The 144,179-nt window shown below is 39.7% G+C and overlaps 1 protein-coding gene and 1 pseudogene across 1 annotated transcript; one reads left to right on the forward strand and one right to left on the reverse strand.

Moving 5' to 3' along the window:
• Positions 1-35,791: 35,791 nt before the first annotated feature.
• LOC103303187 (equilibrative nucleoside transporter 1-like) lies at positions 35,792-121,327 on the reverse strand (annotated as a pseudogene).
• A 4,979-nt stretch (positions 121,328-126,306) lies between these two features.
• AGTR2 (angiotensin II receptor type 2) lies at positions 126,307-127,395 on the forward strand. The gene has a single exon (XM_028137243.2). The coding sequence runs from the start codon at positions 126,307-126,309 to the stop codon at positions 127,393-127,395; it is 1,089 nt and encodes a 362-aa protein (XP_027993044.1).
• Positions 127,396-144,179: the final 16,784 nt, after the last annotated feature.

The following is a 144,179-nucleotide window of genomic DNA, read 5'->3' on the forward strand; positions in this document are numbered from 1 at the left end:
CCTTTAATATTTCATGTAGTACTGGTTTGATGGTGATGAACTCCTTTAGCTTTTGCTTGTCTGAGAAGCTCTTTATATGTCATTTGATTCTAAATGATAGCTTTGCTGGGTAAAGTAATACTGGTTGTAGGTCCTTGTTTTTCATGACTTAAAAATTAAAAAAAAATTTCTTTATTGATTAAGGTGTTACATATGTGTCCTTATTCCCCCATTACCTCCCCATCCCCCTGACTCATGCCCTCACCCCCCTGTTGTCTATGTCCATTGGTTAGGCCCATATGCATGCATATAAGTCCTTTGGTTGATCTCTCCCCCTTACCCCCACCCTCCCCTACCTTCCCTCCTAGGTTTGGTGGTCTGATCGATGTTTCTCTGTCTCTGGAACTGTTTTTGTTCATCAGTTTATGTTGTTCATTATATTCCACAAATGAGTGAGATCATGTGATACTTATCCCGCTCTGACTGGCTTATTTCACCCAGCATAATGCTCTCCAGTTCCATCCATGTTGTTGCAAATGGTAGGAATTCCTTCTTTTTTAGTGCAGCATAGTATTCCATTGTGTAGATGTACCACAGTTTTTTAATCCACTCATCTGCTGATGGGCACTTAGGCTGTTTCCAAATCTTAGCTATTGTAAATTGTGCTGCTATGAACATAGAAGTGCATATATCCTTTCTGATTGATGTTTCTAGCTCCTTGGGCTATATGCCTAGAAGTGGTATTACTGGGTCAAATGGGAGTTCCATTTGTAGTTTTTTGAGGAAACTCCATACTGTTATCCACAGTGGCTGCACCAATCTGCATTCCCACCAGCAGTGCACCATGGTTCCTTTTTCTCCGCATCCTCGCCAACATTTGTTGTTTATTGATTTGTTGATGATAGCCATTCTGACAGGTGTGAGATGGTACTGCATTGTCGTTTTGATTTGCATCTCTCGGATAATTAGTGACTTTGAACATGTTTTCATATGTCTCTTGGCCTTCCTTCTGTCTTCTTTTTTGGAAAGTGACTATTTAGGTCCATTGCCCATTTCTTGATTGGATTGTTTATCTTCTTTTTGTTGAGTTGTATGAGTTCCCTGTAAATGTTGGAGATTAAACCCTTATCAGTGATAACATTGACAAATATGTTCTCCCATGTAGTGGTCTTTCTGTTTTTTGTTTTATTTTTGTTGATGGTTTCTTTTGCTGTGCAAAAGTTTTTTATTTTGATGTAGTCCCATTTCTTTATTTTCTCTTTATTTTCCATTGCCCTAGGAGCTGTATCAGTGAAGAAGTTCTTTCGGCATATGTGTGAGATTTCGCTGCCTGTGGATTCCTCTAATATTTTGATGGTTTCCCGTCATATGTTTAAGTTCTTTATCCATTTTGAGTTTATTTTTGTGTATGGTGTAAGTTGGTGGTCTAGTTTCATTTTTTTGCATGTATCTGTCCAATTTTCCCAACACCATTTATTGAAAGGACTGTCTTGAATCCATTGTATGTTCATGCCTCCTTTGTGGAATATTAATTGGGCATAGTGGTTTGGTTCGATTTCTGGGTTCTCTATTCTATTCCATTGATCTATATGTCTGTTCTTGTGCCAGTACCAGGCTGTTTTGAGAACAGTGGCTTTGTAATACAGCTTGATATCTGGTATTGAGATCCCACCTACTTTGTTCTTCTTTTTCAGGATTGCTGCAGCTATTCGGGGTCTTTTTTTATTCCAGATGAATTTTTGGAGAGTTCGTTCTAGGTCTGTGAAATATGCCATTGGTATTTTAATGGGGAGTGCATTGAATTTATAGATTGCTTTGGGTAGAATGGACATTTTGATGCTGTTGATTCTACCAATCCATGAACACGGTATGTTCTTCCATCTCTTTATATATCTTCCTCTATCACTTATTTCATTATCCTGTAGTTTTTTACATATAGGTCTTTTATCTCTTTAGTTAAGTTTATTCCTAGGTATCTTAATTTTTTTGGTGTGATGGTAAATGGGATTGCTTTTTTAGTCTCTCTTTCTATAAGTTCACTATTGGTGTAAAGAAATGCCATAGATTTCTTGGCATTAATTTTGTATCCTGCTACATTGCCAAATTCATTTATTAAGTCTAATAGTCTTTTGATGGAGTCTTTAGGGTTTTCTATGTACAGTATCATGTCGTCTGCGAATAAGGACAGTTTTCTTCTTTTCCAATTTGGATGCCTTTTGTTTCTTCTTGACTGATAGCAATGGCTAGTACTTCCAGTACTATGTGGAACAGGAGTGGTGAGAGAGGGCATCCCTGTCTTGTTCCTGTTCTTAGGTGAAATGGTTTTAGTTTTTGTCCATCGAGTGTGATGCTGGCTGTGGGTTTATCATATATGGATTTTATTATGTTGAGGTATGATTCTTCTATTCCCACCTTGCTGAGAGTTTATCTAGAAAGGGTTTTGGATTTTGTCAAATGCTTTTTCTGCATCAATTGATCTGAGTATATGATTTCCCCCCTTCAATTTGTTTATGTGATGTATCATGTTTATTGATTTGTGGATATTGTACCATCCTTGCATCCCTGGTATAAATCCTTCTTGTTCATGGTGTATGATCTTTCTGATGTACTGCTGGATCCGATTTGCTAGGATTTTGTTGAGGATGTTGGCATCCATGTTCATGAGGGATATTGGCCTGCAATTCTCTTTCATTGTGTTGTCTTTATCTGGTTTTGGTATTAGGGTGATGCTGGCTTCATAGAGTGAGTTTGGAAGTGTTCCTTCCCCTTGAATATTTTGGAATAGTCTGAGGAGGATAGGTTTTAGTACTTCCTTGAATGTTTGGTATAACTCTCCTGTGAAGCCGTCTGGGCCTGGGCTTTTGTTTGCTGGAAGCTTTTTGATGACTGCTTCAATTTCTTCCATTGTTATTGGCCTATTAAGACATTTGAGTCTTCCTGATTGCGATTTGGAAGGTTGTATTTTTCTAGGAGTATGTCTATTTCCTCCAGGTTGTCTAGTTTGTTGGAATAGTGTTGTTCATAATATTTTTAACAATCCGTTGTATTTCTGCAGGGTCTGTTGTTTTTTCCACCTCTATCATTTCTGATTTTGTTTATTTGTGTCCTCTCTCTTTGCTTCTTGGTGAGCCTGGCTAGAGGTTCATCAATCTTGTTTATCCTTTCAAAGAACCTGCTCTTGGTTTCATTGATCTTTTGTATTTTTTTTTGTCTCTATGTCATTTATTTCTGCTCTAGTCTTTATTATCTCCTTCCTTCTGCTCACACTGGGCTTTCCTTGTTGCTCTCTTTCTAATTCTTTGAGTTGTAGCATTAGATGATTTACTACCATTTTTTATTGTTTTTTGAGGTAGGCCTGTAGAGCTATAAACTTCCCTCTCAGGACTGCTTTCATTGTGTCCCATAGGTTTTGGATTGTTGTGTTTTTATTTTTATTAGTTTCCAGAATGTTTTTAATTTCTTCTTTGATCTCTTTGGTAACCCAATCAATATTTAATAACATGCTATTCAGCTTCCAAGCTTTTGGGTGTTTTGGATTGTTTTTATTGTAGTTTATTTCTAATATTATGTCATTGTGGTCTGAGAAGATGCTTGGTATGATTTCAATCTTCTTGAATTTGGGGAAACTGCTTGTGACCCAGTATGTGGTCTATTTTTGAAAATGTCCCATGTGCACTTGAGAAGAACATATATTCAGCATCTTTGGGGTGAAATGTTCTGAAGATGTCAATTAGGTCCATCTGATCTAGTGAGTCATTTATGATTGTTGTTTCTTTGCTGATTTTTTGTCTAGAGTATTTATCCAGTGATGTCAGTGGTGTATTAAAGTCCCCTACTATGATTGTATTGTTGTTGATCTCTCTCTTGATATCTTCCAGGCGATTTTTTATGTATTTGGGTGCTCATGCATTGGATGCATATATGTTTACCAGGGTTATATCCTCTTGTTGTATCGATCCCTTTAGTATTATGAAGTGGCCTTCCTTATCTCTTTTTATGGCCTATTTTGAGGTCTATTTTGTCAGATATAAGTATTGCTACCCCAGCTTTTTTTTCCTTTCCATTTGCCTGAAAGATATTTTTCCATCCCTTCCCTTTCAGTCTGTGTGAGTCCCTTATTCTGAGGTGGGTCTCTTGTAGACAGCATATATATGGGTCATGTTTTTTTATCCACTCAGCCACTCGATGTCTTTTGATTGGAGCATTTAGTCGTTTACATTTAAAGTTGTTATTGAAAGGTACTTGTTTGTAGCCATTTTTATTTTTTGAAGCTGTGTTCCTTCCTACCTTTCTCTTTCTTCTTTTTACAGCATTCCCTTTAGCATTTCTTGCATTGCTGGCTTGGTAGTGATAAACTCCCTTAGCCTTTTTTTTGTGTGCAAAGCTCCTGATTTCCCCTTCAATTTTCATTGATAGTCTTGCTTGATAGAGTATTCTTGGATTCAGTCCGTTGCTTTGCATCACTTTGTATATCTCCTTCCATTCCCTTCTAGCTTGATGTGTTTCTGTTGAGAAATCATTTGATAATCTGATGGGGGATCCTTTGTAGGTAACTTTTTGTCTCTCTCTTGTAGCCTTTAAGATTCTCTTTGTCAATAACCTTTACCATTGTAATTATGGTGTGTCTTGGTGTGGGTTTTTTGTGATTCATATTGCTTGGGACTCTCTGTACTTGATTAACTTTTTTCTTCCCCATATCAGGGAAGTTTTCTGTCATTATTTCTTCAAATAAATTTTCTAATCCTTGCTGCTCTTCTTGTCCTTCTGGCAGCCCTATTATACGTATATTATTTCATTTTGCATTGTCCCAAAGCTCCCTTAGTCTCTCCTCCTGCTTTTTAAAAAAATATATTTTATTGGTTTTTTATAGAGGGGAATTGAGAGGGATAGAGTGTTAGAAACATCGATCAGCTGCCTCGTGCACACCTCCCACTGGAGATGTGTCCGCAACCAAGGTATGTGCCCTTGACTGGAATCGAACCTGGGACCTTTCAGTCTGCAGGCCGACACTCTCTCCACTGAGCCAAACCGGTTTCGGCTCTCCTCCTGCTTTTTAATTTTTTTCTCTAGTTGCTGTTCAGATTGGGCTTGATTCTGTACCTGATCTTCTAACTCACTAATTGGGTCCTCTGCTTCTTCTAGTCTACTGTTGAAGCCTTCCATGGTGTTTTTTTATTGTAGCTATATCATTTTTCATTTCTTCCTGATTTTTGCATAGGTTGATGATTTTTTCGTCCATCCGGTGTATGACCTGTATGACCATTACTCTGAATTCTTTTTCTGTCATGTTGCATGCTCCTGTTTCACTTATTTCCTTTCTTGGTGATTCCTCCTTTTCTTTCCTCTGGGGATTGCTTCGTTATCTCCCCATTCTGACTATCTGCAGAAGGTTCAAATGTTGAGTTGCAGGGGCCTGGGCCATGTGCAGTGGGAGTTTTGCACCCCCAAGTGTCACTGAAGAGCTCTGACACCAAGATGTGCAGTTGCTGTGGGTGGATGGGAGCCACGTTCGCCCTGGGTCAGAGTCACAGGCGCTTAGTGTGGCCTCGTGTGTGCACCTAGAATCAGGGACCATGCCTGCGCCATGTTGAAACAGAGAACCCACTGGTGTGTGCCAAAAATCAAAGTCCCCTATTGCGTGTCAGGAGACAGGGGCTCCCTGTGTCCATGCCGAGAATCGAGTATCAGAGTCTGTTTCTTGGTGGTAACTCACACTGAGAATCAGGTCCCTGTGTGCACATGCGCCAAGAATTGGAGTCGCTGGCCCTTAGTGTGATTGTACTGGGAATCAGGGATCTCAGGCGCATGTAATGAGGAACGAAGTCTAGTCACTGGTGGTCAATGCTGCCTCTTGTTTGGAGATTCAGGGTCCCCTATCTACCCGGGAGACTGGGTTGCTCAGTCGCACTCTGTTGGCAGGAGGTCCACTTCTGCCCTGTGATAAACAGCCTTCTGTGTGCGCTTGCCCTGAATCAAAGTCAGGTGGCACTGCCCTTTAGTGTGGGTGTGGGGTCTGGTCACACAGGTGTGCACTGTGGAAAACAAACTCCCTGTGTCCATGTACCCAGGCTCAAATTCATCGCTGCCTTCCTGTGTGGGCACAGGATCTGGTCGTAGGGAACAAACTCCCCGAGACTGCACATCCAGGTTCAAATTCATCTCAGACTCTCTGCTAAGGTGCAGGGTCTGGTCATGGGAAACAAACTGCCCGGGTTTGCACCCCCAGGCTCAAATTCAGTGTTGTCTCCCTCTGTGGGCATAGAATCTGGTTCCAGAAAACAATCTCTCCAAGGTCGTGCACCTATGCTCAAATTCAGGACTGCCTTTCTGCCTGGGTGTGGAGATGAGTCGCGGGAAACAAATTCCTGAGTTCGCAAGTCCGGGCTCAAGTTCAGCACTGTCTCCCTGCCCTGCATGGGCCCAGGATCTGGTGGCAGAAAGCTACCTCCCTAGGGATGAGCAGCTAGGCTTGAATTCCGCTCAGTCTCCCTGTCTGGACACAGAGATGATTCGAGGGAAGCAGACTTCCCGTGTCTGACACCAAGGCTCACAATCAGGCAGAGTCACCACTGCTTTGTGTGTGCAAAAAGCCTTATTGTGCGGCTGGGGTCTAGTAGTTTCTATGTCACTGCTGCGGGGAGGGTGGGGGAGGGAGATTGGCTTGTGACTCACAGAAATCTGCGGCCGGGTGCCTGGAGTCCTGGTGTCCCTGGGTCTGCAGCTGTGGTGGCAGGTCTTATACCAGAGCGGCTGTAGGGTCCTGGTTTGCTTCCGAGACCAGACTGGGTGGTGGCGAGGCTAGGATCCTAGTCTCAAGCAGTTCTGTTCTTCAAGATGGTGTGGTCTCTGTGCTGCTGGTGTCCTCCCCGGAGTGTTTGCGGTGGCCGCGGGGCTTTGCCGTCTAAGACTGCCCGGATTGGCAGCCCCTTGGAAGACCTGCAGGGTCTAATTGTCCCTATTTCACTCACACACACACCCACACACGTCCACACACACCTCTATGGCTCCCTCACTCTCTCACACACTCTCCCTCCCTACCTTCCTGCCAGTCGCCATCTTGCCTCCTATTTTTTTTCTTTATTGATTAAGGTATTACATATGTGTCCTTATCGCCTAATTGCCCCCCCTCCCCCACCACATCCCCCTACTCATGCCCTCACCCCATGTTGTTTGTGTCCTTTGGTTAGGCTTATATGCATGCATACAAGTCATTTGGTTGATCTCTCCCCCTTACCCCCACCCTCCCCTACCTTCCCTCTGAGGTTTGACAGTCTGATCTATGCTTCTCTTCTGGCTTGCAAAGTTTCTGTGAGAAATCAGCTTATAGTTTTATGGGCATTTCATTGTTGATAACTAAGTGCTTTTCTCTTGCTGCTTTTAAGATTCTCTCTTTGTCTTTAACTTTTGGGATTTTAATTATGATATATCTTGGCATGTACCTATTTAGGTTCATTGTGTTTGAGACTCTGCACTTCCTGGATTTGTATGTCTATTTCCTTCCCCAAGTTAGGGAAGTTTTCTATCATTATTTTTTCACATAGGTTTTCAATCCCTTGTTCTCTCTCTTCTTCTGGAACCCTCATGATGCAAATGTTGGTATGCTTGACATTATCCTGGAGGCTCCTTATACTATCCTCATTTTTTAAAATTCTTTTTCCTTTTTGCTGTTCTCATTGGGTATTTTCTGCTTAACTTCCAAATCTCTGATATAATCATCTGTTCCATCTACTCCACTTTTGCTTCCCTTTAATATATTCTTAATATCATTTAGTGTATTCTTCATTTTTGAATGATTGTTTTATGTTTTCTATCTCTTTTTTATGTTTCTTATGTATTTTTTGAAACTTCTCACTAAATTCATCTACTCTTCCCCTAGGTTCATTGAACATCCTTACAACCAGCATTTTGAACTCTACATCTGATAGATTGCTTGTCTCCATTTTCTTTATTTCTTTTTCTGAAATTTTGTTCTGTTCTTTTGTTTGGGACATGTTCCTTTGTCTCCTCAACTAGGCTGCCTCCCTGTGGTATGTATTAGGTAGAACTTCTACATTTCCCAGGCTTGGTAGAGTGGCTTTATATAGTTGGTGTCCTGTAGGGTCCAGTGGCACAGTCTTCCTGACACCTGAGTTGGGTACTCCAGGTATCCCCTGCCCCATGTGGGCTATGTACACCCTCCTGTTGTAGTTGAGCGTGATTGCTGTTGTCGCCTCAATAGGAGGGATTTACCTCCAGGGCAACTGTCTGCAAGGACTGGCTGTTACCAACGTGGAGGATTAGCTGTGCAGGAACTGACTTCAGTGGGGCTCTGGTGCCCGCTGAGTCTGATCCTTGCATGTGTTGCTTGTGGAGGTGTTTGGGTGGTGCTTCAACATGGTCTGAAGCTGTCAATCAGGTTCTGGCTTAGGGTCTCCCAGAAGGTGGAGGCCAAGGTCCACTGGCACCTGTTCCCTGCCCACCATGAGCTACAAAGCCATCTGTAGATGGTGTCTACTTGTGCTGGGCTTGGAGGTGCCCAGGAGAGGCTACGCTTTGAACCAAAGCTGCTGCTAGTGCCATGCCTGGACCACATACCTCTGCCAGATACTACTTATTTTAGGAGAGTCCAAAGCATGAGCCAAGACAGGCTGCTTGTATGGAAAAGTCAATGGAAATGGTTTGGGTTGGTCTACAAGTTGGGTGGTATGGATTCTCAGGGAATCACAAGGGTGGGGTGAACAGTGTTAGTCAGGTTTATGGAGACTCAGATATAGCACCCACCTACTGCATTGTTGTGGGAGGGCTCAGCAAAGGAAGAATGGCCTTTGTCAACACTTCTGTTTGAGAGAAAGTTGCCCTTGCAGCTCTCATCCCTTTGCCAGACAACTTAGTTCTTCTCTGTATATCCCTGGTGCCCCAATGCTGGAACTCAGAATCTGTGTGTGGGCCTTTTAAGAGGAACACCTGGGACTTTAGCAGCCCTCCATCTCACTTGGCCACAATTCCTATTGGTTTTCATAGCCATAAATTATGGGGACTTTTCTTTCTAGCCCTGGCATCATAGACTGTGGGAAGTATGGGCCTGGGCTCCCTTACTCCTCAAGAGGGCCCTCTGCATCTGAGATAGTCCTCTTGATTTTTTTCTGTCAGTGGGTGTGGGACCAGCCCATTCCACATCTCTGTTCCTCCTATCAGTTTCAATGTGGCTTCTTCTTTAAATCCATAGTTGTAGGAGTTCTGTTTAGCTAGATTTCAGGAGATTCTGAATGATGGTTAGTCTCTAATTTTGATGTGGTTGTGGGAGGATTCGAGTACCGCAGTTACGTACTTTATTATCTTGACTGGAACTAGAATATAACTTTAAAAGAATGTTTTCCTCCTGTTCTTTCTGTAGCTAAGTTTTTAGGAGTGTGATATTCAGAATCAGCAATGACATATAGGTTTAGTCAAGGCAGGCTGTTGACATGGAAAGCTTGGATTCAGCAAAAGCTATCCCAAAGGGTGGACAAAGAAAAATACAGATCTTAGCGTAGCTGTTAATCACTTGGGCACAGATTCAGAGTTAGGATGATCTGACATTTATTTATTGATAAAATCACCTAGAGCTCTTTATATCGTTCTTGATACAATTAGTTCCAGAATCTGGGAGAGAGGCTGCTGGTTGGGGATTGTGGTGATGATCAAGGAAGATGGGAGACAGGACCTTGTCAACCCATATATTTGAATTGATGACACTGTTCTGCCTACTGTGAAAGTTATGGTGGAATGCTGTTGTTTTCAACCCTAGATATAACATTAGAGTTACATCTTGTGCTTTTAAAATATAACCATTCTGGAAAACTCTTTGGTAGTATATATAAAGTTAAATATACACATATATTGCAATTTTACTCTTAGATATAAAGTGGTGTTTCCCAACCCTTTTTTCATTACCACGCACCCTTCAGGGGCCTTTTCAGATATTTTGTTACTTATCATGCCCATCTCTCCATGAAATTCTAATATGCCAAATATAGCATAGATCTGTTTATGTATTAGGGCCTTTTGGAGGGCCATGAACCACTGTTACCAGATGTTTTTCACTTTCCCAAGAACCAATTTTATCCTCTTGAGGGCAGTATTGCTCTGCTGGATAATGTATGGTTTAAAGCCAGCTAATACGCGTTTATGTTTATCAACAGGTATATATGAGAACATTCTTAGCAACTTTATTCATATTTGCTCCAAACTGGAAACCACCCAAATGTGCATCAATTAGAGAAGGGTTAAAAGTATTGTGGTATGTCCATACAATCAAAATACTATGCAGTAAAAAAGAAAGAAAGAAAGGAAAAGTAATGGACCACTGATTGGCACAATTGTACTGTACGTTTGTTTTGTGCTTTTCCTCTAGTTATGTTATGAAAAATATATTGATGCCCATTTCCACCCTCTCCAAACTAAAAAGTTGAATCAGAATCCTGGGAGTGGGGCCTTGGCAGTGGTAATTTTTAAAATGCTCCTGAGATAATTCTAAGTTGCATATTAAATGTGAGAGACACTGCAGTAGTGGCAGAAGCATGGGTTTTAGAATCAGAGTCATAGCTTAGAATTCTGCCATTTATTAATTGTTATGTCTCTGAAACAGTTTTCTTATGTGTAAAAAGGGCGTAAAGAATACTACCCATCTCATAGAGCTGTTGTAAGGATTAAATGACAGGTCAAAGTAGAAGTCCCGGAATATACAGAGTGTTATACAAATGCTAGTTTCCAATATCCTTCTTTTTACTGCTGTGGGCACTAGAAAGTGTTTAATGACTGTTATGTCCATTCATGCTGTTGCAAAAGGTAATATACAATTATCATAGACCCTGCGAATCTTGCCCTGAGTTAGAGCTGTTCTTATACACGTTTAATTGTCTGAATTATTAAATTTGGTCATTGTGCTATAGTCCCTTCCCCAATGAATATCGTATATGGAATATCTTCATTAGTGATTCACTTTGTGGTCTGGTGTTATTCCTTTAGGATTTCACTCCTACTCATTCTCCATCTCACTACCCTCCTATTTTCTTTTTAAATAATTAAAAAAATGTTAATTACAGTCTACATTTAATATTATTTTGTAATATTATTTCTAATGTACAGCATAGTGGTTAGACAATCATACTTTACAAAGTGTTCCCCCAGTATTTCCAGTACCAACCTGGCACCATACATAGGTATTATCTACTGTATTCCCTATGCTGTACTTTACATCCCCATGACTATTTTGTAACTATCAATTTGTACTTATCAATCCCTTCACTTTTTTCATCCAGTCCCTCAAACCCGTCCCCTCTGGCAACCATCAGTCTGTTTTCTATATGTATGAGTTTGTTTATATTACTCTTTAGATTTCATATATAAGTGAAATTATATTGTATTTGTCTTTCTCTGTCTGATTTATTTCACTTAGCATAATACCCTCTATGTCCATTCATGCTGTTGCAAAGGTTAAGATTTCATTCATTTTTGTGGCTGAGTAATATTCCATTGCTTATATGTATCACCACTTTTTTATCCACTTGTCTAATGATGAGCACTTAGATTGTTTCATTATCTCGGCTATTGTAAATAATGCTGCAATGAAATAGGGGTGAATATATTCTTTCAAATTAGCAATTTGGATTTATTTGAATATATACCCAAAAGTGGGATCTCTGGGTCATAAGGCAGTTCTATTTTTAATAATTTGAGGTAATTCCATACTGTTTTCCACAGTGATTGTACCAATCTGCAATCCCACCAACAATGCACGAGGATTTCCTTTTCTCCACATCCTTGGAAACACTTGTTGATTTATTGCTGATAGCCATTCTTACAGGTGTGAGGTGATATTTCATTGTGGTTTTAATTTGTATTTCTCTGATGATTAGTGACTGAGCATCTTTTTATATATCAGTTGGCCATCTGTATGACCTCTATTCAGAAGTGTCTATTCAAGTCCTTTGCCCTTTTGTAAACTGAATTGTTGGTTTTTTGTTTTTGAGTTGCATGAGCTCTTTATAAATTTTGGATATTAACCCCTTATTAGAATGTATATTGGCTAATATCTTCTCTCTTTGAGTAGGTTTTCTTTGTTTTGTTGATACTGCCCTCCTATATTCTAACCTCTGTCCCATGATAAAATCAGGAAAAGACTAGTATCAATCTCTTAGTTTGTCAGATACAGATCATAAAGTACTCTTCCATAGTGGCTTCTCTTCTCTTGCTTCTTCAAGTTAGACCAAGCAATCTCTTCCTTCTAGACTCTTTCTCTCCATAAACATCAGTATATAACTTTGTTTCTCAGAACATTTGGCTTTATTTCATTTTGTATTTAATTTTTTCTAAACATCACCCCATGATCAGATAAGCTGGAACACATCTTAGTATTATTTCTACTTCTGGGAATGGGATTTCTGTCTTTTCCCAGAACTAGAGATAATACAATCTCAGACTTGAAACTGCCCTAAAGATCACCCAGACTAACTTCCCCATGTGGTATTTGAAATTCCACTACAATATTCTTGTTAAATAGTTATTGAGTTTCTGCTGGAGTACCTTCAGTGATAGGCTGTTTAGTACCTCCCAAAGGTGGTCCACACCATTATTTTTTGTTTGGCTCTGACTGCTGGAAGTGATTTGATGGTCTCTGGGGGCCTTCTAGCTCTAGGATTATTTGATTATGATGGTTTTAATATTCTCTGAGGCAGTACTAATTAAAGCATGATCTGTGGAACCCCTCCATCTGGATCATTTGGATCATCTGGGAGTGCTTGTGACAAATGCAGATTCCTCAACCCTCAAACCCCCATCTGTTATACTACTAGTCATTACTACACCCCTCTATATTTCTATAGGGTAAAGATGGTGATATCACCTTTGCCTTGCATTGGCCTTGATATTTAACTGGTCAATTTAACCTGGATGTGCATGGGAAATATAAGGGAGATCAGAATATGATTTGCTCCAACCTCAGAGCCTCTAACATTACCATGCCTTTCCTTTTTGGGGGAGCATTGTATCCTGCCCTACATTTGTTGACTACTAGTATGTTCATGGCCCAGCCCGACTTTTCTTTGCTCTGATTCCCCTCGTCTCAGTATGATTCTAGCTCTCCTTCATGGGATATTATGAAAACAACATATGCTTTCATGCCTCTCTGTAAATTGTTTTAATAATTGACTAGAGAGAAATACCTCTCCTGACTAATGATTTATGCAATTATTCAAGGCCTGGTATTTAGCAGCACAAAAATACAGCCAGGGTTAAATTATATACCATTTCACTTTGAGTCCATTTAAATGTATGCTGCTCCAGATGTGTATGCTGTGTGATATAACTGAGTTGTAGGAGCCATTATTTATAAAGAGTTACTAAATTACTCATTGGTAGTTTTCAAATAGTTTGTTTTCTTATCCAACAAAACATATTATTATAGGAGTTTAGAACAAGTCACCCCCAAGATGTGCCTCAGCAGTATGCAGATTATTTTGAGCTAAAGGCAACAGAGACCCTGCAGGCTCAAGAGAAACTTCTGCCACATTCCTCCTTAACTACCTAGAAGAATTTAAATGAAGGGCCTTCCCATAATAAGAGTTACCACCAGAAATAATGTTTTTTTATCCTCACCCGAGGATATGTTTTTATTGATTTTTAGAGAGAGGGGAAGGGAGAGGGAGAGAAAAAGAGAGAGAGAGGGAAAGAAACATTGCTTGGATCCTCCCATATGTGCTCCAGCTGGGGATCAAACCCACAAACTAGGTTATGTGCTCTGACTGGGAATTGAATCTGCAACCTTATTTGGTGTACCGGATGACATTCCAATCAACTAAGCGAGGGCCAGAAATAATGTTTTATGATCTATCTATAGGGCATGGCAAGCTTCTAGTACAGTGGTTCTCAACCTTTCTAATGCCGCGCGACCCTTAAATACAGTTCCTCATGTTGTGGTGACCCCAACCATAAAAGTATTTTCATTGCTACTTCATAACTAATTTTGCTACTGTTAATGAATCATAATGTAAATATCTGTGTTTTCCAATGGTCTTAGGCTCTACAGCAGCGGTTCTCAACCTGTGGGTTGGGACCCACAAGTTGAGAACTGCTAGTAGGGTCGCCTAAGACCATCAGAAAACACAGATATTTACATTATGATTCATAACAGTGGCAAAATTACAGTTATGAGGTAGCAACAAAAATACTTTTATCGTTGGGGGTCACCACAACATGAGGAACTGTATTAAAGGGTCATGGCATTAGAAAGGTTGAGAACCACTGTTCTAATGACTAAACTTTTGTTCTTCTTACTGTCTTGCAAATGACCTTCCTTCCCTCAGAAGTCCCAAAGTATCTTACCTCATCCTTAGCTCAAAATGTCATATATACCTCATTTTCTCCATTTGTGAATCTCTCATGTATGTGGGGTCTCTGACTCTCTCATGTATGTGGGGTTCCCATGTATATGTATATAACTAAATTTGGTTATTTTCTCTTGTTAATCTAAACTGTCTCATGTATACTTAATTAATAAACCAGCCAAAAAAACCTATGCGGGTAGTGTAAGTTTTCTATGCCCCCCTCCCTCCCATGTTATCAAAATAAAATGACAGGGGGAATGTTTTACTTTCCCAGCAAATCTTTTTTTTAAATATATTTTTATTGATTTCAGAGAGGAAAGGTGAGGGAGAGAGAGACAGAAACATCAGTGATGAGAGAGAATCATTGATGGGTTGCCTCCTGCATGCCTCACACTGGGGATTGAGCCCGCAACCCGGGCATGTGCCCTGACCCAGAATCGAACTGTGACCTCCTGGTTCACAGGTCGATGCTCAATCACTGAGCCACACCAGCTGGGCAACCCAGCAAATCTTATAAGAAATGTAGAATTTCTAAAATATCTCTCACACTCAACTGAAGCTAGTCAACTGCACTTGGGCAATAGCTTCTCAGGACTTAATGCCAAACATGCCAGCATTGGCAGGTAGAATGGAATGGAAGCCATGGCTGTGGATGTCCTATTTCTCTTAATTTGCCAGTCAGAAAAGCAGCAAGGTATTGATAAAATCCTGAGCCAGAACCAGTGGTTGACATGGAACATCTTGGGACAATCCCTCTCCTATGCCTTCCCTCCATTGACATAGCCCAGCCAATGAATGCACAGACACAGTTCCAGGAACTGAAGCTTTGAAAAGCCCTTATCTCTGCTTAGGTAAACTTGGAGGTCAGATGACTTGAGAGGCCACTTCAATGACTTCTGCTTGAAGAGGAGACATGTGATTTTTATTTGATGGGAAAACATAAAATGGGGGTTTTCAGAACTAATATTTTGTTCAGATTGAAATTTCTCACATCAATAAAATTGTCTAAAAGGGAATTAATTCTGACAATTTAGTTAGTATTAAAATTTAAACTCTCTAGCTTAATCAAACCACAGAAAATCTAATTAGCAAGATTGGTGATTTGGTCATGGCCTAAATTTAACATGAAAAGCATTGCACTTTAATAGGTTGCATGTCTCAGTTTGAATTACCTAGACCTAAATATATTCAGGAAAACTGAGAATACTTACAGATAGTTGTAAAAAAATGTTTCCCCTATGGCTTCAATGTAATTGATTGGTTTTGGGAAGCCACTGGCAATATTTGAGAATTTTGAAGACTTGTTGGGATATATTCTATCTGAATAGAGATTAAATAAAAAGTTTTGGAAAAGAGATTTGAAAATGCAAAAAGGAAGATTTCATGGTTACTAGAGTGATCCATTTGATTCATTTAAAAAGATCATTTAAAGTATCAATATGAAGATATATCAATAGGGAATTTTTGCTGAGATGCAACTCTTAAAAAATATTGAGGACATGAAATAATCCAGAGTAAAAAGTACATCAACACAATGTGGTATGATCAGGGATTGTGAAGGGGAGTTAGGTGGATGAATGTACTGGCTTTCAAAAGTACTGGCAAAAATGTTCATGTGATAGATGGAAATTACAGATATGACTATTTTGACAACAAGATGCCAATCTTTTCTTGGACAGAGAAGAAAGCCTTCTGAAAATACTTGTGTTACAGTTAGGAACACATAATACATATAGGAAGGCCAACCACACCCAGGGTCACGCAAAAATGATAAGCTACAACATTTTGAAAGGTTGAGTCACTAGACTGAATTTTTGTCAGTGTGTGACATGTAGCTCATGCTTACTCTGGGTTGATAAGGCTCATCTATATTATGATAACTCAGAGTATGAATAGTCCAGAGTCCCTTTATCATAATTCTTACTGGCTTTATAATAGTGGTAAACGTCCCTCACATACAGACACCACCTTCTCCTCCTGGGGAGGGCCTGTAGCGTAACTGGACAGGGCACACTGGCCTAGGATTAAGCAGGAAGGGAGCAGAGTGTACCTCTTGACCCATTCATTGAAAAGCACTGTAGATGTCTGAATTAGGTTATTCATTGGCAAGAAGGTGTTGATTTTGGAGGTAGGGTATGGGGAGCCTTTAGTAAAGGGAGCAGAATCACAACTATTTAAATTTGTTTCAGGCACAAAAGCAGGCTTTGAGCAATTTTGATCTGCAAAGCCTGTGACTTAACAATTGTTTTGCTCTTCTTGGAAAGTTTTCTTACCTTGTTTGGGGAACCTGGTTGGCTCATTCTATTAAAGTAGCAGTAATAAACAGCAGCAAGTATGAGCAAGATGAGGCAAGACAGGCAGAGCCATGGCAGAAGAGCCCCAAATGCATGTTGGCCAGGGGTACAATTTGCATAGGCATTCTTTGTAAGACAGTAGAAGTTTGGTAAATGAAAGAGAAATCTTTGGTGACATAATGCAACTTTCTTATCCTACCAGAAGCCACAAGTATCTAGTCAGGCAGCACTTCAATGAACTTACTCATGATAAAGTAACACAAAGGTGACGAGTGGTATGAATTCTTGTAAATTCTCAATGACTTCTCCTAGGTACATAACTAAAATAAAATCTCTTAATTAAAATATAAATTTGAAGTCAGTGTACAAAAGAAGTCATAGCAATATGAAATTTTAGTCTTTTCTAGTCCCTAATTAACTTTCCATTAATCTGTTTCAAATTTTATTTATCAAATACTGTAATGCCCAGAACGCTGGCCGCACTCACAAAGCACCAAGAGACGTTCTCATGCAAAAAGCAAAGGGTTTATTGGTACAGGCATGCCCGGTCCCACAACATACTCTGAACACAGAGCAGAGGTTGTGGGCCCCGAAGCAGGGTTTGAGCACAAGTTAAATACATTTTAGGGGGCAGGGTCTTTCCATTTTACAACCCGGTAACTTTCCACAGCGGTTTTCTGCTTCCTGGAACAATGAAGACAATTAAGTCTATTGACATACAAACATTTTTCTTTAGGTATACACAAGCTCTTGGTATCGGTTCCCCCCAGCCATAGATGGCTATCTGGTTTCTATCTCAACATTCTTGGCTGACTTGTTCTAATTGTCTTCAACTGACCTTGTCTTCAACTGACCTCAGGCCCTTACTGAAATGCTGGCTTTTATGATTTTACAACTCTTCAATACTAATTAAGCATCTACTATGTATTGAATAATGTACAGGCACTAGACATACAGAAATAGCTATCCAATCAATCCCTGCCTTTGGGATTTTACCACCTGATAAAAGAATCATAGAAGTAAGTCAATAATCATAAGTCAGTGTGATAAGGTGCTATGATAAAGGCACATAAGAGTACTGACAATGCAGAAAAGGAGACTATAGGAGAGGAAACATAATTTTCCCTCTACCTTACTAGGTTCTTGCCTGAAACCCTCCTTCCCCTGTAATAAAAGACAGAGTAACAGGAGAAAAACAGAATTTTAATAACAAGCATACCTCCTGTATACTTGAGAGAGAGCTAGGAAAACTGAGTAACTCCCTGCAATGAGGCAAGCCACCACTTTAAATACCATCTCCAGCTAAAGACAAAAGATTTTGGGGGCCTTTCAATTATGGGAGGTTACTAGGAAAAGCACAGTAAACAGGGGTAAGATTGTTATGCAGATTTAGGCCATTTCCTTCTCCATTGGTAAGAGTTTCAAGGGATTTGGTCTTACTTTTCTTCCTGACACAGAGAGGGAGAAACCCTTACAAATGAAGAGTTCTCTTACACATAAATGTCTCTTTAAAAAGGATAACTTCACTCAGTTCTCAGAGCCTTTCTTAGGTCAGATCTGCTGTTTCTTAAAAACTAGAGGCCCAGTGCATGAAAATTCATGCACTGGAGGTGGGGTTCCTCAGCCCAGCCTGTCCCCTCTCACAGTCTGGGAGCCCTTAGGGGCAGGAGTCGACCCAGCAATCAGGGGAAGGCAATGCCCCCATTACACTTCTGCTGCTGCCACTGCCAGCAGCGCAAGCCTTGGCCAGCCCTGGTTACCTGAGACTTGGCTGGCCCTTGACATTTGGGCAGCCGCCATCCCAGGCTTGCCTGTGCCTTGGGCCGGCCCTGGGCAGCCTGGGGGATGAGGGGACTGGGCACCATCATCTTTTGGCTGTGGACGCCGCCATCTTTGAGGGTGGGACAGTCAATTAGCATATTCCCTCCTTATTGGCTGTGGGCACTGCCATCTTTGAGGGTGGGACAGTCAATTAGCATATGCCCTCCTTATTGGCTGTGGGCACTGCCATCTTTGCGATGGTGTGAGGATCAATTAGCATTTCCCCTCTTTATTAGATGGGATAACCAGCTTAGCCCTAGCAGTTTTTCTCAGTGGATAGAGCGTCATCAGCCTGAGGACTGAAGGGTCCCTGGTTCGATTCTGGTCAAGGGCATGAACCTTGGTTGCAGGCTCCTGGCCCTGGTCAGGGGCATGCAGGAGGCAACCAATTGATGTGTCTCTCTCACATTGATGTTTCTTTCTGTCTGTCCCTCTCCCTTCCACTCTAAAAATGAATGGAAAAAATATCCCCAGTGAGGATTAAAAAAACAACAACCAGTTCACAGTAATCCTTATGCCAAAGAGACATATTTTGGGGTGGCCAATTTTTTTCCCCTTCAAGAGTCAGGGAAAGCTTCCTGGAGGAGCTTATGTTTAAGTCTTGAAGGAAAGGTTGAGTTAGCCAAGCAGATGAGAAAAAAAAGGAATGTGGACTAATTCAAACAGAGGTAACAGCATGAATGAAAGTACAGATATAAAACAGTGCAATACATTCAGGAAAGTGCAAGAAGTTCAGTATAGCTGGTGCATAAAGGGCACACGTGAGACAGGCCAGTAAGCCAGAACAAGTGGAATAGGGAAACAGACAGATAGCTGAACAAACTGACATCAATTTACAGCAGATGCAGAAAGTCACCTCTCTAGAAATAATATCTAGGCCTCAGTGGTATTTAAGCTCCAGACCCAGAAAAGCACAAAACCAGGTGGGTGACACCAGGACCAGCTGCAATGACTAAGGACCCCCTGTCCTGACACTGACCCATTAGTGGAGACCATGACTCTGAAGGAGCACACCTAGAAAACTGATGAATATTCTGTTGAAACTTTCCTCTGAGACCTCCCCTAAGATTCTGGCCTGCAAGAGAGAAAAACAAGCCTTGAGACAACTCAGCACTTGCTCTCCTTCCCAGGAACACATTGGAGCTTCTCCCCACCTCTTCCCCCACAGGCATGCATCTCCTAAATTTTAAGGGACCCCACAAGGCTTGCAACCAGAGCAGCAATGGGCAGCAGCAGTTTGTCCCAGATAAACCCCCGAACCTGTCTCCAAGGCCCCCCTTTCCCTGACTTCTTAGTGAGCTAGAACAGACCAGCCTAGGCTCATTTCCCCAGCCCTTCTTTGTTTTACTGTCCCCAGCTTTCATAAACATCCTCTAAAATTCACCTGGACTGTGGTGAAACTTTTCCTACAGGAAACCCACACACCATTGGCTGGCCCTAGGCAGACCTGCTCAGGGCCAGGTTCCCTTTTAAGTAACACATGGAGGAGAGTCATGAAGTGAAGGTTAGTTAAGGAATGACTCAAGAAGGGCCTGTGCTCTAAATTGATGCTTTGCTTTTATTCTTAAATCTATGGAAAGTCTTTGAAAAGAAATGATATGATCAGATTTTCATTTCAGAAATTTTAAGTTGGAGTGCTATGGGAGAACGGATTCCCCAGGGCCAAACTACAGTCAGGTCTCCCAGGGTGATTTTTGTTTCTCTTATTGCTGAAATGGGAAAATTGAACTGGAACGTGTGGTGTTCCTCTGGGCAGGATGGTTCCCAGGTCCTTGTCCAGGTGGAGTCGAAGAATGAAACCATGGACAAAAGGTGGTATAGTAAAAGGTGGGAATTTATTGAGAAACAAGCACAGACTCCCATGAGGAGAGGGGGAAAGAATCCCATTAAGTCCCTTTTTTTTACGGTTTATAAAGGCTGCAGTTCTTTGTGCCCTGACATCCCCTCTGATTGGTCACAATCCCCTCCGATTTGGTCACTATAGCAACTTCAGAGCTCAAACGTGAGGTGCTTGAGGTTCCCTCCTTCTCCCTTATTGTTCTCCTATTCTTTTTGGGCTTTCCTCTTCCCTCTCAGAATTAGGGGCTTCCTTCCCTTTATTCTGTAAATGTATACCTTCTTCTGCTCCCAACTCCCTTATTTGATGGAAATGTACCTTCTGCAGCTCTGTAGCCCTGTGCTTTTTCCATGGACCCCTTAATTCCTAAAATTTCCTAAACTTGCCTATTTTACCCCTAAAAACTCTTTTCATTGCCAAGGTGGTATCTTGACTGTTTCTCCTTTGCGCTGTTTATATTTCAGATCTGGAATTATAGAAGTTGGGTGAGGAAGAGGGGGATGGACCCTAGAATGACTCAAATGTCTGGCTTCAGAGACTGGGTAGGTATTGATGTCATTAATGGGGTGGGGAAGCAGAATTGGAGAGGAAGTTCAGTTTTATTCAGACCCTTGCTTTGTATGACTTTGTAAATTTTATTCCATTCCTTTCTGGCCTGATGTGTTTCTGTTGAGAAATCAGTTGCTAGTCTGATGGGGGATCCTTTGTAGGTAACATTCTGTCTCTCTCTGGCAGCCTTTAAGATTCTTACTTTGTCATTGGTGTTTGGCAATTTAATTATAATGTGTCTTTGTGTTAGTCTTTTGGGGTTCATCTTGTTTGGGACTCTGTGAGCTTCTTGGATTTGTGTGAGTTTTTTCTTCCCTATATCAGTGAAGTTTTCTGTTATTATTTCTTCAAATAGGTTTTCTATTCCTTGCTCAGTTTCCTCTCCTTCTGTCTCCCCTATTATGTGGATGTTGTTTCATTTCGTGTTGTCCCAAAGTTCCCTTAGGCTCTCCTCCTGTTTTTTTAAGTGTTATTTTTTTCTAGATGCTGCTCTGCTTGGATATTTTTTTCTACCTTGTCTTCTAGCTCACTGATGCGGTCCTCTGCTTCTTCTAGTTTACTGTTGATGCTTTCTACCGAGTTCTTTATTGCAACAATGTCATTTTTCATTTCTTCTTGGTTCTTCTTCATTTCCTCTTGGTTCTTACACATGTTGTTGAATTTGTCTTCCATCCTTTTCAGCGACCTTATGACCATTGCTCTGAATTCTTTCTCTGACATATTGCTTTCCTCCATTTCGGTTATTTCCTTTTCTGGTGATTTCTCCTTTTCTTTCGTATGTGGCCTGTTTCTTTGTCTCCTCATGATCGCTCCTCTCAGGGTGTCTGGTTATGTAGCTCTTTCTCTCTCCTGCATTGACTTTCCCTAGGTGATATCTGACCTGTGTTTAATTCGCCAATTCTGTGTGGATATTAATTGATTCAGCTGTTCCTTTGTACTGGGTCACTAGTAGGTAATAATTGAAGTTTTATGTAAGTGCATGGGATCATAAGGAAAGTATAATATGAGGAGAAGATAGAGCTGATATTGGAGTCCTGAATAATGACAACATATAGTTGATTAGCAAAAGCAGTGCTTTAAAAAGTATTAAAGGATACAACCATAAAGATAGGAACAAAACCATGGTTGCCAAGGGAGAAGAGTTTGGAGGCCGAGGGAACATTCAACCCTGGGAACATGTTGCAGACATTTTGGGGAGGAAGGCACTTTCCTCTCCCCTCCTAAATTCTTTAGACTGGTCTAATAATTAAATCTACATGAGACGGATTAACAAGAGAAAATAACCAAATTTAACTAGATACATCGGCACAGGAACCCCCCCCCCCACACCACACACACACACACACACACACACACACACACACAGGAGAGGTTCAGAGACAGAAAGGGAAAATGAGGTATAGTATATGGTATTCTGAGATAAGGATGAGGTAAGACACTTCAGAGGGGAGGAAGGTCATTGCAGGATAATAAAAAATTATAAATATGTCCTACCCTACAGATAAGTTAAAAATGTTATCTGATAATCTCTTGTTATGGGCAAGGCCCCGAATTTAAATTCTTCTAGGTAGTTCAAGGTGAGGCAGAAGTTTCTCTTGAGCCTCCAAGGTCTCTGTTGCCTTTAGCTCAAAGTAATCTGCATACAACAGAGGCACATCTTTGGGGAAACTCATTCTGTACCCCTACAACATCAAACAAGATAAGGGTAAAAAAAAATCATACTGAATTTGGAAGTCAGAGGTTTTTGGTGACCTTTAAAAAAATATTAGTCAAGAGGTGATGATATAAACCAAAAATCAGTAGATGGAGTAGTAAACAGAAGGCAAGGAAGTGGAGTCTGCTCTTTAAGAAATTTGTGGCGAGTCAGTAAAATAGGATTGCTACCAGAAGGGTGCTTTAGATTGAGGGAGAATTGTTTGTAGTTGGAAGACATGTTTATATTTTGAAAGAAAAGAATAAGTAGGCACAGAGAATTATTTTTTATTTTTTATTTTTTTAATAAATCTTTATTGTTCAGATTATTACAATTGTTTCTCCTTTTTTTCCCCCCATCACCCGGTTCCCTCCTCCCCGTTGTCCTTATCCATAGGTGTATGATTTTTGTCCAGTCTCTTCCCATACCCCCCACACAGACACCCCTTTCCCCCTGAGAATTATTAATCCACTCCCATTCTATGCCTCTGATTCTATTATGTTCACCAGTTTATTCTGTTGCTCAGATTTTTAATTCACTTGATTTTTAGAATCACTTGTTGATAGATATGTATTTGTTGTTCATAATTTTTATCTTTACTTTTTTCTTCTTCCTCTTCTTAAAGAATACCTTTCAGCATTTCATATAATACTGGTTTGGTGGTGATGAACTCCTTTAGCTTTTTCTTATCTGTGAAGCTCTTTATCTGCCCTTCAATTCTGAATGATAACTTTGCTGGGTAGAGTAGTCTTGGTTGTAGGTTCTTGCTATTCATCACTTTGAATATTTCTTGCCATTCCCATCTGGCCTGCATAGTTTCTGTTGAGAAATCAGCTGACAGTCGTATGGGTGCTCCCTTGTAGGTAACTAACTGTTTTTCTCTTGCTGCTTGTAAGATTCTCTCTTTGTCTTTTGCCCTTGGCATTTTAATTATGATGTGTCTTGGTGTGGTCCTCTTTGGATTCCTCTTGTTTGGGGTTCTGTGTGCTTCCTGAACCTGTAAGTCTATTTCTTTCACCAGGTGGGGGAAGTTTTCTGTCATTATTTCTTCAAATAGGTTTTCAGTGTCTTGCTCTCTCTCTTCTGGCACCCCAAAAATTCGGATATTGGTACGCTTAAAGCCATCCCGGAGGCTCCTTATGCTATCCTCACACTTTTGGATTCTTCTTTCTTTCCGCCTCTCTGGTTGGGTGTTTTTTTCTTCCTCATATTTCAGATCTTTGGTTTGACTCTTAGGGTGCTGTGGTTTACTCTGTATATTCTTTATTTCAGACAGTGTATGCATAATTTCTGACTGGTCCTTTTCCATTTTTTTGGTATTCTCATTTAGGTCCTTGAGGGTCTCTTCAAGTTTCTCAGTGGTTTTTAGAAGATTCTTGAGTAACCTTATAAATATGGTTCTGAACACTGTGTCGTCCATTAGTTTGCTTTCATCTATCTCTCCTACTTGTGACATACTTCGATGTCTCCACATTTTGGCTGCTTCCCTGTGTTAATGGAGTGGCTTTGTGTGGTCGGTGACCTATAGGGGCTAGTAGCTCAGCTTCCCCAATCACCCTAGGTGGTCGCTCTTGGTACTCCCCTTTGTGGGCTGAGTGGAAAGTCTTGGTGTAGTTAAAAGCCCTGATTGTTGTTGGTACACTGGGAGGAATTGACCTCCGGTCCAATTGGTTGTGAGGGCCTGCTGTGTCTATAACGGAAGAATTGCTGTGCTGGAGACACAGTAGGGCTTTGGTGCTCACTGAGTCTGCCTCTTGAATGTGTCCCTTATGAGAGTGGTTGAAATCTGCTGTTTTCCACACCGACAGAAAAGTCACTCTCACTCTCTGACCGATGGCCGAGAGTCCCGTAGGCATCTGGGTCCCACACGTGTCCCCAGAAACTGGAGTTCAGAGTGGTTGGGACTGTTGGTATCACTGGCGGGAGTTGATCTCCAAGCCAGTTGGCTGTGAGGATCAGCAGTGTCTCCGCTGGGAGAGCTTCTGTGCTCAGCTTGGATGGGGTGGAGTCTCAGGGTGGCACAGACAAGCTTTGGTTTCCCGTCTGCTCCGCCCTAAGAGGGGCGGTTTCTCCGTGCCCGAATTAATGGCTGCGCACCTCTGAGAGAAGGCAGCTTTCGAGCCTCTCCCGCTGCCTAACAGACCAATTTCTCCCTGACCGCAGCTGGATTTCAGTGCAGACCAGAGGTTTTGTTTTTCTCCCAAATGAGAAAGCTAGCCACGCAGCGTCTGCTGCCCTCCCTCTCCGCGCCGCTGCGAGCAAGCCAGCCGCGTATTCAGCCACCCGCCCTTTCCGCGCTCACGGATCTCTGCACCTCCACAGCTCCTGAGGCTTAGCGTCCCCCTCTCTTTTTTCTCTAGTTGTAGGTTTTCCACTCTGCCAGCTTTCCGGTGGTTCTGGACGGTGTGCGCTCTGTTTTCCAGTTGTAGTTTCAAAATTGTTGTGGCAGGCAACAATTAGGTGTTTACCTTATGCCGCCATCTTGGTTTCTCCTAGGCACAGAGAATTATTAAGGACTAGAGGCCCGGTGCATGAAATTTGTGCATGGAGGGGAGGGGGGTCCCCTCAGCCAAGCCTGCACCCTCTCTAATTCGGGACCCCTTGGGGGATGTCTGACTGCTGGTTTAGGCCTGATCCAGTGGGACATACCTCTCATAATCAGGGACTGCTGGCTCCCAACTGCATGCCTGCCTGCCAGCCTGATCACCCCCTAACCACCCCCCTGCCAGCCTGGTCGCCCCCAACTGCCCCCCCTGCTGGCCTGGTTGCCCCTCACTGCCCCCCTCTGCCTGCCTGGTCACCCCTCACTGCCCCCCAACTGCCCCCCCGCTGGCCTGATCGCCCCCAACTGCCTCCCCTGCTGGCTTGGTTGCCCCTCACTGTTCCCTTCTGCTGGCCTAGTTGCCCCACACTGCCCACCCTGCCGGCCTGGCTGCCCCACGTAGCCTGCTGTTCAGTCGTTTGGTTGTCCCTCGCTAACCCCCCTTTCGGCCTGGTTTCCCCATGCAGTCTGCTGGTCAGTCGTTTGGTCGTCCCTCGCTAAACCCCTGCCGGCCTGGTCACCCCATGTAGCCTGCTGGTGAGTTGTTTGGTCGTCCCTTGCTAACACCCCTGCCAGCCTTGTCACCCCACACAGCCTGCTGTTCGGTTGTTACTATGAGGGCGTCATGACCAATTTGCGTATTAACCTTTTATTTGTATAGATAAGAGAGAAGGGGTATAAAAGATCAAATAAATTCAGCCTTGAGACTAGGAGGATGAGCTAATGTTAAGGGGATGGGCACTCAAGTGGGAAGAATTAATCTGAAATGGAGGAAGGACAGTTCTCCCACTGAGACATGATGTCTGAATTCATGGACATTTAAGTAAGTTCTTAGATTGTAGGGGAGCAAGCCAAGGAACTTCTCTCATCTGAGAGCCTTGATTTTCTAAGAGAGTAGAAAGCAAAGTTGCCTCTGAAAGTGAGGCAAGAGGAAGTAGACTATATAGTTTGAGCAGAGTGGCAACTCTTTAAAGTGGCCATTGAGGGAAAGAGGAGAGGGTGACATTTATGGACTTAAGGTTCATTGACACTAGAGATCATGAATTTGTAGTGTGATTTAATCTACAAGTGTTTATCACCCTGGAGAAGTTGGATGATTAGATTGAGGCAGGGATGAGGTTTAATGAGCATGTGTGAGAGAAGGTCAAAAGAACAAAAGAAATGAAAATACTTGTTAGTGAGGCAGTGGCATGATGGGCCATGGGTGCAAAGTAGACCCAGAAAGGGGCTAATAGATTTGGAAAATATGGAAAGGGGAAAGGGACTAAACATCTGGTTGAGAAAAAATGGTAGACTTGTTGGAAATAAAGGCAAAAACATCTGTTTAATATGAAGTTATTAACAAAACACACAGAAAACTAGGGTATTAGTAGTTAAAGTCATTCTGGTTAATGACAGAATTGAAATGGAAAAAGGAACAGTGAACCTTAAAGTCCTCATTCATTTTGAGGAGTCTGATTAAGTAACAGTAATACAGAGGCATAGAGTAGGGAGTCACAAACACACATCCTACAGAGGCCAGACAGGCAATGTAAATGAGTGAAAGAAGGAAATTGAGAGAAGACATCTCATCTAAAGGAGGCAGCTTCTACTCAGCTTCAGGTGACAGTGGCCATTTGGAAAGAGAGGCATAAAATTGTTAGAAATTTCCATTTTTAAGAGAAACTTTCAATTTTTAAAAATGTGAAATCTCCCATTTTCAAATATTGGCAACTAATTTTTAAAATTACTGCGAGGGCCAAAACATATCTTCAATGTGAACCCAGCCCCAAAACTGCCAGTTTGCACCTCTAGGGAAGAAAGTAGTATGCCCAGATGGCCTAGGACTCAAAGTAAGATAGATTTTTAAATGATGGTGAATATCTACTCCCTCCTCTCTAGGCTGTGGCAGACATCACTAATTAGATCAGATATATGGGGCTTCAAGAAGCAACTGCCAGTGAGTTGGATTTGACATGCAAGGTGAAACCTCATTTGACATAATGTTTTTTATCATTTTCAAGAAAATCTGAGTCTTTGAACTTGCTTTGGTCTTTGTAAAAAGAACAGGCATGCTGTAATGTTCCAATCCAGTTTTGCCTTCACAGGATTTTCAGGTGGACTTTCTTGTTGAATGTGTGCTTTGTATGTTTTCAGAAACCTCTTCGCACCAGTAACTGCGTGTTTTAAAAATTTCCAGTAATGTGCTCAGAGATCCTGAGTGGGAACTGGTGTAACGTTGAAGGTGAACAAACGAAACCTTTCATCTGTTCCCAGGTATGTCTGGCTTCTGGCAGCTTTGCCATTAATAGTTGAGAGCCTGTTTGCTGCCTGGAACACTGAAGGGTTGTTAAACAGCTCTCTGCCCTTTAAAAAGAGTGGGAGATGATCGGGAGTCTTCTAGACTGAGGCATGAATCGAAAATGCCATGCATGTTTAGCTATATGGTTCATTAACTTATTTACTGAAGTGTGTGCTTGTGTTCTGTTAAATCTTTTTAAGCTTAGCCATTCTTGCTATTGAGTGATTTTTTGGGGGTATTGAAATACACAAATACCTCATTCATATTCAAATACCTTCTTTAGCACATTTCTAATTTCCTTTATAAACAAAACATACTCTTTGCAGAAACTGTTTTCAGCTTCTCACCCCCACACTCTTACTGAGCCAGCTGTTTCCATTGCCTGTACTGCAAGCCCCCAGGCCAAATTCACGTGGCAGGAGGGGAAGGAGAACAGCTGAAGCTGGAACAGGGACCTGCCTTAGCTGCCAAAGTCCACTTGATTCTGACGCAATGTGACTGCATTCTCCATTTGTAATTTGTTCCTGTTCTGCTTTTGGCTTTCAGCATCTCTCCCTATCCCCTCACCCTTTAGTCTCCCTCCTCCCCTCCCTCTCCTCTCCCCACCCTTTTCCTCAGGATCCTAAAGTAGGGCTTCCAATTTGCCTATTTGGCCATGACTCACTGCTTATCCTGATCATGCTCACACTTGCTCCTAAGAGGCTGCCTGATCTGCTCATGACCTGTCCTCCACCCATTTCTGTCTCTGGCTCTGGATTCTGTTGTCTGTCTTTGGCTGCCTGCCTGACACAGATTGCCTTACTGCCTGGTGTGTCATGGATTTGCTGATTTTCTGTGGCACCTGAAACAATATAAGTGGAAAAAAATCCATGACTTTTCTGTTGAACTGTGTTTCTCCTTGGTTTTCCTTGTTAGATATTACATAATTGAAAATCTCAAGCTAAACTTGCCATGTAACCAGCAACCTGTATTTTAATGAAATGCCAGAGTGGAGGTTAAGATTGGTGAAAGTTAGACTACAGCAACAGTTTGCTGTTTTTGTAATTCTAAACTCATTGTAATTAATATATGTGAGCCTTAACCCAGAACAATAAAATCAAGTAAAGAAAATCCTGTGGGCCAAACACAAAACATTTTCAGGGACCAGTTTTCAAGTTTGGTACAGACTGTACTTCTTTCATTTGCAAAAAGAGAGAAGTAAACCAGCCGCCCCCATTCCCCCATGGATCCTTTTAACTTTCAAACTTTCCTCAGATTTTATTAAACTGTCACATACACATGCATTCATTTATAAATAAACTCATATTTATTTCCCAAGAGATTTTGAGGTAACTTACAATATTGACCTGATAGGACAGTTAAAAATCAGTTCAGAAAGAGAACTCATTATTGTACTAGGGTCCTGAGCTGAGAGGGTCAGTAGGAGACTAGCTCCCTGGTAGGTGCATGCACAACTAGTTTGGAGGGTATGCAAAGCTAGGACAATAGATGTGTTTTGGGACCACTGGTAATAGCCACTTATTTTTGTGTGCTTCTTTCGTGTCCTCAGGTTTGAAAAACATGCTCCCTACTTCAAGGAACTCATGTCATCTAAGGAGACACACAGATCCACACAATTAGAATCTAGTGAACTAAATGCAAAGATAACTTTGGTAGCTTAGAGAAGCACTTTGAAGTGGGGTGGTGGGTGGGTGGGGGTCCACAGGGATCAGGAAAAATGTATTGGGAATAACTGACTGCCCAAGCTCTCTGAAGTCATGTGACCTAGTGGCTCCATCACCAAAAACCTGTGTGGCATTAGACAAATTATTTCATCTTAATGAACTTAGTTTCCTCATCTGCCAATGGGGACCAAATGGTACCTGCTTTACAGATGATTTTTTTAAAATTATAGAAACAAAGTATTTAACACACACAAAAGAATACAGCAGCACTTGCCTAGACACAATGGGCATTCTTGTTTATGACAATTCCCAGCTGAGGAGTCATCTTGTAAGTTTTATTGGTATGTCTGCATGTGTGCGTATTATTGTAGATGATACCTTACATACTAGCCTTCTCATTAATTAGGCCTTTATAGTCCTTGGTGATAAGAAGATAGAACTTTAAGGAATGAGAGCTCCTTAAAAATATCAATGTAATTTATTATTATTATTTTAAAAATATATTTTTATTAATTTCAGAGAGGAAGAGAGAGGGAAAGAGATAGAAATATCAATGATAAGAGAGAATCATTGATCGTCTGCCTCCTGCATGCTCCCCACTGGGGATCAAGCCAGCAGTTGACAGTTGACGCTCAACCACTGAGCCATGCTGGCTGGGCTCAATGTATTTTAGATAAATGTGCTTCTTAATTTTATTCTGCCCCCCCTTTTTTTTGTTTTCTGAAATAGCATATATTGTTAGTCTATTTACTTATGAGATTAAATATTCCCATCCTTGTTAGATCATCTTGATGAATTTGCTTTTTTGTCTTCCTTGAGGTTGAATTAATTTTGATTTTTTAGGATATGTCAACATCATAGCAAATATTATAGACTATTGGCCCGGTGCACGAAATTTATGCATGGGTAGGGTCCGTAGGCTGGCCAGTGATTAGGGCCAATTGGGGCCTTCCTTCGTTCCGTGCCACCCCCTGGTGGTCAGCACACGTCATAGTGAGTGGTGGAACTCCTGGTCAGTAGAACTCATGAGGGGACAATTTGCATATTAGCCTTTTATTATATAGTATATCTTAAAATGTCAAAATAATTTTCCATTTCCAATTTTACTGTACAATTGACAAATTAGAATGTTAACAATAATGATAATAATAGCAATATAGTAATAGCTAACATGATTGAGTTCTTGCTATGCCTTGTCTAGGACATTTTGGGCTTTATTTGTATCATTAATCCTCTCAACTGCTTTTTAATGGGGGTTCTAGTGTTACCTGTTTTACAGTTGAGGAAACTGAAACCCAGAGATTTTTTAAAAAACATTTTTATTGATTTCAGAGAGGAAGGGAGAGAAGAGAGAGAGAGAGAAACATCAATGAGGAGAAAGAATCATGGATTGGCTGCCTCCTGCACGCCCCCTATTGGGGATCGAGCCCCAACCCGGGCATGTGCCCTGACCTGGAATCGAACCATGACCTCCTGGTTCATAGGTGACGCTCAACCACTGAGCCATGCCGGCCGGGCCAGAGAGATTTTCTAATTTGCTCAAGGTTGCAAAGCTAAATTAGTTCCAGAGCTGGAATTTGAATCCAGCTTCATAGGGAATCCAAAAGTCTGAACCCCTGCACAGCACTGAGTACTGTTTCTCATTATAGGAATAAGTTTAGGTTTTAAATCTTTGCTTCTACATTTCCCTCCAAATTTGAGTACCTCTTTCATCCTACCTTGTGGTCATATTTACATATACTATCTCTTCTTACTAAAATAATACATTTTTGCAAATGTATTATGCACTAGAGGTTAAGAAATTAAAATCTGGAGCCTGAATGCCTAGGATCGTAAGTTCTGCCACTTATCTGTGTGACTGTGAGAAAACTACTTTATCTCTCTGAGCCTTAGTTTCTTTAGCTACATAACCCATACTAACATGTAGTTTATTTGGTGGTTGTGAGGATTAAATGAGATAATACATATAAAGTATTTGCAATAAATAACACATGCTCAAAAATAATGAGATATAGTTTACAGATAACTTAAAAATTCCATGTTATAGTTATAGTGTAAATATATTTCCTTTGTTTCTATTTATCCATCCATTCATACATGTATTCATTTATCCTTATATTTACTCATTCATTTTGCAAACCCATTTGAGTATACTGGCCAAGGTGCTTCCCATCTTCAGAGTGTTAAACTGTGTAAAATCTTCAGGAGTTAATTTCTTTGGTGAAACTCCTGCTTGGGGAAGGATGTTGTATAAGAATGTTTTGATTAATTTCTCTTTTTGCACAGGCCAAATGGCAAAATGAGGCGTTCAAATGATCAAAGTTCATATGGAAAACCATTTTCCACTTGCTACCTTTCTAAGATACTGGCAAGGTTAGAAAGATTTAATTTTATGAAGACTACTAAAAATGTACAGGAGGTAAGAAGTGCTATTATTCTAAAATAGTAGCTTTATTATAATCTAGTTAATATTGGAAGGAGATGACCTTCCTATAGCATGGTAGCAGTTGATAAGAAACAGTTGATACCAACTTTTAATAGAGCTATTTATATGCATTACCTAAATTAAAATGAAAAACCAGGAAGATCTATATACTGGTGAAGAGCCTTGGCTATGAAATTAGGCCTATAGAATAGGTCTGTTTAGTAAATGTGTGGGCTCTGGCATCAAACTGACTTTGTAGTCATAAATGATTTAGAGAAACTCTTTGACCTTTATATGTGAGAATCTATCATCAACATCCCAGGAGCCCTGGCCTAAAGCTGGCAAGAATGTATGTTGGTCTCTGCTGGGAGATATTGTTTGTACTTGTAACAGATTTCTGATATAAATGGAGGGTGTGGTTTTTTCAGTAAGTAATTGTGAGGCTCTGGCCAAAAGAGGCTAAGAACTTAGAAGCAATAGAGACAATTTGCAATTAATAGCTTCACCTTGAAAGTACCACAAAGTCAGCTCTTTTGAGATAGTCTCATGGAACTGCTTTCCGCTGACATTGTTAGTAAGTGTCTAATAGTTATAATTGTATTGGTTCAGGTGTATAGGGCTTGTTTTACAAAGTTGCCAGATACCCCTATGGGTATTATTATCTCAATTTGAAGAAACTATTAGGATTTTAAATATAATTACCTGCTGCCAAAGATTACTTTGCACTAGTAGAAGCATACACTGGTAAAGTCACCCAACACTTATTGCTCATAATGTTTCCTCTGCCTGTAGTGAGTGCTCTATTCCCACCCTTTTCTTGGCCAACTCCTATTTATCTTTCAAATCTCGGCTCAAACATTTCTTCCTCAGAGAAGTCATCTCTGACACTTATTGAAAGTTTACTTAAGTGCTGGGAACTATGCTGAGATATTTATATGCATTACCTAAATATTTTACCTACATTAAAGAGGAGACGTTTGATGCTTAGAGGAATTAAATCATTTGCCAAGAGTCACATAGCAAATTTGTCAAGAGCCACATAGCAAATAAGTGGTCAAGTTTAATCTCTATCAAAGGTTCATCTTATGCTATAGCCCACATTTCCTTTCTTCCTCTTCCTTCCTTCCTTCCTTCCTTCCTTCCTTCCTTCCTTCCTTCCTTCCTTCCTTCCTTCCTTCCTTCCTTCTTTCCTTCCTTCCTTTCTTTCTTCTTTCTTTCTTTTCCTTCCTTCCTTCCTTCCTTCCTTCCTTCCTTCCTTCCTTCCTTCCTTCCTTCCTTCCTTCCTTCCTTCCTTCCTTTCTCCCTTCCTCCCTCCCTCCCTTCCTTCCTTACTTTCTTCTTCTTTCTTGACACAATGCTATATTGCACTTGAGTCAATTATGCTTATGAGTTTACTACAGCTTGTGATAGGAATGAGCAAAAGCCACTGTGAACTGGTTGATCAGAGAATTGTGGCTACAGATTTTGCCTTCTTTCAGTTAAACATTAACCTAGAAGTTTGATTTAGGCCAGGGTGCAGTGTTTAGAGTTTCTAGGCTGGGTGGTGGTGAGGCAGAATTTATCCATGGACAATTACAAAAGAAAGAATCTTATGCCTCTTGGAGAAATTAAAATGGAAAACCAGGTAGATCAATCAATGTGTGCATCAATGCATAGAAGTGAGACAGAGAGGGAGAATGTAGATATTTATTCCTTTCTTCATTCAGCAAGTATTACTTGCATTGTTCTAGTTGCCGAGGATATAGAGGTATATAATACAGATAGATGTATTACTTCCTTTATGGAACTTCTGTTGCATTATACATTTCCACCATCAGAGTATGAGTGCTCCATTGCTCTATATCCTGGACTACATTTGATATTATCAGATTTTCATTTTTTCCACTCTACTGGAACAAAGATAGATGATAAGGATAATGTGTATGAAGGGTTACAGTGAGGCAGTAGGTCAGAAATAGGAGAAATCACTAACAATTTGAAGTTTGAAAACTATGGAGGAAATCAAGGAATGGGAGAGTTTAGAGCAAATCCCTGAGCTCCAATAACATGATTATAGTAAGACTTGCAGCTTTGACTATATCCTAGGAAGGAAAACTAACAAGGGCTCTAAACCAATTTCTATAGTAATGATCATAAATTAGCATTTATTAATATCTACTATGTAAGAGGCACTCGGCCAGGCACCTCTCATATATTATGTACCTGTGAGATCTACTTGTGAGACAGCATTATCCCCAGTTTGTAGATAAATTGACTATGACTTAGACTGGTTGAATACTGGCCCAAGATGAAACAACTGCAAATGGCATAGCTTAGATTCAAACATGGAATTTTGATTCTAAAGTCAGATTCTTTCAGAGATGATTTGCCGACTCTCCAAACATGTAAAGGAATGAATTCCAGTGCAGATGAAAGGATGTTGAACATTGTTAGTCGTCAAGAAAACGAAGATTCATGCCACAATGAGATAACCCTTCATACACATCATTCTTATCATCTACCTTTGCTCCAGTAGAATGGAAAAAATGAAAAATCTGATAATATCAAATGTTGTCCAGGATATAGGGCAATTGGAGCACTCATACTCTGCTGGTGGAAATATACAATGGAACAAACACTGTAAAATAGTTTGGCAGTTTCTTATAAAATTAAACATATACCTGCCATATGACCTGGCAATTCTATTCCTAGTTGTTTACCCAAGAGAAATGAAAACATATATTCACACAAAAATTTGTGTGCAAATGTTGATAGCAGTTTTTTTTTTCCATAATAGTTTCAAACTGGAAACAACTGAAATTTCCATCAATAGGTAAATGGGTAAGCAAATTTCCATCAATAGGTAAATAGTAGATCCATACAATGGAATATCCTGAAGCAATATGAAGAAATGAATTATCAATCATGCAACACTATGGAGTCTCTAAAAACCTCATATTAAGCAAAGAAGCCTACCTAAAAAAAAGTGATTTCATTTACTTGAAGTTCTCAAATAAGAAAACTAATTATCTATAATAATAAAAGCATAATATGCTAATTAGACTGGACGTTCTTCCAGACAAAGCTGAGGCTATGAGGGAAGCCCAGGTCCCGGGTGCCAGAGGGAAGCTGGTGCCACAGCTGGGGGAAGGAAGGCCTATTCTTGCACAAATTTTGTGCATCGGGCCTCAAGTGTTTATATAAAATAAGACTAGTACCTGCCAATGTGTGTGGGATGACTGCAAAGGGACATGAACATGAGAGAATTTTCTTTAATGGTGAAAATGCTTTATGTATTTTTTTTTTTAAATAAAAAATTTAGTCAGAGAGCTTCTGAAGGCACCTGGTTTCTGTTGAGTATAAAAGAGGCAGTAAAATGGCAACTGTAAGGGTGCATGATAGGTGGGAACAAGGCAGGGGGAGCAGAGGAGGGACAGAGATGTTGGGGGAGGAGACACATGGGGAAAAGGGGGGTGGAAATATCAGACTGGACCTTAGTACAGTCCTGGTGAAACAGGAATTTTGGGGGAACATAGGCAGGTTTAGGGATTTTTTAGAATTGGGGTCCATGGAAAAAACACTGGGCCACAGACTGGGAGAAGGTACATTTCCATAACACAAGGAAGCCAGGTGCAGTTACATCTCCATAAGACAAGGAAGCAGCAACAGGTAAATTTACATAAGACAAGAGAACTGGAAGTAGCCAAGAAAGGTCTATATTTACAGAATAAAGAGAAGAAAGCCCTTCATTCAGAAGGAGAAGAAGAAAGCCCAAAGGGTATAGGAAAACAATAAGGAAGGAGGGGGGAAGCCCAGGAGTTACTATAGTAACCAGTCTAAGGGAATAGTGACCTATCAGAGGGGATGTCAAAGCACCAGGATTTGCAGCCTATATAAGCCATAGGGAAAGGGAACTCAGTGGGACCCTTTTCCCCCTCCCTACGTGGGAGTCCATTCTGTGGGACTCTCCCCCCTCCCCACCTGGGAGTCAGTTCTGTGGGACTCTTTCCCTCTCCCCATGTGGGAGTCTGTACTTGTTCTTCAAGAAGTCTCCACCTATGCTATACCACTTTCTGTCCGTGGATTCATTCTTCAATACCAGCGGACAAAGAATCCGGGTTCCAGTCCAAAAATTCCATATCACTGGCCTCTAGCCACTCCTGGTACAGGCAGATGAGCATATAGATACAGAGACAAACACTCAAAGTCTAGGAGCCTCTGCTGCCCTGCTCAAGCAGGGATTAGTCAGAGCCAAATGTAGGGGAATTTGAACAAATGCAAAGGTTGCAACCCCTCCCTGGACTCTGACCCTCAGGCACACAATGTCACCTCTATTCACCCAGGGGCTTCTTCCTCAGGGCCTGCCACGAGGAAGGAGAAATCACTTAGAGGAGAAAACCTCCAGCCCATTCCTGTCCATACCTGAAGGAGAGGGAAGGGACAGGAACAGGCAGCCAGTGCAGCCCTCTGTCTGTCCATGGTCTCACAATTGCCTGGAACAGGAAGGAGAAGACAGCCTCTAGCACCAGGCCCAGAGACAGAGAGAAGACCATGATGGCTCCAGCTGTTTCCGTCTCAGCCAGCTTCACTTTCTTTGGCCCGAAGCATATGCAGAGACTGGTGAGGTAGCTAGGAAGAAAGTGACCCAGGTGTCATACTCAAAGACCATAGCCAGGTATCCCTGGGGCTGGACATTGCACAGCAGTAGCAGGGACACAAAGATCAGCCAGACCAGCACCAGCTTGGCAGCCAGTGGTTGTTCTTCCCAGGCAACATAGATATGGCTGTAAGGCTCCGGCCCACCCAAAGACATTGAAAGTCAAGAATCAGGACATAGGAATAAAGTAGTCTCCCCAGGTGCTAGTGCCTGCAATGATGGACTTGACCTCAGAGGTAATGGCAGGAAACTCCCCAATAGTGGCTGTGAAGATGAAGCCAATGGAGAGAACCAAGACTAAGATATATTTGAGGATGGCTTAGATTGAGTGGCTTTTGTTGGTGGGCTGAGAGTTGGAGGCTGAAACTTCAAACTCCTCTTTGCCTGCTCTTGGCTTCTCTCCTTTACTAATGAGGTCCAACTTGGTCTCCTGCTCTCTAGGCCCTTTGAGCTTGAGCTGCTGGTAGTAGAAACGCCATTCCAGTTGGGGCAGGCCCAGGTAACAGATAATGGTCAAAATGATGACCCCACAGGTTGTGGTAAAATAGCCAAAGGAACTTTCTGACGGCTCCAAGCCACTGGTGATGGTGCAGATCATGGCCACTGAGGCAAAGGAAGATAAGATGCCTGTCAGGCTCTGGCCACTCGTGATGGGGCCATGTAGCTGGCAGGCCAGACCAAAAGGCTGCCCTGCAGGATGGCACCGAATGAATTAATGAGCATGATCTTGATCTTCGTGATGATGAAGAAGAGCAGGGCATCCAGGTGCACCTTTATTAGGCTAGCAGTGATCAGAAACACCATCAGGATTGCCATCAGGCTGCCCCAGACTCTAATGGACTGGGGTATCCTCTGATGCAGGAAAGACTAAAGGCAGGCAAAGAGCTGCCAGGGGCAGCATGCACATAAGATCATGACATTGTTGAAGATAGCACTCAGAGAATTCTCCAGATAGGGTGCTTTTTGTAATTCAAAACTCTCTGATAGGGTGTATAAAGAATTAGGCAAACCTGCACAATTTGAGGGAACAGTCCCGAAATGTTACCCCAACTTCAGACATCAGCCACAAGTTCAGGGAACCCTGAGGGCTAAAAATTTGGTGGTTCCCCCAATCATTCTCAAGGTTCAATATTTCACTAGAACAACTCACAGAACTCAGGAAAACACTATACTTATAATTGCAGTTTTGTTATAGCAAAGAGATAAAACTAGAATCAGCCAAAGGAAGAGATGCAAAGGGTGAAGTCTGGGAGGGTTCCAAATGTGAAGCTTTCAGCTTCCTCAGAGAATGTTGCCAACCAGGGGCTTGATCACGTACTGCCTGCATGGCTGGCCTTTAGTTTCCAGCCCCTCCCAGCATTTCAGGGTAATACCTTTCATCTCTAGTTCCTTTAGAGGTCAGAACTGATATGGTGTGGCTCCTATCCCCCATCATAAATCACGTAGTTAGGTTGTCTTGTGACCAAAGCCCATAGGCAAACAAAGGCACTCCTATAAGGAAGAACATTCCAGGGAACTAGAGATTACCTCCCAATAGCCATGGGCAATGGCCAGAACTTTATTTAGGTAAAGTTAATGCTGCATTACATGGGGTGCTCACAGATCTACAATTTTTATATTTTACTTGTGGATTGATCATTTTTATATTATGAAAATTTCCAATTTACTTGTCTGATATAGCTGTACCAGATTTCTTTGGGTTAGTGATTGCATAGTGTACCTTTGGAACTCTAATCTTGTCTTATATGATTGATGGAGAAACTGCTCTGATTTTCAGAGGCATTCTGCTCATGATGTTAGCATCCTATCCCATGCATCCCCGTATGCAGCACATATTTTGAGGATGAATTTGACTGCATAATTGAGCTCCCCTCTCCAAATCTCTGACAAAAGCAATACTGATTTATATGTTCCCTTGCAGTAGCCCTCTTCTGGGCATTGCACCAAAATTTGCAATGGATTTTCAGCCTTCTACCTGCACTCAGAATTGACCATTGTTTCTAGGTAAATGTGGTAGCAGAGAACATCTTACATCTCTGTGGTTCTTCTGTTTCCTGAGTCTTACATTTTCTATGTCTAAACACCTCAGCATTTCTGCTGCCCTCTTTTAGATGATTTCAGAAAATTATCTGGCTCTGCAGTTATCCCATTACAATTATCATATCCCATTACAATTATCATGAAATTGTAATGGGATATGATACGGGAGTTGAATGTATCTTCTAATTTTCCTCCAATTTTTGTCTTCTCCAAGTTAAATACCCCAGTTTTATTTATTTATTTATGCCTCAATAATATGACTTCAAAATCAGTTGCCATCCTTGTTGTCTCCATTGGACATTGGAATGAATCAGAATATTCTTGATGCTGGCTGATTAAAATAGTAGAACATCCTGAATATTATATGTAGCCCTATTAATGTAGCTTAATGTTACATTGTTTTTTATATTTTAGTAGCCATGTCACAGTATTCTCTTGTATTAATTTTGTAGGTAACTAATGTGGATGAAAACGGGGCCACATACTAAACCTGACAAGCTCAGGGGAGGCCTGCGTGCGTGGCAGGCCTTACAAACTCAGAGACTGAAAGTAACCACTTAAGATGATCTGAACATAAAAATTCCTAACTGAAAGCGGGTCATGGTGGGTAGTCACGTTCTAAGTGTAGCTTCCCTGACAAAAATCAATCTTTACCGTAAGCGAGCCTTTCTATTGCCTTTTTTGCATCTAAGATAACATACCTTTGAAATGTCAGAGTAATCTTCTTTTCTACATCCCTCAAGGTACAACCACTGGTACTGGAGCAGAGGTAACAGAACCCCCGCATTATCTTGTTCCCTTGCATACCATCTCTATGTGATGTAAATGTTAAGTATTAACTCTCTGCTACCCACCAGTGTAAAAGAAGTGTATGTCTCCCAATCCCAGAGGTTTCCCGCTTCTCTTTCTCCTGCCCTCGTAGTCTTCCACCAATGGATTTCATGTAACCCTCCTTACATCTCCCCATTTCATGCTAATATATAAAATAAGCTGAAAAAACTGCCATTCTCTGGAGCATTTTCTCAATCTGTTGAGATTTTGCTTCCAGCAATTGTCGTCATTTTGGCTCAAGTAAACTCATAAAAATTCTCTACAGGTTTGGACATTTCTTACGTCGACACTAACATCTTCAGAATTTCACACGAACATCTCTCTCTCTTATATTACTACCATTCTACTATTATTAACATATATTGAGCATTGTGCTTTATATGCGTTAACTCTTTTTAGCCTCATATCAATTACCTTGTGAAGCAAAGTATTACCTCTATTTTGCAAATGAAGAAAATGAGAGGTCTTATAACTTGCCCAAAGTCATAATAGTGAATCTAGGATTTAAGATGACCAATTCATACCAGTTTGTCTGAGACTTTCTGAAGTTTAGTACCAAGATTATTATACCACAGGAAACCTCTTATTCTTTGGCAAACTGGGATGCTTGGTCATCATACTTAAACCTGACTGTAGTATATCTGTAGCCTGAACTCAGGTTCTTAATTATTTCAGACTATTGCTTCCTTGAGATAATTCAAATGTTTGATGTCATGTGGTGTGATCTGTTGTCTTGGTATTGTGCTTGAGTAGGAAAAGCTAAGACCAGAGTGCAAAAGTTACAGAGATGCTATGTCATTTCAATATAAGAAGGAACTTTTTAACTATCAGTTCTGTCCAAATATACAGTGTATTGACTCAAAGAGATATATGGTGTCGTGTGTTTTATAAACTTAGTGCAAGAATGCTAAATATACTCTTGTTAAATTCTAATCTTATTTGCTTCATCACATAGTTGAAATCTTTGAATGTTATTTTCAGATAAATCTTTAAATACTAAAGTAAAGGTAGTTCTACAAGGAACTAAAACAACATAGGTCAAATAGTGAGCTTTCATCTGAATTTATCGAAGGCTACAATACAGAATATCTAGAAGAATGGGTCTTGCTTCAGTCTTCTATAAATATAACTTTTCTGAGGTGTTTTAAAAATACCCTTTGAGACAGCATGGAGGGACCTGGAGAGTATTATGCTAAGTGAAATAAGCCAGTCAAAGAAAGACAAGTATTACATGATCTCACTCAGATGTGGAATCTAATGAACAAAATAGATCCAGAAACATATAAGCATGGAAGGGACTGTTGAATCTCAGAGAGAAGGTGGGAAGAGATCAACCAAAGAACTTGTATGCATATATGCATAACCCATGGATTTAGACAATAGTGTGGTGAAGGCCTGGGGCGGGGGGTAGGGAGGATGGAGGTGGGTTAGAAGGGGTCAATGGGGGAAAAAGGGGGACATACGTAATACTTTCAACAATAAAGATTCTTAAAAAATAGGAACTCTATAGCACTCAGTTTGAAACCTTAGTAAAGAGTGAGGGCCTGAAGTGCTAGTGTTTTACACTGCTAGATGGCAATAAACATATACTTCAGATGATTTGGGTATATCATAATGTTGACAAAGATGACTTAATTTTCTCAGCAGACATTATTTTCTCTACATTTAACTTTCAACCAAACAAATTAAAATTATTTAAGAGCTACTAGGGCACCATTTGTGATTGGTACTTTGGAGGTTGATGGAAATTTTGTCAATCTGTGGTTTTCAATTTGGGTGGCAATAATATAATATTCTCATAATAGAATTAGACTGCCTGGATTCAAATCCCACTTCTGTTGGCCTTGGAAAATTAACTTCACATCTCTCTGTCACAGTTTTCTCACTTGTAATTCAGAGATGGTAATGGTGATGACGATGAAAATAAAAAGTACCCCATATTGAAGGGCTGTTATGAGGATGAAATAAGTTGATGTATCAGAAACAATATTTCTCAACTTCAGTTGCACATTGTAATCACTTGGTGAGCTTAAAAAACTACTAATTCTTGGATTGGTACCACGCCCTAATTCTAATTTAATTGCTTTTCAGTGAGGCCTGTTCATCTGGAGTTTTATAGCTCCCCAGATTATTTTAATTTGCAGCCAAGGTTAAAAACTCCTGATCTAAAGTAATTATGAGTCTCTGACAAATAGTAAGCATTTGAAAGGTGTTAGTTATTATCATAGGATTTAGAAGTTGGGGTGATAGTTTTCTTAAATTTTTATAAACACTATTATAAAGTTATCTGTAAACAAAAAAAACTACATTTCGCATATTCCTGTTAACATAACTTCCCTTTCTCAAGAGCATAATAGATTTAAGATTTTGTTTTGTTTTGTTTACACAATTTATTCCCACTCTGTCTATTTTTCTTTATTCTGGCAGGGAAAGGCAAGTTGTAATCCAATAATACTGATCTGATGCATACAGATAATGTGTGCAATTTGTTCCAGATTTATTCCATAAACTGCCTTTTAAAAGAGTTTGATGCAGTTTTTTTCTTGTCCCATTCTGATTTATACAGCCAGCTTTAGGTGATGGATTTATAGGGAAATTAAATTCCCAGTCCACAGAGAGTCCATGTGCAAGGTCTTGATAACCTTCCACCCACCACAACACTGAAGTCATCTGATTATTATCTTATAATTTGCAAAGAGTTCATAGAGATGAAAGGATTTTCAAAGTGTAGTTACATCCTTAAAAAACAGCATGGTTCTTAGGAGAAGATAAAAACTCTACATTATATTATGTTTATCTTATTAAGGAGATCATGATATAGAAGGAAAAAAAAGGTTCTTACTGTATGAACACATGATGTTTCTCAGTATCCTCCAGAAGTAAGCTTAGTGCCTGGTCCTCTACTAACATATTTTCATCTTATATCTAGGAAGTAAAATGCCTAAAAGCCTTGAAAATATGGGGATTTATTTTCTAAAATATAGGTCTCTTTCAAACATCTGATACTAACATTCAGAAGAAAAGCTTACACATTAGAATTTGTATGTTTTAAGACCCAGTTTAACCACATTCCAGGATAAAAATCTTAGCCATTGGAAGATGTAGAAAGACGACCTCCACTTTGTTTAGCAAGCACAACTATGAATTTTTTTAAAGCCTTAATTGAAACCGTAGCTGCAGGTTTAATGAGATGACCAGAAACTGGCAAATCTATTTCATTTATGTTGAAGTATACTATGGTTTGTGTTACAAGTATTTGAAGGTTTTTAAATCTAAATTACCTGCAGTGAGGTAGGAATAACTGGAGATTCAACCAGGATGAGAGTTACCATAAATTAATGACCCTCAGTCATAGGTGTCTGCCACAGATTCCTGGAGCCCTTCCCCAGTCACACTAAGTCAGAAACTCTGAGGATGGGCAAGAACATTTTTAAAAACCATAAATGTGATTTCTATAAACTACAGCTGGAAAGAGCAGAATTAGATATTATCCAAGTGTAAACTTTCAGTAGGAGATAAAATATTTATAAATATAGCAGTAAAGTTGAGTGCTATAGACCATCCTCCTGGTGAAATCGACCCATTAATCAACACTCTTCGGTATGTTAATTTAACTTCATAACTAGGAACTCACCTAGTCATATCTTGTACTCATAGTTTTCCATTTCATTCATGAAATTATCAAGAAAAATTTTGCCAAATGCTTTAGAAAGCCTAGCTACATTATATTTGTTAATACCAATTTAGTAATACTAGTTTTCAAGGAAGTGATGATGTCTGAAACATACTTTCAAATGGTTCAGAAAAAAAGAAAACATTATATATGAAAACAGAGGGGGAAAAATATATATATACACCCTGGCTGGTATGGCTTAGTTGGTTGAAGCATTGTCCCATGTACCAAAGAGTCAACCAGTTCAATTCTTGGTCAGGGCACATACCCAGGTTTTGGGTTCTGATCCCTGGTTGGGGCAGTCAATCAAATTTTCTCTCTCACATTGGTCTCTCTTTCTCTTCCCCTTTCCCCTCTCTAAAGAACTGGCATTAAAAAGAAAAAGGAAAACATATATGTGTGTATATGGAGACTGAGAGTGAGAGTGAGAATGCATATGTGGCAAAATGTTAACATTTGGAAAATATAAGTGAATATGTGTGTGTTCGGTGAATTATTCTTTCAACTTTTCTATAACTTTGCAATTTTTTAAAATGAGAAAGTTGGGAAAAAAAGAAGTGAGGAAAATCTAATAGGATCACCTCCAGATAAATCCATGCCAGTTCTGCATGAGTAGTATTTTTCTTTTTAAGTATTTGAAAATCAATCTGTTTTAACTATTCTGAGATCCAATTTTTCACCAGTTTTGAAAATTAAGGTAACATTTACCTATATTCAAAATCTTATTTCTGTCCTTTATTTATTTGGTACTAATCTTTACTAGGCACCATGCTGTGTATACAGTGATAAAATAAATTCCTATTTTACTCTCTAGTGACCTGTATAATCTATCATTCTTGATTTTCTCCAAAAAACTCCACCATTTACACTTCTCCAGGTAAGTCCTACACTTTTCCACTTCAATACTCCAATGACATGACTGGAGCATTCTCATCGACTTAAGGTATCCTTACAATCCAGATTTTTTAAATCCAGATTAGATAAGTCATTCACTTCTCTTGAGATCTCTTAGAAGGAATTGATTCCTCTCTCTTCTAACTCAAAACTATCAAATTTTACAGACACATGCACGCGTGCGCGCGCGCACACACACACACCACAAATTGCTTTGTAGTTTATTTTTTATTTATTTTTATTTTTTTGACATTTTTTTATTGAGGTATTATATGTGTACATATCTTACCATTGCCCCCCCACCCCCACCCATACATGCCCTCACCCCCCAGAGTTTTGCGTCCATTGTTTTTTGTTTTTTTTTTTTAAATACATTTTATTGATTTTTTACAGAGAGGAAGAGAGAGGGATAGAGAGTTAGAAACATCGATGAGAGAGAAACATCGATCAGCTGCCTCTTGCACACCCCCTATTGGGGATGTGCCCGCAACCAAGGTACATGCCCTTGACCGGAATCGAACCTGGGACCCTTGAGTCCGAAGGCCGACGCTCTATCCACTGAGCCAAACCGGTTTCGGCTGCGTCCATTGTTTATGCTTATATGCATGCATACAAGTCCTTCGTTTGATTTCATATCTCCCCCACCTCTCCCTAACTTTCCACCTGTAATTTGAAAGTCTGTTTGATGCTTTACTGTCTCTGTATCTATCTTTTTGTTCATCAGGTTATAATGTTCTTTACTATCCATAAATGAGTGAGATCATGTGGTATTTTTCTTTCATTGACTGGCTTATTTCACTTAGCATAATGTTCTCCAATTCCATCCAGGTTGCTGCAAATGATGAGAATTCCTTCTTTTTTATGGCAGCATAGTATTCCATTGTGTAGATGTACCACAGTTTTCTTTTTTTTTTTAATTTCTTTATTGATTAAGGTGTCACATATTTGTCCTCATCCCCCCATTCCCATCCCACCCCTCTCCCCACGCATGCCCCAATCCCCTGTTGAACTTAACCGTTGGATAGGCTTATATGCATGCATACAGGTCCTTTGGTTGAACTCTCCCCCTCCCCTCACCCTCCCCCTACCCTCCCCTATCCTCCCTCTGAGGCCCGATAGTCCGATCGATGCCTCCTTGCTTCTGGTTCTGTTCTTGTTCCTCAGTCTATGTTGTTCATCATTTCCCCTAGATGAGCGAGATCATATGTCACTAGATATATACTAATAAGAACTGAATGTGAGACGAGCAATAATAGTTATGCTGACAGGCAAATGAATCAATCTGTAGCGAGCTTCCCCCTGGACCAACAGTTCTTTTGAGATCCAATTTCAATGTCCAGTAGTTCCTTATGTGTACATGTCAGCACTGACCCCTCAGTTCTGGATGGTGGACAAATGGTGGCAATGGAGGTCCGACTCCCTCTGGTTTGGTCTCGGCTGAACCCAGGGGCACGGCGTCACCCGGACTAAGGGGCACGTGGCCTCACCCATACCCAAGGGGCGCGTGGTCTCACCCGGGCCTGGGACCCAGCCTCACCCGGATGGATCCAGGGGCGCACGGCCTCACCCGGACCCAGGATCTGGCTTCACCCGTACCCAGGGACGCTTGGCCTCTCCCAGACCCAGGGCCACTTGGGCTCACCCGGGCCTAGGTGTACGAGGCCTCACCCGGATCCAGGGACACATGGTCGCACCCGGACCCAGGGACGCTTGGCCTCTCCCAGACCCAGGGCCACTTGGGCTCACCTGGGCCTAGGATGTACCACAGTTTTCTGATCCAGTCATCTGCTGACGGGCACCTAGGCTGTTTCCAAATCTTAGCTATTGTAAATTGTGCTGCTATGAACATAGTGGTGCATATATCCTTTTTGATTGGTGTTTCTAGTTTCTTTGGATGTAGTTTGTTTTGAAAATATCTCAACCACATTATGAGCCATAGAGGGAAGGTACTCTTGTTTGAATCATATCTTGTATTGCCAAATAGATCAGTACTGTACCTGGTACATATGCTTATTTTATTGCATTGAGAGATTTCCAGAATAGTCCTGTATTTATTGGTACATCCATAAGATTTTTTTGTCACATTGAGATGGAATTCATTTGAATTCATACTTTTATGTAAAGTGACAGGGTTCTCTTATTATTTGTCTATTTTAGAATGCCCTTTTAAACCACATTTCCCCTACCCTTTCAAGTTGAAGGCCACTCTCTTTGATGGAAAAGGAAGAAGAAAAATAGAAGTTTGTCCTTTTGTTTACTTTTTGTCACTTGGTAATAGTACACCATTTGATCCAAGCAGTATCTTGCCAATTTTTGTTCTTTTTGTCTCAAATGTAAATAAAAAAACTAAAGTGGTCCTTTTTAGTTTTTAACGTGTTTTAGCTTCAGCTCATATAGAAATTTTGCTTTATTGATATTGTTTGTGCATGTTTGTGCTATGTTTTTGTCCTTGGCTATGTTATATTCTTCCTCTTTTTTTTGTACAGAACCTTTTAAAGACAGGCAATCAACAATGCGATTTCATCACTTCCCACTCCACTCCCCTTTCTAACAGACACAAACATATTTAAAGACAAAGTATAGTGGTTAGGAGCAGGTGCTTTGGAGTCGAGCTCATATGAGTTCAAATTTTGATCTTGTCTCTTACTAGAATTTCTGTTTTTTTACTTACATGTTTGTAAATAATCATATAGCTTTATTTGAAAATATTCTTTATTTTCAGATCTTACAGTTTTGCTAGCTGCATCAAAATTTAGAGGAATGTGGTATTTGCAATCCTTTATTAAAATCTAATCTTGAGAAATAGAATTTCTTTATTTGTGACCTTGGCATAAGAAAATTAATTTCCTACAGCAATAGTGAGGATTACAAGATATAATAAATATGAAGTACTTAAAATAGTACCTGGTACATAATAAACTTTTATTATTAGAAATAATGACAAATATTGAGATGAGATTTTTAGGACTAAAGATCATGCAAAAGTGAGTAAAGTGACATGTCAAGGAAATATAGTAAAAAACTGCCAATAGTACTCTTTTGAATCCTAGCCTTTGATGACCTGAGGAAACTTGTAAAATGTAGCTCATACATATCTTACAAGATTGTTGTAAAAATTACAAGAAATAGTTTATGTAGAGTAATTATCCCAGTGCTTGACTTATCATAAGCACTTAATAAATACCAGTAATTATTATTTTTGTTATTAATAAAGATACATTCATGGCAGAGCTCTCCACTTTTGAGGCTTTGGGGAATCTAATGCTAAAACCTTACAGCTTCTATTCTACAATTAAACCCACTCAGTTACATCATTGCAGAACTGTTTATTCCTTCTTGGATATTGTTTTAATAAATAGCCTTCTAATTCATAATTAAAATGTGTGATTGTGTTATTCCCTTTTTAGGATCTTTCAGAGTCCTAAAAATTCACATTCAGTGATGCAAATTGCTAAATCTCTTAACTTAGGCATGTTGAACAATACATTTGCACTTAGCTAGTACATTAAATACATAGGATTTGTATTTTGATCTGATTGCCCACAGGACAAAGGAGGGTGTTATCCCTTATTTTGTTTCTGCTGTGTGTAAGACATAGTGCTAGGTACTTTACATACATCCCACTTTATTCTTACAAGATTGATATTATTCTTCAATGGATGAGATAACTGTGTGGAAGATATAGGTGCTAATTCTTTAAAGATTGGTATTCACTAATTCTTTAAAGATTGGTATTTTTCAATGGATGAGGTAACTAAGGCTCAGGGAGATTTCATAACTTGTCCAAATATTCATAGTTAGTGAGTGATGGAGTTTGAACACCCTTCACTCTGACACCGGAACTCTTAACAACTAACTCTACCATTCTGCCTTCCCAAATATCCAGTTATTTACTATGCTCTACTGGTACTTTCTATGAAGGTGTTTAGGTATCTAAGCTTCCAGAGAATAGGATACTTCAGGACAATATTAAGTAGACTTTATTGACTATAATCCCAGATAGATCTAACTTGTTTAACATCTGCAAGCTGGCATTAGAGTGAATTACATTGTATTACCTATGGATACATAACTGTATTGTATGGGAGTAGGTGTAGGGGTGGACACAATATGTTGCCATCATGATGTAAATATAAGTGTGAAAAAATGACCATATGCCTGGCATATGTTTCATTTCATTAGCAATTAATGGTAAGTGACAAATGCTGCATCTAATTTGAATCCCAATAACTAAATGTCACACTTTGTAGATGACACTGATTCAAAGGGATGATTTGTGAAAACAGGACTGGTGCCTAAATAATACTTACTTCATGGATATTATTTTGTTTGAGTCCCTTAAATTTTAGCAATAATTAGAAACAGAGAAACAAGTCAGTTCTATTTTGGTTTCCCAAAGACAGCTTCTGTTTTTCTTCCTGTAGGTTTAATGTTCCCAGGTTGAGGATGTCGAGCCCATCCTGGATGATCATGAATACCCCATCTGTTCATCTTCAATGTCTGGGGCATGTGCTGTTGGTATGGTATTCAGCCAGCCAATAGTTGCGCTCAAGAATTTTGTCTTTTCTTCTCATTTCTGCTGTAGGAAGCAGACAGAAGACAACACAAAGCTATGAACATTTCCAGTTGTACTCAGACAATTATTAGTATAGAAATAGTTCCATTAGTTCTCTCTTTCTTTTGTCCACATTTGATCACTATATCCTTCAAAGCTGAGTGTGGAACTAGAGGAGCCTGCTTTGAATTACATTATTTCAGAGAGAAAAAGAAATATATGTCATGTGTAGAATGCTGGAGAATCTCAGAGAGTCATGGTAAACTACAGCTAAAAGGCCTCTGGTCAAGGTAGCTACTCTCCTGACTTGTTCTTCTCTCCATCACAAATAGGTCTCCTAAGGCTTAGAAACATTTTGAGTATTGCATTATTTGATGAAATTAATAATAGTGGTAGTAGAAATAATGATACCCCACCATGAAGCAAATGGAAATTCACCTCAGCATAAGTGAGAGGATAACATTTCTCTGTTTTAGCTGAGCATTCAGGAATTACCTTTAAAAGGGAGAAAGGCTGAATAAGAAATGATGGAAAAAGACAGGAAGTCTCCTGAGCAGCTATCAGAAACAATGCATACCTTCCAACACAAAGGCTTTAACCGAGTTTTGAGTCTAAGGGGACCTACAAAGAGGCATAAGGTAAAGCACAACTTTTCTTAGTGAGCAACAGAGAATGACTGCTTGCTACTCACATATGACCAGCCAATAGCTGCACTCAGTGTTTCTAATTCCTATAATATACCAAAGGGAAACCAAATAGCAAGCCTTTGAAATAATCTGGTATATGACCAAAAAACTCATTAAAGAAAATTGTTCTCAATAGGATGTATTTTGGGGAAACATGAGCCTCTCGGGGCATTTAAAAAAACAAACCACTGAGGATTATGCATAACCTTTTAAAAAATTCTAACTTCATGTAATTGATGCATGTGTTGATTTATGAATTCCGACCACAAATTCACACACTACTGCTATAATGAGCTATTGTTGACTATGGAAACGTCATATTTGAAAGGATTGTAAGATAGAAAATGGTGAGACTCACCAGTGCAATAAAGTAAAACTTTCAAAATAACAGGAAAATAATAATAAGATGCTTACAAACTCTTAATAATTCAACAACGATTAATTGAGTACTTCACTTGGCATAGCACTGCAGTAGTAATGAGGGGAAAAACTCAATTTCAGGAGAACAATCAGAGGACATTGTGATATATTGAGGTTGAAGTGTCTATAGCACTCAATGCCAATTTTGGAAAGGATCTAAACACAAAAGAAAAGTAGTGCCTTGAAATTGTATCTGTAAAGTTGGTTCTAATTTCTACTCAAGAATATATTGAAGAGATGTTAACCGTAAGTAAAATTTGAAATCTTTGTAGTGCATCTCCTGCATTTTACACATAATCACAACAAAAAATCTGTAACCTCTTAGCTAATATTCATCAAACTTTATCTTGAAAGAATACTGATCTAAAGCAGTGAAATTTCAGGACAGAACAAAGTTCTTAATCACCCAACTTTTGTAAATATCAGTATTATAAGGATAATAGTTCCTGGTGAAAATTTGATGAAAACTATGGACTTTCTCCCCCCGTCACCCAAAATTATACATCATCTACACATACAGGGGTGGGCAAAAATAGATTTACTCTTGTGAGTATGTCAAACTGTTTATTATTGTATTATTATTTATTAGTTATTGTATTGTTTTCCATAAGAACAACTGTAGACCTACTTCTGCCCACCCCTGTATTTTAAAATTTTTGTGTAATTTCAGAAATTTAGAGACTCCCAGTCTATCTATGGAACTTCTAAAGGTATCTAAACTTCTTACGAGCAAATCTACTTTATCAGAAGATGTTTCAGAGCTCACAAAGTGCAGATATTCTGGTACTTGAGCATTCACTTGGAAGTTCCTGCATGGACAGAGAGCTCTTTTAACTTAGCAGGAAGGTATAACTTGCTCATTTCCAAGCAGCCTTAGGATCAGAAGAATAGAATAGTTTTGATTAGTGAGTTGTCTTCCAAGATGGTGAGCAGGAGCCCACAAATGGATCCAACTAGATTTTAACTCATATTCAAGAACCTAGGTACACTGGGAAATTCCTTAGAGGAAGTTCTATGATAACTATAAGGTGGTAATCTCTCTTAACCCATGTTGAATAGGTACCAGGAGAGGTAAACTTCTTCTAAAAGTTATCTATGATCTAGGTCTAGGACTTCCTAGAACAATCAGAATCTGTGGCTGCTTATTTCAGGAAAGAACATCCCCAGAGACAAGTAGAATAAGGAGAATGCCCTTAATGTGTAGGACCCATGAAGATATAGAATTTTCTCTTTCTGGAAGTTGGTTTATATCATGTTGAAGTTGAAGTATCTATAGCACACTACTTATAGATTCTCAGAAGGACAGTTGAAACTATAAATCCAAAACTTGGAATTCAGGTTTGGATTGGATATATATTTTTGTGAGTCACTCACTATCTAATGATCTTTTCCCACTTTATTTATCCTTCTTTATTTTCTATCTTAATTATATATATAAAAGCCTAAGTGACTGTCCAACCATCTGACTGGTAGCTATGATGTGCACTGACCACCAGGGGGCAGATGCTAAATGCAGGAACTGCCAAGCTGCGGTGACTTGGCAGCTGTGGTTCTCGGGTGATGCACCCGGAACAGAGAGGAGGGAGCCCGATTCCAGGGTGCTTCACCTGAGAACCACCCTCTCGCAATCTGGGACCCCTTGGGGGATGTTGGAGAACCAGTTTTGGCCTGATCCCCGCAGGCCAGGCCGAGGGACCCCACCTGCTGGAGGGAGCCCACTCACTCTGCAGACGCCCTTCGAGCCGGGCACCGTGCCCCAGTTGTGGCCGGCCGGGGAGGGACTGCAGGAGGTTGGTTCCAGGGCATGTTCAGCTTGTCTCACCCAGTCCTACCCCACTGGCTACCTTCTAATTAATTTCCTTTCAATGTGCATGAATTTGTGTACCAGGCCTCTAGTTAATGATATAGTTATCTCTCTATTGGCCCAAACTAAAAACATGGGAATATTTTAATACTTTCTCTTCAATCATCATCTACTACCACATTTGAAGGATCACTAGTTGCTCTATACTTGTGTCATTATTTTAGCTCAGGCCATCATTGGTCCAGCCTGTTATAATAACCCCCTCAGTAATCTCTTAGAAGTCAAACTATTTCCCCTCCAGATGAGCCTCACCATGACAGCCAGAGTTATCTTCTTAAAATTAATCTCACTCATCTCTTACATAAAAGGTCTGTTGTTCCAGTGAAGAGCAGTACTGCATGATCCACCTAAAATAAAGAATTCTGAGGCAAATAACTTTAGAAATTCTGCATGCTATGCTGCCTTCTAAGAGTATCATATATTATTATACCCAAGGCTCTAAGATGAACTGCTTTTGCCATTTTCCACACATATTTGTGCATGGAATTTATTTTAACAGAATGTTTATTAAAACCCTCTGTAGCTGAAACACATTTTGGGAAATGTTCACCTATGGGTTAAAATATAAATAGCTTGGTATATTAGGCCATTTGAAGTTTGATTCCCATGCATTGTTATAGACATTTTAAAATCAATTTACTGTCCCATCCCCTGGACCCTTGTTCCAACAATGTCAAACTTTTTACCATTTAGCATAATCCAGATTATCACTATTTTTATTATTACTGCAAATATTACAGAACAATTATGAAAATAAGTGAAATCATGAGTATAAACTTACTTTACCCATTCCCTATGCTCCCACTCAAAGTTAGAAATTAAAGATATGAAGAAATAAAGATGAAGCACTGAAGAAGTCAACATTGTGGAAACAAAAAGAAGGATGACTACTCACTGGAGTGTATGTTTACTTATTCTGGAGAAAAGATGGAAGGAAAGAAATGAGAATTGACTTTTGGGAACATTGACATTGTAAAAATTGAATAAACATTTCTTGAATACTCTGTATGGGCTGAGCCTTGTGCTAGACACACAAAAATCTTGTAATACATGTTTCAATCCCATTTTAGGGCTCAGTGAGAGGAAGTAAATAACATATCTAGTTTTAAATGCAGAGCTGTTGAACTTTTCCCATAGATTATGCAAAAGTGAATTGGAAATAAAAATAAATAATAGGGGAAATATTATGGGTTAGCATTTTATTGGTAATAACAATAAAACTATTTCATAACACTTGAGTGCTTACTATGGGCTAAAGCCCTGTTCTAAGAAATAAGATTAATGGAAGTTATTTCCTTTTTGTTAGTTAGTTCTGGTTTCTACCAGCAGAGTGCATATTGTTATCAATGTCACCATTTATTAGGGAATCCATTGAGAGTTTATACGCAGAAGGTAAATGAAGTACTTACCCATTGAAAGAGGGGGCTTAGAAAGAATAAATGCAGATTTATTTTACTTTACTTAGTAAAAATAGGTCTAAAACGAGTGTCTCAAAATAAAAGATATATCAGCAAGTGATGTGGACTTCCTTAGGAGAAAAACATTTTTAAAAAATTATTGAGGAATAACAGTAGACAACCTATGTATAAAAGAAGATTAGAAATAGCTGAAAGCTCACAATTATAAACTATAATAAAATGCATAGTAAATTAGTAGTTGAAACCAAAATAAACATTACAAGATTTAAGTCACTCACTTGTTTAAGATAAAAGTGATCCAAAGGGGTAAAAAGGGACACTGGATCTCTAATTGTACAGTTGCAGAAAACTCTTATATGTATGAGTACATTAGGGAAATGTATTTTATATACAAAAATAGAAAAATAATTCTAAAGGGGATGAGGGTGAGAGAGAGGGAGGCAAGGGAGTAAGAGTGAAATTCCTTCGGTATTATGCAAAGACCCCAATGGACTAATGAAAATGCAAGAATGTAGAGAACCTTAAAGCAGTAGCTCAAAATTTTACATTGAAGATGAAGTGATAATAGAGAAAAGGAATAAGAAAAAAATAGGTGGAACAAAAGTACACATCTGACTGTGACACAGAATCTGGTACCAGACTTGTCCTTCCACTGTAAACAACAAAACTAGACAAAATATATGAATTAATCATTTTCATATTTTGGGAAATATGCAGTACAAGATAGTGAACCTTGAGAGAAGGAAAACACACAAGGTGAGCCCTACAATTTCCCTGCCTTTCTGACTGTAGGTACTTTCTGTCCTCTGTGTGTGAAATGACTTCCCAACAGAGCAGGGCATCTTGCTGAATTCAAAAGACAGATAGAAGTTTGGGGATTCTGATCATCCATATATATAAAAGGCTAAGTGACTGACTGTCTAATGGTCTGACCAACTGACCAACAGACCAGCCAGTACATATGACATGCACTGGCAATTTAAAAATAAACATTGATTCATGCATGCATGATACATACAAAGCGCTCACTGCTGCCAATTACATGCATGTTTTAATTTTATAATAGTATATTACATATACTATTTTGACATGTAATTTTTTTGCAGTAATGTAATTACCACACAAATTTTCTAATTAATTTCCTTTCAATGTGCACGAATCCATGCACTGGGCCACTAGTATGACTATAATTTCCAAGGTAGAGTACTGGAGATGGAGGAGTCATATGGAAAATGAGCTCTCAAAGTGGATCCAGAGACATGGAACAGAGAGTGGAATCTCAGAGGGAAGGCTGGGAAGGGTGGGTGGGTGGGAAGTAATCAACCAAGAACCCTGTTTGCATATATGCATAGCCCAATGATAATGGGGTGGTGAGGGCCTGGGGTGGGGGGGGCGGGGGCAGGCTGGAGGCAGTTATTGGGGGAAAAAGGAGGATATATGTAATATTTTCAACAATAAAGATTAAAAAAAAAAAAAAAACAAGCTCTCAAGACTCTCCTGAAGTATTTGGCTAGATTCTTGTATTCAGAATATATAAAGAAACTTCAAAACACAGTAATAAGAAAGCAAGCAATCTGATTTTTAAAAAGTGTCAAACATTTGAATAGACATGTCACTAAAGAAGATATACTGATGACAAGCACATGAAAATGTGGTCAAGATTATTATTCATTTGGTGGAAATGAAAATTAAAACCAAAATGAGTTATCACTGCACACCTATTAGCATGGCTGACCATACCAAGTGGTGAAGATGTAGAAAAACTGCAATTCTCAAATACTGCTTGTGGGAGTTTAAAATGGTACAACTACTTTTGAAAATTATTTGGCAGTTCTTTAAAAAGCTAATTATACACCTACCATATGATCTAGCCATTCTAATCCAAGAGAAACAAAAGTATATATTCACACAAAAAATATGTAGACTAATGTGCATAGCAGTATTATTTTTATTTTCATTTTATTTTTTCCAGTATTATTTTTAATAGCCAAAAGCTGGAAACAACCCAATTGTTCATGAACAGGAATAGGATAGCTTATGGTGTATCAATACAATGAAATATTATTTGGCCATAGAAAGGAATGCACTATCAATATATGCAATAATATGGATGAATATTTAAATGCATATGCTAAGTAAAAGAAGCCAGAAAAAGGCACATGTTGTATGATTCCGTGTAGTGGTGGCTTGAGTATGAGAGGGACCAAGGAAAGGCAAGAAGGTGAGATCACAAAAGTGAACAAGGAAACATTTGTAGGCAATGGACATATTCACTGCTAGAATTGTGGTGATGCTTGCACAATATATACATATATCAAAATGTACCAATCTGTATAATTTAAATCTATTCAATCTGTTCACTTATTATATGTCAATATACTTGAAAGGAAAAGGCATAAAAGTAGCAAAGGAAAAAAAACCCTCAAAGACATTAGAAGAAATGAAGCCTCAGAATATCTCATGAATATAGATGTAAAAATTCTTACAGAATATTATAAAATAGAATCTAGCTATGTATAAGGATAATGCATTATAGTCAAGTGGAATCTATCTCAGGAATTCTAGGTCACTTTTTCATTGGAAAAATAATCAGTTTAACTCTCAAACAACCTAAAAAAGGAATCACAAGGTAAATTAGAAAATACGTTGAGAAAAATTAAAATGAAAACACAACATACCCAAACTTATGGAACGTAGTTAAAACAGTTTTCAGCCCTGACTGGTTGCTCAGTGGTTAGAGCATTGGACTGTGTACTGAAGGGTCTTGGGTTCCATTCATGGTCAAGGGCATGTACCTCGGTTGCAAGCTTAATCCCTAGACTGGAAGGTTGCACATGCAGGAGGCAACCAATTGATGTGTCTCTCTCACATCAATGTTTTTTTCTCTCTCCCTCTCTCTCCACCCACCTTCCACTCTCTCTAAAAGCAATGGAGGCCATTCAGTTAGTCACTGAAGCCAGTGATAAATGTATCTCTCTAATCATCTTCACTTCCAAGTCATATATATACTGTATGTTCCCTACTTGATCTATCCACTTAGTTGTTTCAAAGGCACCCTGCAATAGTTTGCAGCACTGAATTCATGATCTTCTCTGGTCTGATTGGCTACTACCAATGCATGGCACAAACCGTACATTCAGTTGCAAAATTCAGAAAACGGAAAAGAGTCTTTGAATCTTCCTTCACCTGTAGCTGCATAGACAATCTACAATCAAATCCTGTTGATTTCATCTACCAAATCTGAAAACTTTTCTCCAAATTAGTGATTCTCCAAGTGCGGTCTACAAACTAGCAACATTAGCATCTCCAGGGAATTTGTGAATAAACGCAGATTGTCAGGCCCTGCTCCAGATCTATTATCAGGGAGCATTTTAACAAGCCCTCCAGGGGACTGGAAATCCACTACAGTTTGAGAACCACTGCCCACAGTGTCTCTACTGTTGCCATGAACCTACTCCATCATTTCTTTTCTGGGTTGCTATAGTGACTTTGCAACTGTTCTCCCCCACATCCACTAAAGCCTCCTCTTAGGGTGAATCTCAACCCTGGCAGAAATTATAATCTACTGGGACCCACTCTAAACCAACTAAATCCAAATTTCTGGGGATGGGGCTCAGGCTTTGGTATTGTTTAAAAGCTGCACGTTGAAGGCCAAGACAGAAAATTTAACATTAATCCATTCTAATGTGTAGACAGACTGATTTTTTAAAAATGCAAATCTGGTCTTAAAATTCCCAGAAGTAAAACTAGTCAGAATCAAACCCACATTCCTAACACCTATAAGGCAGGCAAATGATCCGGGCCCTCGAGCTTCTACCACACTGGTCTTCAATCTTTTCAGGCTCCTTGCTCCCTCTTCTTTCAGAGTTTTATACATGCTGTTTGACTCTTGGCCTAAGTTGCTCTGTCTTACCCCTTGTGCCTAGTAATCCTCACGCGTTCTGAAGATATCAATTCCATCTTACCATCCCCAGGGAAATCTTTCCCAACTTTCTTTGTCATGGGAGGGGTAGTCTGGGGAGGATCCAGTTAACTTAGTTTGCCTAGGAAGTCCTGATTTATGGACTTATGGTTTATGGATTTCTTATTTGTAATTTTATATTTACCTGTTATTATTTAATGATTGTTCACCTTACCCACTGGATTAAAAACTGCAGGAATTTGAAAAAAAAAAAGCAATGGAAAAATATCCTAGGATAAAGATTAAAAAACAGTTTTCAGATTCAGAAAATGGTGGCGGAATAGACAGATGTCTTCCGATCCTTGTCCCGGAGCAGAAAGAAAGAACAGCTGAGGGTCACATGGGGAGTGTTTGTTGGTGAGTTAAGGGACAGCTAAACTCCAGGAGAAGGTGGGGGACTGCTGGACGGGGTTCCCCTGACAGGGCAGTCTCCACTGCTGCTGGGTACCCTCCAGGAGCTACCCACTCAGACGCAGAGACCACGCCATCTTGAAGGGGAAAGTGGATCTTATTGGAAGCCTGAAAATATACAACTGCGGCAACCACCGAACAGCTGCGAGCCCCAGAACACCGGTCCCCAATGGGTGCAAATAAGTGGATTCAGAGGAGCTCTACACTTCACCACGGAAAGGTCAGATTTCGCCTGGGATAAGGAGAGGGAGAACTATATAACCAGACATCCGGAGAAGAGAGATCATGGGGAGACCAAGAAACAGCCCACATATGAAAACAGAGCAGGCATCACCAGAAAAGGAAGTTTAAAAAAATAGAGGCAAGCAACCTATCAGAGAAAGAATTCAGAGAAATGGTCATAAGGTGGCTGAAAAGAATGGAAGACAAATTCTACAATATGAGTAAGAATCAAGAGGAAATGAAGAAGAACCAAGGAGAAATGAAAAATGACATCACTGCTATAAATAACTCAATAGAAAGCATTAAGAGTAGACTAGAAGAAGCAGAGGACTGCATCAGTGAGCTAGAAGACAAGATGGGAAAAAATATCCAAGTAGAGCAGCTTCTAGAAAAAAAATTAAAAAGCAGGAGGAGAGCATAGGGAAATTTGGGACAACACGAAACAAAACAACATCCGCATAATAGGGGTTCCAGAAGGAGAGGAAACTGAGCAAGGAATACAAAACCTGTTTGAAGAAATAATGACAGAAAACTTCCCTAATATAGGGAAGAAAAACCCCGCACAAATCCAAGAAGCTCACAGAGTCCCAAGCAAAATGAAACCAAAAAGACCGACGACAAGGCACATTATAATTAAATTGGCAAACAGCAACAACAAAGTAAGAATCTTAAAAGCGGCCAGAGAGAGACAGAAAGTTACATACAAAGGAACCCCCATCAGACTAGCAACTGATTTCTCAACAGAAACTCATCAGGCCAGAAGGGAATGGAATTAAATATAAAAAGTCATGCAAAGGAAGGGTCTGAATCCAAGAATACTGTACCCATCAAGGCTATCAATCAAAATTGAAGGTGAAATCAGGAGCTTCATAGACAAAAAAGGACTAAGGGAATTTATTACCACCAATCCACCAATGCAAGAAATGCTAAAGGGTCTGCTGTAAAAAAAAAAAAAAAAAAAAGAAAGAAATCGGAAGCGAAGAAGGAACACAGGGGTAAAGAATAAAAATGGTGACAAATAAGTACCTATCAATAATAATTTTAAATGTAAATGGATTAAATGTCACAATCAAAAGACATAGGTTAACGTATTGGATAAGAAAATAAGACCCATATATCTGCTGTCTACAAGAAACCCAACTCAGAAAAAAAGAGAGTGAAGGGATGGAAAAAGTTTTTCCAGGGGAAATGAAAAAAATGCTGGGGTAGCAATTCTTATATCTGACAAATTAGATCTCAAAGTGAAGGACATAACAAGAGATAAGGAAGGTCATTTCATAATGCTAAAGGAAGCAATCCAATAAGAAGAAATAACTCTGGTAAACATATACGCACCCAATACAGGAGCACCCAAATACATAAAAAAACTCCTGGAGGATATCAAGGGAGAGATTGACAGCAATACAATCATAGTAAGAGACTTTAATACCCCACTATCACCATTGGACAAATCCTCTAAACAAAAATCAGCAAAGAAACATCAATCCTAAATGACTCACTAGACCAGATGGAATTAATCGACATCTTCAGAACATTTCACACCAAAACCACAAAATATACATTCTTCTAAAGTGCACATGGGACATTTTCAAAGATAGACCATATGCTGGGAAATAGGCAAAGTCTCTTCAAATTCAAGAAGATAGAATCATATCAAGCATCTTCTCAGATCACAGAGGCATAAAACTGGAAATGAACTACAATAAAAACAATCCAAAGAAATGAAACACATGGAGACTAAACAGCATGCTTTGAAACAATGACTGGGTTACCAGAGAGATCAAGGAAGAAATAAAAAACATCATGGAAATAAATGACAATGAAAACACAACAATCCAAAATCTATGGGACACAGTGAAAGCACTCTTGAGAGTGAAGTTCATAGCTCTACAAGCCTACTGCAAAAAACATGAAACAATGGTAATAAATTACCTAACCCTAAAACTCAAAGAGTTAGGAAGAGAGCAACAAGAAAAGCCCAGTGTAATCAGAAGGAAGGAAATAATAAAGACCAGAGCAGAGATAAACGACATAGAGACCAAAGAAACAATACAAAAGATCAACAAAATCAAGAGCTGGTTCTTTGAAAAGATAAACAAGATTGATGAACCTCTAACCAGGCTCACCAAGAAGCAAAGAGAGAGGACCCAAATAAACAAAATCAGAAATGAAAGAGGTGAAATAACAACAGACCCTGCTGAGATACAAAGAATTGTTACAAAATACTATTAACAACTCTATTCCAGCAAACTAGACAAACTGGAGGAAATGGACATATTCCTAGAAAAATATAAGTTTCCAAAACTCAATAAGGAAGAATCTAAACAGCTCAACAGGCCAGTAACTATGGAAGAAATTGAAGCAGTCATAAAACGCTTCCGGCAAACAAAAGCCTGGGGCCAGACGGCTTCACAGGGGAGTTTTACCAAACATTCAAGGAAGAACTAAAACCTATCTTCCTCAGACTATTCCAAAAAATTCAAGAGGAAAGAACACTTCCAAGCTCCTTTTATGAAGCCAGCATCACCCTAATACCAAAACCAGATAAAGACAACACAATGAAAGAGAATTACAGGCCAATATCCCTCATGAACATAGATGCCAAAATCCTCAACAAAATTCTAGCAAATCGAATTCAGCAATACATCAGAAAGATCATACACCATGACCAAGTAGGATTTATCCCAGGAATGCAAGGATGGTACAATATCTGCAAATCAATAAACGTGATACATCACATAAACAAGTTGAGAGATAAAAATCACATAGTCCTATCAATTGATGCAGAAAAAGCATTTGACAAAATCCAACACCCTTTCTTGATAAAAACTCTCAACAAGGTGGGAATAGAAGGATCATACCTCATCATAATAAAAGCTATATATGATAAACCCACAGCTAACATCATACTCAATGGTCAAAAACTAAAACCATTTCCCCTAAGAACAGGAACAAAACAGGGATGCCCACTCTCACTATTCCTGTTTGCCATAGTACTGGAAGTATTAGCCATTGCAATTAGACAAGAAGAAGAAATAAAAAGCATCCAAATTAGAAAAGAAGAAGTAAAGCTGTCCTTATTTGCAGATGACATGATATTTTACATAAAAAACCCGAAGGACTCCATAAAAAAATTAATAGACTTAATAAATGAATTTGGCGATGTAGCAGGATACAAAATTAACGCCAAGAAATCTATGGCATTTCTATACACCAATAGTGAACTTACAGAAAGAGAATGCAAAAAAGCAATCCCATTTACCATCGCACCAAAAAAATTAAGATACCTAGGAATAAACTAAACTAAGGAGGTAAAAGACCTAAAAGTGGAAAACTACAGGACACTGAAAAAAGAGATAGAGGAAGACGTAAACAGATGGAAGAACATACCATGTTCATGGATTGGTAGAATCAACATCATTAAAATGTCCATACTACCCAAGGCAATCTATAGATTCAATGCACTTCCCATTCAAATACCAACGGCATATTTCACAGATTTAGAAAAAACTCTCCAAAAATTCATCTGGAATAAAAAAAGACCCCGAATAGCCACAGCAATTCTGAGAAGGAAGAATAAAGTAGGAGGGATCTCAATACCAGATTTCAAGCTATATTACAAAGCCGCTGTTCTCAAAACAGCCTGGTACTGGCACAAGAACAGACATATAGGCCAATGGAATAGAATTGAGAATCCAGATATCGACCCAAACCACTATGCTCAATTAATATTTGACAAAGGAGGCATGAACATACAATGGAGTCAAGACAGTCTCTTCAATTAATGGTTGGGAAAATTGGACAGATACATGCAAAAAAATGAAACTAGATCACCAACTTACACCACACACAAAAATAAACTCAAAATGGATACAGGACTTAAACATATGACGGGAAACCATCAAAATATTAGAGGAATCCACAGGCAGTAAAATCTCAGACATATGCCACAAGAACTTCTTCACTGATACTGCCCCTAGGGCAATGGAAGCTAAAGAGAAAATAAACAAATGGGACTACATCAAAATAAAAAGCTTTTTCACAGCAAAATAAACCATCAACAAAATAACAAGAAAGCCCACTGTATGGGAGAACATATTTGCAAATGTTATCACTGATAAAGGGTTAATCTCCAACATCTACAGGAAACTTATACAACTTAATAAAAGGCAGATAAATGATCCAATGAAAAAATGGGCTACAGACCTACATGGAATCTTTTCGAAAGAAGACCCAAGGAAGGCCAAGAGACACATGAAAACATGCTCAAAGTCACTTATTATCCGAGAGATGCAAATAAAAAAGACAATGTGGTACTATCTCACACCTGTCAGAATGGCTATCATCAACAAATCAACAAACAACAAGTGTTGGTGAATGAGGATAAAAAGGACCCTCGTGCACTGCTGGTGGGAATGCAGACTGGTTCAGCCACTGTGGAGAACAGTATGGAGTTTCCTCAAAAAACTAAAAATGGAACTCCCTTTTGACCCAGTAATCCAACTCCTAGGAAAAATCCTAAGAAACTAGAAACACCAATCAGAAAGGATATATGCATTCCAATGTTCATAGGAGCACATTTTACAATAGCTAAGATTTGGAAACAGCCTAGGTGCCTGTCAGCTGATGACTTGATCAGAAAACTGTGGTACATCTACACAATGGAATACTATGCTGCCATAAAATAGAAGGAATTCTTACCATTTGCAGCAACCTGGATGGAACTGGAGATCATTATGCTAAGTGAAATAAGCTGGTCAATGAAAGAAAAATACCACATGATCTCACTCATTTGTGGATAATAAAGAAAATTATGTACTCATGAACAATAAGATAGATACAGAGGCAGTAAAGCATGAAACAGACTGTCAAATTACAGCAGGAAGTTTAGAGAGAGGTGAGGGACATAAGAGATCAACTGAAGGACTTGTATGCATGCATATAAGAATAACCAATGGATACAAAACACTGGGGGGTGGTGGCATATATGTGAGTGGGGTGGGGGGGCAATGGTAAGATATGTATACATATGATACCTTAATAAAAAACATGGAGGGGAAAAAAACAGATTTCAAAAGAAATTATACAATTGTAAATTTTAACATTTAGAAAGAAGAGAGAAACCAAGATGGTGGCATAGTAAAGGTGGCTTTCTCTCAGAGGTGGTTGCAGTGATCATTGTTTCTGCACAGTGCAGTGGTACACAGAGACCTGGGGACCTCTTTGGGGCAGGGCTGATGGGTAGCCTTTGCTGTTTGCTCCACCCTGTTGATTCCTTGAGACTCCACCCCACCCAATTTACAACCCCACCCAAGCTGTGAGCAGAGGCTTTTTCATATGAATTGCCTGGCCTTTTGTAATTTAAAACCTAACAAACTGCAGCTGGGTCAGAGAGCCCCAGAGCTTCCAAAAGAAGGCCCAAGGCTCAACAGAAGCTTGCATTGCTTCACAGCTGGGCCTCATCTGGGAACCTCCAAAGCTCAAACAAGAGGAGGAATTTGCAGCTCTCTCTGTAGCTCCTGCTGGGTGGCCTCAGGCAGAGGCTAAATTAGCACCTCCTTGGAGATCCAAGAGTCAGTGTACCCAGTGGTCAGAGTGAGAATCTGGATGAGACCATCCAGATTACAACTCTTCAGATCCATAAGAGACACACTCAGTGAGCACCAATTCCCACTGAAGCAAGTTCTGCCCCATAAGGGTGTCTCCAGCACAGAAGTTCTCCCATCGTATGCACAACTGATCCTCACAGCCAATTGGCCTGGAGATCAATTCCTCCCAGTGATCCCCACAACAATCAAGGCTTAACTACAACAAGACTGTGCAAACAGCCCACAAAGGGGTGCATCAAGAGTGTCCACCTCAGGTAATGGGGGAGGCTGAGCCACTGAGCCCTATAGGACACCTAACACACAAAGCCACTCTATCAACACAGGGTAGTATCCAAAATGTGGAGACAATGAAACAGGTCACAAATGAAAGAAATGGAGCAAAGCAAACTACTGGATATAGAGTTCAAAACCACAGTGATAAGGTTACTCAAGAATCTTCTAGAAACCTCTGAGAAATTTAGTGAGACTCTCAAGGATATGAAAAAGGACCAACTAGAAATTAAGCATACACTGACTGAAAAAAAGAATAATATACAGAGATCCAACAGCAGACTAGGGCAGTGGTCAGCAAACTCATTAGTCAACAGAGCCAAATATCAACAGTACAATGATTGAAATTTCTTTTGAGAGCCAAAATTTTTAAACTTAAACTAATGCCACTTCTTCAAAATAGACTCACCCAGGCCGTGGTATTTTGTAGAAGAGCCACACTCAAGGGGCCAAAGAGCTGCATGTGGCTTGTGAGCCTCAGTTTGCCAACCATGGGACTAGTGGATCGCAAGAATCAAGTCAAAGATTTGAAATATGAAGAAGCAGAAAGCATCCAACCGGAAAAGCAAAAAGAAAAAAGAATCCAAAAATATGAAGATAGTGTAAGGAGCCTCTGGGACAACTTCAAGGTACCAACATCTGAATTATGGGGGTGCCAGAAGAAGAGAGAGAGCAAGATATTAAAAACCTATTTGAAGAAATAATGACAGAAAACTTCTTCTTCCTGGTGAAAGAAATAGACTTACAAGTCCAGGAAGCGCAGAGTACCCCAAACAAGAGGAATCCAAAGAGGACCACACCAAGATGCATCATAATTAAAATGCCAAGGGCAAAAGACAAAGAGAGAATATTAAACATAGCAAGAGAAGAACAATTAGTTACCTACAAGGGAATGCCCATACAACTGTCAGCTGATTTCTCAACAGATACTATGCAGGCCATAGGGGAGTGGCAAGAAATTTTCCAAGTGATGAATAGCAAGAACCTACAACCAAGAATATTCTGCCCAGCAAAGCTATGATTTAGAATTGAAGGTCAGATAAAGGGCTTCACAGATAAGAAAAAGCTAAAGGAGTTCATCAACACCAAACCAGTACTATATGAAATGCTGAAGGGTATTCTTTAAGAAGAGGAAGAAGAAAAAAAAGGTAAAGATTAAAATGGTGAACAACAAAGTGACAACAAATACATATCTATCAACAAGTGAATCTAAAAATCAAGTGAATAAAAAATCTGATGAACAGAATAAACTGGTGAATATAATAGAATCAGGGGCATAGAAAGGGAGTGGACAGACAATTCTCAGGGGGAAGGGGCTTGGGGGGTGTGAGAAGAGACTGGACAAAAATCGTACACCTATGAATTAGGACAGTGGGGGGGGTAAGGGCAAAGTGTGCAGTGGGAACTGGGTAGAGGGGAGGTATAGGGGGAAAAAAGAGGAACAACTGTAATAATCTGAACAATAAAGATTTATTTTAATAAAAAGAAGAAAGATTTCAAATCAGTAACCTAACTTTACTCCTCAAGGAACTAGAAAAGGAACAAACTAACCTGAAATCTAGTAAAAAGAAGGAAATAATAAAATTTAGAACAGAGATAAATAAAATAATGCATAGAAATACAGTGTGAAAATAAATAAAATCAATTGCTGTTTTTTTGAAAAGATCAACAGAACTGACAAGCTTTTTAAATTATAAAGAATAAAAAAGAGAATACTGAAATGAACTAAAATCAGAAATAAAAGTGAGAACATTATTATTGATTTTATAGAAATAAAAATGATTACAAGAGAGTACTATAAACAAATGTATGCCAACTAGTTGGATGACCCAGATCAAACTGACAGATTTCTAGAAACATATAACCTACCAAGACTGAATCGTGAAGAAATGGAAAATATAAATAGATCTATAACTAGTAAAAAGAATTAGAAATCAAAAGCATCAACACCCCACCCCCCCTCTCCAACGTCCTGGACTAATGGCTTCACTAAGGGAATTCTACAAAAATAATTGAAACAATTAACACAAATGAATCTTTCCCAAAAGTGTCCAAAAATTTGAAGAGGTGGGATCACTTTTTTTTTTTTTAAATATTTTTATTGAGGTATTATATGTGTACATATCTTACTATTACCCCCCCACCCCACACCCACACATGCCCTCCCCCCCCAGAGTTTTGCGTCCATTGTTTATGCTTATATGCATGCATACAAGTCCTTCGTTTGATTTCATAACTCCCCCACCTTTCCCAAACTTTCCCCCTGTACTTTGAAAGTCTGTTTGATGCTTTACTGTCTCTGTATCTATCTTTTTGTTCACCACTTTATAATGTTCTTTACTATCCCTAAGTGAGTGAGATCATGTGGTATTTTTCTTTCATTGACTGGCTTATTTCACTTAGCATAATGTTCTCCAATTCCATCCAGGTTGCTGCAAATGATGAGAATTCCTTCTTTTTTATGGCAGCATAGTATTCCATTGTGTAGATGTACCACAGTTTTCCGATCCAGTCATCTGCTGATGGGCACCTAGGCTGTTTCCAAATCTTAGCTATTGTAAATTGTGCTGCTATGAACATAGTGGTGCATATATCCTTTCTGATTGGTGTTTCTAGTTTCTTCGGATATATTCCCAGGAGTGGGATTACTGGGTCAAATGGGAGTTCCATTTTCAGTTTTTTGAGGAAACTCCATACTGTTCTCCACAGTGGCTGCACCAGTCTGCATTCCCACCAGCAGTGCACGAGGGTTCCTTTTTCTCCACATCCTCGCCAACACTTGTCGTTTGTTGATTTGTTGATGATAGCCATTCTGACAGGTGTGAGATGGTACCTCATTGTTGTTTTGATTTGCATCTCTCGGATAATAAGTGACTTTGAACATGTTTTCATGTGTCTCTTGGCCTTCCTTCTGTCTTCTTTTGAAAATATTCTGTTTAGGTCTGTTGCCCATTTTTTTATTGGATCATTTATCTTCCTCTTATTGAGTTGCATAAGCTGCCTGTAGATGTTGGAGATTAAACCTTTATCAGTGATAGCATTTGCAAATATGTTTTCCCATGCAGTGGGCTTTCTTGTTGTTCTGTTGATGGTTTCTTTTGCTGTAAAAAAGCTTTTTATTTTGATGTAGTCCCATTTGTTAATTTTCTCTTTAGCTTCCATTGCCCTAGGGGCAGTGTCAGTGAAGAAGTTCTTGTGGCATATGTCTGAGATTTTGTTGCCTGTGGATTCCTCTAGTATTTTTATGGTTTCCCGTCTTATGTTTAAGTCCTGTATCCATTTTGAGTTTATTTTTGTGTATGGTGTAAGTTGGTGATCTAGTTTCATTTTTTTGCATGTATCTGTCCAGTTTTCCCAACACCATTTATTGAAGAGACTGTCTTGACTCCATTGTATGTTTATGCCTCCTTTGTCAAATATTAATTGAGCATAGTGGTTTGGGTCGATATCTGGGTTCTCTATTCTGTTCCATTGATCAATATGTCTGTTCTTGTGCCAGTACCAGGCTGTTTTGAGAACAGTGGCTTTGTAATACAGCTTGAAATCTGGTATTGAGATCCCACCTACTTTATTCTTCTTTCTGAGGATTGCTGAGGCTAGTCGGGGTCTTTTTTTATTCCAGATGAATTTTTGGAGAGTTCTTTCTAGGTCTGTGAAATATGCTGTTGGTATTTTGATGGGGAGTGCATTGAATCTGTAGATTGCTTTGGGTAGTATGGACATTTTAATGATGTTTATTCTACCAATCCAGGAACATGGTATGTTCTTCCATCTGTTTACGTCTTCCTCTATCTCTTTTTTCAGTGTCCTGTAGTTTTCTGCGTATAGGTCTTTTACCTCCTTAGTTAAGTTTATTCCTAGGTATCTTAATTTTTTTGGTGCGATGGTAAATGGGATTGCTTTTTTAGTCTCTCTTTCTGTAAGTTCATTATTGGTGTATAGAAAAGCCATAGATTTCTTGGCGTTAATTTTGTATCCCGCTACATTGCCGAATTCATTTATTAAGTCTATTAGTTTTTTGATGGAATCTTTTGGGTTTTTTATGTACAATATCATGTCATCTGCAAATAAGGACAGCTTCACTTCTTCTTTTCCAATTTGGATGCCTCTTATTTCTTCTTCTTGCCTAATTGCGATAGCTAATACTTCCAGTACTATGTCAAACAGGAGTGGTGAGAGTGGGCATCCCTGTCTTGTTCCTGTTCTTAGGTGAAATGTTTTTAGTTTTTGCCCATTGAGTATGATGTTTGCTGTGGGTTTATCATAAATAGCTTTTATTATGTTGAGGTATGAGCCTTCTATTCCCACCTTGTTGAGAGTTTTTATCAAGAAAGGGTGTTGGATTTTGTCAAATGCTTTTTCTGCATCTATTGATATGACTATGTGATTTTTATCTCTCAATTTGTTTATGTGATGTATCACGTTTATTGATTTGCGGATATTGTACCATCCTTGCATTCCTGGAATAAATCCTACTTGGTCATGGTGTATGATCTTTCTGATGTACTGCTGGAGCCGATTTGCTAGAATTTTGTTGAGGATTTTGGCATCAATGTTCATGAGGGATATTGGCCTGTAATTCTCTTTCATTGAATTGTCTTTATCTGGTTTTGGTATTAGGGTGATGCTGGCTTCATAGAAGGAGCCTGGAAGTGTTCCTTCCTCTTGAATTTTTTGGAATAGTCTGAGGAGGATAGGTTTTAGTTCTTCCTTGAAAGTTTGATAAAACTCTCCTGTGAAGCCATCTGGCCCCGGGCTTTTGTTTGCCGGAAGCTTTTTGATGACTGCTTCAATTTCTTCCATAGTTACTGGCATGTTGAGCTGTTTAGAATCTTCCTGATTGAGTTTTGGAAGGTTGTATTTTTCTAGGAATATGTCGATTTCCTCTAGGTTGTCCAGTTTGTTGGAATAGAGTTGTTCGTAGTATTTTGTAACAATCCTTTGTATTTCGTCGGGGTCTGTTGTTATTTCACCTCTTTCATTTCTGATTTTGTTTATTTGGGTCCTCTCTCTTTGCTGCTTGGTGAGCCTGGCTAGAGGTCCATCAATCTTGTTTATCCTTTCAAAGAACCAGCTCTTGGTTTTGTTGATCTTTTGTATTGTTTCTTTGGTCTCTATGTCGTTCATCTCCGCTCTGATCTTTATTATTTCTTTCCTTCTGCTTACACTGGGCTTATCTTGTTGCTCTCTCTCTAACTCTTTGAGTTGTTGGGTTAGGTAATTTATTACCATTGTTTCTTGTTTTTTGAAGTAGGCTTGTAGAGCTATGAACTTCCCTCTCAGGACTGCTTTCATTGTGTCCCATAGATTTTGGATTGTTGTGTTTTCATTGTCGTTTGTTGCCATGATGTTTTTTATTTCTTCCTTGATGTCTTTGGTAACCCAGTCATGGTTTAATAACATGCTGTTTAGTCTCCAAGTGTTTGATTTCTTTGGGTTGTTTTTATTGTAGTTGATTTCCAGTTTTATGCCACTGTGATCTGAGAAGATACTTGATATGATTTCTATCTTCTTGAATTTGGAGAGACTTTGCCTATGTCCTAACATATGGTCTATCTTTGAAAATGACCCATGTGCACTTGAGAAGAATGTATATTCTGTGGCTTTGGGGTGAAATGTTCTGAAGATGTCGATTAATTCCATCTGTTCTAGTGAGTCATTTAGGATTGATGTTTCTTTGCTGATTTTTTGTTTAGAGGATTTGTCCAATGGTGATAGTGGGGTATTGAAGTCTCCTACTATGATTGTATTACTGTCAATCTCTCCTTTGATATCTTCCAGGAGTTTTTTAATGTATCTTGGTGCTCCTGTATTGGGTGCATATATGTTTACCAGAGTTATTTCTTCTTGTTGGATTTCTCCCTTTAGTATTATGAAGTGGCCTTCATTATCTCTTGTTATGTCCTTCACTTTGAGATCTAATTTGTCAGATATAAGTATTGCAACCCCAGCTTTTTTTTCATTTCCATTTGCCTGGAAAACCTTTTTCCATCCCTTTACTCTCAGTCTGTATGCATCCTTTTTTTTGAGGTGGGTTTCCTGTAGACAGCAGATATCTGGGTTTTGTTTTCTTATCCAGTCTGTTACCCTGTGTCTTTTGATTGGGGCATTCAGTCCATTTACATTTAAAGTTATTATTGATAGGTACTTATTTGACGCCATTTTTATTCTATACCCCTGTGTACCTTCTTTGCTTCCTATTTCTTTCTTTTTTTTTTTTTTACAGCAGACCCTTTAGCATTTCTTTCATTGCTGGTTTGGTGGTGATAAACTCCCTTAGTCCTTTTTTGTCTCTGAAGCTCCTGATTTCACCTTCAATTTTAATTGATAGCCTTGCTGGGTACAGTATTCTTGGATTTAGACCCTTCCTTTGCATGACTTGGTATATTTCATTCCATTCCCTTCTGGCCTGATGAGTTTCTGTTGAGAAATCAGTTGCTAGTCTGATGGGGGTTCCTTTGTATGTAACTGTCTGTCTCTCTCTGGCCGCTTGTAAGATTCTTACTTTGTCGTTGGTGTTTGCCAACTTAACTATAATGTGCCTTGGCGTCGGTCTTTTGGGGTTCATTTTGCTTGGAACTCTGTGAGCTTCTTGGATTTGTGTGGGTTTTTTCTTCCCTATATCAGGGAAGTTTTCTGTTATTATTTCTTCAAACAGGTTTTCTATTCCTTGCTCAGTTTCCTTTCCTTCTGGCACCCCTATTATCCTGATGTTGTTTTGTTTTGTATTGTCCCGAAGTTCCCTTACGCTCTCCTCAATCTTTCTAACTTTTGTTTCTAGAAGCTGTTGTAATTGGGTATTTTTTTCCATCTTGTCTTCTAGCTCACTTATGCGGTCCTCTGCTTCATCTAGTCTACTCTTGATGCTTTCTATTGAGTTCTTTACAGCAGCGATGTCATTTTTCATTTCTTCTTGGTTCTTCTTCATTTCTTCTTGGTTCTTACTCATATTGTCGAATTTGTCTTCCATCCTTTTCAGCCACTTTATGACCATTTCTCTGAATTCTTTCTCTGATAGGTTGTTTGCCTCTAAATCGTTTACTTCCTTTTCTGGTGATGCCTGCTTCTCTTTCCTGTGGGGGCTGTTTCTTTGTCTCCCCATGGTCTCTCTTCTCCGGATGTCTGGTTATATAGATTTCTCTCTCTGGCGTTGATTTAAAGGTATAAAATACAACACAACCAGGCACAACAGACAAGGCACTGAACAGAATTGTATTCACGATATTAATAACCTCCAATAAAGGTAACCACCAGAGAAAGACAAATTAGGGAATAGGAGTGGAAGAGGGAGAGTAAAAAGAAAGAATAACAACGAAGAAAAAAAAACAACAACAAAGAGTGTGAATCTGAACTTGGGAAAAGAGCAGAAAGAAAGAAAAGAAATAACAGAAAAGAAAAAGAAAAGAAAAAAAAGTAAGAGAGACAAGAATGATACTAAGAGAGAAAAGGGGAACAAACTATATATATGGGGAGTAAACTCCACTAGAACAACCACTATTCCCAGCAAATTCCAGCAACACGAGCCTGGAGATTAATACTAACTGCAACAGCAGCTAATATCAAGTGAGGCAAGGGAAAACTAAAGTAAAAAACAAACAAAAACAAAGCAAACAAAAGAACTAACCAAACCAACAAAAAGAATAATCAAAACAATCTCATAAAAAAGCATAAAAATTCAATCTAATCAACATTCAAGCAAACAACAACAAAAGGCCCGAGAGAAAAATAATTTTTTAAAGGTAGCGTAGAGAGAGGTTTGTATGGATTTGGAGCAGAGGGTTGGGAATTAGATATATAAGTAGGGTGAAGTTTTAGCAGGGAGTAAACTGAAAAAGTAGGGAAAATCTAAAGCCAGAAAGGGTTAAGATAAACTGGGGACCAAAAGGGGAAAGGTTAGGAGGAGAGTGATGGCATAATGTTAGCTTTGAGATAGGGTAAAGCGATTGTAAGGGAAAGATGCAAATCGAATGTAGGACACTAATCCAAAAATAAAAGAAAGAGAAAATCAAATGACATTAAAAAAAAAAAAAAGTAAAATAATAGTAATAATAGTGCTGATTGAAAATAAAAATGTAATAATTAAAAAGGTGAAAATCAAGTGAGGAAAAAGAAAAAAATATTAGTTTCTTAAGTAAAAGATGCAAAAAATGAAAATAAAAAAATATGAGAATAAAAAATTTAAAAAATTGAAAAAAGAATTGAAAATTAAAAAATAGGAAGACTAAAATGTGCAGTAGCGGCTGTCATTCACTTCCTCTATTATTCTGTTTGGTACGCCTTTTTCCCAGTCTGGGCGGTATTTCAGTTCAGCTTCATTCCAGGGCTCCTCAGTGTTGGAAGCCAGTCCTGCTTTTTAAGCCAGCCCTGTCTTAATTTCTCGTAATTATTTTTGATTACACCAGAGACAATTAGCGTTTCAGCCCCTGGGTGGCAGTGTTTCTGAATTGACTTCCGGGCCTCTCTAGCTCTTTTTTTTTTTTTTTTTCCCCTCTATGGCACTCACTACAGGTTTGTGGAGGTATTCGCCTCAGAGCTTGTGGAGGTTTGCGCCTCAGAGCTGCCTCTCTGATGGTCACACGCAGCTCTGGCCCCAGGTTCCGAAAAAACACCTTCCCCCTGCAGTCTTTCAGGGTTTCCACCTGGGTTTACCTCTGTATTGGGCTTAGCAATCAGAGTCGGAAAGAGCCCAGGTGTGCGGACCGTGGGTCTGTGCCCCAGACTAAGGAGCCTGCACTCCTTTGAAAATTCTTAGTCTGACCCTCCTCGTCAGATTAAAATGAGTTGCTTTCAAGAGGTCACTTCTGTTAGCAGCTCAGAAGACCCCCCTCCTCATTCACGGATCACGGCAGTTCCAACTGCCGCCGATTTTTCTAGGCACAGACCTCCCGGCTCCTGCCGGTCCTGCGGCTGCCGCACTTCCCTCACCCAGCGCTTCCCTCACCCACCGCGGGGATTAGAAACCGCAGCTTATTTCAGACAAAATCTGACCTTTCGGTGGTGCAGTGAAGAGTTTCTTTGAATCCAAATGTTTGCGCTGATAGGGGACCGGTGGTCTGGTGCTCCCAGCAGTTCAGTGTTTGCAGTTGTCGCGGAAAGTCAGGTTTCCCCTAAAATCCTCCTTTCCTTGCAAGATGGCGAGGCGCCCGGCGAGCCCGCAGCTCCAGGAGGGGACCCAGCCCCTGTGGGTGCTGCGCGGTCAGAGGAACACTGCCCAGCACTCCCCCGCCTTCTCCTGGAGTTTAGCTGTCCCTTGGCTTGCCCACATACACTCCCTCTGCGAGCCTCTGCTGCTCCGACTCTCCGCCCCAGGAACAGACTCCAAACCCGACTCTATTCCGTCGCCATTTTTTCTTCCCCTCAGGGATCACTTTTAAACTAATTTTATAAAGCCAGCATTATCCTGATATCATAGTCAGAAAAATACACTACAAGAAAACTACAGACCAATATCCTTTATAAATATTGATGCAAAAATTCTCAACAAAAATATTAGTAAACCAAACTTAAAAGCACTTATAAAGATGGTTCAACATACCAAAATCAATCAATGTGATATATGACATTAGCAGAATGAAAGAAAAATCCCCACACAATCATCTTAATCAATGAAGAAAAAGTATTTGTCAAAATTCAACACCCTTTTATAATAAAAAATAGCTCAACAATCTAGGAATAAATAAAAATAACTCAACATAACAAAGACCATATATTAAAAACAAACAAACATAGCTAACATTAGACCAAATGATAAATACTGAAAGTTTTTTCTCTAAGTTCAGGAAAAAGTAAAGAATACTTGATTCTAGAAATCCTTTTCAACATTTTATTAGAATTTCTAGCTAGAGCAAAAGTTAATAAATTAATAAAAAGTATCCAAATTGGAAATGAGGAAGTAAAATGATCTCTACAGATGACATGATCTTATATGTGGAAAACCCTAAATATTCTACTTATAAAATATTTAGTATTAATAAACAATTTCAGAAAGTGTGGATATAAAATCAACATACAAAGAGTTGTGTTTTTTTAAAAAATATATATTTTATTGATTTTTTATAGAGAGGAAAGGAGAGGGATAGAGAGGTAGAAACATCGATGAGAGAGAAACATCGACCAGCTGCCTCTTGCACACCCCCTACCAGGGATGTGCCCGCAACCAAGGTACATGCCCTTGACTGGAATCGAACCTGGGACCTTTCAGTCCGCAGGCCAACGCTCTATCCTCTGAGCCAAACTGGTTTCGACATTAGTTGTGTTTTTATGAACTAACAAAGAGTAATCTAAACAGGCAATTTAGAAAACAATACCATTTACAATAGCATAATAAAACCACCAAATGCTTGGGAATAAACTTAACCAAGGAGGCAAAACACTTGTACACTAAAAGGTACAAAATATTGCTGAAAGAAATTAAAGAAGACACAAATAAGTGAAAAGACATCCTGTGTTCATGGATTGGAAGACTTCGTATTGTTAAGATATCAATAGTGTGCCAGGAACGGTTTGGCTCAGTGGATAGAGCGTCGGCCCGTGGACTGAAAGGTCCCGGGTTCGATTCCGGTCAGGGGTATATACCTTGGTTGCAGGCACATCGCCAGTAGGGGGTGTGCAGGAGGCAGCTGATCGATGATTCTCTCTCATCGATGTTTCTAACTCTCTATCCCTCTCTCTTCCTCTCTGTAAAAAATCAATAAAATATATTAAAAAAAAGATATCAATAGTGCTCAAAGTGCTCTGCAGATTCAATGCAATTTCTATCAAAATACAATGATTTTCTGGCAAACGCACCTTGGGTGCCCCTGTGAGCCGCCACTGGGAGCCTGCACCTATCCACCACAGGTACAGCAGCAAAAACTGAGTCTTCTCACCTCACAGCTGCAGAACACTGGACAGTATAGTTGCACGCTTTTCCAGTGTGCAGGCCTCCTAAGCCCACCACTCCACAGGCAGCCCTTGGGTGCCTCTGTGAGCCCCCGCTGGGCACGCACGTATGCAAACAGGGGCACACTGCTGGGCTGTAGAAACGCTGAATCCCCTCTTCTGGGATACCTTCCCACAGACACCACAATACCGTGGCTTCAGTGCCAGGGCCCTTTAGAGTGTGTCAGTACACCCTGCTGGCAAACGCATCATGGGTGCTCCTGTGAGCCGCCACTTGGGGCACATGTTTCCAACCACAGGAGCAGCAGCAAAAGCTGAGTCTTCCCACTCAACAATTACAGAACTCTGGACAACACAGTCATGCCTTTTGAGAGCGCAGGCCTCCTGAGCCCCATCACCCCAACAGACGGTTCCTGGGTGCCACTGTGAGTCCCCACTGGGCACGTGTGATTTCAACCAATGGCACAAGACAGCGAAAATTGGGACACCCCCCTCCATGGCTGGTGACTTCTACACATCGCAGTTGCACCTTTCCAGCTATCAGGCCTACATCAAAAGAACCCAAATAGCTCAAGTAGGGACCTATGCTAGATAACCAAGGCCAGGAGACCTGAGAGATAACACCAGTAGCACCATCCCCAAAAGAACCTGGGTAGCAAAGCAATCAGTCCTCAAATTAAAACGTTACAGCAAAACATGGGAAGACAAAAAAGCAATCCCCAAAGGAAAAAAGAGAGGAAACACCAGAAAGGGAGTTAAATGAAATTGAGGCTAGCAACATACCAGAGAAAGAATTCAGAGTAATGGTTATAAGGATGCTCAAATGACAGGATGACAAATACACACAACTCAATGAGAATTATAAGGAGCTGAATGAGAATGTCACCAACATGAAAAGGAAACAAGAAGAGATGAAGAACGACATAGCTGCAATAAAGAACACAATGGAAAGCTTAAACAGTAGACCAGAAAAGGCTGAGGACCGCATCAGCGAATTAGAAGACAAGATAGGAAAAAACACACAAACACAGAAGCAACTGGATAAAAATCTTAAAAAGCAAGAGGAGAGCCTAAGGGAGCTTTGGGACAACACAAAATGAAATAACATTCTCATAATAAAAGGGGTACCAGAAGGAGACAAAGAGAATCAAGGAATAGAAAACCTGTTTGAAGAAATAATGACAGAAAACTTCCCTGATATTGGCAAGAAAAAACTATGCAAGTCCAAGAAGCACAGAGTCCCAAACAAGATGAACCCCAAAAGACTGACACCAAGACATATCATAATTAAATTGGCAAATGCCAATGACAGATTTAGAATCTTAAAGGCTTCCAGAGAGAGACAGAACGTTACCTAGAAGGGATCTCCTATTAGAATATCAACCAATTTCTTAACAGAAACACACCAGGCAAGAAAGGAATGGAATGAAATATACAAAGTGATGCAAAGCAAGGGACTGAATCCATGAATACTATACCCAGCAAGGCTGTCATTCAAAATTGAAGGTAGAATCAGGAGCTTCACAGACAAAAAAGAGCTAAGAGAGTCTATTATCACCAAGCCAGCAATGAACAAAATGCTAAAGGTATTGCTGTATAAAGAAGAAACAGAAAGGCAAGAAGAAACACAAACACTAAGAATAAAAATGACAACAAACAAGTACTTATCAATAATAACATTAAACATAAATGGATTAAATGCACCAATCAAAAGACATAGGGTAGCTGAATGGATAAGAATACAGATGTCTGCAAGAGACCCACCTCAGAACAAAGGATTCAAACAGACTGAGAGTGAAGGAATGGAAAAACATTTTACAGACAAATGGAAATGAGAAAAAAGCTGGGATTGTGATACTTATATCTGACAAAATCCACCTCAAAGTAAAGGCCATAACAAGCGATAAGGAAGGCAACTACATAATACTAAAGGGAGCAATTCAACAAGAAGATATAACTCTGGTAAACATATATGCACCCAATACAGGAGCACCCAAATATATAAAACAACTTCTGGAAGATATCAAGGTAGAGATCGATAGCAATACAGTCATAGTAGGGGATTTTAATACCCCACTGACACCACTGGATAAAACCTCTAAACAAAAAATCAGCAAAGAAACAGCAATCCTAAATGACTCATGAGATCAGATGGAATTAATTGACATCTTCAGAACATTTCACCCCAAAACTACAGAATATACATTCTTCTCCAGTGCACATGGAACATTTTCAAAGTAGACCACTTATTAGGACACAGGCAAAGTCTATTCAAATTCAAGAAGATAGAAATCATAACAAGCATCTTCTCAGACCATAATGGCATAAAACTAGAAATCAACTACAATAAAAACAACGAAAAAAATTAAACACTTGGAGGCTAAATAGCATGCTACTAAACAATGATTGGGTTACCACAGAGATCAAAGAAGAAATTAAAAACATCCTGGAAACAAATGACAAAACAGAACAATCCAAAATCTATGGGACACAATGAAAGCAGTCCTGAGAGGGAAGTTCATAGCTCTATAGGCCTATCTCAAAAAAAAAGAAAAAATGGTAATACATTATCTAACCTTGCAACTTAAATAACTAGAAAGAGCGCAACAAGAAAAGCCCACAGTAACTAGAAGGAAGGAGATAATAAAGGTCAGAGAAGAAATGAATGACATAGAGATCAAAAAAACAATACAAAAGATCAACAAAACCAAGAACTGGTTCCTTGAAAGGATAAACAAGATTGATGAACCTCTAGCCAGGCTCACCAAGAAACAAAGAGAGAGGACCCAAATAAACAAAATCAGAAATGAAAGAGGTGATGTAACAACTGACCCCACAGATATACAAAGGATTGTAAAAAATAGTATGAACAATTCTACTCCAACAAACTAGACAACCTCGATGAAATGGACACATTCCTAGAAAAATGCAAGCTTCCAAATCTTAATCAGGAAGATTCAAAGAACCTGTATAGGCCGATTACTACTGAAAAAATTGAATCAATAATAAAAAATATTCCAGCAAGCAAAAGCCCTGGACCAGATGGCTTCATCAGTGAGTTTTACTGAACATTCTAAGAAGAATTAAAACCAGTCCTTCTCAGACTATTCCAAAAAATTCAAGAGGAAGGCACACTTCCAAACTCTTTCTATGAAGCCAGCATTGCCCTAATCCCAAAACCAGATAAAGACAACTCAATGAAAGAGAATTACAGGCTAATATCCCTGATGAACATAGATGCTAAAATCCTCAAGAAAATTCTAGCAAACCAGATCCAGCATTACATTAGAAAGATCATACACCATGACCAAGTGGGATTTATTCCAGGAATGCAAGGCTGGTACAATATCCCCATATCAATAAATGTGATACATCACATAAACAAAGTGAGAGAGAAAAATCACATAACCATATCAATTGATGCAGAAAAGGCATTTGACAAAATCCAACACCCTTTTCTGATAAAAACACTCAGCAAAGTGGGAATAGAGGGATCATACCTCAACATAATAAAAGCCATATACGACAAACCCACAGCCAACATCATTCTCAATGGGAAAAAACTAAAACCATTTCCCCTAAGAACAGGAACAACACAGGGATGCCCGCTTTCACCACTCCTGTTCAACAAAGTACTGGAAGTACTAGCCACAGCAATCCGACAAGAAGAAGAAATAAAGGACATCCAAATTGGAAAATGAGTAAAATTGTCATTATTTGCAGATGACATGATACTGTACATAGAAAACCATAAAGATTTCATCAAAAAATTATTAGACTTAATAAATCAATTTGGCAATGTAGCAGGATACAAAATTAACACCAAGAAACCTATTGCATTTCTATACACCAACAGTGAACTTACAGAGAGACTAAGAAAACAATCCCATTTACCATCACACCAAAAACATTAAGGTACCTAGGAATAAACTTAACTAAGGAGGTAAAATACCTCTACTCAGAAAACTATAGGCAATTGTAAAAAGAGATAGAGGAAGATATAAATAGATGGAAGAGCATACTGTGTTCATGGATTGGTAGAATCAATATAATTAAAATGTCCATTCTACCCAAAGCAATCTATAGATTCAATGCACTCCCCATTAAAATACCAACGGCATATTTCACAGACCTAGAACCAATTTTCCAAAAATTCATCTGGAATAAAAAAGACCTTGAATAGCTGCAGCAATCCTGAGGAAGAAGAGCAACATAGGAGGGATCTCAGTACCAGATATCAAGCTGTATTACAAAGCCACTGTTCTCCAAACTGCCTGGTACTGACATAAAAACAGAGATATAGACCAATGGAATAGAATAGAGAACCAGAAATCGACCCAAACCATTATGCTCAATTAATATTTGACAAAGGAGGCAAGTGCATACAATGGAGTCAAGACAGTCTCTTCAATAAATGGTGTTGAAAAAATTGGATAGATACATGCAAAATAAATGAAACTAGACCACCAACTTACACCATACACAAAAATAAACTCAAAATAGATAAAGGACTTAAATGTAAGATGGAAACCATAAAAATATTAGAGCAATCCACAGGCAGCAAAATCTCAGACATATGCCATAGCAATATCTTCACCAATACAGCTCCAAGAGCAATAGAAAGTATAGAGAAAATAAACAAATGGGACTACATCAAAATAAAAAGCTTCTGCACAGCAAAAGAAACCATCAACAAAACAACAAGAAAGCCCACTGCATGCGATAACATATTTGCCAATGTTATCTCCAAGAAAGGTTTAATCTCCAACATTTACAGAGAACTTATACAACTTAACAAAAGGAAGATGAACAACTCAATCAAAAAATGGGCAAGGGACCTAAATAGATATTTTTCGAAAGAGGACATAAGGAAGGCCAAGAGACATATGAAAACATGCTCAAAATCACTAGTCATCAGAGAGATGCAAATCAGAATGACAATGAGGTGCCATCTCACACCTGTCAGAATGGCTATCATCAACAAATCAACAAATGACAAGTGCTGGCGAGGATGCTGAGAAAAAGGAACCCTCGTTCACTGCTGGTGGGAATGCAGTCTGGTTCAGCCACTGTGGAGAACAGTATGGCATTTCCTCAAAAACTAAAAATGGAACTTTCATTTGACCCAGTGATTCCACTTCTAGGAATATATCCCAAGAAACCAGAAACACCAATCAGAAAGGATATATGCACTCCTATGTTCATAGCAACACAATTTACAGTCGCTAAGAATTGGAAGCTGCCTAAATGCCCATCAGCAGATGGATGGATTAGAAAACTATGGTACATCTACACAATGGAATACTATGCTGTTTTAAAAAAGAAGGAGTTCTTACCATTTGCAACAGCATGGATGGAACTGGGGACCATTATGCTAAGTGAAATAAGCCAGTCAGTGAAAGAAAAACACCACATGATCTCACTCATTTATGGATAATAAAGAACATTATAACCGGATGAAAAAAAGATAGATTCAGAGGCAGAGAAGCATCAAATAGACTGTCAAATTACAGCGGGAAGGCTGTGTGTGGGTGGGTGGGGGGAGGTAAGAGATCAACCAAAGGACTTGTATGCATGCATATAAGCATAACCAATGGACGCAAGACACTGGGGTGTGAGGGCATATATGGGAATGTAGTGGGGGGGGGGCAATGGGGGAATATGAACACATGTAATACCTTAATCAATAAAAAAAAATTGAAAAAAAAATTGAAAATTTAAGTGTTCACTAAAGTGTTTTATAAATCTTAAAGTCTAGACAAATATCCTTGTGAATGAAAATGTGAAAAGCTAGACATGTTCCACTCTTAGTAACTACTCTCAATACAACCCTTTCGGAAAATTCGAGGAAGCTCAGGTTTTCCACTGGGAACACTCAGGTGTCTCTGGGCTTCCCCATCCACTTTTCCATCTTTGGAAAGTCCTCCTGGAGAAGATATTTTGCATCAGAATACTGGAATAAGAATTATCAAATATTTTCCATTTCTAAAAACAATCTATTCCTATCTGTGTTTATTTATTTTATTTTATTTTTAAAATACATTTTATTGATTTTTTTACAGAGAGGAAAGGACAGGGATAGAGAGTTAGAAACATCAATGAGAGAGAATCATCGATCAGCTGCCTCTTGCACACTCCTTACTGGGGATGTGCCCGCAACCAAGGTACATGCCCTTGACTGGAATCGAACCGGGGACCCTTCAGTCCACAGGCCGACTCTCTATCCACTGAGCCAAACTGGTCAGGGCCCTATCTCTGTTTAAAGCTTTTTAAATTTTCCGATCTTTTAAAAACAATGAAGTAAATGTTTTGAAACATTATTGTTTTTAGTTCCCAAGGGTTTTAGAAATGCCTTAGAAACTTACTTTTTTTCTTATAATCTTTACACTTCCTAGGAACATACCTAATGTAACCAGTGATTTTTTTTCTTTATTGATTAAGGTACTACAAGTGGTTTTGTGCCTATATTTTTGCAATTCAGAAGCTTGCAATAGCAAAGGGTATGAATTTTTCATAGAAAACATATTTTTGCATTATTATCATATGTTAGCATAATTATGTAAACAACGATAGTATTCTATTATTGATTGAAAGAAAGTATCTGTATGTATATGTGTGTGTGTGTGGGGGGGTTGAGAGATAAGGTCTGAGTGGGGGGATTTTTAAATTTGCTCAAAATAATAAAACTGACACCTAAATTGATGACAATATTTTCATGCTGTCTTTGCTAACACTGTGAACAGTGTTAAGGTACATGCCCTTGACCGGAATTGAACCGGGGACCCTTCAGTCTTTGTTGCACAAGAGAGATTATCTCATTTCTACATAAGGCATAAGGATTTGAGATTATTTTAGAGGTGTATTCACAATCAGAAAATAACACATCTTTTGTGTTCATGCCCTTGCTGCCATAAAAATACCCCAAATAAATTGAAATAAACAGTTCTCTATTATTTTTTTAAAAAAATAGAATGATTTTTTTTGCAGAAATGGAAAATTTCATTTTAGAATTTGTATGGAATGTTAAGGCTCTCCAAATATCCAAAATAATATTGAAAAAGAACAAAGTTGGAAATCTAACACTTTCTGATTTCAAAACATACTGCATAGCTACAATAATCTAAACAGTGTGATACTGGCACAAAGACAGACATAGAGACCAATGGGATAGAATAGAGAGCCCAGAAATAATTCATCACATATAAGGTTAAATTATTATTATTATTATTATTTTTAATATATTTTATCGATTTTTTACAGAGAGGAAGAGAGAGGGATAGAGAGTTAGAAACATCGATGAGAGAGAAACATCGATCAGCTGCCTCTTGCACACCCCCTACTGGGGATGTGCCCGCAACTAAGGCACATGCCCTTGACAGGAATCGAACCTGGGACCCTTGAGTCTGCAGGCCGAAGCTCTATCCACAGAGCCAAACCGGTTTCGGCAGGTTAAATTATTTTTGACAAAGATTTCAAGACAATTCAATTGAGGAAAGGCTTTTTTTTTAAAAAAAGCAAATGGTAATGGGGAAACTGATTATCCATATCAATAAGAATGAATTTGGACCCTTGTCTAATACCATATACAGAAAATTTACTTCTAATGGATTGATGACTTACATGTAACAATTCAAACTATAAAACTTCTTGAAGAAAATGTCAAGGGAGTTGATTTGATTTATGACATTGGATTTGGCAATGATTTTTGAATACGACACTAAAAGCACAGAACAAAAATTAAATTAATTTGGCTTCATCAGAATTAAAATTTTGTGCAACAAAGATCGTTATTAATGGAATGAAGACAACTTATGGAATGGGAGAACGTATTTGCAAATCATATTCCTAATAAGAGATTAATATCCATCCTAGCTAATATAAGATTAATATGCAAATTGACCATCACTCAAACACACAAGATGGCCACCCCATGTGGTCAAAGATGGCTGCCCCCATGTGGACACAAGATGACTGGCAGGGGAGGGCAGTTGTGGGCCATCAGGCCAGCAGGGGAGGACAGTTAGGGGTGACCAGGCCAGCAGAGGAGGGCAGTTGGCAACCAGGCCTGCTGGGGAGGACAGTTGGGGGGGATTCAGGCCTGCAGGGGAGGGCAGTAGGGGGGAACAGGCATGCAGGGGAGGGCAGTTGGGGGGCCCCAACCTGCAGGGGAGGGCAATTGGGGGCAACCAAGCCTGCAGGAGAGGGCAGTTGGGGGGAAACAGGCCAGCAGGGGAGGTCAGTTGGGGGTGACCAGGCATGCAAGGGAGGACATTTAGGGGTAACCAGGCTGTAACATTTAGGGGTAACCAGGACATTTAGGGGTAACCAGGTCAGTTGGGGGTGACCAGGCATGCAAGGGAGGACATTTAGGGGTAACCAGGCTGTCAAGAAAGGACAGTTAGGTGTGACCAGGCCAGCAGGGGAGAGAAGTTGGGGGGGACCAAGCCTGCAGGAGAGGGCAGTTGGGATGGAACAGGCCAGCATGGGAGGTCAGTTCGGGGTGACCAGGCCAGCAGGGGAGGCAGTTGTGGGGGGGACCAGGCCTGCAGGGGAGGGCAGTTGGGAGGGACCAGGCCTACAGGGGAGAGCATTTAGGGGCGACCAGTTCAGCTGGGGAGTGCAGTTGGGATTGACCAGGCCTGCAAGGGAGAGCAGTTGGGGGCAACCAGGCCTGCAGGGGAGGGTCAGTTGGGGGGGACCAGGCCTGCAGGGGAGGGCTGTTGGTGGAACCAAGCCTGCACAGGGCAGCCATTCGGGGTGACCAGGCTGGCAGGGGAGGGCAGTTAGGGGCAATCAGGCCAGGAAGGAGCAGTTAGGCATTGATCAGGCTGGTAAAGGAGTGGTTAGGGGGTGATCAGGCTGGCAGGCAGAAACAGTTTGGGGCAATCAGGCAGGCAAGCAGGCGAGTGGTTGGCAGCCAGCCGTCCTGGATTGTGAGAGGGATGTCTGACTTCCCATTTAGGCCCAGTCCCACCAGGATCGGGCCCAAACGGGCAGTCGAACATCCCTCGAGGGGTACCAGATTGGAGAGGGTGCAGGCTGGGCTGAGGGATACCCTCCTCCCCCGTGACAAATTTCTTGCACCAGGCCTCTAGTAATATATAAAGAAGTCCTGCAACTGAATTACAAAAAGCCAAACAACCCAATTTAAAAGTGAGTGAAGGTTTTGAGTAGTCATTTTTTCCAAAGAAGACATCCAGATGGACAATAAGCTCATGAAAATATGCTCAGCATTACTAACCATCAGGGGTATACGAATTAAAACCATAATGAGCCACTACACCCATTCAGGCGGGTATTGTCATAAAAACAGAAAATCACAAGTGTTGGTAAAAATGTGGTAAAATTAGAATGCTTGTGCATTGTTGGTGAGGATGTAAAATGGTGTTGCTATTGTTCAAAACAGTATTGTGATTTTTCAAAAAATTAAAAATAGAGTTACCACATAATTGAGCAAGTTCACTTCTGGCTATATACCCAAAAGATTTGAAAAGAGGGATTAGAACAGACATTTCAACATGCATGCTCATAAAAAACATTATTTACATTGGCCAGAATGTGGAAACAATGCAAATTTCATCAATGGATGAATAAGTAAAGTATTGTATATACATACAATGGAATATTATTTAGCTTTAAAAATTGAAGCAAATTCTGTCAAATGCTACAAAATGAATTAACCTTAAAGACATGACATTTGAAACAAGGCAGACACAAAAAGAACAAATATTGTATGACTTTACATATGAGGTTCCTAGAGTAGTCCAATTCATAGAGATAGGAAGTAGAATAGTAGTTGCTAGGGACTAGGTGAAGGAAGGAGTTGGCAGTTAATGTTTAATGGGTATATAATTTCAGCTTGTGAAGATGGAGACATTCTGGATATGGATGGAAATGATGGCTGCACAAAAATGTGAATGTATTTTAGGTCACTAAAGTATACAGTTAAAAGGTTTAAAATGGTAAATTTTATGTTATATGTAGTTTAGCAGAATAAAATATCAATTCAGTCCACAATATAAAAATAATCAAAGTGTAAAAACTTATGTTCATAAAAGGTTCAGAAAAAAGCATTTTATAAAATTCAACATGCATTTATGAGAAATGCTCTCAGTTATTTAGGAATAGAAGAGATCTCCTTCAACATGATAAAAAGGATATAACAAACAAAATAAGATAAAACAAAACAAACCCTAAACTCTTTAGCTAACATTTTGCCTAATGTTGAAAGACTGAATGCTTTCCCCTTAAGATTGGGAACAAAGCAAATATGTATATTGTCATCACTCCTATTCATTATTGTACTTGATATCCTAGCCCAGTGGTCGGCAAACTCATTAGTCAACAGAGCCAAATATCAACAGTACAATGATTGAAATTTCTTTTGAGAGCCAAATTTTTTAAACTTAAACCTCTTCTAACACCACTTCTTCAAAATAGACTCGCCCAGGCCATGGTATTTTGTGGAAGAGCCACACTCAAGGGGCCAAAGAGCCGCATATGGCTCGCGAGCCGTAGTTTGCCAACCATGGTCCTAGCCGGTATATTAAGGCCAGAATAACAAATAAAACACATAAAATTAAAAACAAAAACATATACTTTTAGTATTTAAGGAAAAAAAAGAATTGTATACATAAAAACTCTCATAGAATATATATATATATTAAAAACCCTACTGGAAATCAGAAGTAAATTTAGTAAGAATGTTGGATACAAGGTCAAGACACAAAAAATGAATTGTATTACTATATGCTAGAAACAAATTGAAAAATAAAAATTTAAATAACCATTCACAATGGCATAAAAAATCATGATATATGTGAGATAAATTCAACAAATTATGTTCCAGATCTATATACCAAAAGCTACAAAACATTATTGAAATAAATTGTTTTGAAAAACCCTAAATGAATGGAAGTATATTATATAGTATATTCATATATGGAAGAGTCAATTTTTTTGAGGTGTCAACTCTCCTAAAACACAAAATCCCAGGAGATATTTTATTTTTGGTGGGTATTAACAAGATATTGTAAATCTTATATATGGTAATGTCAAGGCCCCACAATACCAAAAACAATTTTGGAAAAGAAGAGCAAAGGAGCACTAGCCGGTTTGGCTCAGTGGATAGAGTGTTGGCCTGTGGACCAAATGGTCCCGGGTTTGATTCCAGTCAAGGGCATGTACCTTGGTTGCAGGCTCCTCCCCAGCCCGGGCTCTGGTTAGGGCCCAGCAGGAGGCAACCAATCTATGTGTTTCTCTCACATTGATGTTCCTCTCTGTCCTTCCCTCTCTCTTCCACTTTCCCTAAAAAAAAGAAGGAAAAATATCCTCAAGTGAGGATTAACAAAAACAAACAAACAAGGATAATAGAAGAGTAATCCCTCATTTTATTGGTTGGACATGAGGTAAAAAGGAAAAGTAAAAAAAAAAAAAAAAAAAAAAAAAAAGGAGCAAAGGAGAACTTACATCTCCAAGATAGAACACTTATTGCAAAACTACCTTATAGAGACTTTAGAAATGGAACAAAATGTATAGTCCAATTGATTTTATACAAATGTATTAACGTAATTCAATGAGAAATGGATATCTTTGTTACAAATTGTGCTGGACCAACTGGATATCTGTTAGGAAAAAATTTTACTGCTATCCTTACCTCTCAACACACACCAAAACTAACATAAAATGAAACAAAGACCTAAAAGTTAAAGATAAAATTAGAAAATTTTTATAATTAAACATACAAAAGATCTTTGTAATCATGAATTAGGCAAATGTCTTAGAGTATATAAACCCTTAACCAATGCCAGAAGAAAGGTAAATTGGACTGAAACAGTATTTCAACACAATAATAACAATAAACCTTTGCTCTTTGAAAGGTACTATTAAGAGAATGAAATGATTAGTCACAGATGAGGAGCAGAATATTTGCAACACATATATCTCATAATGAAATTATATCCAGAACATATTTTTAAAAATTCCAGCTATAGATATCAAACTTTGCATGGAGTCTTAGTTATGGCTGGCATCTATCCTCCTGTGAACTGGAATAGAATCCTCCAACAACCCTTCAGCATTCTCTTTATACAGAAACTAGAGGCCTGGTGCACGAAATTCATGCATGGGGAGCCCAGCCTGCACCCTCTCCAATCTGGGACATCTCTCTCACAATCTGGGACCGCTGGCTCCTAACGGCTCACCTGCCTGCCTGCCTGATCACCCCTAACTTCCCCCCTGCCATCCTGATCACCCCTAACCGCCTCTGCCTTCTGGCCTGATCGCCCTAAACTGCCCCCCCCACCATTCTGGTCACCCCCAACTGTCGCCCCTGCCAACCTGGTCACCTCCAACTGCCCCCCTGCTGGCCTGGTCACCTCCAACTGACCCTCTGCTGGCCTGGTCATCCCCAATTGCCCCCCCCCTGCTGGCCTGGTCACCCCATGCAACCTACTGTTCAGTCGTTTGGTCATCCCTAAATAACACCCCTGCTGGCATGGTTGCCCCACGCAGTCTGCTATTCAGTTGTCTGTCTGGTTGTTTCAGTCGTGATGGCCCATGGTGTTTTATATATTAGGATGATAGAATCACAGGGAGAGAAGTAGTTGTCAGAAAGTTTTTGCATCATGTTCATTTTAAAGTCCTGTATTAACTTTATGCTTATTTCTAAAAATAAGTGTATGCTATATTCAATTGATTTTTAGAACTTGTCTAGATATTCTTTAAAATAGGCAAGGTTTTAGAGAAGGGTTATTTTCTCCTCTGTACAAAGGTTTACTTTCAAAGCTCACTACTCATATCCTTCCAATGTTCCCAAATCATCTGCAATTCCAAATGAAACTATAGAATTCAGTTCTACATACACCTCTTTTTGCTACAAGAGAAGTTGATGCTAGAGAGAAGGCAGATGTTTTATCACACACAATTTGTGAGTTTTAATCTTTGTTCTAGGCATTAGCCGGTGCAACTGATAGACTGTGTTAGCATAAATGCCCTGTCCATTCTTAGCTTTCTTCCGTAAATGTTTATGTTATGACTGATAAATTTTTACATTGCTTAAGGGCCAGCAATCATAATATTGATTGAAAATAAAATAACATACAGTCATCTCAAATGGAAGAAGTGGTACAAAGGACATTTTTTGCCTTATCTATTAGTGTCAGTCTGGCCCATGAACTGGCCACAGGAGTTAGGCTTCATGGTTTAGATAAGTAGAAGCGATCTACAAAATATTCCACATCTGGATAGTTACAAAAGTTCAAATATTGAAAGAGAGAGAGAGAGAGGGAGGGAGGGAGGGATATATATATATATATCAGAGAGGAAGAGAGAGGGATATATATATATATATATATATATATATATATAGAGAGAGAGAGAGAGAGAGAGAGAGAGATCTAAATTATCTAATCTGAATTGGCATCTGGAGACTTGCTAAGGTAGAACAAGATACATGGTCTAGAGTCCAGAAGGAGACATTGATTGGTATAATAGTTACTATATCTTGAGTGCCTTTAGTGTTGCGGGAACATTAGATTTAAGAATGAAGTATTTGAGCCCTGGCCGGTGTGGCTCAGTTAGTTGAGTGTCATCCCTTTGACTGAAAGGTCACTGGTTCTATTCCTGGTCAGGGCATATACCCAGGCTGGTGGTTTGATTCCTGGTCAGGGTTCATAAGGGGGAGGTAGCCCATCAATGTTTCCCTCTCTCTCCCTCTCCCTTCCTCTCTTGCTAAAATCAATATAAAACAACGTTTAAAAAATAATAATGAGGTATTGAAATCGCCATGGTTGTGAACTCAATCTCTGGTCAGGACACATACAAGAAGCAATCAGTGAATGCATAAATAAATGGAACAACAAACCTTTCTCTCTCTCTCTCATCAATAAATAAAAAATTAAAATAAAAAGGGATTATCTTGAAAAAAAAACACCAAAAAAGAATGAGGTATCATCATTCCCATTTGAATTATGTGGAAATTGAGACATGGAGGGGTTACCAGGTAAATATCTTATCCAGGATGATACAACTACTAAGTGGCAGATCTGGAATCTGAGCTTCATCTTTCTTCCTTTAAAGCTACTTCATTGCCTCTCATTTAACACGATTTTGAATTTTGATCCCATCAGACAAAGTATTTTATATTATTTTCTGGGTGTAGGCCAAGCATGTCAAACTCAGTGGCTAACACAGGCCAAATAAACAAGGTTTAAGTTTATGTGGGCTGCAATAAAAAATAGCTTTAATTTTCATAGAAACATGGGTTTATTTTGATAGAGACATGCTGAAGAAAAAAAGCTGAAATAAATGAGTCATCGTTAACATAAAATAATAGAACATTTTAACAAAAAATAATATTTTTTTCTTGAACATTAACTTACCAGACACGGAATAACTGCACAAAATAAGTGTAACGCAAATAAACCTATTTTTCTTGTTCTCTGAAAGCGAAATATTTCCTGTTGCACACACCAAACAAGTCAGTCCAAGACTAATGATGTGGCAATCAGCTGCTAAAATATTCGCTGCTCATATTAGTGGAGAGAAATGGTGTGCTTGTGTGTAAGGGAAATGAATGCAACACAGCTATAGTAATCAGTCATTAGCAAATGTTGCATTTCATTATTAATAATTATGTATAACAGGATTTTGTAAAAATTAAGTTATGAAATTTTTATTAAAATGTTTCTTACATACCGTTATATTGGCTGGGCCACAAAAGTATTCGTTGTGGGCCGCATGGCCTGCAGGCCGGGAGTTTGACATGCTTGGTGTAGGTGGCCTTAGCAGAGGTAGTATTTATCTGACTCTGAAGGAGGCTGAAGGTCTCCAGGCAAATCCTGATCTGGATAAGACAGGGATAGAAATTTTGATTTATCTTATGGTAAAGCTGTGTTTGCTTTTATTAGTAACTAGAGGCCCGGTGCATGAAATTCGTGCACAGAGGGGGTTTGTCCCTCAGCCCAGCCTGCACCCTCTCCAATCTGGGACCTCGAGGGATGTCTGACTGCCCATTTAGGCCCGATCCCGGTAGGATCAGGCCTAAACGGGCAGTCGGCCATCCGTCTCACAATCCAGGACTGCTGGCTCCCAACTGCTTGCCTGCCTGCCTGCCTTCCTGATTGCCCCTAACCGCTTCTGCCTGCCAGCCTGATCACCCCCTAACCACTCTGCTGCCAGCCTGTTTGCCCCCAACTTCCCTCCTCTGCCGGCCTGGTCACCCCTAACTGCCCTCTCCTGCAGGGTTGATCACCTCCAACTGCCCTCCCTTGCAGGCCTGGTCCTTCTCAACTGCCCTCCCTTGCAGGCCGGGTGCCTCCCAACTGCCCTCACCTGCTGGCCATCTTGTGGTGGCCATCTTGTGTCCATATGGGGGCAGGATCTTTGATCACATGGGGGCAGCTATATTGTGTGTTGCAGTGATGATCAATCTGCATATTACTCTTTTATTAAATAGGATAGAGGCCTGGTACAGGGGTGGGGGCCAGCTGGTTTGCCCTGAAGGATGTCCCGGATCAGGTGGGGGTTCCCTTGGGGTGTGGGGCAGCTTGAGCGAGGGGCCTGTGGTGGTTTTCAGGCCGGCCAAGCCCCCTGGCAACCCAAGCGGAGGCCCTGGTATCTGGAATTTATTTTCCTTCTACAATTGAAACTTTGTAGCCTGGAGCAGAGCCAAGCCTGGGGCTCCCTCCGAGGCTGGCAGCCATTTCTGTTGGGGTTATAATTGAAACTTTGTTGCCGTAAGCAGGTGGGCCCCGCCAGGGTGTGCAGAAAACTTTGCTTCCCCTGTTGCCGGCGGCAACCCTGGCCTGCTCTCTCAAGCTCCATTCTGCCGCCATTTGTTTGAATTTGTTTACCTTCTATAATTGAAACTTTGTAGCTTGAGTGGAGGCTTAGGCCTGGCAAGGGCAGGCAGAAAGCTTGGCTTCCTCTGTTACCTAGGAAACCTTGCTCTCTGTGGCTGTAGCCATCTTGGTTTGGGTTAATTTGCATGCTTGCTCTGATTGGATGGTGGGCGTGGCTTATGGGTGTGGCTTGTGGGTGTGTCAGAGGTATGGTCAATTTGCATATTTGTCTATTATTAGGTAGGATGTATGTATGGCTACATTCCTGTCAGTGTACAGCTTCAGTGTTTACCACTGTTAATAGGAATACCTTAGATTTCTATTCATGTTTTGTTCAATAGAGCAAGGGCTGAAGTGTTTAACTCTAATGAGCTGATTTTTTTCCAGTGTTCTAAGAAAGAAAAAGCACATATACTAGCTTACAAAACTGACACGCAGAGTGCCAATAGAATCTTAGATTTGGAAAAGACCGTAAAAGATCAAAGATGACCCAGTTTAGTCCTTGTATCCCAGCCTCAAGTTATATTAATTAACAGGGGTTGAATATTGCTTCTGTTCTTATGTAAAGCTATTTATGGTGAATAATTCTTATTATTTAGGAATGTTCAAATTAGACAGGATTAAATGAAATTATTTCATTTTACAGATGAGGAAACAAGCAACACCTCTTTTTATAAGACCACACCTATGGTTGAATGATGATATGTGTTTTCCCTTCTGGATATAATATTGATACTTTATATTAAAATCATGTCAAAGAAATTTTAACTCTAGCCCATGAAATCTGAGAAAGTGTTACCTCTCTGCTTCTCCTAAAGGGAGGATGGGATTAGAACAATGAAGGGGGTGTGCATGTGTTCGTGCACACGAGTGCTTGCTTGAAAGTATGCGTGCATGTTGGAGATTGCAAAACCATAATCTCTACTGGCTTTGATAAAGAAATGCCATGAACTTGAGCATCTGAGTTAGATTGAAAATGACTTTCTGCCAAGAAAGGCTCTTTATAAAACTTTGGCTAGTTGCAAATGTGAGATAGGATCATTCTTGTACTAGAGCCACCAGCAATGCATACCAGTCATGGTTACTCACCTACACTCCAGGGGTGAGGAAGCTGGAATTCTTTCACATGGCTGATCCCAGGTTTGCCCAGAAGAAAATACAGGATTCCAAATACCTTCCACATCTGGATCCCACACTCTGAGACTTGGCAGTCGTACTACTTTAAAAATGTTGCAGCATTGTTAGATAACCTGCCAGGATATGTTGAAATGGTACATAGTTTGGAATATTCCACATATGGGTAAGTATATAAATTCTTCAATGCTGTTTTTCTTGTCCTTAATCTGGCAAAGAAATGTAAGCATACAATTAGAAATTACAGCAACATGGTTCATATTTAGCATATTTATTCATCTTTGTTTTAATTATATTTTCTGGGAAAGTACCATTTAAAAGGTACATTGTTTAATGTAATAGCCAAGTTGCTTGGAAAAGCTTGTATATATAGAGATGTCTAATGTAAGATATTTTCAGTGCGTACATTTCTTTACATACTTGCAATTATATTTTTCATTTGGGATTGCTCTGGTTCAGTGGTGGTGAAAGCTGGAATACTATGTTGAGAAGGATTCGGAAGTTTCACCAGGGTTTTTAGTGGGAAAGAGTACCCTGAGTGATTAGTGAAAAATGCACATTTCTGCACCATGTATTTTTTAAATGGCACATTTTATGTTATATACTAGAGGCCTGATGCATGAGTAGGCCTTCCTTCCCCCGGCTGCTGGCACCAGCTTCCCTCTGGCACCTGAGACCCAGGCTGCTTCCCTCCTCCGGCTGCCTGCAGGCACCTGGGACCTGGGCTGGCTTCCCTCGGGCCCCGGCTTGGTCAGGAAGGATGTCCGGAAGACATCTGGTCTAATTAGCATACTACCCTTTTATTATTATAGATATTTTACAAAAAGTTAAAACTTAATACAATACCCCAAAAGATTGCATTGTGGACTTAAGTGGATGAATCATATAGTATATAAATTATTAATATGGTTGAATTAATATCTTCATATTTGTTACTATTTTCTATTAGCTGTCCTTGCTCTTTATCCCTATCTTTATCTCCCATTCTTTTTTTGCCTTTGTGGCTTTAATTGAGCATTTTGTATGATTTAATTTTCTCTTCTTTCTTAGCATATCAGTTATATTTATTTCTTTACTTTCTTTAGTGGTTGCCCTAGAGTTTATAACACAGACTTACACCAAACCCAAGTCCACTTTCTTTAAAAAAAATTTTTTTTTATTGATTTCAGAGAGGAAGGGAGAGAGAGAGAGAGAAGAGGGAGAGAGAGAGAGAGAGAGAGAGAGAGAGAGAGAGAGAGAGAGAGAGAGAGAAACATCAATGATGAGAGAGAATCATTGATGGGCTGCCTCCTGCACACCCCCTCTTAGGGACTGAACCCGCAACCTGAGCATATGACTTGACCAGGAATTGAACTGTGACCTCCTGTTCATAGGTCAATGCTCAACCACTGAGCCATGTTGGCTGGGCTCATGTCCACTTTCAAATAACATTATATTGCTTCACTAATGCAAGTACCTATCATAACAAAATATTCCCAGTTCTTTCCTCCTATCCCTTATGTCTTTGCTGTCATTCATTTCACTTACATATCTATATATATAAAAGCCTAAGTCACCATTCGACCGTTTGACTGGTCACTATGATGTGCACTGACCACCAGGGGGCAGATGCTCAATGCAGAAGCTGCCCACTGGTGATCAGTGTGTTCCCACAGTGGGAGCACCGCTCAGCTCACCAACGGGTGCCAGATGCCAGGCTCATAGCTGGTGAGTGCTGCTGTGGCGGTGCGAACCTCTCCTGTGGACACTCCCCATGCACGCCCCTCCCCCATCTGGAACAGGATCAGGATCAGGACCGGCATCGGGACCAGTATTGGGACTGACTGGCGCATGCCCGTGGCCAATTCTTGGTCATGGGTGCACCGGTATCACCCTAGAACAGGCGTGTGGAGATTGCAGTGGAGTGGCAGCGAGCCTACTGAGCGGTGGTTGAGGCAAGGCAGCGGGGCTATGATGAGTGGGAGCAGCACGGCACCCCGAACTTGGGCTCCTCCCTGGCTGCCTGCTGCTTTGTGCACTACTATATCCTTTGGGAGATTTTGGACTGCCAGTTTTGGCCTGATCCCTGCAGGCCACACTAAAGGACCCCACCAGAGCATGAATGCATGCACCAGGCCTCTAGTCATATATAATAAAGGGCTAATATGCTAATTAGACTAAACAGCCGAATGACGATCCGGGTGACATTCTGGATGACCTTCCAGATGAAACCAGGGCTGTGAGGGGCTGCGAGGGCTGGCTGAGACAGCCGGGCTGCGAGGGCCAGCCAGGGCTGCGAGGGGCTGTGAGGGCTGGCTGAGGCAGCCGGGCTGCGAGGGCCAGCCAGGGCTGTGAGGGGCTGTGAGGGCTGGCTGAGGCAGCCGGGCTGCGAGGGCCGAGCCCCTTGCATTAATTTCGTGCATCAGGCCTCTAGTGTATACATAAACTAATAATAATTATTATTATTTACCTTGAGCAAGTGAGTATCTGTTAGATCAATTTAGAATAAGAAAAATGAAAATTTTAATTTTACCTTTGATTTTTTCTCCAATGCTTTTTCTTTCTTTATATAAATTCAAATTTATGATATATCATTTTCCTTCTGTCTTAAGAACTTCTTTTACATTTCTTGCAAGGCAGGCTGATGGGCAACAAATTTCTTCAACTTTTATTTGTCAGAGAGAGTTCTTATTTGTCACTCTTGAAGGATAATTTCTCAGGGTACAGAATTCTAGGTTTGTATTTTTTTTCTTTCAACACTTAACATAATTCACTCCACTCTTTTATTTGTATGGTGCTGAGAAGTCTGATGTAATTCTTAACTTTGTTTCTCTAAGGCAACGATTTTCAATCCTTTTCATCTCATGGCACACAAGCTAATTACTAAATTCTGCAGCACACCAAAAGATATATTTTTTGCTGATCTGACAAAAATATATAATTTTGATTCATTCACACTGGATAGCTATTGTTTTATTGGCTGTTGGAATTTTTTAAATTGACAATCTAAGGGATAGTCAGTGCCCCTGACAAATAGTCAGGTATTGCATGCTTTAAAAATTCGTGGCACACCAGTTGAAAACTGCTTCTGTAAGGTAAAAGGATTTTCCCTCTTTCAAGATTTTTTCTTTGATTTTCTGAAATTTGAATATGATATGCCTAAATGTAGTTTTTAAAAAAAATCCAGATTTTTTTTTTCAAATCCAGTTTCCTGGCTCTGTGTGGTTTGGTGTTTGACATTAATTTGGGTTAAATTCACAGCCCTATTGTTTCAAATATTTTTTTCTATTTTTCTTTTCTTTTTCTTCATCTGATATTCTCATTACGCATTAGTTATACCTTTTCTAGTTTTCCTACCAATCTTGGGTATGATATTCTGTGTGTTTTTTCCAGTCTTTTTTCTCTTTGTTTTTCAGTTTTGGAAGTTTCTATTGATTCATCCTCGAGCTCAGAAATTCTTTCCTTACCTGTGTTTATTCTAGTAATAAGCAACTTAAATGCATTTTTTATTTTTGCTACATTGTTTCTGACCTCTAGCCATTTTTATAATTTTTTTATTTTTTAATTACAGTTTACATAAAATATTATATTAGTTTAAAGTGTACAACCCAGTGACTAGACATTATAAAACTTACTATATGACCACCCCAATAAATCTAGTACCCATCAGATACCATACATCATTATTACAATACTAGAGGCCCGGTGCACAAAATTCGTGCATGGGGGTGTGTGTCTCTCAGCTGAGCCTGCACCCTCTCCAATCTGGGACCCCTCGAGGGATGTCCGACTGCCCGTTTAGGCCCGATCCCTACCTGGATCGGGCCTAAACGGGCAGTCGGACATCCCTCTCACAATCTAGGACTGCTGGCTCCCAACGGCTCACCTGCCTGCCTTCCTGATTGCCCCTAACCACTCCCCTGCCAGCCTGATTGATGCCTAACTGCTCCCCTGCCAGCCTGTTTGCTCCTAACTACCTTCCTCTGCAGGCCTGGTCACCCCTAACTGCCCTCCCCTGCAGGCCTGGTCACCCCTAACTGCTCTCCCCTGCAGGCCTGGTCACCCCCAACTTCTCTCCCCTGCGGGCCCTGTTGCCCCCAATTCCCTCCTCTGCCTGCCTGGTCACCCCTAACTGCCCTACCCAGCAGGCTTGATTGCCCCCAACTGCCCTCCCTTGCAGGCCTGGTCACTCCCAACTCCCCTCCCCTGCTGGCCTGATTGCCCACAACTTCCCTCCCTTGCAGACCTGGTCCCTCCCAACTGCCCTCTTCTGCTGGCCATCTTGTGGTGGCCATCTTGTATCCACATGGGGCAGTCATCTTTGACCACATGGGGGCAGCCATTTTGTGTGTTGGAGTGACGGTCACTTTGCATATTATTCTATTATTAGATAGGATAGAGGCCTGGTGCATGGGTGGGGGCCAGTTGGTTTGCCCTGAAGGGTGTCCCAGATCAGGGTGGGGGTTCCCTTGGGGCGTGGGGCGGCCTGGGTGAGGGGCCAGTGGTGGTTTGAAGGCTGGCCACGCCCCCAGTGACCCAAGTGGAGGCCCTGATCTCTGATTTATTTGTCTTCTATAATTGAAACTTTGAAGCCTTAAGTGGAGGCCAAGGCAGGCCAGGGCTGCGGAAACTTGGCTTCCTCCATCGCCGGGGGCAACCCAAGCATCCTGCTCTCTCCAACTCCATGGCTGCCACCGTTGTTGTTGGGATTTATCTTCTACAATTGAAAGTTTGTAGCCTTGAGTGGAGGCCTGGGCCCACCAGGGTGTGCGGAAAGCTTGGCTTCCTCCATTGCTGGGGAAACCCAAGCCTCCTGCTCTCTCCGTGGCCACAGCCATCTTGGTTGGGTTAATTTGCATACTTGCTCCTGATTGACTGGTGGGCATAGCTTGTGGATATAGTGGAGGTATGGTCAATTTGCATATTATTCTTTTATTAGATAGTATTTATTTTTTCCATTTTTCCCATTTTTTTATTAAGGTATTACATGTGTACATATCTTCCCATTGCTCCCCCCACACCACTCCCATACATGCCCTCACCCCCCAGTGTCTTGCGTCCATTAGTTATGCTTATATGCATGCATACAAGTCCTTCAGTTGATCTCTTATCTCCTCCAACTCTCCCTAACCTTCCCGCTGTAATTTGAGGGTTGTTTGATGCTTTACTGCCTCTGTATCTATCTTTTTGTTCATCAGTTTATAATGTTCTTTATTGTCCACAAATGAGTGAGATTATGTGGTATTTTTCTTTCATTGACTGGCTTATTTCACTTAGCATAATGCTCTCCAGTTCCATCCAAGTTGCTGCAAATGGTAAGAATTCCTTCTTTTTTATGGCAGCATAGAATTCCATTGTACCATGTTTTCCTGATCTAGTCATCTGCTGACGGGCACCTAGGCTGTTTCCAAATCTTAGCTATGGTAAATTGTGCTTCTATGAACATAGGGGTGCATATATCCTTTTTGATTTTTGTTTCTAGTTTCTTAGGGTATATTCCTAGTAGTGGGAGTACTGCATCAAATGGGAGTTCCATTTTTAGTTTTTTGTGGAAACTCCATACTGTTCTGCACAGTGGCTGCACCAGTCTGCATTCCCACCAGCAGTGCACAAGGGCTCCTTTTTCTCCGCATCCTCACCAGCACTTGTCGTTTGATGATTTGTTGATGATAGCCATTCTGACAGGTGTGAGATGGTACCCCATTGTCATTTTGATTTGCATTTCTCGGATAATTAGTGACTTTGAGCATGTTTTCATATGTCTCTTGGCCTTCCTTCTGTCTTCTTTCGAAAAGATTCTATTTAGGTCAGTTGCCCATTTTTTTATTGGATCATTTATCTTCCTTTTATTAAGTTGTATAAGTTTCCTGTAGATGTTGGAGATTAAACATTTATCAGTGATAACATTTGCAAATATGCTCTCCCTTATAGTGGGCTTTCTTGTTGTTTTGTTGATGGTTTCTTTTGCTGTGCAAAAGCTTTTTATTTTGATGTAGTCCCATTTGTTTATTTCCTCTTTAGCTTCCATTGCCCTAGGAGTGGTATCAGTGAAGAAATTGCTTCAGCATATGTCTGAGATTTCTCTGCCTGTGGATTCTTCTAGTATTTTTATGGTTTCCCGTCTTATGTTTAAGTCCTGTATCCATTTTGAGTTTATTTTTGTGTATGGTGTAAGTTGGTGGTCTAGTTTCATTTTTTTGCATGTATCTGCCCAATTTTTCCAACATCATTTGTTGAAGAGACTCTCTTGTCTCCATTGTATGTTCATTCCTCCTTTGTCAAATATTAATTGAGCATAGTGTTTTGGGTTGATATCTGGGTTCTCTATTCTGTTTCATTGGTCGATATGCCTGTTCTTGTGCCAGTACCAGGCTGTTTTGAGAAGAGTGGCTTAGTAATATCTGGTATTGGAGATCCCACCTACTTTGTTCTTCTTTCTCAGGATTGCTGTGACTATTCGGGGTCTTTTTTTATTCCAGATGAATTTTTGGAGAGTTCTTTCTAGGCCTGTGAAATATGCCATTGGTATTTTAATGGGGAGTGCATTGAATCTATAGATTGCTTTGGGTAATGTGGACATTTTAATGGTGTTGATTCTACCAATCCATGAACACGGTATGCTCTTCCATCTATTTATGTCTTCCTCTATCTCTTTTTTCAATGTCTTGTAGTTTTCTGAGTAGAGGTCTTTTACCTCCTTAGTTTAGTTTATCCCTAGGTATCTTAATTTTTTTGTTGCAATGGTAAATAGGATTGTTTTCTTAGTCTCTCTTTCTGTAAGTTCACTGTTGGTGTATAGAAATGTCATATATTTCTTGGGTTAATTTTGTATCCTGCTACATTGCCGAATTCATTTAGTAAGTCTAATAATTTTTTGATGGAGTCTTTAGGGTTTTCTATGTACAATATCATGTCATCTGTGAATAAGGACAGTTTTACTTCTTCTTTTCTAATTTGGATGCTTTTTATTTCTTCTTCTTGTCTAATCGCAATGGCTAGTACTTCCAGTACTATGTTGAACAGGAGTGGTGAAAGCGGGCATCCCTGTCTTGTTCCTGTTCTTAGGGGAAATGGTTTTAGTTTTTGTCCATTGAGTATGATGTTGGCTGTAGGTTTGTCATATATGGCTTTTATTATGTTGAGATATGATCCTTCTCTGCCCACCTTGCTGAGAGTTTTTATAAAAAATGGGTGTTGGATTTTGTCAAATGCTTTTTCTGCATCAATTGATATGACTATGTTGTTTTTATCTCTCAATTTGTTTATGTGATGTATCATGCTTATTGATTTGTGGATATTGTACCATCCTTGCATCCCTGGTATAAATCCTACTTGGTCATGATGTATGATATTTCTGATGTACTGCTGGATCCGATTTGCTAGAATTTTGTTGACGATTTTGTCATCTATTTTCATGAGGGATATTGGCCTGTAATTCTCTTTCATTGTGTTGTCTTTATCTGGTTTTGGTATTAGGGTGATGCTGGCTTCATAGAATGAGTTTGGAAGTGTTCCTTCCTCTTGAATTTTTTGAAATAGAAGGATAGGTTTTAGGTCTTCCTTGAATGTTTGGTAAAACTTACCTGTGTAGCTGTCTGGTCCCAGGCTTTCATTTGCTGGAAGCTTTTTAATGACTGCTTCAATTTCTTCCATAGTTGTTGTCCTAGATAGGATTATTGAGTATATTCCCTATGCTGTACTTTATAGCTTTATGACTATTCTGTAACTACCAATTTGTACTTTTTTTAAAAAAATATTTTTATTGATTTCAGAGAGGATGGAAGAGTTATAGACAGAAACATCAATGATGAGAGAGAACTATTGATCGGCCGCCTCCTGCATGCCTCTGACTGGGGATTGAGCACACAACCTGGGCATATGCTGTGACCTGGAATCCAACCATGACCTCCTGGTTCATAGGTCGATGCTCAATCACTGAGCCATACCAGTTTGTACTTCTTAAATCCCTTCTCCTTTTTCACTTTGTCCCCAAAGTCCCTCCCATCTGACAACCATCAAAACATTCTCTGTATCTATGAGTCTGTTTTTGTTCTATTTGTTATTTATTTATCTATCTATTTTTTTAATTCCACATATAAGTGAAATCATCTGGCATTTATCTTTCTCTATCTTAATTATTTCACTCACTACTATACCCTTCAGGTCCATCCATGTCTTTGCAGATGAAAATATTACATTATTTTTTATAGCTGAGTCATATTCCATTTGATACATGTACCATTTCTTCTTTATTAATTTATCTATTGATAGAAACTTAGGTTGCTTCCATATTTTAGCTAATATAAATAATGCTGCACTGAAAATATGGAAATACATGTTTTCTGATTTAGTGTTTTGGGTTTCTTTGGATAAATACCCAGAAGTGGAATTGCTGGGGACTTCTTTGCCTCTTGCCATATTTCCATTGTTTTAAAATCTGATATAAGTATTGCTACCCCAGCTTTTTTGATTGTTTGTTTCCATTTTCATGAAATATCTTTTCCATCCCTTTATTTTTTTTAGTCTGTGTGTCTTTCAATCTCAAGTGAGTCTCTTGTAGACAGCGTTTGTAAGGGTCTTGTTCTGTTATCCATTCAGCCTTCATTTGTCTTTTGAATGGAGCATTTATTCCATTTGCATTTAAAGTAATCATTGGTTGATATGTATTTATTGTCATTTTATTATTTGTAGTTTTGATCTTAAAAGTATTCTTCTTCAAGAAGACCCTTTAAAATTTCTTGTAATGTTAGTTTAGTGATCATGAACTCCTTATCCTTTTCTTACCTGGGAAGCTGTTTATCCATCGATCCTAATGATAGCTTTGCTGGGTAGAGTAATATTGATTGTAGGTTCTTGCTTGTCATCACTTTGAATATTTCTTGTTGATTCCTTCTGGCCTGGAAAGTTTCTGTTTAGGAGTCAATTGACCATCTTATGTTAGCTCCCTTGTAGGTAATTAAGTGCTTTTTTCTTGCTGCCTTTAAGATTCTCTCGTTGTCTTTAACTTTTGGCATTTGAATTATGATGTGTCTTTTTTTCCTTTTTATTGAATTTATAGGAGTGACACTTGTTAACAAAATTATACAGGTTTCATGTGAACAATTCTATTTCATATCATCTATATAATGTATTGTGTGTTCACCATTCCAATTACAATCTGTCTTGTTGTGGGCCTTTTTGGGTTCATCTTGTTTGGGTCTCTGCACTTCCTGGACTAGTATGTATATTTCCTTTATCAGGTTAAGGAAGCTTTTGGCCATTATTTTTTAAAAATAAGGTTTCAATTTCTTGCTCTCTCTCTTCTCCTTCCTGCACTCCCATGATGCAAATGTGGGTACTCTTCAAGTTGTTCCAGAGGCTCCTTATACCATCCTTATATTTTTAAAATATTTTTTCTTTTTGCTGTTCTGATTGAGTGTCAATGGTTTCCTTATCTTCCAAATTTCTTATTTGATATCCTTATTCATCTACTCTACTATTGACAGCATGTAATGCATTCTTCATTTCAGTTAATGTATTCTTAATTTTTGACTGGTTCTTTTTTATGTTTCTATTTCCATTTTTATGTTTCCTATCTCTTGTTGAAGTTCTCACTAAGTTTATTTACTCTTCCCTTAAGTTCATTGAGCATCTTTATAACCATTATTTTTAACTCTGCAGCTGGTAGATTGCTTGTCTCCATTTGGTTAGTTTTTTTTTCCTGGAGTTTTGTTCTGTTCTGTCATTTGGGACATATTGCTTTGTCTCCTCATTTTGACTACCTGCCTGTGGTTTATTTCTATATATTAGGTAGAGCTGTTACGTTTCCTGGGTTTGGTAGAGTGGACTTGTGTAGTAGGTGTCCTGTAGGTTCCAGTGGCACAGCTTCCTTGATTACCCTGGCTGGGGTCTCCAGGTGCTCCCCCCTTGTGGGCTGTGTATACCCTCCACTTGTACTTGAGCCTTGATTTCTCTTGGCACCACAATGGGAGTGATATACTCCTAGGCCAAATGGCTGTAAGGACTGGCTGTGACCACCATGGAGGATCTGCTGTGCAGGGCTGGCCCACAGAGCAGGACTTACTTCAGTGGGATTCTGATGCCTGCTGAGTCTTCCCCTTGAGTGTGTCGCTTGTGGTGGTTAGAATTGGCCTAAACCTGTCCATCTGGTGTGCTGGCTCTGGGCCTTCCTGGGAGGTGCAGGTCAAAGTCTGTCTCCATCTGTGTCCTGCTCAGGGTCACCCAGCATGAGCTAAAAAGTGATCTGAAGATGGCTGCTTCTTGTGCTGGGTTTGGAGATGCCCAGGCAAGGTCAAGTTATGAAATAAGGATGAATACTGCTAGTGTTGGGCCTGTGGTCACTTAGCAAAGGTCAGAGGTTGCCTGTTTGAGAGATTTTAGGAAAGTTGAAGCATGTTCCAACACAGACCAGTACTATGGAAAAGCCATTAGAAACAGTTTGGGAGGGCCTGCAAGTTGGGTGGGGTAGGGGTCTCAGGGAATTACCAGGTCAAGGTGAACAGTGTTAGCCAGGTTGATGGAGACTCAGATATGCCAGCTCCATGTGTGTGTGTGGAAACTCAGAAAAGGAACAATGTCCTCTGTTAGCACTTCTTTCGGAGAAAGTTGCCCTTCTAGCTCTCATTCTGATGCCAGACAATTCATCTCCTCCCTCTATGTCTCTGGTGCCTTTAAAAATTTAATTAATTAATTAATCAAGTAATTTTTATTATTATTAAATTTAATTTATCTTTATTGTTGAAAGTATTACAGATATCCTCATTTTTAAACTACCGCTCCAGCGCTGGAACTCATAGTGAGTGAATCTGAGTAAGTTGATGTGTGTGACCTTTAAGAGGAATACCTTGGACTCCAGCAGCCCTCCATCCCACTCAGCCACAATTCCCACTGGTTTTCACTGCCCAAAGTAATAGTAACTTCTCTTCCTGACACTGGAACCCTGGGCTGAGGGGCTTGGTGTGGGGCTAGGACCCTTCACTTCTCAGGGGAGACTTTCTCTAGCATTTCTTTTTTTTTTTCTTAGATTTTACTTCTTTCTGCTTATATTACACAGATATTTTTACATGTTGTCTACTTTTTGCCTTAGATCCTCAGCACATTAATCATGGTTGTTTTAAATTCCCAGTCTGATCATCCCAACATTCCTGCCATATGTGAGTGGAGTTCTAATGCTTTCGTTACCTCTCAAACTGTGTTTTTTGCCTTTTAGTATGCTTTGTAATTTTTTGTTGAAAGCTGGATATACTATATTGTGCAAAAGGAACTCTAGTAAATGGAGCTTTAGTGATGTGGTAGGGGGAGAGGAAGCATTCTATAGAGCTGTGATTAGGTTTAATTTTTTTGTGAGCCTATGCTCCTGGGCTGTGAACTTTAAAAGTGTTTTTCTTACCCTTTGAGACAGAAAGAGGGACCTGGAGAGTATTATGCTAATCAAAATAAGCCAGTCAGGGAAAGACAACATCACATGATCTCACTTATATGTGGAAGGTAATGAACAAAATAAAATGATGAACAAAATACATCCAGTGACATGGATGCATAGAACAGACTGTCAGATCTCAGAGGGAAGGGGTCAGGAAGAGATTAACCAAAGAACTTGTATGCATATATACATAATCCATGGACACAGACAAAAGTGTGATGAAGGCCTGGGGTGGGCATGTGTGAGGTGTGGCAGGTCAATGGCGAAAAAATGAGACATCTGTAATACTTTCAACAATAAAGATAAATTTAAATGAAAAAGCAAAAAAATAAAAAATAAAGGTGTTTCTCAGTTTTATCCTCTTCTTAGTTGAGACAGGATGGCTAGGGGAGCAGGAGTTGAATATTTCCCTTCCTCCAAGTTAGTGAAACTCTGATAAAACTCGGGAATGTTAAGCTCTGGTAAAATAGTTTCTCTTGAGGGCAGGCCTTATTAAAAGGACAAAATCCTCTGGTGTATTTTATAATGGTTATATTGTACCTTCTCTTGTGGGAAACACAAGGAGATTTTTCTTTCATGTACACTGTGAGAACCTGGTAGAGTTCCTTGAGGTAAAACTCACAAAAGTGTGGGGACTTTCCTACAAATTGGCCTTCCCTGGAGTTTTTAACTTTCAGACATGTCCACACTGAGCCTCCTGTGATTTGTAAATTTATTAATCTGTCAGTTGAGATTTTCCTGACTTTGATACTGGTTTCCATATGGTATTCTGCTCCAGTAAGTTGTGATTATATGTATACTAGAGGCCCGGTGCATGAAATTCGTGCACAGGGGGAGGGGTATCCCTCAACCCGGCCTGCACCCTCTCCAATCTGGGACTCCTTGGAGGATGTCCGACTGCCAGTTTAGGCCCGATCCCTGCCGTTGGACATCCCTCTCACAATCTGGGACCGCTGGCTCCTAACTGCTTGCCTGCCTGCCTGATTGTCCCTAACTGCTTCTGCCTGCCAGCCCGATTGCCCCCTAACCGTTCCTCTGATGGCCTGATTGACACCTAACTGCTCCCCTGCTGGCCTGATCACCCACAACTGCCCTCCCCTGCCGCGACCCGCCTCCTACCTGCGAGGCGGCAGAGATGCTGGGACTGGCCTCCTCTGAGCTGCGCAGAGCCGCGGGACACCCAGGCCTCACCATGTGGAGTGACCACTGGGCCCCACCTCCACTGTGTGTGCACAGCCATCTTGTGGTGGCCATCTTGTGATAGCATCGTGTGAGGATGTCGCTTGAGGGCATCGAGCAAGGGCGTGACGCCACCTAGGCTTTTGTTATATAGGATTTCTCTCTGCCACTCCAATTTTGGGGGCAGTGGTTTTCCCTCACTTCTCTGACAAAGGTAAGAAAAATATTTTATTTTTCATCTTGTTCAGACTTTTAGTTGTTAGGATGAAGTGACAACATCCAAGCTCCATACACGCTGGACCAGAAACCTGAAGTATCTGCACTATGTATTTTTCAGTTAATAATTTATCTTGTAAATTGTTTCATATAACAACATTCAGCACCTCTGTGTTCTTTTTAACAGGTGCATAATAGTTCATTATATGAATATCTTATAATTTAATAATCTCCTATAGATGAGTGCTTAGGTTCTTTTTAATTTTTGGTTATAAACAATACTGTAATGAATATCTTTGTACATACTTTTTTACATATATATGCAGATAGATCCATGAAATAAGTTGTTGGTAAAAAAGATGTAGACATCATTGCTAAATATTCCTCTATAGAAATGGTTCCAATTTAGGTTCTGTCCAACAATTTATGTGTGCTCAATTCATCAATGTAGTATATTATCAAACATTTAAAAAATCTCAAACAGTATAGTTGAGATTTGCCATGTAATAAGTCAACATAATTACATTTGCCATGTAATAAGTCAACATAATTTCTATCTTGCCCACTTTGTTTTTGTGAGGATTGACTAAGATAACAGAGGTGACAGAACTTGAAAAACATTATAGATATCTTGTAATTTTTGTGGTACTCTAATAATTAGTGAATATGACAATTTTTAAAAATTTGTTTGACATTTATATTTTCCTTTTCTGTGAACTATGTTCATGACTTTCCCTTATATTTCTATTAGTTTGGTTATCTTTTTCTTATTGGTTTATAGGAGCTCTTTATATGTTAAGGAGATTAGCCTTTTGTTGAGTGTATTGCATTTATCCATTTTCCCAGTGTGTAACTTTCTTTTGACTTTTTAACAGTATTTTCTTTACATGCAGAATTATGAAAACATTTAGGTGGTTAAATTTATTAGTTTTTCATCTGATGGCTTCTGAATTTTGCGTTATGCTTAAAAAGACCTCTTTTTGTTGTTTTTATACTTTGGCTTTTTATGTTCAAATTTTTCATTCACCTGGAATTTATTTTCATATAAATTGGGAATTAGGGATCCAACTTGATTTAGCATTATTTTTTCAGGTGGCTAACCAGTAGACCCAATTTTGGCTTATGCTATTTTAACTAAATATTTAAACATTTTTTATTTTGTACATAGCTTTTCAGTAATCATATTTTATTATATCAATATTGTAATAGTAATATGTAGAAAACCAGTTAGCAGTAGCTTCCAATTTTTGTTATTATATATTATGCTACAATGGCTTTCAGCATGTATATATTATTTCTGATGAGTTATTTTTTCTGGAATACATTATTAAGAGTAGAATAATTGATTTTGCTAAGTATGGTCATATTACTTTCCAAAAGTGTGGCAGTTATTAATCCCACCATTGATTAATAAAAGCTCATTGGTTTGGAGTGTTATTTTTTGATTAGTTTATAAAGCTGAGAAAAGGGAAAACCAAATATTTCTCTAATTGTAATTTATTTGAATATTAGGGGGTATGAACACTTTTTTGGTGTTCATTTACTCTTTTCACTTAGTGAAAGACCATGTGTTTTGGGGTCAAACAGATATAGATTTAAATTCAGTTCTACCACTTCCTAGCTTTGTTATTTCAGTTGAAAAAAACGTGTATAATAACATTTGCTGTATAAGGTTTTTTTTGACTGTCATATATGTGGCATATACAAAAACTAACTTGGAGACTGATTAAATGAAAAATATCTATTATTATTATTTCCCTTAATGTTTATCATATATTTGTGTGAAAAATTATATTGAGAAGAAATACTAAAGAGGCTGGATGAGAACTGGCATAGGGATAGGAGACGCATTAGTCATATGAGCTTAACCAAATCACTTACCTGCTTGAGTGTTATTTGCCATGTAATAAGTCAACATAATTTCTATCTTGCCCACTTTGTTTTTGTGAGGATTGACTAAGATAACAGAGGTGACAGAACTTGAAAAACATTAATGTCAAGTATTTTTACTATTACTATTATGATAAGGAAAAGTAGATGCTCAGAATCCCTATAGCTCAGACTGTCTAAATTTTGAGATGCTGTCAGTGTGGACTATGGTTCCCTTCGAGAGCTCTCCATGTCAGCAGTGATTTAATGTGAGGAGGGGAGTAGGATTTTAGTTTTGATGTAGTGTATCCCTAGGGAAAGAACACATACATGAAGCAATTTAGGACATGTACAGGAAATTAAAGTTTGCATATATTTATGGAGAATAACTCTCAATAAGCTAAAGTAGTCTCAAGGGAAATCCCTAATCCCTGCATCTTTGGAAGTCAGGATCACAGGACCTTTTGACATCTTAGAACAAAGAAATGTATGAAGCATGGTAATGACTCATTATCACAAGGAAACTAGGTAGAGTTAAACTGAGCCAACATGGTGTAGCTTGGGGTGGGAATTAAGAATGTCATTTCTTGAGGCAGGCAGACCTGAATGCCAATCTTGTGTTTGTCACTTATCAGCTGATTGACATTGGTCAGATTGTCCCAGTTACCTGTAAAGTGAGACTCATAGTAGTAGTTCTTACCTCAAAGTGTTGTTATGAGGGTTAAATGAGAGACAATGGTGCTTGTAACATGTTTACTTAATACAGTTCCCAACACATAATAAGGACTGAAGAAATAGTAACTATTATTAACAGTTATTTTTAGCAGCAGCATTAATATATCAACCAAAGAGTATAATAGAAAATTTGCATCTGTTTGTGTGATGGTTACCTCTTTTATTGAGTAACATTTCCATGAACAATACTCTTGAAACGGAATTTCATAAATGCCAAGTCTGAGGACCTTAGCTGGTAGAACTGTATCAACCTAGCGAGGAAAAGTAAACTGTTTCTCTCAAACTTCACAGAGGTTTCTTCACACAGGTAGAAAATGTGAAGCTTTAGAAGTTCAGGAGGAATGAAATGTAGTTACATCTAGACATTTGGTCAGAAACATGCTAAGCTTAAGGTTATTAAAAAATTACAGACCTGGCTGGTTTGGCTCAGTGGATAGAGCATCAGCCTGTGAACTGAGGGGTCCCAGGTTCGATTCTGGTCAAGGGCACATGCTCGGGTTGTGGGCTCGATCCCCAGTAGGGGGCGTGCAGGTGGCAGGCAATCGATGATTCTCTCATCATTGATGTTTCTATTTCTTTCTCCCTTCCTATTTGAAATCAATAAAAATATATTTTAAAAAAATTATAAGGAGGTTGAGGAGCCTGTTAAAGTTATTAGCTTCAAAGAGTTATCAATAGAAAACGTAAATCAAAAGTTATTTCTGATCAATTGTGTTCACAGAATAAATCCAGATGCAAGCTAAATCAATTTATTTTCACAGATCAACATTGTCTTTCTATATATTGCATTGTAACAGGAGAAAATGTCACACATTTTTAAGAAGTGAGAGCAAGTAGATTAACCTAAACAGCCTTTCTTTCAAACCAAACAACAAATTCTGTACATACCACAACCATAGTTTTTTAAAACTCTTTTTAATGCTGAATTTCAAATCATATTTGAGGTTGGTAACAAGCATAGAGTGTGGACTTTTACACCAAATCTCCTAACATATCTGCATTGTTCTAATTTCATCCACACCTATTCATCCTGCCCATTGTTGTCCAGTCATTTTTAAAAAAAGAATGATGTATGCTAATTTTCTGTCTGAAACTTCCCCATAATGAGTAGATTAAATCTAAACTCCACAGTAGGCTTATAAAGTCCCTATGTAGTGATGCTTTGACATATTAGGGTTGAGCAAAAGTAGTTTTACCTTTGCAAGTACAGGAAACACAGAGTTATTCTTGTATTATTATTTATTAATTATTGCATTATTTTCCATACAAACAACTGTGAACCTACTTTTGTCCCACCCTGTATTTTCCAGGTTTATTGTTCTCTACTTCTACTTTTCTTCCTTTTCTCTAATCACCTGGTTCTTACATTTAGTCTGCATCAGAATCAGGTCAGAAGCTGATTAAAAATACTATAGATTCTTGGGCCATATCTTTTGACATCTGGCAGTGGTCTCTAAGAACTGAAGTTTTTAACAAGTAAAGTAATTGATAATCATGTCTCACTTTGAGAAACAGTGGCCTAAGCCCCATTCCACCAAATGTCTTCTTATTCCTTCAAAAGTCAATCTCAGTTTGTACCTCCCCACCTTTGCATCTTTTCTTTAAATTTTTTTTCTTGCATTTTTTAGACCTAATTGACCTACAAATCCTTCATGACCTAGGTCGAGTTACTCCCTCTTTGAAACTTTGGCCCAAACAAGGTTAGTTTTCCTTTCATACTTTGCATGCACATTGAATGCTGATATTTGTATAATTTCCTTCAAACAATTTAGACTTTTTTTAAAGGGCTGAGAACTTCCTGGTCATTTTTGTTTCACACTCCAGAGCTTGGCATAGTGTCTAACATATAAAAATAGATGCCCAAGAAATGCCTTTTTTATACAATTAGAAATATTTTAACAATGAGGTTTTTTTTTAAGTTTTTAAATTTTATTATTGATTTCAGAGACAAAAGAAGAGGGAAAGATCGAAACATCAATGATGAGAGAATCATTGATTGACTGCCTCCTTCGCGTCCCCCACTGGGAATTGATCTGGCAACCAGGGCATGTGTTCTTGACTGGAATCGAACTTAGGATCCTTCAGTCCGCAGGCCTATGCTCTATCCACTGAGTCAAACCGGCTAGGGCAGAAATGCTTTTTGAATAAATGAATAAGTAAGTTGATGAAGGTCTTTGGCTTTTATATTTAATATCAGATGAAATAGATATTGTAGTTTAGAAACTATTTGGTTGAATTCTGCCTTGGAGCATAGATATTAAGCAAATTTCCTTATTCAGTAAGAACAATTAGGAATTTTGCTAAACAGTTCATAATATAAGGTATTATTTCTTTTATTAGTAGTTGAATAATTAAAATGCAGTTTTAATAGTACAAATAAAGCTCTGTGCCCTACACCTGATGAATTTGTTTAGCAAAAGAGAATTTCAGATTGCATTTCAATTACATAACTTTAAATAGACTTTGAAATGTTAATATATCAAAGCTCAATGATAACAAATGTTTGCCATAACAGTGGTATTATTTTGAATGTAGGAACAACAATGAAAACAAATAGCAAATAAATCTTTAGACCCATACTAGGTTAAAAAATTCATATTTTTGAATAGAGTTGTCAGAAATCTTGGTATAACTGATATGAGAATTTTCTCTATCTGGTTCTTTCTTTCAAACTAATAAAAAGCTCTTCAAATTAAAGAACAAATTTGTTAAGTGACAATCATTCAATCAACATATATTTCTTAAAGTTTCATTTTGTGTCAGATTTGGCTCTAGGACCTATAAATATATTAGTGACCGAAAGGGGCAAAGTTCCTGCTAATAGCTATTGCTTCTTGTTTGAAGAGAGAGAGAGAGAGAGAGAGAGAGAGAGAGAGAGAGAGAGAGAGAGAGAGAGAGAATGCTATATAAAATGGTGATAAGGGCTATTTTAGTTAGGGAGGGATGAAAGTTTCTTTAATCAGGTGACATTTGACCAGAGATATAAAAGAACTGAGGGAGTAGGTCATGTAGTGGGGATAACATTTGTGAAGGCTTTGAGGGCAGAGTGTGTTTGGGAAATAGGAGGCATACCAAGAAAGTCAGTGTGATTGTAGTGGAATAAACTGGAAGAAAGAGGTACGAGTTGAGGTCTTAGAAGTAGTGGTGATGGTGCTGTGTATGTGCGTTGGAGGGGGGCATGCATACTACACCAGGTAAGGCCTCGTAAGACATGTTAAGAGAGGAGAAACTACTGGGGACTTTTGAACAGAGGAGTTACATGATTGTACATTTTTACACATACTAGAGGCCCGGTGCACGAAATTCGTGCATGGAGGGGAGTTGTCCCTCAGCCCAGCCTGTACCCTCTCCAATCTGGGACCCCTCAAGGAATGTCCGACAGGGATCGGGCCTAAACGGGCAGTTGGAAATCCCTCTCACAATCCAGGACTGCTGGCTCCCAACTGCTTGCCTGCCTGCCTTCCTGATTGCCCCTAACCGCTTCTGCCTGCCAGCCTGATCACCCCCTAACCACTCTGCTGCCAGCCTATTTGCCCCCAACTTCCCTCCTCTGCCGGCCTGGTTACCCCTAACTGACCTCTCCTGCAGGGTTGATCACCTCCAACTGCCCTCCCTTGCAGGCCTGGTCCTTCTCAACTGCCCTCCCTTGCAGGCCAGGTGCCTCCCAACTGCCCTCTCCTGCTGGCCATCTTGTGGTGGCCATCTTGTGTCCACATGGGGGCAGGATCTTTGACCACATGGGGGCAGCTATATTGTGTGTTGCAGTGATGATCAATCTGCATAGTACTCTTTTATTAGATAGGATAGAGGCCTGGTACAGGGGTGGGGGCCAGCTGGTTTGCCCTGAAGGGTGTCCCTGATCAGGGTGGGGTTCCCTTGGGGCGTAGGGCGGCCTGAGCGAGTGGCCTGTGGTGGTTTGCAGGTGGGCCACGCCCCCTGGCAACGCAAGCGGAGGTCCTGGTATCTGGAATTTATTTTCCTTCTACAATTGAAACTTTGTAGCCTGGAGCAGAGCCAAGCCTTGGGCTCCCTCCGAGGCCCGCAGCCATTTGTGTTGGGGTTATAATTGAAACTTTGTAGCTTGAGTGGAGGCTTAGGCTGCAACGGCTGGCAGAAAGCTTGGCTTCCTCTGTTACCTAGGAAACCTTGCTCTCTGTGGCTGTAGCCATCTTGGTTTGGGTTAATTTGCATGCTCGCTCTGATTGGATGGTGGGCGTGGCTTGTGGGCGTGGCTTGTGGGTGTGTTGGAGGTATGGTCAATTTGCATATTTGTCTATTATTAGATAGGATTATCTACATAAGCTGCATCTTTCATTCTAATGTCTTTATTAGTCATTTCTAGACCATACTTCATGACTTTTAGAAGTCAAAGAGCATGATCAGAATAGTTTAGGCTGTTTTAGATAATTATTAATAATAATTATTGTGTAATAATAATAGTACTATATGCCGAAACCGGTTTGGCTAAGTGGATAGAGCGTCGGCCTGTGGACTCAAGGGTCCCAGGTTCGATTCCGGTCAAGGGCATGTACCTTGGTTGCGGGCACATCCCCAGTAGGGGGTGTGCAAGAGGCAGCTGATCAATGTTTCTCTCTCATCGATGTTTCTAATTCTCTATCCCTCTCTCTTCCTCTCTGTAAAAAATCAATAAAATATATTTTAAAAAAATAGTACTATTAATTTTAAGCATCATCAAAAGAAAAACAGCAGCAGCAAAAATAGCAACAATGTCCATAAATGCTACCATTTACTAAGTGCCTGTTTTGTGTACTCTCTCTCTATAGAAACATTTTAACAATGAGTTTCACACAATCTTCATAATTACATGTAAGAAGGTACTGTTATTTTTCCTATTTTACATATGCAGAAACATGAACATGAGTCACTCAATCTCCAGTTATCTTATTTCCGTATATAGTGACAACATAATAATATAGTGATCCATTTGGCTTATTTGCTTTTGACAAGCAATAACTGGGGCTTAATTCAAAAGCAAATATTAATGGAATATACTATATTCTATCTACCATACTAAATGCTTTATATGCATTATCTAATTTAATCCATAAAATAACCCACACAAGGAAACTGGAATCTAGAGATGCAAAGTAACTTATCCAAGGTCACACAGCTAGTAAGTGGTACAACAGGGACAAAGACTATGTCTGACTTCAGAGCTTTTGTTTTTAACTACTGCTATATGATTAAATGTGGGTAAAAATATTTTGATGCATTCAAAATCTTTTAAAGTGTATTTGGTGTAACCTATTTCAACACTTTTTTTACTCATTTTACTTGTAATCTGTGAACATTGAGTCATCCTCAGTGGGATGCTTAATTCTATTTGGAATGATAATATAACCTATTTCTATGAACCCATAGCACAATTGTATTGTTCCTTCTAGTTCAGCCTCTGTGACAATCAGCCACATTATTACCTTGATCTGTCCACATGATCCATATGTTGATTATCTAATCATTTGAACTGTCTGGTCCTTGAGACCAATGATGTCCATGGCATGCCTATCACTTTGCATATGTACCATGTGGAAAAATATATTTGTCATTTTAGTCTGTCCACCACAAGTTATAAAAATAGTGACAAGGACAAAATACAAAGATGAGTTGCTGAGAGGAGAGGAAAGGCAACAAGAAGGAAAGGGGAGAGAGAGAGAGAGAGAGAGAGAGAGAGAGAGAGAGAGAGAGAGAAACTCTCCCAGCGACAGACTGGCAATATATTACCAACATCAGTCTCTCAATAGCCACCAGTCTACTTTGGATTTGGAAAGATTCTGCTTTTATTCCCCATTCCTAGTAGAAAACACGTCAGAGGACTGGTGAACCTCACTTTTCTTTCATCCTCACTAATCTCCTTATCCTAAAAACTCCCTCTAAAGCTCGTTCATATTCACAAAGTCAAAAAGAGAATGAAATTTTAATGAAAGTTTATTCTTTGAAATAAATTAGACTGGAAACTCCTGGGAACCAGGGAGCAATTTCATTTAGCTCTGTATTTCTAGCAACCTGCCCAAGGTCTGGTACATGATAGGCCTTAAGAAAATGTTTGTTGGAAGAATGAATGCCTTAGTGAAGTTTGGGCGATAAAAATGCGGTGGATAATGTCAACAGGATCCTATGTGAGCACACAGGGGGGTGGCATTATAAAATGTTAAATCCAGCTTTTTTAGTACTGACTATATTTTACCCAATTGGTGAAATAGTTTCATTCCTTTATTCTTCATGTTCTTCCTTCCTTGAGAGAGGAGGGCCATTCTTCTCCCTGGTTTCCATGCTTAAATCTCCAAACAAATACAAGACTACCATAATTAATAGCTCAAATTAATTAATTATTCTCAAAGATTTACATGAACGATTATCCAAAAGGAATATGTTCCAAGACCCTCAGTGGATGCCTGAAACCTTGGATAGTACCAAACTACAAATATATATTATATAATTAGAGGCCTGGTGCATGGATTTGTGCACCAGTGAGGTCCCTCGGCTGGCCTGCCGGGATAGGGCTGAAACCAGCCAGGTGCACGGATTTCTCCCAGGCACGTCCAGCCCCTCTCGCCCCATCGCGATCAACCAGACCCCAGCAGCAAGCTAACCTACTGGTTGAAGCGTCTGCCCCCTGGTGGTCAGTGCGCACCATAGTGACTGGTGGAACGGTCCAACGAATGGTGGGACACTTAGCATATTAGGCTTTTATTATATAGGATGTTTTCCCTATACATGCATACTTGTGGTAAAGTTTAATTTATAAATTAAGCACAGTAAGAGATTAATAATAACAATATTAAAATAAAATACATAACAATATACTGGAACAAAAGTTATATGAATGTGATCTTTCTTCTCTTCGCTTCTCTTCTCTTCTCTTCTCTTCTCTTCTCTTCTCTTCGCTTCTCTTCGCTTCGCTTCTCTTCTCTTCTCTTCTCTTCTCTTCTCTTCTCTTCTCTTCTCTTCTCTTCTCTCTCTCTCTCTCCCACCGCCCCCCCTCAACCAATCTGATAACCAAGAGGGCTACTAAGTGACTAACGGACTGGAGAAAGAAATGATTTATGTCCCAGGCCGGGACAGAACGGAGGATGTGTGATTTTATTATGTTACTGAGAATGGCACACAATTCTTCTGAATTTTTTACTTCTGGAATTTTCCATTTAACATTTTCAGAAAATTTGCAAGGTGAAACCACTTATTGGGGGGAGGACTACTGTACATTTAAAATAATTTAAAAAAAATCTTCATCCAAGGGTATGTTTTCATTGATTTTTAGAGAGAGAAAAGGTGAGAGAGAAAGAGAGAAACATTGATTGGAACAAACACACAACCTAGGTATGTGCCCTGATTAGGAACTGAAACTGCAACCTTTTGGTGCATGGAATGACACATCAACTGAGCCAATCAGCTAGTGCAGGACTATTGTACTTTTTGACAACAGTAGCAATGAGCTTGGATTCTCTTCACTTGTCTCCTCTACTGTTCTTCGCGGCTCAGGGTTTGCTGTCTTGCACAGTGGGAAGGCATTATTAAGTTAGCTAGCTGGATACTTAATGGAGCGCTCATTTCTCTTTATTTGTCCTGAGTATTACATAGGAGGGCCTGTAGAACCTTGTGCATCTTAGATAGAATATTTTTCAAAATTTCAAGGGAAAAAATAGAAACTTTTAGAAATGTACAACCTGATAGAAAAAAAAATTTATTTTGAAAATGTAGGACAAATTATGTTTATATTGTTCTCTTGTATTATATATTGATGCCGTTTTAGACTTTAAAAAAAAGCTTTCTCAGTACTTCAAAGAGATCTTTTTTTTTTTTAATACACCTTATTGATTTTTTACAGAGAGGAAGAGAGAGGGACAGAGAGCCAGAAACATCGATGAGAGAGAGACATCGACCAGCTGCCTCCTGCACACCCCCCACCGGGGATGTGCCCGCAACCAATGTACATGCCCTTGACCGGAATCAAACCTGGGACCCTTCAGTCCGCAGACTGATGCTCTATCCACTGAGCCAAACCGGTCTCGGCCAAAGAGATCTTTACAATTACAGTATATAAACAAAGACCTAACCTGATGCAATTCAAGCTCCTTATTCCTTATTGATTTCATTTAGCTATCGATGGACATTTACCTTTGAATCAAGTCAGTAAAGAAACATATTCTTTTTACATTTTATCCATGAGATTTGATCTAAGTATATTATATTTACTGATTATTATATTTGCTGAGTTACACTGCTAATCTTTTAAAATATTTTTCTGATTGACATTAACCCAGAGATTCCCAGAAAGTTTAGAAAGTTAGAAGTTCCTCTTAAAAGAAAACAATATATATATATATATATATATATATATATATATATATATATATTTATTGATTTCAGAGAGGAAAGGGGAAAGGCGAGGGAGAGACAGATAGAAACATCAGTGATAAGAGAGAATCATTGATCTGCTGTCTCCTGTACACCCTACACTGGGGATCGAGCCTGCAACCTGGGCATGAGCCCTGACAAGGAATCGAACTGTGACCTCCTGGTTCATAGGTTGATGCTCAACCAGTGAGCCATGCCAGCCAAGCTAGAAGGCCCTCTTAATTGAAGTGATTAATTAATCTTGTACCTCATGTTTAACAGAATGGTGTAGTGGAAATAATGGCTGGGGTTTGAGCCTTACTTAGGTCTATTATGTACTAGCTGTTTAACATTGGGCAAGTTATTTAACCTCTTTGCACTCCATTCTCTTAATTTCTCTTCATTTATAAAATGACGATGACTGTCTCTCAGGATCATTGAGAAGTATACATGAAATGTGGAGTGTCCAGCATAATGCCCGGTGTCCTCTCCCATAATCTATTCATATTCTTTAGTGTCAGCACTGCCTTAACAACCCCCAGGGGATTTCATGTCCAGGGAAATGAAAAGTGGCTTCTGTTCCCCCAAAGGTTGGGGACCTTCAGATGGAATCAACCCTGGAGATATTTACATAACATTTATTTTTTGTATTAACACCAAAGAAACCTTTTGACTGGGAGCTTAGTACAAATAACTCAACAAGAATGTATACAGTTAGGGAGAAGCAGACTTACACCAACAGTACTAAATGTTCACTGAATGAATGTTTGGTTTCCTGCAATCTGTGGGGCCACAGACTCATGCCATTGAAAAATAACTAAAGTATAATAAAAATAGTAATGCAATGTTGTTGTTAAAGTTCATTTATGTATTGATTTGTTATTTTTTTCTCTCTAGACAATGTATAATGGAATTTCTAGGCTACAGCTCATTTTTTGTTGTTGTTGTTGCTTAAAATAAAAGGAAAATAGAGGTTTCAGAGAGGCAGGGAGTATGGAGCAACTGCTAATGGGTATCAGGTTTCTTTTAAAGGTGATGAAAATATTCTGGAATTATATAGTGGTGATAGTTGCACAACTTTATGAATACACAAAAGACCATGGAGTCATACATTTTAAATGAGTAAATTTTTGATATATGAATTATCCATTTAAAAAATAAATACAAGGTGAATAATTTCAACTGTGTGACCAATATAATATAGGACCAATATAAAAACAAGAGTGTTAATATTGAAATATATACAATAACATAATTGTAAGGAATTCTATCAACTTCTATATATCTGAATATGAACTGTTTTCTTTTGGGATACATTGCATATTATTTACAATAAAAATTCTGCTTTTAGGTATAGATTTTACAAATCTATACTGAAAACCATGAATGCCAAATATCTGTAGGATAAACATCTAAAAACTCAAGTAGTCTCAGAATTCCCAATTATAGTTTCTTATTTTTTCATTTCCTTGGAATAAAGACCCCAGAATCCTTCTAGAACACTATCCCCAAACTTCCTGTCATCTTGCTCTCTCTGCTAATTTTTCTAAATCATTTATACCTCAAAACCAAAATATATTCAATGCTGTACAACTTTGTATTGCTTTTCTATCCTTTTAGGAGCCTGAGGGAGAGGTTGGGGCAAATCAGTCCCTGAAACAAAGTCAAGTAACCATTTGTTCTTATAATTCTGTCTGAACTGATGGCCTATTTTGAAGATATTATTTCACCCCATTCCCTCTTTCTTTGTTGTAGGCACAAACAGTGAGGCATTGTTCCCCCTATCCCATTCTCCAACTTTGAGAATTTGTCTAATTAACCAAACAAAAGCTTGAATGTCAAGTCCCTGGACAAGGGTCTTGACTATAGTTCATTAGTAATAATAATAATATATCTATATACTAGTAAAAGGCTAATATGCAAAGTGTCCCCTCAGGTGTTTAACCAGGAGACCGGGAGTTCAAACGCTTGCTATGATGTGCACTGACCACCAGGGGGAACGAAGGAAGGCCCCGGCCAGCAGCAGGCAGCTGGGGAAGGAAGGCCCCAGTCGGCAACCAAAAGGCCCAGATCAGCCCTGATCGCTGGCCAGGCCTAGGGACCCTACCTGTGCATGAATTTTGTGCTCCAGGCATCTAGTATCTAATCTAATAATAGACAAATATGCAAATTGACCGCACCTTCGCTACACCTAAGCCACGCCCACCAGCCAAGCCACGCCCACCAACCAATCAGGACGAGTATGCAAATTTCCCCAACAAAGATGGCGGCTAATTTGCATATCAAGACAGCGTCCAAAGAAGTCAAGAGCTGCAGAAGGGAGTAAAGCTTCGAAGAAGCAAGCAAGTGGGGGTGGGGGAGGGGGGAGGGGGGAGAGAAGGGCGGAGCGGAGGCGGGGCCGGGGCCGAAGGGAAACGCGGGTGGGCTGGAGGAGAAGGCGGGGCGGGGGACAAGGGCGGGGCGGAGGCGGGGCGGGGGAGAAGGGCGGAGTGGAGGCGGGGCCCGGGCCGAAGGGAAACACGGGCGGGCTGGAGGAGAAGGTGAGGCGGGTGATAAAGGCGGAGCGGAGGCGGGGCCGGGGGCGAAGGGAAACGCGGGCGGGCTAGAGGAGGTGGGGCAGGCGAACAAGGGAGGAACGGAGGCGGGGTAGAGTGCAGCAGGAAATCCTATTGCAGGATTTTTCCTGCAACGGGAAAGCTAGTCTAAAATAATGTATCAATAGAATTGGGTGGCTACCACAAATTAGGGTTTAGAGAGGCAAAACTGGTGGAGGGAATGGTTTGAGGGATTCATCAATCTGACTTCTAGAATGATAATCTCTGCTATAAGAATTTTTCAGTAACCAGTTTTTCTGGCCTGATTGCATAGTCACCAAGCTAGATTTCCCCTTTTTATTGATAACAGGAAGCAGATGAAGAGGGTGCTTTAGACAAGGAACACAAACTTTATGGTCATTGGAAAGTACAAATTAAGTAGAGAAAGAGACAGATTAAATAACAGAGTGCATTGTGGTTACACGTGGGAGAACTCAGGGATGCGCAACTCAAAGGGGTGGTTGCACTTGGGTTTATATAGCATCTTAACAAAAGGATAATACATTTTTAGAGAAATGACAAGATAAAGGAAAACAGGCTTAGGCTTTAAAGTGGCACACTGTAGGAAGGTAAGTATATGGGGGAAATTAATAGAAGTTAGGATTCTTTAGTAAGGTTGGTTTTGTAGATTCTTCATGGTGCACATCTCTGGGCTGATAAGAGTCTAGAAGTTCTCCTGTCCATTAAGAGTTCTGTTCTTGTCCAGCTGGTATGGCTCAGATATTGAGTGTCGACCCAGGAACCAAAAGGTCAATGGTTCGATTCCCCTTCAGGGCACATGCCTGGTTGTGGGCTCGACCCCCAGGAGGAGTGTGCAGGAGGCAGCTGATCAATGATGTTTCTCTATTATTGATGTTTCTATCTCTCTCCCTAAAAATCAATAAGACCATATTTTTTTAAAACAGAATTTTGTTCTTTCTGGTAAGGAAAAGTGAGACGTGTTTACAAATTTGTGTTCTGCTTTTAGGCAAATGAGGGAGGGCAGAGAATTTTTTTCTTGTACCTGTTTCTCCTCAATTGTTTCTAGCTCAAAATAATCTTTATGCCAAAGTGGCATATTTTGAGGTGGTATATTCTGATACTCTACATATCAATTTATTCAGATAAGTGGGGTGAAATGTCAGATCAATTAGCTAATATTTTGAAAGTGAACCAAAAATATAGACAATTTTCAATTTATAACTAGAGGCCCGGTGCACGAAATTCGTGCACTGGGAAGGGTGTCCTTCAGCCCAGCTTGCACCCTCTCTAATATGGGACCCCTCGGGGGATGTCCAACTGCAGGATTAGGCCCGATTCCACAGTTGGACATCCCTCTCACAATCCGGGACCGCTGGCTCCTAACCGCTCACCTACCTGCCTGATTGCCCCCTAACTGCTTCCTTGCTGGCCTGATTGCCCCCTAACTGCTCCTCTGCGGGCCTGATTGCCCCCAAATACCCTCCCCTGCTGGCCTGATCACCCCCAAGGCTTTTATTAGTATAGATATGACCCTGCACAGAAAATTTTACTAACCCTGCTTTACAATAAGGGCTTGACGATTGAATCATTAGGACCAGACACCAAGATTTCCTTTCTTTGAATGGTGGAGGGAATACTTATCTTGTCTTTAAGTTGCCCAGAAATTAAAATGAGGTAATGACTTAGAAAAGTATAAAAGCACCATATAAAGACAACTGTCTTTTTAATGAAGTGGCAAAATGAAAAACACTTTTTATTCTCCCCTTCCTTCCTTTACAGCTTTTATTTAAACTTTGAAATTTATAAAAATTTCACTCCAATTTTCATTTCTTTACATTCAACATTATTTTGTATTGGTTTCAGGTTTTATATTAGTTACAGAATAGTGGTTAGACAATCATATACTTTACAAAGTGTTCCCCGATATTTCTAGTACCCACCTGGCATCATACCATCATTACAACACTATTGACTATATTCCCTATTTAAGTGACAATGGGTTTACAGGTTCCTTTCAGTCTTTCTTTTGTGTTTCTCATCCTTCCTTTTCTTTCTCACTTCTTCCCTCATTTTCTTTATATAGTATCTCAATTGGCCATCAAAGCTCAGTGAAGGCACTGGGACACGCTTCATCTATTTTACAGACCAGGAAACTGAGGCCAATTCCAGTTGGCTGTGGAACTTGACTCAGCACACAGGAAGCCCTCAGAGCCATGCTCTTTGCGCTTCCTAAGGGGCAGCGGCCCAGCAAACAGAACAAACCTTCCAGTCAGGCTTCCCAGCCTCTTTCTCAAGCACCTCTTCATTGTGGATGCTCCACATTCTTTCCTCTCCCCCCATTCTTTACTGCCCCTCCTTCTCCGAAGCAGGTGGAAGGCTTCCCACTCACTGCCTAGGCATGCTCTGCTATGGGACAGGGTGTAGCGAGCTTGCTTTTGGGTCAAGGCAGGAGCAGTAGTCACTGCCTCTGAAGTGTGAAGGCCGCCTGAGCGAGGCCCATTAGCACTGGGAGCTTCTCTGAATCACGTCAGTCAGTCCAGTACCCTGCAGTGCAGCACCCCTTCACTGAGGTGGCTCCACCCCTCAACCCCCGCCTCAGGGGTGAGGGTCCTTGCCCCTCTGCCAGGAGTCCTTCCATGCCCCTTGATCCCTGGCTGGGCCCACCCACGTCTTGGAGGCACTGCAGAACCTCTGTCTCTCTGCAGATGAGGCAGATCCCTGCCCTAGGTCTCCGAAAAGCTATGAATCTGTGGCCAGAGGCCTGGTCTGGGTCTCAGCAACCACATGCCTGCAATGTTCCCAGGGACCCTGGGAGCGGCTGGGCGAGTCCTGCCACGGCCCCCCAGGGTGGCGATCTCCCCAGGGACCCTGGGAGTGGCTGGGCGAGCCTGCCACGCCCCCCAGGGTGGCGATCTCCCCAGGGACCCCCGGGAGTGGCTGGCTCGGCCCGGCCACGCCCCTCTTGGGTGGCGATCGCCCCCGGGGATCCCCGGGAGTGGTTGGCTGGGCCCAGCAACGCCCCCCCAGGGTGGCTATCGCCCCCGGGGACCCCTGAGAGCGGCTGGCTGGGCCCGGCCACGCCCCCCTGCCCCAGGGACCCCCGGGAGCGGCTGGCAGGGCCCGGCCACCCCCCCCCAGGGTGGCGATTGCCCCGGGGACCCCTGGGGAGCGGCTGGCTGGGCCCGGCCACACCCCCCCAGGGTGGCGATGGCCCCCCGGGACCCCTGGAACTAGGAGGATTGGGTGCCGCCATCTTGGTCTTCTCAACGGCCGGATAGGCCACTCGGAGTCCCGCCCCTAGCCTCTCGCAGGCCCAATCATGGGCATAGCGGAGGTGCGGTCAATTTGCATGTTTCTCTATTATAAGGTAGGATTCCCCTCGTTGGGTTATATAGCATTGAGATGCTATTTGGTAAAACTAGGGTGCCTCCTGTGAGATCCTGGTCTAAATATGATGCTCAGGCCTGCAGATGCCTTTGGAGCAGAATGAAATTGGAACTCTTCCCTCTCCTTATATTCTTGGGACCAGATTCAGCTGGAAGCAACTGGTCTCAGGAATGTACTGAGTCAGGCATCCACTTATTTCATTGCATGGATTCAACCTTGTTAACTGATTTAATAGTCCTTTGGGTCACTCTCTATGTAAAGCCTAGGCAGCCAGTCAATTTGATGTACTCATATTGGCCATCTTACCGAAGTTTTAGGCTGGTTTGTACAAAACAGTCATTCTGATTGTTAGCTTTGAATAGAGAACCTTATTTTTTTTCTGATTTGTTTTCAACCTGATGTTCCTGTTTTCATTATTGTGAAAACTAATGACAGACACAAAAAGAATCTGCAAAGACGTATTAATAATGAGCAATCTTCTTAATTATCCTCCTTTCAGGGATCCCCAGGTTTGGAAAAGTCCAGTGGCAATTAAAATAAGGGTTCATTATGGGTAAGCAAATTGAAGAAAGATTGGTATTAAGTGTGTGCGCATGTGTGTGTGTGTGTGTGTGTGTGTGTGTGTGTGTGTGTGTGTTCAAGTTGGGAGAAATGGAAATTCTATCGGTTTGGGTAGGGACTTAGAGAGGTGGCTGGGGTGGGGGAAAAGTAAAATGTGATAAATTTAAACTAGCCCTAGCTGGTTTGGCTCAGTGGATAGCATGTTGGCTGGCTGACTGAAGGGTCCCGGGTTTGATTCGGGTCAAGGGCACATACCTGGGTTGCAGTCTCGATCCTGGTCCCCGTCGGGGTACATGCGGGAGGCAAACAGTCCACATCGATGTTTCTCTGTCTCTGTCTCTCCCCTCCCTTCCACTCTCTTTAAAAATCAGTGGGAAAAATCCTTGGATGAGGATTAACAAAAAACAAACAAACAAAAAGCAAAGAGAGAGAGAGAGAGAGAGAGAGAGAGAGAGAGAGAGAGAGAGAGAGAGAAACTTAAACTAAAAGGAAAGCCCACATATATTTAAGCCTTCCATGATCTGCACCTGACCTTTATAACCAGGGCATGTATATTCAGACTTTTGCATTTAAATAATTCCTTTTCTCCCTTAAAGTCTCATCTGTGTTTGTGAGTGGGAGTAAGAGAAACAAATAAGGTCTTTTTCTGAACCGTGTATCCTTCTAGAGAGGTGAAATTCCTCTTAAGAATGTCTTTTTTTAAAAACCTGGTCTTTTAAACTATACTCTTAAGTAATCTCACAATACATAATAGTTATTCACCAAAAAACCTTAATTTAGTGTGATTTACCATTGTTTAATTCTGCTAGCCAAGTTATACTTGCCCCGAAGAGCTGCATAATTTATTCAAATGACCCGAGGCTTTTTAAAGTCAATCTTCCAGCAGAAAAATTATCCCCTGCCCCCAGGAGAGTGAATTTTTTTGTGTTGTACTGTTTCCCATGACTGACATTTATTTGACTCTCAAGTGTATTTACATTGTTGGATTAATTTAGAGTTCTTTGCTGAATCAATAACATGCTGTATTTCTTGCTTCAAGTGGTGTCAATATTATTGTTATTTTCCCCTTTTTTAATTTTTTTTCTTTAATTCCCTGCAGTTACAAAAATTTTCTTTGACTTGTGAAGTTTTTTACTCCTAAAATTAGGAAGAAACAGAGTAAACGCCCCCTTTAATGTTCTGGGAAATGTGTGCCTCTTTAAACTTCATTTACGTCACAATTTACTGTAATGAAGGACAAAAGCCCTAGACAAGGTCCCCTGCTCCTCGGGGGTGTTCAAGGCTAGGTCTCGCAGAGGCGAGCCTGCAGTTTTTTTCTCACAAGTTTATAGCTCACCTCCTGACTGTTTCTTTGCAAGGGGCATGAGAGGGGACTAGAAATAGAGCAGGGTGGGAATCTGACCCATGCTGACCACTCAGGGGGCTCTTGTCTGGAAAATTCCCTTGTATGTGGCAAAAACAAACATTTGAAAAGGAGGGAGAGACCAGTCTTAAACAAAGAGTGAAAGCATTTCCCATTTCAACTTTTCTGCCCGTAATCATATGTGTTTGTTCATTTGTTTCCCAAGTCTGTTTCTCACCAATTGGACAGAGCCTCCACTTGAATCTGTCCAGAGCATACGAAAAAAAAAAAATAGTTTGAGATTTAATAAAATGGTGTGTATACATATTAGGAACATTTTTTTCAATATTCAAACTCTACCAAAAAAACCCAAAACACACCACAGGGAAATGGTGTGCCGCTAACCTTTGAATCTACTACATTTTCCAGGCAGTGGTGACCACTTCTTACTGGTGCCATCTGCCTGTGTACAGCAGGATTGACTTCAGTGTTAATGGAGAAACAGAAATGTCAAAAGCATTTGTTTTGTCTCATGTCATTTGTAATTTTGTCTTCTGTCACCTGCCCTCTCTCCTTCATTGCTCCCCTTCTGCTTAAATCCCCAGATACTTCCTCAGAGCCTCCCGGCAAGCGAACACAGACTCACTGTGACTGCTACCAGACAGATATGATCCATAGAAATAACGGGAATCCTTATACCCATTTAAGTGTCGTGGCTTCTCTGGTTTTCTGTACTCACTGTCATAAACTAGTCAGTCATTTCGTCTCTCTATGGTCTTCATTTTGTGAATAAAATTAAGAAAAATATCTCCCTGCCCTAGCCGGTTTGGCTCAGTGGATAGAGCGTTGACCTGTGGACTCAAGGGTCCTGGGTTCGATTTTGGTCAAGGGCACATGCCTGGGTTGCAGGCTTGATCCCCAGTAGGGGGCGTGCAGGAGGCAGCTGATCAATGATTCTCTCTCATCATTGATGTTTCTCTTTCTCCCTCTCCCTTTCTCTCTGAAATCAATAAAAATATACTTAAAAAAAGAAAAATATCTCCCACATAACAATCCTTCAAAATTTCCCCCTACTTTAGTGCTTTTTAACAGTTAGTGAATGGGCAGCAGTCACTTTCTGTAAATGTTGCAGGTTTTCTTTTTTCCAGGATAGTAGGTGACTTTAAAGGACCAGCTAATACTCCCTCCTGTAGTATGGAAGTTAAGAACATGGCCTCTGGCATTAGATGGTCTCGGTTTAAATTCAAATGTCCTCATTTAATAGTTATGTGACCACATAAAAGTTAAACTCTGTGAGTCTTAGTTTCCTGGTTTGTAAAATGGAGTTAATATTAATAGCTTATAATGGCACCTACTGCGTGGTAGGCACGGGTTTAAGCACTTTAAATACATTAGCTCGTTTAATTTTGTAACTTCATGATGTAGGTAATTAACATCATCCCCATTTCTCAGATGAGAAAGCTGGGACACAAAAGAAGGAAAGTAACTTGGCCAAAGTCATAGAAGTAGTAAGTGGTACAGCTGAGCTTGTGAAGCCAGGCAGTTGGATCCAAGGTCATTTACATACCGGTATGCTACATTGCCTCTCTATTAATACCAAGCATAAAGCATCTAGCACAACGTATGGCACATAGAGTTTATTGTCAACTAGCATTATCACTACCATCACCTTTTCTTTCTCTCTTCCTTTTGTTACTCTTGCTTTTATTGGGCTGATCGTGTAAGGTTGATCACTGCAGCCCCCACAAGAAGAGAAAACAATTTGATCTAGGCTTCAGTTGCTGCCTTACTCCTTCTTCACCTTGTGTGCTTTGTATTTAAACCGCAAATATGACAGAGACCTATGAAAGGGAACACCAAATGTTAATACCTCTTTTCCAAAACATGAAAATTATATCCCTCCTATCAACAAACCAACAGAAATTGCTTAAAGCAAGGGAGAAATTTTAGAAATTCTAGACTTCAAGTCACATTGCTACTGTTCTTTAATAAACAGGGGTAAAGATTTTAAAAAGTAATGAAGGTTACAAAGAACATTGGGAGACAATGACACTGCTACTAGAATAAATTCCCTAGTCTCCACTCCTTAATGCATTTTAGAATGCCAGATTCAGGGAAGAAGAGAAAATTCTATAAATAATTATATTCTTCTTTTCAAGTAAGTCACTGCCTTCAAAATTCTCTAACACATTTGTGGAAACTTCATTTTTTTTGTTTGAGATTTATTTGAATGAGCTGTTATGATTGGAGACAGTGAGAATTTCAGATTAATGTTTTGCAGCCAAAAAAAAGCCCTGGAAAGCTGGCAAGTGTTCATAAGTCAGCCCTAGAATTATGTAGGTTGAAGGCTCCCAGTGGACAGACCGAACATATAAGAAGGAAACCAGAGATCTGGTGCTATTACGTCCCTGAGTCTAAGGGAACGAGTAAGCACAGAATTAAAAGCATTCTTCAGCCTGAAGTTTTAAGGTAGGTCTGCACAATTTATATATACAGCATTTGAAAAATAGAACATACATTAAATGAAAATATTTTTTTATGGATGAACTTTACTTTTTCTCTGTATTTTAACACTGTATTTGCAAAACTCCTAAATTATTTAACTGCTGTTTCTCTTACAGGAGTGCACTGAGGAACTAGGCAAGCTGGTTTATGATACATAAGTTTAAAACTTCAACAACCAGTAAGTCTTCAAGTGGGTTTTTAAATATTCTTTTATGTTAATTTATTAGGTCAAGATCATGAGAGAATGAACTGTAGGTAAAAATGAGAACTTTGCTGTTTATTATGAGATTCTTTGGTGATTACATTTTTCATAGAATACTTTATTTTTATGTATTTTCAAACTATGTAAAGTAATAGTCTTCCTTTTACTTTGTTCACCTTCAGCTAATTTTCTTTCGTTTTAGAATAATGTTGCTTCTTAAAAAAAAAATAGTATCACAAAAACTGAAACATTGATTATAACATTTGAGAGCCATGTAGCAATGTTACTACTTAGTTGTGTTAAACTTGAAAAGATACCAAAAGAAAAATGATATAATTATATATGATTAATCTTTGATGTTCAACTCTTGCTTCATTGAGCAATCAAAACTATGTCTACTTGACCCCAAACTGGATTTGGCTATTTAAAAAAATAGATTAAATTTAAATAGATCTAAAACTCATAGTCTCTATTAAAATGTGAATAGGGGACTTTTAGAAATATGCATGTGTTCTATAACTTCCTTTTACTTATATTATTATTGTGAAAACAATGGAAAAGTAGAACTAAATAAATTATTTTTTAATTAGTAAAAACCAACCATAATCCCCCATCCCAATATATTCCTTTTGCATATTCTCTTTCAATCTTTTGTGCACTTACTTATTTTTTCCATAGCTTATGTTACTTATATTTTCCATAGCTGTGATGATTTGTATATAATTAGTTACTTGAATAAGGCATTTTTCTATGAAATAGCAGATAGCAGTGTGTTTTCTAGAAAGTATATATAGACTGAGATATGTGCTCAAGTGTTTTTGAAATATTAACTTTACTTATTCTTGATTCCTTCTTGTTTGTTTCATGCATTTCCTATCCTAGCTAACCTTTTGGAATATTAATTTTCATTAAACCTCTTGAAAATATGAAAGGATGAGAAAAATATAGTTTTGTTCAGAATTTTCAGTCCCTGATGCTGCAATGTCTTAACTTGTTGGTACTAGTGAAAAAAAATCTTTTTTTTCCCAAGAAGTAAAATCCAATCTTATTTTATGTCATGGTTCTGTTTCCTAATGTTTTCTATAATCACCCACCTTTTTTTTTTGCTTTTAACAAACTTTCAAAATGCTAATCACTCGATGTCCTAAATTCTGTAGATGTTCTGAGAGTTCTTTTTCTATTTTCATAGAAGGTGATAAAAATTAAGAGCTGCTGACATTTCAACATGAAAGGCAACTTCACCCCTGCCTCCATCAACAAAAACGTCACCAGCAGTCTGGACTTCGGACTTGGGAACATCTCTGGCAATGACTCTACCTTTAACTGCTCACATAAGCCATCAGATAAGCATTTAGATGCAATTCCTGTTCTCTACTACATTATTTTTGTGATTGGATTTCTTGTCAATACTATTGTGGTTACACTGTTCTGTTGTCAAAAGGGCCCTAAAAAGGTTTCCAGCATTTACATCTTTAACCTGGCTGTGGCTGACCTACTGCTTTTGGCCACTCTTCCTCTCTGGGCATCCTATTATTCTTACAGATATGACTGGCTCTTTGGACCTGTGATGTGCAAAGTTTTTGGTTCTTTTCTGACCCTGAACATGTTTGCAAGCATTTTTTTTATCACCTGCATGAGTGTTGATAGGTACCAATCTGTCATCTATCCCTTTCTGTCTCAAAGAAGAAATCCCTGGCAAGCATCTTATATAGTTCCCCTTGTTTGGTGTATGGCCTGTCTGTCCTCATTGCCAACATTTTATTTTCGCGATGTCAGAACCGTTGAGTATTTAGGAGTGAATGCTTGTGTTATGGCTTTCCCACCTGAGAAATATGCCCAATGGTCTGCTGGGATTGCCTTAATGAAAAATATCCTTGGTTTTATTATCCCTTTAATATTCATAGCAACATGCTATTTTGGAATCAGAAAACACTTACTGAAGACCAATAGCTATGGGAAGAACAGAATAACGCGTGACCAAGTCCTGAAGATGGCAGCTGCTGTTGTCCTGGCGTTCATTATTTGCTGGCTTCCCTTCCATGTTCTGACCTTCCTGGATGCTCTGGCCTGGATGGGCGTCATTAGGAGCTGTGAAGTTATAGCAGTCATTGACCTGGCACTTCCTTTTGCCATCCTCCTGGGATTCACCAACAGCTGTGTTAATCCCTTTTTGTATTGTTTTGTTGGAAACCGGTTCCAACAGAAGCTCCGCAGTGTGTTTAGGGTTCCAATTACTTGGCTCCAAGGCAAGAGAGAAAGTGTGTCATGCCGAAAGAGCAGTTCCCTTAGAGAAATGGAGACCTTTGTGTCTTAAACATGAGAATGGATTACAGGTCATGGCTATTTGGTTTGAGGTCCCCTTGAATTATCTTTTAATGGCTTTCATAAAATTAGTTTTCCCCCTTAATGTGATCTTCTCTCACTGTTCTAGAATAGGAAACTATACGTTTTATCCTCCAGTGATGGTCAGAAATTGACCCCTCCCCCCCTTTATCTGGTCTATCAATACAAGACTGCCATTGGGCAGATATCCATAACCTAGAAGTAACTGGGAATTTATCTCCAATTATAATTGATTGTGAATGGGTATTTGGGGGTTCAGATTTCTCCTTGAAAAATGCTGAAGTTTTAAAAAAATGTATATTTTTATTGATTTCAGAAAGGAAGGGAGAGGGAGATAGAAACATCAATGATGAGAGAGAATCATTGATCAGCTGCCTCCTGCACGCCCCCTACTGGGGATCAAGCCCACAACCCGGGCATGTTCGATTCCTTGACTAGGATCGAACCCAGGATCCTTCCGTCTGTAGGGTGGTGCTCTATCCACTGAACCAAACAGGCTAGGGATGCTGAAGTTTTATTAAATTGGTTTTTATATCTGTTTTCACCAGGCTTTCCTTTTCAACCAAGGTTAGTCTTTTAACTCATTACATTATTTACAAGAAGACTTCATGCTAAGAGAGAGACACTATACTTCTTAATGAAGTATACTGCAACAGACTGGTACCAAATTTTTCGGGTTCCAGAAATATATACTTTCTACTTTAAAAAATAGTAAGAGTAATAATCCTTTTACATTTCACTTGAGCATAGATTTTTATTTCATATAGCTACATAATTAGTAGGGCTAGGAATATAGATTAGATCACATGTACTCCTACATTTTAGCTTATTTTTACAGTTATGGAAAGTAAGATATATAGTAACATAGATTTTTAAGTGTTCACTGAACTCCGAATAAACACTTTTTAAAATTTTATATCCATTTTAACTATTGTTTGAAGGTTTCTATGTTTTCTGATAATTTCTTCAAAACAATAACTAAACACTGTGTAGTGTTTTAAAATGTAAAAGGTCACTTTTTACATCCTTGACCTTTTAGATGTGGTGCTTTGATATATAGGAAGTTGACTTGACTTTTATTATTGATGTTTTGGTTCTGGGTTGCTTCTCACAATATCTGGGTGGCTTCTTTAAATCTTTAACTTGTAATAAATAAAGCTTTACCTGGCACAGGAAAAGGTAATGTCAGAATAGAATTTTGAGACCCAGGGAGGACCAAGAGATCCAGCAAATGACAACTTTGTTGTCATGCAAAATCCCTACCTGTCAGGGCAGTGCAATGTGGCTTTAAAAACAGGGTAGTTTTAACTTGTACCTATGAATACTGTTTATTCCAGTATTTATGGGATTCTGTGGAACTCTTTTAAACCAATTGCTGGTTCATAGATGTCCTTCTTAAATTATTAGAACTCCTAAATTAGAGAAGTACCTGAAACTGACTGAGTTATCTAGAGTTTACTTAGAATATGAATCCTATTTTTAGAAGTTAGAGATTTCACTCTTCACCAGCCCATATGTATACATATTATATCAGGTTATCTAGGACCTTCCTAGACCAGTGGTCGGCAAACTCATTAGTCAACAGAGCCAAATATCAACAGTACAGTGATTGAAATTTCTTTTGAGAGCCCAAAACCGACTTCTGGGCATGGGCCACGAAGTTTCAATTGCACTGTACGTGCGCACCCACACGTGGTATTTTGTGGAAGAGCCACACTCAAGGGGCCAAAGAGCCGCATGTGGCTCGCGAGCCGCAGTTTGCCAACCACTGTCCTAGACCAATGCTGATCTCTGAGGTAGCAACAAAGTTTCAGAGGCTTAGTGTCTCTGCAAGGTTCCAGGGCTACAGATAAAAAAATCCTCTCGTTCCACTTTCTGGGAAACTCTTAATTTCATGTAATCTGTTATTATCAATAAAAAATAGCTAAATGTATAACTAACTATGACTTCACATTTTAAATAATTTTGTAAAACTTTGAATATAAATAAAATCTTTAATTGGAAGATCATGTTTGTTTACTTTTTTATTTTATGACTTCCAGGTATAGATTCTTCTCTTCTCTTATATCTGTATCCTCCTTATAATTTCCACTGATACTTCTTCATTTCAGCCCCTACCTCTGGCTTTTTGCCCTTCTCTTCTAGTTTCCCTCTCTTGAGTTTTCAGGAAGAGGGAGAGAGAGAGAGATAGAAACATCAATGATGAGAAAGAATCATTGATTGGCTGCCCCCGGGGATTGAGCCCACAACCTGGGCATGTGCCCTGACCGGGAATTGAACCCTGACCTCCTGGTTCATAGGTCCATGGTCAACCATTGAGCCACACTGGCTGGGCTTGAAATTCTTAGGGAAAATGAGAGATTTCAAAATTACAAATAATTGGTATGTATTTCTTATTAAAAATCAATACTCTCTCGTTGAAAAATTTTAACTATATAGATAAAAATTAGCCATTGAGACAATCTTTGTTAGCAGTATGGGGTAAGATTATTATATAAATATAAATGTAAATATAAATATAGGCACAGATTATCCTATATAATAAAAGGCTAATATGCAAGTAGACTGAATGGCGGAATGGCCTGTCCCTATGATGCGCACTGACCACTAGGGGGCATACGCTCAATGCAGGAGCTGCCCAATGGAGGTCAGTGCGCTCCCACAGGGGGAGCATCACTCAGCCAGAAGCTGGGCTCACAGCTGGTGAGCACAGAGGTGGTGTAAGGAGCCTCTCCCACCTCCGCGACAGCACTAAGGATGCCTGACTGACGGCTTAGGCCGCTCCCACAGGAAGCAGGCCTAAGCTGTCAGTCGAACATCCCCCAAGAGCTCCTGGACTGCGAGAGGGTGCAGGCCGGGCTGAGGGACTGCCCCTGAATGCACAAATTTCATGCACCAGGCCTCTCTTTATCCATATTCATATTTCTTTCTCTTTTTATCTATTATCTATAACAGGGGTCCTCAAACTTTTTAAACAGGGGGACAGTTCACTGTCCCTCAGACTGTTGGAGGGCCAGACTATAGTTTTAAGAAAACTATGAACAAATTCCTATGCACACTGCACATAACTTATTTTGAAGTAAAAAAAACAAAACGGCAAAAACACCCGCATGTGGCCCACGGGCTGTAGTTTGAGGATGCCTGATCTATAAGCTACATTCTTCATTACCCTGTGGTACATTTCATTTTTTAGGTTAAATTTTAAAACACTTTTATGGGGTATAATTGACATATAACATTCTATTAGTTTCAGGTATACAATGTAATGATTTGATATTTGTATACCTTGTGAAATGTCACCACAATAAGTCTATTTACACACACAAAGTTACAAAGAATTTATTTTGCGATGAAAACTTGTAAGAGTTATTATCATGGCAACTTTCAAATATGCACTACAATATTATTGACTGTAGTCACCCTGACTAACATCAATTACATCAATATAGACCATTACATCTCAATGACATTTTATAACTGGTATTTTGTACCTCTTGACCCCTTGACCCATTTTGCCCACCCCCCAAACCAACTTCCCTTTCCTCCTACAACCACCATTCTGTTCTCTGTATGTATGAGTTTTGTTTTATTCTTTACATTCCACGTATAAGTGAGATCAGACAGTATTTGTCTTTCTCTGTCAGACTTATTTTACTTAGCATAATACCCTCAAGGTCTAATCCATGTTGTCACAAACATTTCTTTTGATATTCAAAATATTTTATCTCTAAACTCCCATCTGGTTTACTAGGACAATTTCTGTCTTCCCTTGTTGAGTCCTCCTTTCCTATGATAAGTTCCAAATCCTCATGGCTTTAAGCAATCCAAGAGATTTCACTTGGTTGTTGCTGTCCAGTGGTGGAAAGATTGCAAAATCTGGTTAAGACCACTGACCCATTTTCTGCAGCTGTTGTTGCTACATTATAAGTTGGTCTACATGAGAACAAATGGTTCATTTATCTGTGCAAATTCCTGTCCACTTTAAGGAGTTTCTAAGTGCTCAAGCCACCTGATAAGGGTGTAAGAGGAAAAAAAAAAAAGAAATCCTCTTTTTCCAGTGTTACACTCATTTATATCTAATGCATGCTACATTAGACCAGGTATCAAACACATTTTTATTTCTTTAGTATCTCCATGGAGCCAGGAAGGATCATCAGAAAGTCAGCAGGAGAAACATGCCATATCAGGAACCAGTCCTCTCCTTTCTTAAATGAAGCTGTCCTATAAGCTAGAGTCACATTTCAAATTCCTTCTCAATAAAAATGAGTATCCCTGGTTGGCGAAGTGGGTGGTTAGTAGGGCTGATGTTGCTTCTTGATTAGTAAGTCTCATCTCAATGCATAAGATATACTGTAATAACTTTGAACTTCTTAGAAAAAGAATTTAATTCATGATTCCCTTCCTTTCAGAAGGCCCCTTTACCAATTGACTCCTCCCCCCAAACCCCAACCTCAATATACCAATATGTATGGGATATACATATTGGCATAACTCCATTTGCCCGAAAAGTTGGAACCACCATACCATTGTCAAACTGCCAAATTTTCTGTTACAGTTTTCTCTCTGAATAATGGATTTCTACATACTCTACATTTGTTATCACTGAAATGATAATTTCTTAATAAAAAATATATTCCAGTGTTTTTTCCCGTCTTAGCAACTTGAAATATTCGTGGATAGCAGTTAGAAATGGTCTTACTGGGTATGCTAGTATCTATTGTTATGGACTGAACTGTGTCTCCCCAAAATTTATATGCTGAAACCTTAACCTCAAATGTGATTGTAGTTGGAGAAGGGCTTTTAGGAAGTAATTAAGGTTACATGAGGTCATAAGGATGGAGTCCTAATCTGATAGGACTGGTGGCCTTATGAGAAGATGAAAAGAACTCTCTCTCCACATGTACGCATTGAGGAAAGGTCATGTGAGCACACAGTGGAAAGAATGCCAGAAAGAGAACTTGCACCAGAATTCAACTATGCTGGCACCCTGATCTTGTACTTCCAGCTTCCACAACTATAAGAAAATTAACTTGTGTTGTTTAAGCCACCAAGTCTATTGTATTTTTTTATGGCAGTCCCAGAGGACTGATACAGATTTTAGTACCAAGAATGGTTTTAGAGGAACAGAATTTTAAAGATGAGTTTTCTGAATTAGTTCTGGGGTTTCTGGAACTGGCTCTCTAATCAAGCTAGTCTTAAAGATGGTAGTGACTCAATTTCTAGTAGTAAAGAGAGTACTGATAGTTCATGACATGATCTAGCAATGTACATATACAAAATATCATTATTGGATATTTCTAATCAACCACTTATAAGAAGCAAGGAGCCAGGTAGTTGTGTACAGTTATGCACTGCAAAATGATCTTTCAGTCAATGACAAACTATATATACAATGGTGGTTCCATAGATATAATGAAGCTGAAAAATTCCTATCATCTAGTGATATAGCCATCATAACATGGTAGTACAAGGCATCACTCACAGCTATTAATATAGTATAAAGATATAAAGAAATATTTTTGTACAGCTATGCAATGTTTGTGTTTTAAATTAAGTGTTATTACAAAAGAGTAGAAATGTTAAAAAATTAAAAAGGTTACCTCTGTATGACTTATTTCACTTGGCATAATACCCTCTAGGTTCATCAATGTTGTCATAAATAGCAAGATTTTATTCTCTTTTCCTGATGAATAATATTACATTATCTATCTATCTATCTATCTATCTAATCACATATCTTTTATCCATTAATCTATTAATAGACACCTAGGTTGATTCCATATTTTGGGTGTTGTAAATAATGCTGCAATGAACATAGGGGTGCATATATCTTTTCATATTAATGTTTTTATTTTATTTGGATAAATACCCCAAAGTGGAATTACTGGGCTACATGGTAGTTTTATTTTTATTTTATTTTTTGAGGGACCTTTATACTACTTTCCATAGTGGCTGCACCAATTTGCAATCCCACCAACAGTGCCTGTGAGTTTCTTTTTCTCCACATCCTCACCAACACATGCTATTTGTTGACTTTTTGGTAATAGCTATTCTGAGAGGTGTGAGGTGATACCATGTTCTGTTATTTTTTTAAAAATTACAGTTTACATTCAATATTATTTGCATTCACTTCAGGTGTACAGCAGAGTGGTTAGACAAACATATACTTTACAAAATGTTCCCCCGCCCAATATTTCCAGTACCTACTTGCACCATACACAGTTATTATAATATTATTGACTATTTTTCCTATGCTATACTTCACATCCCCTTGACTGTTTTGTAACTACCAATCTTTTCTGCTCAATCTCTTCATCTTTCTTCACCCAGTCTCTCAACCCCCGTTTTCTCTGGTAACCCACTGTCTGTTCTCTGTATCTATGAGTCTGTTTCTGTTTTGTTTGCTCATTTATATTGTTCTTTAAATTCCACATATAAGTGAAATCCTATGGCATTTATCTTTCTCTGGCTAACTTATTTCACTTAGCATAATAGTCTGTAGGTCTATCCATGTTATTGCAAATGGTAAGATTTCATTATTTTTTATGGCCGAGTAATATTCCATTGTATATATGTACCATCACTTTCTTATCCACTAATCTATTGATGAGCATTTTAGGTTGCTTACATATCTTAGCTATTGTAGATAATACTTCAGTGAACATAGGGTTGCATATATTCTTTCAAATTAGTGTTTTGGATTTATTTGGAGAAATCCCCAGAAGTGGAATCACTGGGTCATATTGCAAGTCCATTTTTAATTTTTGAGAACCCTACACACTGTTTTCAACAGTAGTTGTACCAGTCTGCATTCTCACCAACAGTGCATGAGGATTCCTTTTTCTCCTCAGCAACACTTATTTTTTGTTGATTTATTGAGGATAGCTATTCCTACAGGTGTGAAGTGATATCTCATTGTGGTTTTAATTGGCATTTACAATATAAACAATGATTTTAAAAAAATGAAATGCCTAAGCATAAATTTAACAAGACTATTGCATGAACTTTATAAGGCAACTTTAAAATATTGATGACAACAAAAGAATAATTATTGAATAAATGGAAAGGCATCCCCTGTGTTTGGATAAAAGGCACCATGTTATTGATGTAATTCCTCCATAATTTAATTATACCGTTAATATGTTCTAGTGAAAACACCAACATCATGGTGACACAAGCAAGATGGGAGAATAAGAATCCTTGCATGTGTTGCCTCACAGAGACACCAAGTTAACAACAATGTATGAACCAAAATACCTTTATGAGAACTGCAGAACCAGTTAAGAAATTGTAGTACCCCAGGCCAGTGCAAAGTTGAAACAGTCAGATTGAAATAGCCAAGAAGAGTCACTTCATGTTACCATAATTGACACTCCTCTTAGCTGGCATAGTTCAGCTTGGTTTCTGTTTCCTCTCTCAGAGGAGGGAACAGAGGAAGAGAAGACTTGGAATGTTTGTCCAACATTCTAGCTTTTTGGAGAAATACCTGAGGGAGTAGTTTCTTTCTCATGTGACTTGGAGCTCTAACAGAACAGACATAGTTTGGATGCCAGGAGCTGCTGAAAGCAAGGGAGAGTGGAGGCAACTTGTAGCACTAGAGGGACTGTAGACACGAAGACTAAGCTTGGGTTTGGCTTGGTGCCATCAGGCGAAGGTACCCAAATGTGGCTTCTTCCATGGGAGAGACGAAAAAGAATCAACTGTGCATCTGATATTCTAGCATTTTGGAGAGCTACCAATGGGACTGGTAGCTCTTTTGGAGCACTGATAGGGAACTGGAATAAATCCTATCCCTCGGGGCCACCAATAACCAAGAAGAGTGGTGTGGCTTGCTGCTGTAGCAGCAGAACCAAAGGCAGACACTAGAGAGCATGAGCTCCTTAAAAAAAAAAAACCAGCAAAATTCTTTAATTGGAAAATTGCATACACAATCCCAGATAATTTAATTCCCTCCAAAAAAGATTTCAGAGGCCATTGAATTTCTAGCCAGGCTAATTGGTGAAAGTTTTCCTCATTATGAAGCCAGTACATTAAAAGTGGTAGAGGTGGCTATTTCTTCAAATGTATAAAACTCAGTAAAAAAAATTACAAGGCATATGAATAAACCAGGAAGTAAGGTCCAATCAATTGCATAAAATAAATCTCTAGAAACCAACCACAAAGAAATGGAGACCTATGAATTATCTGACAAAGAATTCAAAATAATTGTCTTAAGCTGAACGACCTACAAGAGAACCCAGATAAACAACTAAAAAATCAGTAAACAATGCCTGATCAAAATGAGAATATGAAGAAAGAGATGGAAAGTATTAAAAAGAACCAAACAGAAAGTCTGCAGCAGAGTAATATAAAAAAGAACTGAAGCCCGGCCAGTATGGCTCAGTGGTTGAGCATCTACATATGAACCAGGAGTTCACAGTTCGATTCCCAGTCAGGGCACATGCCCAAGTTGCAGGCTCGATCCCTAGTGTGGGGCGTGCAGGAGGCAGCTGATCAATGAGTGTCTCTCATCATTGATGTTTCCATCTTTCTCTTCCTCTCTGAAATCAATAAAAATATATTTTTAAAAAAGGAACTGAAAAATTCACTATTGGAGTTCAACAGCAGACTTAATCATGGAGAAGAATCAGTGACTTTGAAGAGAAGTCACTTAAAATTATCAAGTTAGAAGAGTAAAAAGAAAAAGTATGACTGAAAGTTAAGAAAGCCTAAGGGACTTTTGGGGCACCATAGGCAGGTAGAATGCTAGCTACCATTGGTAGGGGCATAGTGACTCAGAAAGAGTATGAATGGTGCTTCTGGGTTATAGGTAATGCTATAATTCTTGATCTGGGGGCTAGTTACATGAGTGTGTTTAGTTTGTTAAAAAGTATTGGGGTGTATACTTATGATATGTGCACTTTCTGGAAATGTATTACACTTTAATATCCTGTTTAAAATGAAGGGGAGCCCGACTGGCATGGCTCAGTGGTTGAGCATTGACCTATGAACCCGGAAGTCACGGTTCAATTTCTGGTCAGGGCACATGCCTGGGTTGCGGTCTCAATTCACAGTGTGGGGCATGCAGGAGGCAGCCAATCAATGATTCTCTTTCATCATTGATGTTTCTATCTCTCTCCCTTTCCCTTCCTCTCTGAAATAAATAAACATATATTTTAAAAAAATTTAGTGGGAAGCTGTTCAAATTATACTATCATGAAAAAATACTGAATTATAAAACAACTAGCTTTCCCGTTGCAGGAAAATTCCTGCAATGGGATTTCCTGCTGCACTCTACCCCGCCTCCGTTCCTCCCTTGCCGCCCGCCTCGCCTTCTCCTTCTGCCCGCCTGCGTTTCCCTTCGCCCCCGGCCCCGCCTCCGCTCCGCCTTTATCACCTGCCTCACCTCCTCCAGCCCGCCCGCATTTCCCTTTGCTCCGCCATTGTCGCCCGCCTCCGCCCCGCCCCGCCCCGCCCTTGCCATCCGCCTCGCCTTCTCCTTCGGCCCGCCTGCGTTTCCCTTCGCCCCCGGCCCCGCCTCCGCCCCGCCTTTGTCACCCGCCTCACCTTCTCCTCCAGCCCGCCCGCATTTCCCTTTGCTCCGCCATTGTCGCCCGCCTCTGCCCCGCCCTTGCCGCCCGCCTCACCTTCTCCTCCGGCCCGCCTGCTTTTCCCTTCGGCCCCGGCCCCGCCTCCGCCCCGCCCTTGCAGCCCGCCTCACCTTCTCCTCTGGCCCGCCCGCTTTTCCCTTCGGCCCCGGCCCCGCCTCCGACCCGCCCTTGCCGCCCGCCTCGCCTTCTCCTCCGGCCCGCCTGCGTTTCCCTTCGCCCCCGGCCTGCCTGCGTTTCCCTTCGCCCCCGGCCCCGCCTCCGCCCCGCCCTTGTCACCGGCCCTGCCTTCTCCTCCGGCCCGCCTGCTTTTCCCTTCGGCCCCGGCCCCGCCTCCTCCCCGCCCTTGCCGCCCGCCTCACCTTCTCCTCCAGCCCGCCCGCGTTTCCCTTCGCCCCGGCCCCGCCTCCGGCCCGCCCTTGCCGCCCGCCTCGCCTTCTCCTCCAGCCCGCCCGCGTTTCCCTTCGGCCCCGGCCCCGCCTCCGCTCCGCCCTTGCCGCCGGCCCTGCCTTCTCCTCCAGCCCGCCCGCGTTTCCCTTCGCCTACGGCCCTGACTTCGCTCCTCCCTTCTCCTCCCCCCCCCCCCCCCCCCGCTCCCCTGGCTTGCTTGCTTCTTCGAAGCTTTACTCCCCTTTGCAGCTCTTGGCTTCTTTCGACACTGTCTTGATATGCAAATTAGCCGCCATCTTTGTTGGGGCAATTTGCATACACATCCTGATTGGTTGGTGGGCGTGGCTTGGCTGGTGGGCATGGTTTAGGTGTAGCGAAGGTGCGGTCAATTTGCATATTTGTCTATTATTAGATTAGATTTTAGTATGATTACTTAAAAATAAGAGGGACACCTTGTATTTACATACTGTATATCTATGTAAAGTAAGGAAAAGAACTAGCTGTATCTGTGCTTAAATATTATTTCATTCATTTGTTAAGGTATTCAAAAGATGTTAATGGAGCAAATGTTTAAGTGCCAGGCACTGTTTTAGGTTCTTGGGACACATTAACAAAACAAAACAGAAAAAAAAAATTCTGTCTGTAGAGCTTATTTTCTAGTGGGGAAAAAGTGAGTTTGGAAGGTTGGTGATTCATGTGTATGTTTTCCCTCTATCCCTCCCTTCACACTGGATTTTTACATTTAAGTACACTCATATTTATGTATTACTATTGAATTAAAAATGTAAACATTTATACAGATGGAGATAATTATCAAATTAATCTTTTGAGGTGAGAAGAGAACAGACAAATATGCTAAATGGGTTATAAACTTCCAAAAAAATCAGAGAACTACTTATATCTTTGAGGAGACAAAAAAAGACAATGAGTGATGATCAGTGGTCCAAGAGTGTTGTAGGAATAACTTCTATGTTTCTGTAAGGCTTTTTTATTTTTACCAGAAATAAAAAATATTTTTAATAATAATAAATTCTTGTTAAGTGTCCCAGGATTACACAAATATATTTGTACCTGGAGAATTTATAAGAAATTACTTGGTTTTCCAGAGCAATTTAAATTTATTGTTAAATTCCATAGGCAAAATTTTTAAAACTAAAAATAAGTATTTTTTACATCCATAAGATAATTTTTAAAACATATGGTTAGTACTAGTTCCAAGACCACTGAAAAAGATTAATCTCCCAATACATTAAAATAGGCCATTCCAAAGGGGAAAATGAATATGGCAAAAAAAAATAGTTTTAAAAAGATGAACATCATCCTGGACAGTTTTGTTTAGTGGTTAGAGCATTGGCTCATGGACTGAAGGATGATGGGTTTGATTCCCAATCAAGGGCAAGTATCTGGGTTGCAGGTTTGATCCCTGGCTCTGGTTGGGGCACATGCAGCAACCAATCCATCTCTCTCTCACATCAATGTTTCTCTCTCTTTCTTCCCCTTCCTCCCTTCCATGCTCTCTGAAAAAGCAATGGGGAAAAATCCTCTGTTGAGGATTAACCAAAATTAAATAAACAAATAAATAAGTAAATAAATAAATGGAATAGAAAACAAATAATAAAATAATTATTTTTACTGTCTTATTGCAAAGATTATAATAATACGCTATAATACTGATAAAGTTTTGGGGAACCAGGTACTTTACTATGCTCCTGGTAGTATATAAATTCCAACACATTTTATGAATAATACTGAGTAATATAAATAAAAATGTAACAATTACAATACTTTTTAATAAAAAATTTCAACCTTATAAATTTATCTGAACAATGTAATTTGTCTAATTTATGAAGGTTGCATACACTTTGTTCATCACAATGATGTTTTTAAAGGTAAAAAACTAAAAACAACTTGAATAACAAAAATAAGCAAAATGAATCATTACCTATTGATATGATATTATTCTAAAAAAGATAAGGTTTAAAATTGCAAATATAGATATTTATTGATACAAATATTCACAAAGGAAGGTATGTGAAAAAAGGTTAGAAAATAAAATATCATACTGTTCTATTATTGCAGAGAAAATTATTTTGTGTTCACATAGGACAAATAATTCTATCTAATAAAATAGTAATATGCAAATTAACCATCACTCTGCCACACCCACAAGTCATGCCCACCAGCCAATCAGGAGCAAGTGTGCAAATTAACCCAACCAAGATGGCTGTGGCCACGGAGCGAGCAGGAGGCTTGGGTTTCCCCGGCAATGGAGGAAGCCAAGCTTTCCACACACCCTGGCAGGTCCAGGCCTCCACTCAAGGCTACAAGGTTTCAATTATAGAAGATAAATAAATCCCAGATACCAGGGTCTCCACTTGGGTCGCTGGGGGGCATGGCCGGCATGCAAACCACCACAGACCCCTCACCCAGGCCGCCCCACACCCCAAGGGAACCCCCACCCTGATCCGGGACACCTTTCAGGGCAAACCAGCTGGCCCCCACCCATGCACCAGGCTTCTATCCTATCTAATAAAAATGTAATATGCAGATTGACCATCACTCCAACACACCAGATGGCTTCCACCATGTGTTCAAAGATCCTGCCTCCATGTGGACACAAGATGGCCACCACAAGATAGCTAGCAGGGGAGGGCAGTTGGGAGGGACCAGGCCTGCAAGGGAGAGCAGTTGGGGGTGATCAAGCCTGCAGGGGAGGGCAGTTAGGGGTGACCAGGCCGGTAGAGGAGGGAAGTTGGGGGTGACCAGGCCTGCAGTGAAGTGCAATTGGGGGGGCTCCAGGCCTGCAGGGGAGAGCAGTTGGGGGGTATCAAGCCTGCAAGGGAGGGCAGTTAGAGGCATACAGGCTGGCAGGGGAGCAGTTAGGCATCAATCAGGCTGGCAGGGGAGTGGTTAGGGGGTGATCAGGATGGCAGGCAGAAGCGGTTAGGGGCAATCAGGAAGGCAGGCAGGCGAGCAGTTGGGAGCCAGCAGTCCTGGATTGTGAGAGGGATGTCTGACTGCCCATTTAGGCCCTAACTTATCTGGATCCGGCCTAAATGGGCAGTTGGACATCCCTCAAGGGGTCCCAGATTGGAGAGGGTGCAGGCTGGGCTGAGGGACACCCTCCCCCATACACGAATTTAGTGCACCGGGCCTCTAGTCCTATATAATAAAAGCTTAATATGCTAAGTGTCCAGTCATCAATTCAACCAATCAAAGCATAATATGCTAATGATATGCTAAGGCCGCTCAACTGCTTTCTATGACATGCACTGACCACCAGGGGGCAAACTTCAACTGGTAGGTTAGCTTGCTGCTGGGGTCCAGCTGATTGAGACTGAGCAACACGGGTCGGACATGCCCTGGAGCCCTCCTGTGGTCCCTCCACAGCTGGCCAACCTCCCACGTTCCTCCCTGGCCCCGATCGTGCACCGGTGGGGTCCCTCGGCCTGGCCTACGCTCTCTCACAATCTGGGACCCTTTGGGGGATGTCAGAGAGCCGGTTTCAGCCCAATGGAAGAATGACCAGTTGCTATGACATGCACTGACCACCAGGGGGCAGATGCTCAATGCATTAGGTGCCCCCTGTTGGTCAGTGTGCTGCCACAGGGGGAGCACCGCTCAGCCAGAAGCCAGGCTCATGGCCAGCAAGCGCAGTGGTGGTGGTAGAGACAGGAAGCGAGGGCTCCTGGACTGCAAGAGGGTGCAGGCCTGCTGAGGGACCACCCCCCCCCCAGTGCACAAATTTCATGCACCAGGCCTCTAGTTTAAAAATATTTACCAAAGTTAAAATATATGTAGCATGTTCCCTGCTACTTCCCTTTCTACATTCATGGCAGACATAAATAGTGAAACTGTCCATATAAGCCTAGGTATGGTCTCAGAAACCTTGTCAATGCCATCTTCAGTGTAGTTATTACAAAGCAAGCAAACTTGACACTTGAAATGAAATATTTTGACATCCTTTACATACATCAAAATATTAATAATGGAGGATAATATTTTGGGATTAAAATTTTTCCCATTTTATTTTCTAATGCTATTTAATGAATTCGTATGACTGATGTATTTTTAAAATAAAATTTAAATTAAAGTTTGTTCTCTTGAAAAGTAACCAAGTAGAGTGATATAGGTGAGAATGGCAGATAAAGGACCTCTGAAAATTCTCTCCTCCATGACAAAATGAGAACACTGACAAAAGTTGTCAGAATCAACTTTTTCAGGCCTCTGGAAATTAACCAAATGTTTGGACCATTCTGTAGTGTGTTTATTTTTTTAATGGTGTAACAGTGAGCCTTGTGGCATAATAACATGCCCTATACTTAATGGCTCTCTCCCAATCTCAATGCTAGCCTTGAAATTCAAAAGCCCACAATCCTGGTGAAAACTAAGAGCCTAATAACATCCGTTGGAAGAATCAGAATGAGGTTGGAGCTCTTTCAAAATCCCCCTTTCAGCAAATTGCTATTATTTGACTTGTTTGGCAGTTCCCTGGATAACCCCAGTTCAAAGGCTTATCTTTACTTGACCTGACTGAGAGCTAACCCAATGTGGAAATCCTTTTCCTCAAGGGTGATGCTGAAACCAATTACAGAGAAATAATTAACTTTGCAGCTGCCTGAGGTCGTGGATAACAGTTGAAACAAACAATAGACAAACCATAAAGTTTAGAAAGAAAAGCTGGGGAATGAGGTCCATAGGGGCTTTGAAAAGCTCTGACACATCCTGGAAATTTAGAATGCTATGTGCATGCCCAAGGCTGCGCACAGCTGTGCACATGCTCCGGAAAGATTTGAGAAGGCACTAAGCTTTCAACTCTGGCTGATCTTGAGGTTCTGCACACTCAGGAAATGAAAGCTAAAGCAGAACTGGAAATTGCCCGAGTGTTGATGTTATTCTCCAAGATGCACACAGAGCTCCAGGCAAAGATCGGAAGACTTATTGGTCCAAGTGCTTAATGAAATCTTGGTCCAATCATTAGCTGACCACTAAGCTAACCAAGCAGAGACACAGAATACAGACTTTACAAAATTAGTTCAGAATGTCCATAAATAACACAACACTACAACCAAATAGCAACAACAAACCCTGTAGAGGGATCTATATAAGAAACCACAACAAATTTCAATTTTTGATATGATACAATGTTCTCCAATCACAATGGAGTGAAATTGGAACTTAATGATAGAAGGATATTTGGGAAGTTCACAAATATGTGGAAATTAAACAACACATTTATAAGTAACCAGTGGGTCATAGTAGAAATCACAAGGGAAATTAGAAATTACCTTGTGGTGAATGAAAAATTAAACACACTATACCCAAACCTATGAGATTTAGCTAAAACGGTGCTTGGAAGTAAATTGATCTCACATCAATAACCTATGCTTCACCTTTAGAAACTAGAAAAAGAAAAACAAATTAAATTTAAAATAAGTAGAAGAAAACATATAAATGAAATAAAATAAAAAATAAAAGAGAAAATAAAAGAAACTAAAACTTGATTGGAAAATCAACAATATTAACAGAACTTTAGCTAGAATGAACAACAACAACAAATAGAAGTACTCCAATTACTAAAATCAGGAATGAAAAATGGAATATTCCTATTGACCTTTCAGAAATAAAAAAGATAACAAGGGAGCACTAAACAATCATATGTCAACAAATTAGATAACTTCGATGAAATGGACATTTTCTTAGACACAGCTATTGAAATTATATCATGAAGAAAGAGAAAATGTATATAAACTTTTATCAAATAAAATAATTGAATCAGCAATAAAAAATTTCTCAGGAAGAAAAGCCCAGGACCAGATGGCTTTGCAGGTGATTCCTACCAAATGTTTAAGGAAGAATTAAGACCAATACTTCACAAACTTAGGACCATATTCACTAAAAATAGAAGAATATGAAATATGTGCCAACTCATTCTATAAGTCCAATTTTACCCAGATCACAAAATCACATGTAAAATAATCCAAAGACCAATATTCATTATGAATATAGACATAAATGTCCTCAACAACATATAGTACTAGCAAACTGAATCCAGAAATATATAAGGATTACATACATTATATATGCTATAAAATTATATATAACATAGAGATATATATTATGCAATTGTATATGTATTACATTACATGAGGCTTATACACCATGACCAACATGGGTTTATCTAAGCCATGGTTGGTTGTTTGCATATTTGGTTTAGTATCCCAAACCAATGGAATATACTATATCAATAGAATAAAAGATAAAAACCTCACAAGCATACGAATCGACATAGAAATAACATTGGCAAAATCTTACATCCTTTCATGATAAAAACTAGAAATGCAAAAGAATTCTCTGAACCCGATAAAGGGCACCCACAATATCCCCACAGCTAACATCATACTTAATGATGAAAGACTGAGAACATTATCCCTAATATCAAGAACAAGACAAGGATGTCCACTCTCAATGCCTGTATTTTACTGGTGGTTCCTAGAAAATTGGGAAAAAAGGAAATAAAAGGCACCCAGATTACAAAGAAAAGAGTTAAAACTATCTCCACCTACAGAGAATATGATTTTATAAAATCTTAAAGAATCCACTAAGTCCCTAATAACAAACAATCAAAAATTTCAGCAAGGTTGCAGGACACAAGATCAATACACAAAAATCAGTTGTATTTCTCTATGATAGCAATTAATAGTAGAAAAAGGAAAGTAAGAAATTTCCATTTACAATAGCACAAAAAGAATAAAATACTTAGGAATGAATTAACCAA

The sequence above is a fragment of the Eptesicus fuscus genome, chromosome 1 (genome assembly GCF_027574615.1).
Source record: "Eptesicus fuscus isolate TK198812 chromosome 1, DD_ASM_mEF_20220401, whole genome shotgun sequence".
NCBI classification, from domain to species: domain Eukaryota; kingdom Metazoa; phylum Chordata; class Mammalia; order Chiroptera; family Vespertilionidae; genus Eptesicus; species Eptesicus fuscus.

Excerpts from the sequence above, each read along its gene's own strand:
- AGTR2 (XM_028137243.2), top strand. The coding sequence starts at position 126,307 with ATGAAAGGCAACTTCACCCCTGCCTCCATCAACAAAAACGTCACCAGC.